Source organism: Lithobates pipiens, unplaced genomic scaffold (genome assembly GCF_037356315.1).
Source record: "Lithobates pipiens isolate NorthernLeopardFrog02 unplaced genomic scaffold, aLitPip1_a1.2 Scaffold_1, whole genome shotgun sequence".
Lineage (NCBI taxonomy): Eukaryota > Metazoa > Chordata > Amphibia > Anura > Ranidae > Lithobates > Lithobates pipiens.
Genome location: NW_027507685.1, coordinates 21,219,310 through 21,363,488, shown reverse-complemented (window position 1 = coordinate 21,363,488; position 144,179 = coordinate 21,219,310). Strand labels below are relative to the sequence as shown.

The 144,179-nt window shown below is 43.9% G+C and overlaps 2 protein-coding genes across 4 annotated transcripts in view; both read left to right on the top strand.

Annotated features, from left to right (window-relative positions):
• Nucleotides 1-33,830, top strand: part of COMMD5 (COMM domain containing 5) — a 36,276-nt gene extending 2,446 nt beyond the window's left edge. Inside the window, exons 2-7 of the mRNA XM_077484712.1 lie at nt 7,225-7,385; nt 11,516-11,544; nt 17,070-17,120; nt 20,987-21,082; nt 25,128-25,203; nt 30,209-33,830. Of these exons, the coding sequence (XP_077340838.1) occupies nt 7,225-7,385; nt 11,516-11,544; nt 17,070-17,120; nt 20,987-21,082; nt 25,128-25,203; nt 30,209-30,310 (515 nt within the window). The 3' untranslated portion in view covers nt 30,311-33,830. The remainder of the gene's footprint in view (nt 1-7,224; nt 7,386-11,515; nt 11,545-17,069; nt 17,121-20,986; nt 21,083-25,127; nt 25,204-30,208) is intronic.
• A 20,237-nt stretch (nt 33,831-54,067) lies between these two features.
• LONRF3 (LON peptidase N-terminal domain and ring finger 3) lies at nt 54,068-139,756 on the top strand. 3 transcript variants are annotated; one of them, XM_077484693.1, is made up of 13 exons: nt 54,068-54,254; nt 87,344-87,477; nt 116,589-116,707; nt 116,977-117,099; nt 118,877-119,011; nt 120,377-120,614; nt 122,283-122,370; nt 124,359-124,473; nt 129,542-129,663; nt 132,667-132,825; nt 133,872-134,034; nt 137,460-137,609; nt 139,316-139,756. In XM_077484693.1, the coding sequence occupies exons 3-13, from the start codon at nt 116,624-116,626 to the stop codon at nt 139,472-139,474; spliced, it is 1,536 nt and encodes a 511-aa protein (XP_077340819.1). In that variant the 5' UTR covers nt 54,068-54,254; nt 87,344-87,477; nt 116,589-116,623; the 3' UTR covers nt 139,475-139,756. The 3 variants fall into 3 exon arrangements, with proteins under 3 accessions (XP_077340819.1, XP_077340827.1, XP_077340811.1); XM_077484701.1 differs by lacking the exon at nt 87,344-87,477; XM_077484685.1 differs by lacking the exons at nt 54,068-54,254; nt 87,344-87,477 and adding an exon at nt 91,194-91,939.
• Nucleotides 139,757-144,179: the final 4,423 nt, after the last annotated feature.

The following is a 144,179-nucleotide window of genomic DNA, read 5'->3' as shown; positions in this document are numbered from 1 at the left end:
GGTACAAAAAAAATCTGATTTTAAGGCTCTATTCACACTTGTAGGACTCCAAAGCCACACAACTTTGGATGGATGCAACTTGGACTTGACTTGTCCCTCTGCAAAGTCGGACCCACTGTTGCATGTATAACATTCAAGTATGAATTTTTCGTGCAACTTTTGATTGTTAACATTGAAGTCTTTGGTTCCCAAGTTGCATGAAAGTCAGAACAAAGTAGTGCATGAACTGCTTGGAAGCCACTGCGACTTTAAAGAGGAAGTGAACCCTGATGGGTTTACTTCCTCTTTGATTCCCTGCAAAGGTAAAGCATAATGGACTACTATGCATCACATAGTAGTCCATTATGTGCCACTTACCCGACACAGGAGTCATCCTCCATCTTTGCGCTGGGTCTCGCTGCCCCGGCGCTGTCAATCATCGGAGCTGCGATGACGTCACTCCCGCGCATGGGAGCCGCCACTCGCGGCATATCGCCGTTAACTGCAGTGCGCCTGCGTGCTGCTGTCTACGTCGCATGCGCCGTAGACAGCGGTGCCTGTCTTTTGGCAAATATCTCCTAAACCGTGTAGGTTTAGGAGATATTTCTTGGACCTACAGGTAAGCCTTAATCTAGGCTTACCTGTAGGTCAAAGTGTGTTGTAAGGGTTTACAACCACTTTAAGGCGCACGTATTTGTTTATCCTTGGAACACATGGGGTACGACTTGTCATGCGACTGTACAAAGTCGCATGATAAGGCGTACAAGTGTGAATGGGGTGTAATGCAGCTTTAAATGCAAATTTTTTGCCTTTAAAGCTATATTACACCCCAAAAGAGACTTGTACTTACCTAATCCCATACTCCCCTGGCAGCCAGTTTTCTCTGATGCTCCTATTTGTAGGTAGGCCCCCAACATCCATGCTTACAATGCAGGACTCCTGGACCTGCATTACGAATAATGACATCACAGTTGCGACAGCAGACTGGAGCACCAAAGAGAAGAGGCTTTAGGAAACTAGTTGCATGGAAGGAGCAATGGGTAAGGTTAGTAAAAGGTGCTTCAAACTGGTACCCTAGATAGAAATGCACTCCTTAACCCTTGCAGTGTGTCTGTTCACTGGGAATCCAGGTATATAGATAAATACACAGGTGAAGTATATAAATGAGCAGATTTATCTGGCAAAGGATTTGTATTTCTGTTCATCCAGTCCTCATATTTACACAGTTCTGCCACACAGTCTGGAAGGGCAAAAGACCTGATTTTTCTCCACTACAGTTCAGTAACACATACAGGTCTTGTCCTTTCCCCCAACCTGTTACTGAACAATGAGTGAAGAACTCCTCTTCCCATCACCTTGCTTCTGCTCCTATTAGCATGTTCTTTGTTAGCACTTGAGTACTGCAGCGCACCTGACTGTCTGTCTCCCTCAGCCTGAGCTCTGCTGCACAGGGACTGGACGAGGGTCAAATCCAGGTACCTAGACTTATTGCATTTGAAAAAGAATTCTAATGCCGCATACACACAACTGGACTTTCCAGCAGACTGGGTCCGACGGACTTTCGGCAGAGTTCCGAAGGATATTCCGAACTAACGGACTTGGCCACACACAATCGCACCAAAGTCCGGATTCGAACGTGATGACGTACAACTGAACTAGAGTAAGGAAGTTCATAGCCAGTAGCTGCCCTAGCGTCGGTTTTCATGCGTTGGAATAGCATACAGATGAATGGATTTCTCTATAGGAACTGGTTCCGGCGGAAAGATTTGAAACATGTTCTATTTCTAAAGTCCGTCTGATTTTTAGACAGCAAAAGTCAGATGGAGCCCACACACGATCAAATTGTCTGGCGGATTCGTTCCGTCTGACCTTTGCTGTCAAAGTCCGGTCGTGTGTAGACGGCGTTACAATGTATTCATGTATATTTTTAGATAGATTTTTACTCCAAAAGTGTTTTGTTAAAATTTGATAAAAAAAAAAAAAATATATATATATATATATATATATATATATATATATATATATATATATATATAATATCATATCATTTTTATTTTATTTTTTTACCCTCCCTGCCATACAAACGCTATACCTCTGCTGACACTCTTTCTTGCTGCTCTTGCCCTCAGGCTTGGGCCCTCTGTCTGCTCTATCGGACTGCACCATGCAGACATGCACATTTCTGAATGCTCCCTTTCACCCACATAGACTCCTCAGGAGGGTGGAGCCCAGAACCCTGGTCCTGTCTCTACAAAAAGACCCCCACACACCTGTGCCAGTTATTCCCAAAATCTGATCCCAGGACTGGAGATTTCATCCCATCCAGATCACTACAAAATCTAAGCCCTTGTACACACAGTCGGACATTCCGACGGAAAATGTCCGATCAGACTGTGTTTGTCGGATAATCCGACCGTGTGTGGGCTCCATCGGACTGTTTCCGTCGGAATATCCGACTGACAAAGTTTTAGAGCTGGGCTATAAAAATTTTCCCACAACATGATCCCATCAGACTTTGTGCGATTGTAGAGAATTCCAATCGGACCAAGTGCCACGCATGCTCAGATCAAATTCCTAGACCAAAGCTATTGGCTACTAGCCTGAATGTAGTCCCGTCGTAACAAAATAACGTCATCGCGTTACGAACAATCGGATTTTCCGACAACTTTGTCCGACCGTGTGTATGCAACACCAGTTTCGGACAAAATCCGACTGATTTTGTTGTCGGAATGTCCGACCGTGTGTACAAGGGTTAAGAGTTCCAAGGCCCCAAACCAGATATTAACAGCCTGTGAGGAAACCTCCAAAACAAGCATCCTGGAGCCCCTCAAGCTGCCTAGTTGAGAATCCTGGGTGATATACACCATGATAGGGAACCATACTGTCACAATGTGCTTTGTTCAGATTTCACATCTGAGGTTTACGACCACTTTAACAATCCAGTATAATTGATATGTTGGTGACTTTTTTTCTTAAAGAATCATACTTACCTAGGTGGATGCAGCATCGGTCCCCCAGTGCCTCTAATACTAAGAACGGAGTGATCGAACATCACTGATCACTCAGTTCTCACAGCTCCATGAGCAGAGAGCTAGTGAGCTGCTCTGCTCTGCCCCCATGCTGGGCTGTGGAGAAGGTAAGAGCCCCTGGCTCAGGCTCTCAGCGGCTTGCTTAGAGGCTGGGCTGGGTGCTGGTCCAGGCATGTGGGCAGATCCCGACTCCAATTTCGCGATTTCTGTGACATCAGCCAACAGTGGGCTGTCTGCCGAAAACGGGTGACAGGAGTGCAGAACAAACTGCACTCCTGTGATCCTCAGGAGGAGTACAGCCAAATGAGCTTTGGCTGTACTTTTTACGTTTTTGGAGTGGCGAGAGATTAGAACATCAATAAGGCTTTTACTGCTGTCTGCACCTCTGTTAGGCTTGGTTCACACCTATACAGTTTGCTTTTAATCTGTTACTGCAGTGCGTTTTGCTGTGCGTTTTCGCACATGCAATTTTGTTGTGATATTTGCAGTCCTTTTTTTTTTTTTTTCTTTGACCTATTTGTTGTTGGACGGATTAAAAACTTAAAATCGTGGCAAAAAAGCATGGCAGGCATCTCCTTTTGAAATCTATTGATCTACAAAAACTAAATAAGTTTTGTGTTTACAAAAGTCTGTGACCCTTTCCAAAAAAGCATAGGTGTGAACGTGCCCCATAGGAAACCATGTTAAATGAACTGTAGTGCGTTTTGTGCAAAAAGCACTAAAAACACGTAGGTGTGAACCAGACCTTATAGAGATTCACCCTCTGTACTTGTCCTGTTTACCGTTATCACTGAAAGTAAAAGAAAATCCCAAACTTTAGGTTGTCTCCAGGAAAGTAATAGAAGGGAAATCGTCCAATGGGGACACTAGTTCTGGGACCCTTGTGACAACCAGACATTCCCTCATTTTGGAGAGATTTCCACTCACTTCCTGTTTTGAGTATGGGACAGGAAGTGCAGGGAAACATTTCCCCAACGGGACACAGATGGCACAAATAAAGATTGTAACTCCCTTATTCTATCCAAAAAAAATAAATGTTGGTTTTACTTCTGCTTTAACCACTTGCCGCCCGCCCACCGCGGGGCGGTTCGGCTCGGCTCTCTATCTGGGTGGACATTGCCCAGAACGGACACGGCGCGACCCCCGATCTCTGTAAAGAGCCGATGACATGGCTCTTTAGCCATGTGATCGACTGTCCGATAGAGGTCGACCGATATATCGGCTGATATTTGCCATTTTTTAATTAATCAGCATCGGCTGATTGAGCTGATAAAAAGGCAGATTTAGAACAGTGGGACTTGGAAATGACTTCTGTAATAGAAGTCAGTGTAAGTTGCCTGAGTCGTCATAGAAACGTCTTTCCTCCTCTCTGGGCAGCCTGCCAAGAAAAGAACAGAAAGATACAATGTTTACACTTATGAATGAAGTCATCTCAGTGTGTAGAAGTTCTCAGTTCAACCATTTAAAGAGGAAGTAAACCCTTCCAAACAACTTGGACCTATAGGTAAGCCTAGATTAAGGCCTACCTGTAGGTCCAAGCAATATCTCCACAACCTATATGGTTTAGGAGATATTTGCCCGAAAATGGGCACCGCTGTCTACGGCGCGCAGGCGCACTAAATGCGGCAAATCCAAGAATGGATTTGCCAAATTTTTCGACTCCCGTGCGCATGCGCGGGAGTGACGTCATCAAGGCTTCGCCGTATGGCAGCGGCGGAGCTGCGAGACACGACTCCCGTGCGCATGCGCGGGAGTGACATCATCGCGGTTGCGCCGCTGTGATTCGTCGGAGCTGCGAGACGCCACAAGCAACATGGATGCGGCGGACTACAGGGGACAGAGGCGACTTCGCTGGCTCCTGTGTCAGGTAAGTGACACATAATGAGCTACTATGCGATGCATAGTAGTCCATTATGCTTTACCTTTGCAGGGAAAGAAAGAGGAAGTAAACCCATCAGGGTTTACTTCCTCTTTAAAGACTAAATCTTTTCTGACACTTGTTGCTTACAAGTAAAAGTCCTGTATTTTCTGCCAGAAAATCACTTAGACCCCCCAAAAAGTATATATATTTTTTTAGCAGAGATCCTAGGGAATAAAATAGCGGTTGTTGCAACATTTTATGTCACACGGCATTTGCACAGAGGTCTTTCAAATGCATTTTTTTGGGGGGGAATACACGAAATGATTTAAAAAAAAAAAAAAAAAACGAAAACAGTAAAGTTAGTCCATTTTTTTTTTTTTTTTTTTTTTTTTTTTTTTTTTTTTTTTCGTCCAAAAGTTTTGAGTACTTGTTTTTATTTTATAGGCTGCTTGCACACTGGAGCGGGCAGGCGTTGATGGTAAAATGTTGCTAGTTTTAGCAGTGCTTTACCATCATTTTAGCGGTGCTATTCGGCTGCTAGTGGGGTGCATATAACCCTAGCTAGCGGCCGAAGAAGAGGTTAAATGCGCCCGTGAAGCACCGCTGCCAAATCGCATTGCATGCACTTAGGCAGTGGTGCCCATTAATATCAATGGGCAGGAGTGGTGGAGAAGCGGTATACACCACTCCAAACGTGCTGCTTGCATCGCCTCAGTGTGAAAGCACTCTGTCTTTCACACAGACTGCAGGGGAGCCGTTTTGCAGGCACTTTACAGGCGCTATTTTTAGCCCAAAAGCGCCTAAAAAAAAACGCCCCAGTGGGAAAGGTGTCTGTTAGGTTTTATGAGATGAAGGGGGATAAAAAAAATAAATAAAAAAAATAAATAAAAAAAATCGGCATCATATATCGGCCATCGGCCGCCATGATTTCTAAATATCGGCATCGGCCAGAGAAAAACCCATATCGGTCGACCTCTACTGTCCGATTACCCCCAGTCACATGCAGCAAGGATCCTGATGAGTGCAGAAACACGAGCACATTACCCCTATTCTTCACTCACTCCACTGGCTTCCTGTCTCCACCAGGATTGGGTACAAGGTTTCTCTCCTCACACCAATGTATCTATGGACATGCCCCACTCCCCCCATCTTAAAGAACTCCTCAAACCCTCCCGGGGCGTGCATCACGGCGATCGTTGTTGCGGTGTGTCAGTCTGATACACCGCAACACCGATCTAGGTAAAGGGTCTCTGACAGAGAATCTTTACCACATGATCAGCTGTGTCCAATCACGGCTGATCCCAGTGTAAATGGGGAAGAGCTGTTGATCGGCCTTTCCTCACTCGCGTCTGTCAGAGTAGAGAAGAGACGATCGGCTGCTCCTCTGACAGGGGGGGATCGGTGCTGATTGTTTATCAGTGCAGCCCAACCCCCGAGGATGCCCACACTGAACCACCAGGGATGCCACCGATGGCCACCAGGGATAACAATCGGTGCCCACAATGGAGATTGTAAGCTCTTCTGAGCAGGGCCCTCTAAATCCTCTTGTATTTAATTGTATTGTCTCCCTTTTATATTGTAAAGCGCTGCGTAAATTGCTGGCGCTATATTAATCCTGAATAATAATAATAATAACCAGTGATGCCCATCAGTACCATCCATTAGTGTACATCAGTGCCACCTCATCGGTGCCCATCAGTGAAGGAGAAAACGTACTTGTTTACAAAATTTTGCAACAGAAACAACATTTTCGGTCTTTTTTTTTTTTTTTTATTTTTTTTTTAGCAAAAAATAAAAACCGCAGAGGTGATCAAATACGACCAAAAGAAAGCTCTATTTGTGGGAACAAAATGATAAAAATTTAGTTTGGGTATAGAGTATCATGACCGCGAAATTTTCATTCAAAGTGCGACAGTGCTGAAAGCTGAAAATTGGTCTGAGCAGGAAGGTGTATAAGTGCCTGGTATTGAAGTGGTTAAATACCACCAAAAGAAAGCTCTATTTGTACGAAGAAAATGATTAAAACTTTCACATGGTTACAGTATAGTAAGTATAGTGTGACCGTGCGATTGTCATTCAAAGTGTAAGAGTTCTGAAAAATGGCCTGGGCAGGAAGGGGGTGAAGAAGCGCCCAGTAATGAGGTGGTTAAACTGCCCCTTGAAGCAGGACCAGCAAGTCCTCTGATGACGATGTGCTGCACATTTGACAGTAATTTGGTATTTTTCTTTTTTTATGGCTTGCTATCCTATAGCTCCGATTTATCATCTCGTCAGTGCTGACAGCAGTTTTCATTTGTATTCTGCACTACACTTGCACACTTTGCAAAGCTACATGACTTTTGTTTTCTCTTTTAGCTGTGGTAGGTGCTCTTGAAGGAAAAGACTGCAGAGAAGCAGTGAATGTAATACAACAGAATACGGCGCTATCTCAAGAACAGCTTAGTTTTATCATTGCTGGAGCTTACACACTGCTGCGAGTGGCACTCCGACTTCCAGTATCGACACTTAAACAAGAAGTAAGTCATTTCCAACTGAAACGTTGGCTTGGGGGGCGGGGGGGGAAGTACTATGTAAAGTTATTGGCTTTGTAACTAGGATGTTAAGTTCCAGTGCTTTTAACCACTTCAGCCCCGGAAGGATTTATCCCCTTCCTGACCAGAGCACTTTTTGCGATTCGGCACTGCGTCGCTTTAACTGACAATTGCGCGGTCCTGCAACGTGGCTCCCAAACAAAATTGACATCCTTTTTTTTTTTTTTTTTTTCCACAAATAGAGCTTACTATTGGTGGTATTTGATCACCTCTGCGGTTTTTACTTTTTGCGCTATAAACAAAAAAACTGCGACAATTTTGAAAAGAACGCAATATTTTTTACTTTTTGCTATAATAAATATCCCCAAAAAAATCTATAAAAAAAACAAAATAAATATTTTTTTTTCCCCTCAGTTTAGGCCGATACGTATTCTTCTACATATTTTTGGTAAAAAAAAAATTGGTTTCCGCAAAAGTTAGCATCTACAAAATAGGGGATAGTTTTATGGCATTTTTATTAATAATTATTTTTTTACTAGTAATGGAGGCGATCAACCATTTTTATCGTGACTGCGACATTATTGTGGACACATCAGACAATTTTGACACGTTTTTGGGACCATTGGCATTAATACAGCAATCAATGCTATAAAATTGCATTGATTACTGTAAAAATGACACTGGCAGTGAAGGGGTTAACCCCTAGGGGCGGGGAGGGGTTAAGTGTGTCCTGGGGGAGCGTTTCTAACTGTCTGGGGGATGGGCTAGCAGTGACACGACACTGATCGCTGCTCCCCGATGACAGGGGGCAGACAATCGGTGTCCTGTCACTAGGCAGAATGGGGAGATGCTGTTTACATCGGCATCTCCCCGTTCTACAGCTCCGTGACACGATCGCGGGTATCCCAGCGGCGATCAAGTCCGCGGGCGCGGTCACGGAGCTTGCGGCAGACGCGCGCGGCGGGAAATTCACGGGTACGTTACTTTGCCCAGCCGTGTCATTCTGCCGACATATATATGCTGACAGCGGTCGGCAAGTGGGTTAAAGAGGTTGTAACATCCCCCCCCCCCCAAAAAAAGAGAAAAAAAAATCCTGTTCCCTTAAAACAGGTTAAACAGCATAGTGTTTGTGCTGTCTAATCTGTCCCTCTCTGCGTTGGGGAAAAAAAAAACTGATTGATCCTGCCTGTACCTGTGACCCTCCTTAGTGGGCTGACCACAGTAATCATGGCTGCTGATCCCTGATATCACGGTCAGCTTACGTGCCTCCATCATTCCGCTGCTCTTCTCTCTCTCTCTCCTCCTACTTGTCCTGCTTCCTGAACAAAATCAAGTGGGGCTGATTGACTGAGGTCCATATCGTTACATTATCCATCTGCCTCATTCATAGGACACAGCTACCTGTGAATGGCTGGCTGAGCATCGCTCACCTCAACTTAATTTTCTTTGAGGAAGTAGGGATGAGCTCCAGCGTATTCGCATACGCCACGTGCAGAGCCCGCCAGGAAGTCGGTGCACCGCTGTGCTAATCACAGGCAGTGAGACCTTTCCCGGTAACTGCAGCCGCACATCGGGACAATGTCTCACTGCCTGTGATTAGTGCAGCGCTGCGCCGACTTCCTGGCAGGCTCTGCACGTGGCGTATGCAAACACGCCTTAGCTCATCCTTATTGGGAAGTTCCTGTCTCGTTGCTGGAACACAGCGCGGTATATAGCTCAGGCTACATACAGTGCTGACAGCCGCTGCATCTGTTAGTGTAATAAATAGTTCATTTAGAAACTGGAGTTCTGCTATAAGGCATTTCCATGAGAAAGCTAAACACAAATCCTTATATGCTGAGATACAAGTCTTGGCCCTTGTACACACGGTCAGAGATCCCGACGGAATGTGTCCGATTGGACCGTTTTGTCCGATATTCCGACTGTGTGTGGTCTACATCGGACTGTTTCGGTCGGATACCAAATTTTCCAACTTGTTGGTAAAAAAATTTTCCAACAAAATGCTCCGATCGGACATACTCCGATCATGTGTAGAGAATTCCGATCGGACAAAGTGCCACGCATGCTCAGATCAAATTCCTACACCAAAGCTATTGGCTACTAGCGCGAACGTAGCCCCGTCGTAACGAAATAACGTCACCACATTCTGAACGATCGCATTTCCCGACACCTTTGTCCGACCGTGTGTATGCACTAGTTTCGGACAAAATCCGACGGACAGAATCTGACGGATTTGGTTGTCGGAATCTCCAACCGTGTGTACAAGGGCTAAGCCCTTGTACACACGGTCGGACATTCCGACGGAAGATGTCCGATCAGACCGTGTTGTCGGATAATCCGACCGTGTGTCTGTGGGCTCCATCGGGACTGTTTCCGTTGGAATATCCGACCGACAAAGTTTGAGAGCTGGATATAAAATTTTCCAACAACATGATCTGATCGGAATTTGTCGGAACGTGTGTAGAGAATTCCGATCGGACAAAGTGCCACGCATGCTCAGATCAAATTACGAGACCAAAGCTATTGGCTACTAGCCTGAGCGTAGTCCCGTCGTAACGAAATAACGTCATCACGTTCTGAACGATCGGATTTTCCAACAACTTTGTCCGACCGTGTGTATGCAACACCAGTTTCGGACAAAATCCCATGGATTTGGTTGTCGGAATGTCCGACCGTGTGTACAAGGGCTTAGGAAAAAGAAGTGCGAGACTTTAATTGAAATTCTAAAGCTGGTTATACGCCAGCAGATTTTTGAAGGGACATTTCATACCAAAGATCTCATCAGTACATTCAGTGACTTGATAAATGCTGTATGAAATTACTTACATAAACTGTAAGAAATGTGTTCATTCAAGCAAAAATTTTCCACCCTACTCTGAATTTTCTCATCACTGGAGTCAAAAACTAAATTTTATTTACCCCACCAACCATTAGAGATTTAAAATGAGTGTTCTTGAAGTGGAACTTCACTCTCCCAATCAACATTGATTGTTTTTAGGCAGCGAGCATTAGTAAATAGATGGGAAAATATATCATACTTCTTCAGTTACCTCCTGATTTATTTTTTATTTTATTTTTTGCCTAGGTAAATCATGTCCTAAATCCCAGGAGTCTTCAGGAGGAGGGGAGAGGAGAAGGGTTTTTTGAGCTAAGCACACTCCTCTGCCTGCATACTTGAGCTAGGGGCAGATGGATTCCAGGAAGTAAATGCTACATGAATCATCTGCCCTTACTCAAGATGGCCACAGCCAGAAATGCAGCTTAGAATATTTAGAAAAAATGGTTGCAAGAATGTGCCTGTAAGTACCTTTTAAACTTTTGCATTTCATTTTATTTGCTGAGGAGCCCCTTTAATTCATTGCCTGCATGGGCCTCAGCTTCTTTTCTCCCCCACACTATTCATCAGTCAATTACAAGAGCCTTTGTTGGCCAGTGAGGCTCTGACACTAGATCGTTGAAGGTGGGAGGGTTATTGGCTTACATGGAAGCTCCCCTTATCACCATTCAAATTAAAGAAATGATAGTTTCAGATTGTTTTTAGAGAGGTTGTAAACCCTTGTGTTTTTTCACCTTAATGTATCCTGGCAGTGACTGGCCCCCCAGCCAAACCACCACCCCCCCCCCTGCTTTACTTACATGGGCCCTGGTATTTTTTTACACGGCAGAGGCGCGCTCATCCTCTGCTCGGAGTTCTCTGCTCTTGACTGGATAGATAGCAGACCAGCCATTGACTCCCGCTGCTGTCAATCAAATTCAATGACGTGGGGGGTGGTGCCGAGTCCGGCATTCATGTCTATGGACGCAAATGCTGGAGTCAGGAGCGCACCCGCAATTTAACCCCCTCCCGGGAGAGCGCTTCTCCTAGGGGGTTATCTGATGTGGGGAGAAGCTGCGAGAGCTGCAGAGGGACCACGGAAGAGGATGTTCGGGGGCTACTCAACAAAACGAGCTGCACGGTGGAGGCAAGTATGATAGATTTTTTTTTTTTTTTTTTTTTTTTTTTAATAAACATAACTTTTACAATCACTTTAACCTTTTGCTGCAGATTCCAAAAAGTATCATTCATGATGTGGGTTTTTTTTTTTTTCTTTTTTTTTCGTGATGAATTTTCATAGGCATTTAAAGAAGACTTGAAAGAATTAAGGTAAGGCCCATGTAAAGCCAGAAAAAGTGCTTGTTCTTTTCCAAAGTATATTCAGTTTTCTTTACATTCAAATCACATTCTGCAACTCCACTTATCAAACAGAAGTTTTCAATAAGAAAATAAAGTAATAGGTACAGCACTATTATAATGCATACATTTAATCCGCGGTGAACGAATATCGGTGCATATAATTCATAAATAGTGCAGAAGTGCTAATGTATATGTCCAATTAGCATAAAGTTCATTACAATGCAATATAGTGTCCAGTGCTCCAATTTCCTTATAAATGTAACTGCACAAGTCAAGCCCACCACCGATGTCAACACTCAGATCTGTTTTCCTCTGATGCTCATCTCCGTGTATTGCACACAGCCTGTGTCTGGGAATAAACTTCCAAACAAACGAGAACTCATCAGATGTTTTGACCCTTTCATACAAAGTGGGTCAAAAATATGCTTTATATTCTCCTAGGAACAGCTTTCCTCTATGCGCTGGTCTCTGTGCCTCTTTTATAATGTTTCCAGTCTCGTAGCCCTTTGCTTTCCATTCCCCCTTTTTTCCTCATCAAAGCATACCATATGGATCACAAGAGGCGTGCCATAGCATAAAATCCTTTTTTTAACCACTTCCCACCCGGCCAATGCACATATACGGCCGGGTGGGAGCCGTCTACTCCTGATAGGATGTTCAGGAACGTCCATCAGAAGGAGCGGGATCGCGCGCCCACGCAGCGGCGCGATCCCGATGCGCCCGTGTCACCCGAACACGGCGCATCGCAGATCGGCAGGAGGGCTCTGTAATTGGCCCTCCTGATCACATGACGGCCGTGTCCAATCACGGCCGTCATGTGATGTAAACAAACAGCCGGTTGCTAGGCAATCGGCTCCTCCTCTCCTCACACAGAAGTCATCGCTGAGGAGAGCAGATCACTGCAGCCGGCTGATGATCAGTGAATATGAGCTGTTTTTTACAGCTTTTTACTCACTGATCACCAGTCTAGTGTAAACACACCACACAGTATAAACACAATGTCCCCGCACATGTCCCCAAAACATACATGTCCCCAAATAATAAAAACACATGTCCCTAATAATAAAAACATGTCCCCCACATATGTCCCACTAAAATCACATGTCCCAATGATTATCTGCACACATATGTACGTGATCACCTGCACACATATGTACATGATCATTTGCGTACATATGTCCGTGATCACACAAACCAATTATTATACACTTAACGGAATTTTTTTTTACCAAAAACATGTAGCAGAATTCATTTTGGCTTAAATTTATGACAACATTTGATTTTATTGGATTTCTTTTAAAATAGAAAAAAGAAAATATTGTTTTTTTTCCCAAATTTCCGCTTTTTTGCGCTTATATCGCAAAAAATAAAAAACCGAGTCGTGAATAAATACCACCAAAATAAAGCTCTATTTGTGCGAACAAAATGATAAAAATTTCATTTGGGTACAGTGTAGCATGACCGCGCAATTGTCACTGAAAGCGCTAGAGCGCTGAGAGCTGAAAATTGGGCTGGGAAGGAAGGGGGTGAAAGTGCCCTGTATTGAAGTGGTTAAAAACATATAAAAGAATTACACTCACATATGTTTGTGCCTCATCCCAGCTGGTTACAGCAGCTTAGTATTGTTTAGGTGCCGGTGTCCTATCATATACAGTCCCCCATCGGATAGTGTCCACTGTGTACTGCGCATGCGCAATACACCGCACACACAGATTCCAAAAATAGCCGAAGATGAACGGCGCCTGCGCCGTGAGTCCAGGTTCTAGCCCCACCATCCAAGTGGACATAGAGTTTGGAATATAAAAGAGCTGAGCGCAGCGAGGCCGACCCCGAAGCGTGGCGAGCCCACGAGGAGCCCTCTAATTTTCCTAGCCCTATATCTGCTTGGATGGTGGGGCTACCCCCTCGACTCACTCGAAGCTTCTTCTGCTCTGTACTGCGCAAGCGACACTATATGATGGCCGGACTGAATATGCCAGAACACCTGCTCCTCTAGCTAATTGGTGTGAGCAGGTCATCAGGGATGATAATGATGAAACGCGTTGGACGGCCCAGACGCTGGCCTCATCTTTTACAGGAGACCCACTTGCAACGATCAGCTGGTGGAGCTGGCTCCTAAGCAGTACTGAGCTGCTGTAGCCAAGAGGAGGCACAAACGTATGTGAGTGTAATTATTTTATATGTTTTTTATTATGGTTTTAAAATTAAATAGGATTGTATGTTGTGGCACCCTTCCTGTTCTCTGTGGTATGCTGTGATGAGGAAATAAGGGAGAATGGAAATCAAAGGGCTATGAGACCAGACCCAATGTAATAGAGGCACAGAGAGAGCTGCATATTTGTGTGATTTTTTTTTTTTTTTTTTTTTTTTTTCGTTTGTAAGGAAATTGAAGCACTGGACTAGCAGTTTTGCACTATTTATGAATTCTATGCACTAATATTAGTTTACTCTAGATTTATTCAATCTATCTCTGTACCTATTGGTTTATTATGATATCTTGTAGAGCACCTGAGGTGTGTGTTCTCTTTTTTTTTTTTTTTTTTTTTCTTATTAGTGGTGCTTAAATCGTTATTGTTCTAAACAGCACTTTTAGACCCCTTTTACACTGAAAGCGGCGCTCATTTTAGTGGTGCTTTTCAGCCACTAGCGGGGCACCTTTAACCCCAAAGAAGGCATTAAAAACCCTGTGTTGCGGCGCTTCTGAAGTGCTTTGGAAGCACTGCCCATTCATTTCAATGGGCAGAGCATTTTGGGAGTGCTGTCTACAGCGCTCTCAAACCGCCCCAAAAATGCTGCTTGCAGGACTTTTCCTAACGTCCCACAAGCACACTTCCCCAGTGTGAAAAGACACACTGAAATGAATGGGAGGCGGTTTTCAGATGCTATTTCCAGTGCTAAAACGCCTGAAAAGCGCCTCAGTGTGAAAGGCGTCTTACTCACTGTATCTGTTAACGTAATCACACAGCATTGGGGCGTTGGCGGTAAAGCGCCACTTTACCGTAGTTTTTAGCGGCGCTATTTGGCCAATAGCAGGGAGGTTTTAACCCCTGCTAGAAGCCGGAAAAAAGGGTTAAAACCGCCTGCATAACGGCACTGCCCCATTGTTTTCAATGGGAAGGGGCGCTTTAGGATCGGTCAATACAGCGCTCCAAAGATGCGGCTTGCAGGACTTTTTGTACTGTCCTGCATGCGCACCGCTCCAGTGTGAAAGCCCGAGGGAGGGAGGGAAGGGAGGGAAGGAGACACAGGAGAGGTGCTTTACAGGCGCTATGTTTAGAGCTGTAGCGCCTCTAAAGTGCTTCAGTGTGAAAGTAGCTTAAGAGATGTATAGAAAAATACACAGAGCTATTCTTCCCGTGAAACTGCATTTACACTTAATTTGGGTGAATGATGGCAAAACGGAATAATATGGAATATTTTCTCTCCAGGTCAGATGTTCTTCATTCATAAGAATAGCTTGAATTAGAAAAATACCATATTATGGCAACTAGATGGAGCTGATGATCTTAGGGAAAAACATACTTATATTCGCCATTCTTATGAATGAATGCATTCACACAGAACGTATGTATATGTAGTTTTGCAGGACAAATTGTTCTGAAAATAATTTTCATAAATGCACCCCTAGGTATGGTTGCTCATGGTATCCACTCGGCTTACAGCTGTCTGCAGAACTGAAAATAAAACTATTCTGAGGCTCGCTATATTTCTGGTACATCAGCTGTTAAAGTGGTTGTAAACTCTTATATTTTTATTTATACTTACAGGTAAGGTTATAATAAAGCTTACCTGTAGGTAAAATGAATATCTCCTAAACGTGCACCATTTAAGAGATATTCTAGCAAGCAGCAGCCAGTGACGTCACCAGCGCATGCTCTGAAGGAACGGCATACCCGTGCGGTTCTTTCAGAGCTGTGTGCCATGGCTATGACGTAATCGTGGCTCGGCCAGTCAGATGGCAGGAGCCTGCAAACCCGGAAGGAAGACCGGGTGAAGTTGGAAGCCTCTGCATTGGTGACTGCATGCCACTGAAGGGCTTTGTTTTAACCTCCCTAGCGGTAATCCCGAGTCTGGCTCGGGTTGGGAATTTACTAGCAGGAGCGGTAACCCCGAACCAGACTCGGGATTGCTTCGCTGGATGCAGGGGAGGACACAGGGAGACTTGCCTACCTTGTCCCCTGGATCCAGCGATGTCCCCCGCGCTGTGTGATCGAGCTGTCCTCCGCTCGATTCACAGTGCCGAATGCCGCCGAGCTCCGTTCCCTGCGACGTTACGACGCACGGGAGTGGAGAACTGCGGCAAATTCAAAAAAGTAAAAAGACACAAAACACACACAGCACTGTAATCTTACAGATTACAGTACTGTATTAAAAATTACACACCCCCTTTGTCCCTAGTGGTCTGTGCAATGCCCTGCATGCACTTTTATATTATAAATACTGTTTTTTTTTCTGCCTGGAATTTGGAGATTGTCCATAGCAACCAGAAAGTGTCCCTTTTTCAGTGTTTTAGGATTTGATTACATTATTGAATAATTTTTATTATTCTTTATTATATTATAAACTTTATCATACCCGGGATGTCTGCTAGACTCTGGTTTGAAGAGATTTAAGAGCGTTATTCCTAAGAATTACAGGACTACAAAATAAAACGCCAGATTTCCATGCAAAATAATTGTACCGCTTTCAGCACCTAATTCCAGACTGAATCATACCGCCAGGGAGGTTAAGGTAAGTCTTTCATAATGTGCTAGTATGCAGTGCAGGGAAAAAATAACTGCACTGTGAACTATTGTTTCCCAATAAGCAGAAACTCTGCTGTGCAATATACACCGAAAGAAAAATGTGGTAATGTATAGAGCTGTGCTGTCTAAACTAATATAGTGAAAATATATGACGGATATAAACCAATATACTAGTAAACCAGTGATGAGCAACCTATATGTAGTGATCCATTACATAAACACATCATATACACCAGTGAAAAAAAAAAAATACATATATTTTAATATTCGTCCACAGGAACTGCTATAGGTTAGAAAAAATCATCTAGATCGGGTAGCATATAAAATCAACACGCCACCTGCGCAGACGAAGGTGCGTATAATCGTTCGATGAGTATCCTCGTCGTGATGATAATAAATCGGATTGACACACAAAGCGTTTCTCCACCACCGCACACTTACCAGCTTGCACAAGCAGAATCGCTTGTGGCTAATGCCCAGCCAGAGCCTTTTCCTCCAGGTGGCAAATCGGACCAGATGAGCTTTCTAAACACATCGGCAAAGGATATTCATACAAGGATCTTCCCTCAGGCACCATGTTCATAGCTTACTGGGGCATGCATGCAGAGCTGGAGACACAGTGGTGCTGGAGTATTATTTTTCATATTAAGCTAATGATTGGTTGCTAGGACCATTGCAGAGATGTATTTGTAGTTTATATACTCTGAGATTGCCATTGTTACATCTTCATCTATGTGTTTTTTTTTGTAGAATTCCTGATGATTTTATCGGTGACTTTTCTAATATTGTTTATGGAAACAGGTATGAAACTAAATTGAACAACCTGCTAAATATTTTATGTCCACGTTACTAACGCTTCATGTACACTGCTGCTGGTAAACGGATGTTTAGGAGCAGTTGGGGTTTTTTTTGTTTTTTTTCAGCTGCCCCTGAACTCTCCTCTCTTATCTTATCAGTACATGTACACGGGGCTGTTTATAGTTGTTTCTAGGCAGTTGAGTTTAGAAGTATTGCGAAAAAAATGTGTTCAGAAGGGATGTTCACAAGCACTTGAAATACAAAATCTCTGTAACAGCTTGTAAGCGCATTAATTTGCATTTTAGTTTACAGACGTTTTTTTATTTTTGACAGTTAAAAAAAAAAAAAAACGCTTCTAAACGCAAATGCGGCAAAACTGACATTTTTAAGCATCTATTACTATCTGACAAGTTAAATCCTTCAGGAGAGGTTTTAAAATGTCACATGTACATTAAGCCTAAGCCCTTGTACACACGGTCGGACATTCCGACAACAAAAAACGTTGGATTTTGTCCGACGGAATTTGTCGGAAACTGGTATTGCATACACACGGTCGGACAAAGTTGTTGGAAAATCTGATCGTTCAGAACATGATGACGTTATTTAGTTACGATGGGACTACGTTCAGGCTAGTAGCCAATAGCTTTGGTCTAGGAATTTGATCTGAGCATGCGTGGCACTTTGTCCGATCGGAATTCTCTACAAAAAATTGGACAAATCCGATCGGATCATGTTGTCGGAAAATTTTATAGCCCAGCTCTAAAACGTTGTCGGTCAGATATTCCGACAGAAACAGTCCGATGGAGCCCACACACACACGGTCTGATTATCCGACAACACAGTCCGATCTGACATTTTCCGTCGGAATGTCTGACCGTGTTTACAAGGGCTAAGACTTTTTTCACGCGGGGTTGTCCGGTTTGATGGACTTCGCTTGCTCAGCGGTGATCGCTCTGTTGATCCCCGCTGAGCTGGTGGATGACGGGTCTGCCTCTGCCCACTGTGCAGGGACGGACTTGTCGGAGCTCCGCTCTCCTCTATGGAGGATTGGATGAAAACTGATCCGCCTGCCGTTTTCAAACGATCTGCCATATGGATGAAAAATAGGGTTTCCATCCCTCTGCATTTAGCGGATCAGATGTCAGCAGACAAGTCACCACTGACATCCATCGCTCCATCTCCATAAAGGCAAATGGAGCGTCCGTTCAGGTCCACCTGAAAAACTGACAGGTGGACCTGAATGGTCCGCATATGTGAAAGAGCTCTAAGATGACGATTCTTGACAAATCTGGTTGCCAGGCAGCTTTGATTGCCAAGCAAGACAATAATTGCACTATCTGCTTTCTGAAGAAAATGAATTGTTATTAAGCCCTGGTTCACATTGATGCTACTTCAAGTGAAATCACACGATTTCAAAGTAGCAAGGTCAGCGTGATTTCAGGTGATTTCAGACATCTGTGTGGCTTCATACACAGATGTCTATTGAAGCCGCACCTGAAATCGGTAGTAACTACTTTTGCAAATCGGCACGGTGCCGCAAAATCGGCGTTGCACCCATTGGAACAGTGCCATTGCCGCCAATAGGCTGCGACTTGTCATGCAATTTGATCTCAATCGCATGACAAATCACTCCAATGTGAACCTAGGCTAAAGTGTGTTTTAAAGCTACTTGTTTCCATTTTGGAAAGAATAAGGTATTATTAAAACCCCTTCAGGTTGTGTTTTTGTTTTTTTGTAATTGGTGTCTCATTTGAGAGATTTCACTTGGCTTTCTGTTAAATGGCTACAACAGGAAGTAAAAGAAAATCTGACAGTTGTCACTAGAGCAAGTGTCCCCACTGGAAGATTCCTCTCTATTACTCTTTCGGTAACAACTCAAATCTTTTGATTTTCTTGCTTTCAGTCCCAGTGACTGCGTTCACCCATCACGAATAGTGTAAATCTTCCCTAGCGAGGATATGGACATCAGAGTTCTAACCCTTAACCAGAATTAGAAAAATTAGCTTTATGTACTTTATCAATATTGTATGTATGTATATGTATGTGTGTGTATATGTGTGTGTATATATATATATATATATATATATATATATTATTTTTTTTTTTTAATACAACATTTCCTAATTACCTCTCCAAACAGAAAAATAGCCTGCAAATACACTAGGGCAGTAATGGCGAACCTTGGGATCCCAGATGTTCTGGAACTACATTTCCCACTCTGCAGTGTAGGTGAGCATGATGGGAAATGTAGTTCCAAAACATCTGGAGTGCCAAGGTTCGCCATCATTGCGCTAGGGGTAATTTTATTAAAATACATGTTTTACTTAGGTGAACTTGTGTTCACTTTAACATCCAACCATTTTCAGACACATTTGTGCTCATATTGGATGGTTGAAGTTAAGTTCATAATACAGATCTAAGTGAAATATTTAGTATGTTTTAAGTAAGTTTAGCCCAGCCAGCTATCCTGAAAAGTCTGCTTTTTACAGAAAAGCATGTATGTAATAATAAAAAAATAAAAAAAAAGTGTGTGTGTATGTGTATATATGTGTATATATATGTGTGTGTGTGTGTGTGTATATGTATATATATATATATATATATATATATATATATATATATATATATATATATATATATATATATATATATATATATATATACACACACATTATATCTCACACACACACTTATTTATTATTATTATTTCACAGTTTTCGTTTTAGATTTACATTTGTGATATGCTTAGTGGTCAACACGTATACCTTGCAGCACTGGGTTCCTTGGTTCAAATCTCATCCAGAAACCTACCTGTGTAGAGTTTACATGTTCTCCCTTACTCCAAAGACATGCTGCCAGGTCTATTGGTTCCTGTGTAACTTGGCCCTAGTAATTCTGTACAAATTGGCTATGCACATGTGTTAATACATTCTGCATGCTGAACCTAAACCTTAGAAATTGAGGAGGGTTAAGGAAAAAAATTACTACCTACTTTAAAAAGAAGAAAATAAATTGCCAAGCATATTTTATGGAAAAGGGTCTCAATTATATCCGATGTGGCGCCCAAATAGCTGCCTCATATTATCGCCAAGAGTTGTATTTAACTAAATGGATACATATATAGTGATGTTTGCACAATATTTACATATTCTTTCCTAGAGAGTTTAAATTGCATCTTAGCAGTCATTAGATTTGGTGGCTGCATTATTATTTATTCGGAAGAACGTTTTCAGCAAGTGCAGAACAACAATATTGTCTGAGCTGTGTAAACTGCTATTCCTAATCCCATGTAATGGAGATGAACAAAGGCAGATATGTTGGAAATCCAGCCTGTGTGATAGCAATGGCCCCTTCTGTAGATACAATGAAAAAGGGAGAGTAGCCACCCAGGGACATAATGGGGGTTACTTACAAAAGGAAAATCCTGCACATCAAGTGCACTTGGAAGTGCAGTCGCTGTAGATGTGAGGGGAAGATCTTAAATAAGGGGCATCTCTGCTGATTTTATCATCCAATCATGTGCAAGATAAAATGCTGTTTTTTTTTTTTTTGTTGTTTTTTGTTTTTTTTGTATGTGCCAATCAGATGTCCTGTTGCAGTGGTGACAGTGCCATACTCTCCATTGCCAATCCACAGTTCTGTTAGACGCTGTTTTCTGAAAATGCATCAACGATACAAGACTTTGAAGCACTTCCATGAAAACGTAGGGTCTAATGGTAATCAGTGGGAACGCACGTCAAACCTTGCGTAAAACGCATGTAATTCACGCTGCACTCAAACTGCACTTCACCAATGTGAACATGTCCTTCTCCAAGTTTAACTTTTTGTGTTTTTTTTTTTTTTTTTTTTTTTCTTCTTTTTTTTTTTAGGCGTCCAATTCTTGAGGATTCAGCTTTAAAACAAGAAATTAGGTTACCAACTGTGGAAGATTTAAGGTGGAGAGTTGATGTTGCAATTTCAACCAGGTAATTCTGTGTGTATAATAACTTTTTTCATTTAGTACATAGCCATATGCATTAAAAAATGCCATGAAAAGCATTACTGTTATTTCTAGAGTCTTCTTCACAGAACCATTAGAAATTATTTAAAGTAGACCTATGCTTAACCACTTCAATATCGGGCACTTAAACACCTTCCTGCCCAGACCAATTTTGAGCTTTCAGCGCTGTCGCACTTTGAATGACAATTGCGCGGTGATGCTACACTGTACCCAAATGAAATTTTTATCATTTTTTTCCCACAAATAGAGCTTTCTTTTGGTGGTATTTGATCACCTCTACGGTTTTTATTTTTTGCGCTACAAATAAAAAAAAAAACGAAAATTTTGAAAAAAAAAATGTTTTTTTTTGTTTCAGTTTCAAAACTTTGTAAATAAGTACGTTTTCTCCTTCGCTGATGGGCACTGATGGGCACCAATGAAGTGGCACTGATGAGGTGGCATTGATGGACACTGATATGTGGCACGGATGGGCGGCACGGATGGGCGGCATGGATGGGCGACACGGACGGACACTGATAGGTGGCAAAAATTGGCACTGATAGCTGGCACGGATTGGCATGGATAGGCGGCACAGATGTGCATGGATAGGCGGCACAGATGGGCACGGGTGGGCACTGTTAGGCGGCACGGGTGGGCACTGTTAGGCGGCACAGGTGGGCACTGTTAGGCGGCACAGGTGGGCACTCATAGGCGGCATTGGTGTTATACTATAGTAATGCATGCCAATCAGTGATGCCCATTGTGGGCACTGATTGGCATCCATTATGGGCACTGATTGGCATCCATTGTGCTGACTGGCATCCCTGGTGGTCTAGGGAGGATTACCTTTTCCCTGGTGGTCTGGTGGCGTCCCTGGTGGTCCAGTGTGGGCATCCTCGGGGGGGCTGTGCTGATAATCGATCAGCACAGACCCCCCCTGTCAGAGGAGCAGCCGATCGGCTCTCCTCTACTCGCGTCTGACAGACGCAAGTGAGGGAAAGCCGATCACCGGCTCTTCCCATTTACACTGTGATCAGCCGTGATTGGACACGGCTGATCACGTGGTAAAGAGTCTCCGTCGGAGACACTTTACTGAGATCGTAGTTGCCGGGTGTCAGACTGACACCCTGCAACAACGATCTCCGCGATGCGCGCCCCCGGGACGGCTCATAATCCTGATCACGTCATATGACGTCCGGTCAGGATTATGCAACCACTTTGCAGCCGTCAATTGCCTATAGGGTGGGCGGCAAGTGGTTAAAATCCAAGTCTGGCTATCTAACAGGGATTCATGAGCGCATTACATTTTATAGTGACAAAGCAAATGCGCATACAGTTGTGCTCATAAGTTTACCCTGGCAGAATTTATGTTTTCTTGGCCATTTTTCAGAGAATATCAATTATACCACCAACTTTTCTTTCACTCATTGTTAGTGTTTGAAGCCATGTATTATCAATTAACTGTGTTTTTATTCTTTTTAAATCCTAATGGCAACAGAAACTATCCAAATGATCCTGATCAAAAGTTTACATACCCCCGTTCTTAATACAGTGTATTGCCCCCTTTAACATCAATGACAGCTTGAAGACTTTTGTGGTATTTGTGAATGAGGCTCTTAATCTTCTCAGATGGTAAAGCTGCCCATTCCTCTTGACAAAAAGCCTCCAGTTCCTGTAAATTCTTGGGCTGTCTTGCATGAACTGCACCTTTTGAGATCTCCCCAGAGTGGCTCAATGATATTGAGGTCAGGAGACTGATATGGCCACTCCAGAACCTTCACTTTGTTCTGCTGTATCCAATGGCCTTGTCCTTGTGTTTTGGATCATTGTCATGTTGGAATGTCCAATGTACGTCCCATGCGCAGCTTCCTGGCTGATGAATGCAAATGTTCCTCTAGTATTTTATAACATACTGCATTCATCTTGCCAACAATTTTGACCAAATTTCCTGTGCCTTTTTTGCAGCTCACACGTCCCCAAAACATCAGCGATCCACCAACTTACCTTTTATCATAGGTCTTGTTCACTCCTTTCTAAATGTAGCGTTTGTGGTTGTGGCCAAAAAGCTCAATTTTGGTCTCATCACTCCAAATGACTTTGTGCCAGAAGGTTTGAGGCTTGTCTCTGTGCTGTTTGGCGCATTGTAAGCGGTATACTTTGTGGCATTTGCATAGCGATGGCTTTCTTCTGGTAACTCGACCATGCAGCTGATATTTCTTCAAGTGCCTCCTTATTCTGCATCTTCAAACAGCCACACCACATGTTTATGGAGAGTCCTGTATTTCACCTGAAGTTATTTGTGGGTTTTTCTTTGCATCCCGAACAATTTTCCTGGCAGTTGTAACTGAAATTTTAGTCGGTCTACCTGACCGTGGTTTGGTTTAAACAGAACCCCTCATTTTCCACTTCTTGATTATTTTTTTTACACTGCTGATTGGCATTCTCAGTTCCTTGGATATCTTTTTATATCCCTTTCCTGCTGATCCCTTGACAATTTTTTTACTTTCCCCATTACTCAGAAATGTCAGTGCAGCACTGGATGAAACATGCAAGGGTCTGTCAGGAGTCCAGAAACTCATTGACCTTTTATACACACACACTAATTACAAGCAAACAGATCACAGGTGAGGATAGTTACCTTTAATAGCCATTCAAACCTCTTTGTGTCAACTTGTGTGCATGTTATCAGGGCAAAATCACCAGGGTATGTAAACTTTTGATCAGGATCATTTGGGTAGTTTCTGTTGCCATTATGATTTAAAAAGAGTAAACAGAGTTGATTGATAATAAATGGCTTCAGCCCAACACTAATCATGAGTGAAAGAAATGTTTTTGTGTTATCATTCATATTCTCTGAAATATGGGAAATAAATCATAAATTCTACCAGGGTATGTAAACTTATGAGCGCAACTGTATTTGTGTGTATAATATGTATATGTGTGAAAGATTCCTCCCTCCCCCCTTTAAAATCACATGTTGTTGCTTTGTAGCCTGAAATTAAGAAACCGTTTCTGTTGTATCCAGCTGTGTTTACTAGGAGAAAATGATACCATCCAAGTGAAAGATATAACACCAACATGTCAGGAAAAAAAAATACAATCACTGAGTTGGAAAAGGGATCCCCACCCTTCCTAAAAATGACTTTGTAAACTCAATCGGGTGTAGCTAATCATCTTCTCAATGGCACACAAAGCAATTTGACTTTTAACTGTGATCAGCTGTGGTCATTTTGATTAGCTCAGCTTGAAAAGGGCTTTCCTGGAGCATTAGGCTCCTTTCACACCGAGGCGGTTTTCAGGCGCTACCGCGCTAAAAATAGCGCCTGAAAAAAACGGCCCCTTTCACTCCAGTGTGAAAGCTGGAGGGCTTTCACACTGGAGCGGTGCGCTGACAGGATGGTGAAAAAAGTCCTTCTAGCCGCATCGTTGGAGCGGTGAAGGAGCTCCTAAACTGCTCCTACCCATTGAAATCAATGGGGCAGCGCGGCTATACTGCGGGCAGTTTTGACCCTTTTGTGGCAGCTAGCGGGGGTTAAAACCGCCCCGCTAGCAGCCGCAATACCGCCGGTAATGCCGACGCCACTCCTGCCCCAGTGTGAAAGGGGCCTTACAGTCCCTGGTAGTGCATGGGTGGCAAGGCACTGTCAAAAGATCTCCAGGATCAGGGGCTGATTGCTAATAGCACTTTAAAAGGGCAAAGCAGAGAATAGTATGGCATTGGTGGGAACAATGTTTTGTTTTTGTAAAAAAAAAAAAATTATTTGCTCAGAACTGCTCAGCTACACTATACAGTTGCAGTGAGTATATAGAAATCCTAATCTTTTCAATTCTTGCATTTTATCTCCAGATAGTTGTTGCCGGAGATTATTTTGGTGGTTATGTTACCAGTTTAGGTGCAAACAGTGTTTAATGGAGTTATGTTCTCTCAAAAAAAAAAAATTTCTCTCTTGGGTTTATGAATGGCTTTTTCTCCAGGCATCATCTTGTTTTTAATGTACATTAATATCTATTTTTATTTCCAACCTACATAGTTCTCTTTCAAGAGCCCTGCAGCCTTCCATCTTAATGCAAATGAAGCTGTCCAATGGGGAGTCCCATCGATTTGAAGTAAGTCTGTTATGTGTTAGAAGTGCTAAGCAGTTAAATTTTTCATAAAGTAACGCCTGTTATGTTAAGATTTGTTTATTTTCCAGTTGTTGAAACGAATTGTTTAAAAGTACCAACTGCCCAAAAAAAGTTCTCTGTTGCCTTGAAATCAACCCCTGAAGTCTGCTGGGAGACCAACATTTCAGAGTGTTCATCTCTTGGGTCATTTCCATTTCTCACTGCTAACCCCCACGTCCTCCTTCAGCACACAATGGTATGGCGGTGAGCAGGAGGAAACAGTTCAAGCTAAGGATGACTCAGAAGATCAACACTACTAGAAGTGTAGTTTTCCCAGCAAACTTTGGTAAACCATTTCATAGCAACAGAGCAGAGTTTAGAGGCGCAGCTGGCTGGAAAAGTACTTTTTCTGTTTCTGCTTTACAGGTAGGTGGTCTTAAAGGTGTTTTACATTTTAAAATATATTTCTTCAAGAAAACTTCTTTCAGGATTCCTGACGCCAACACTGAACTTGGTAAATAAATCAATGGGCAGGGGCGCTGTACAGTGCCTCAAAGATGCAGCTTGCAGGACTTTTTTTTTTGGCATCCTGCCAGCGCACCGCTCCAGTGTGAAAGCACTCGGGTTGAGTGAGAGGAGAGGCTCTTTACAGGTGCTATTTTTAGCGCTATAGCACCTTAAAGCAACTCGGTATGAAAGCAGCCTAATGAGTTTCAATTTGTATGCAGTCAGGCAGGCCCTTGCACTACATGGTTTTGGTAAATCTGAAGGCTAAAATATGTAGAAAATCTAATGGTGTGTATGGGGCTTTAGTCTACAACCGTCTTACCTCTTACCTCCCTGAAAACCGCCTTCTTGACCCCCCCCCCCCCCTACAGTCTGTCTTTTGCTTGCAGCACTCCAGAGAAACTGCCCTACTAAAACTCGCTAACAATTGTAACTAACTGCATTGGTGTGCCAGATGTGCCAGGGCACATCCTAATAACCCAATGTGCATTAGCATTGCCGCTCTGTGTGCTGGCAGGAAGATGGAAAAGATCCCCCTCTTACCAGCTCTGCCATAAGAGAAATTTCTATGTTCAAGCTATAGTTATATAATGGATATGGGCTTAAAGTGCATACCTGCAGGTTTAATTTGAGGGTATGTACATCCAAATCGGAGGAAGGGTTTAGGAATTACAGCTCTTAAGAATAGCCATTCCCTCTTTTCAAGGGACCAAAAGTAATCGGACAATTAAATCAAAAGCTGATCCATGGCCAGGTGTGGGCTACTCCTTTATTTCTTCATCAGTTAAGCAGGTAAAAGGTCTGGAGTTGATTCTAAGTGTGGTATTTATTGCTGTGAACATACATCATGCGTTCAAAGGAGCTGTCCACACAAGTGAAACAGGCTATTGTAAGGCTTCAAAAAGGAAACAAATCCATTAGAGAGAGAGAGGCAACATTAGGAGTGGCCAAATCAACAGTTTGGTACATTCTAGTGAGCTCAGCAACATAAAAAGGCCTGGATGTCCACGGAAGACAACAGCGGTGGATGATTGCAGGGCCCTCTCTATGGTAAAGAAAAACCCATTCACAACATCCAAACAACCAGACTACCTTTAGGGGGTGGGCATATCATTGTCAAAGTCTACAATTGATAGCAAATACAGAGGGTTCACCACAAGGTGCAAACTATTCATAAGCCTGAAGAATAGAAAAGCCAGATTAGACATTGCCAAAAAAAATCAAAAAAAAAAAAGCCAGGCCAGTTCTTTGAATGGATGAAACTAAGATTAATCTGTACTAGAATGACGGTAAGAAAAAAGTGTGGAGAAGGCTTAGAATAGCTAATGATCCAAATCACACAGTCATCTATAAAACATGGTGGATGCAGTGTGTTGGCATGGGCATGCTTGGCTTCCAGTGGCACTGGGTCATTCGTGTTTATTGATGTGACAGAAGACAGAACATATAGAGAGAGATACCATCGGCCCAGATTAAGTGAAATGTAGCAAAGTTGATTGGATGGCGCTGCACAGTACAGATGGACAATGATCCAAGATACACTGCAAAAGCAACCCAGGAGCTTTTGAAGGAAAATAAGTGGAATATTCTGCAATGGCCGAGTCAATCACCTGATCTCAACCCAATTGAGCATGCATTTCACTTGCTGAAGACAAAACTAAAGGCAGAAAGAGCCACAAAGGACAACTGAAGCCAGCTGCAGTTAGAGCCAGACAAAGCATCAGAAAGGAGGAAACAGTCTTTAGTAATGTCCATGGGTTCTAGACTTCAGGCAGTCATTGCCAGTAAAGGATTCTCAACTAAATATTAAAAATGAACTTTTTTTTTTATGATTATATTCAGTTGTCCAATTATCAGAGAGAGATTGCTTGTAGTTCCTAAAATTTTTACTTGATATTTAACCCCTTGAATTACAGCTGAAAGTCTGCACTTCAAATTTATTTTGATTGTTTAGTTTTATTATGGTGGCATACAGAACCAAAAGTATGAAAATTGTGTCAATTATATATGACCCTAACTGTACAGACTTTGAGGCGCTGTAGGACCTGTGTATGCATCAATGGGCAGTGCCGACAATGCACCTTTTTAAGCCTTTTTTTGGTCGTTAACTAGCGGGGGTTAAAAGTGCCCCGCTAGCGGCCGAAAAGCACCACAAAAACAATGGTGAAGCAATTGTGACACCCGTCCCAGTGTGAAAGTGCCCTAATGCAATAGGATGCACACACCTATGAATAACTGCTGTAACCAATGGCCACTAGTCCATACTTTTACTACTAGACCTCTCAGCAACCTTTGATACTGTTGACCACCCACTCCTCTGTAAACTCCACTGCCTTGGCCTCCAAGATTCTGCTTTATCCTGGTTCTCCTCCTACCTATCACAGTGTTGCCTATAAATCTGTCTCCTCCTCCTCCTCTACAGTTCCTCTTTCTGTAGTGGTCCCGCAAGGCTCTGTCCTTGGATCTGTTCTCTTCTCTATCTACACCATCTCTCTTGGTCACTTGATGACCTCCCATGGCTTCCAATACCACTTCTATGCCAATTACACACAGGTCTATCTCTGTACTTCTCACCTCCACTCCTTCAGTCTCCTCTTGCATTACTAACATTTCAACATGGATGTTGCACCACTTGCTTTAACGAAATCTCTAAAAAACCAAGCTGATTATGTGACCCCCCCCCAACCCCCCCCATGGCTTTTCCATCAAAATCAATCATGCTACTATCGGTCCCTCCCCTCACGCCAGGCTACTAGGTGTAATCCTAGACTCTGACCTGTCCTTTTAGTCCCAAATCCAAACGCTGTCAAAAGCTTGTAGACTTCACTTTTGTAACATCTCGAAAATGTGCCCCTTTTTAACGAATGAAGACACCAAGTTACTCATTCATTCCCTTTTTATCTCTCGCCTTGACTTTTGCAACTCCCTTCTCATAGGCTTACCTCTCCATCTGCTATGCCCTCTTCAGTCTATCATGAATGCAGCTGCCAGACTTCTCTACTTTACCAACTGCTCAGTGTCTGCCAACCCCTACACTGGCTTCCAATCCCCCAGCAAATTCAATTTTAAAATGACAACAACATACAAAGTCGTTCACAACTCAAGCTACATCACCAATTTTGTCTTCAAATGTCACCCAAACCATCCTCTCCCCTCTCTCAAGCTCCCCTGTATCCTCCTCCCTTGTTAGTCTCAAGGACTTCTCCAGAGCCTCTCTCATCTTCTGGAACTCTCTACCTTAATCTGTCCAGCTATCTCCTACTCTGGCTGCCTTTAGGTGATCCCTGAAAACCCATCTCTTCAGGGAAGCCTATCACGCCACCAACTAACTAAACTTTTATAACTTCCATCAGCCCATAATAATAATGTGACAACAATCAACCTATTGCCTAATAAGCACTCACAAAGCCTCCTGTTTACTATTTCAGACTATTAAGGGAGTTCCTAAGGAGTGTCTAAGACATGCTTTAGAATTCTGACATGCCTCTGTGTGACAAATGTCATTGTGGTCGACAGATACAAGTTTCTATTGTAAATTGGAACATGAAGCTAGGGCACACACCTTGTCCAATGACGCGCCACCCTCAGTGCAGATGTCACACAGTGCAGCGGCTGAGTTTTAAAGCTTAATGGGTTGAGTCGGATGAGGATTCACAAACACTAGTTCCCCATCACTGTTATGGGCAGATCCTTAGCCAAAAGACAGCCTGTTTTCACAAGGAGAGAGCAGACCCAATGGAGAACTGGTGTTTCATCTTCCGCATCAAGCTTCACCCACTGCTGGGGGTCATTGGTTGCTAGGAGGCTGCCAGCTGTGAAGCTGTCCTCGTCCTTAACAAGTGACAAATGAGGAGGCGGCAGCGGCAAAAATATTACTACACAGCGTATAGAGACGGGTGCTTCACCTGTTTCTGTACACCAACTTAGAGTTGGTCCTAATTACCTCCCAGTTTTGTTTATTTATTTATTTTATTTTTGGGGGGAGGAATTTATTTATTTTTGTTTTTTTTCATATAAAGTTACAAACTTAAGAACAGTCAACGTTCAGCACTACAATGCAAATGCATCAGCACTAGTGAACAATGCAGCTTCAATACAACATTTGTGACAAACTCATTTTAAAGAAATGAAGACAAAGCACATAATCACTTGCAACATCGGCCAGAATCTTTATTCTACAATCAAGGTGAAGCGGTGGAATTGTCATTAATCCAACCATCCACACCTTTTTTCAATTATTTTTTTTCTGCATACATAAGTAAAAAGTGCACAGGGAAAGAACAAAAAAAGAAAATGTACATTTAAAAATAAAAAAAAAACAGGCGCCAGGGTTTTTTTGAATCCGGCACATGGTATGTGAAAGCGCCATAGGGCCAAAAGCATGTAGTTGTTGGGTATTTATTGAATGCCTGTGAATGTGTTCTTTCAAGGTTTGTGACAGTTGAATTTAAATCTGTGCCAGTTATTTGCCTAGTAAAATGTAATTTGTTTGCTTTTCCAGGTTTCAGTTGCCAAGTTCCAGGAACTGAGATATAACGTTGCTCTGATTCTAAAGGAAATGAATGACCTGGAGAAAAAAAACATTTTAAAAATTCAGGACTGATTTTTATTGTGCACTTTACACAGGATCCTGCCTTGCTAGTACCAATCGGAATGTCTATATATGCCTACCCAGGTTTTGGAGATACAGGAGTACAGGAATAGAAAACAGAAGCTGTGCAAGTCACTGAGAGTAACGGTGTGTGCCATACTTATTGCAGCACTGAATTAACTGTATGCAGAAGCCCAGACCAAACGGTTATTAGTCTAGCTGGTTATATCATTGGTGATCAAGTGGCTAGACATGTGGTCTGTGACATCACTAAAGGGTCCAAGTATTATATTCTGCATTTTTTACAAAATCACCTTTTTATATAAAAGGATATCAATACAGCATTGTAGTAACATTACAGTACACATATTGGCACTGAATATAAAGTGACCAGTAATGGTGCTAGAGAAAAATGTATGTAATATAGAGTGAAGCTGCCCCTTTAAAGAGGAAGTAAACCCTGATGGGTTTACTTCCTCTTTCATTCCCTGCAAAGGCAAAGCATAATGGACTACTATGCATCGCATAGTAGCCCATTATGTGTCACTTACCTGACACAGGAGCCAGCGAAGTCACCGCTGTCCCCTGTAGTCCGCCGCATCCATCTTCTCGGTGGGTCTCGCAGCTTCGCCGCTGTCATTCATTGAAGCCGCGATGACTTCACTCCCGCGCATGCGCACGGGAGCCGAGAAGCGCGGCATTGCGCGGCATCTTCGTTATCGAGGATGCCACGCTGTGCGCCGCTGTCTACGGCACATGCGCCGTAGACAGAGGTGCCCATCTTTAGGCAAATATCTCCTAAACCGTATAGGTTTGGGAGATATTTCTTGGACCTACAGGTAAGCCTTAATCTAGGCTTACCTGTAGGTCAAAATGGTTTGTAAAGGTTTACAACCACTTTAAGATTACAGGAACCACTCTAATTGAATAAATAAATTTGTGCAAAAAAAAGTTGTGGCGCTACCTCATATGTAAAACTTCATCTTAAAACATAAGTGTTATACTCGTATATACCCTACGATGCTAGAATAAAAAAAAAAAAATCATAAAACATTTAATAAATCTACTCCAAATCAATTTCTCCAATATATCTTCACAGAAAAAATCCAATCACAGTGAGAAGGAAAATCTGAAAATTCTTCAAATAGTGCCGCTTTACCTTCATTATAGCTGCGCTATTCGGCCTCTAGCGGGACGCTTCTAGCTCCTGTAAAAGGGTTAAAACCACCTGCAAAGTGCCGCTGCAGTGGCGCTTTGCCAGCACTGCCCCATTGATTTCAATGGGTAAGGGCGCTTTAGGAGCAGTGTTTACACCATCCTGCAAGCGCACCACTCCAGTGTGTAAGCTCTTTACAGGTGCTATGCCTCAGTGTGAAAGTAGCCGTAGTATTTGATGTGTGTGTGTGTGTATATATATATATATATATATATATATATATATATATATATATATATATAGCACTTATGTTTTCAGATGAAGCTTTACATATGAGGTAGCGCCACACACAACCTTTTTTTTTTTTTCCTCAAATGTATTCATATTGGCATTGAAGCATTATTAACTATCAACCGCTTACCTTTACATAAAATGGGCACCAAGGTGTGTGTGCGCATTTCCATTTAGTGTTAAATGACCCAAGACCTGACTGTCACACGAACATTCTTTCGCCATGTGTTTTACCTGCTATTTGGATCAGTATGATGACTACCAGAAGTCAATAGCCCTGGTTACAGAGGAAATTACTGACTACTGACTGTGAAAAAAGATGAAGACAGTCCAAGCCACCACTGACCAACTTGCGATGGGAGCCGATTGTATCCAGGTGCTGGGGATGTTTCTGGAAGACTTTGTGAGGAAAGGAGTATTGCAGTCACTGTGACAACTCAGCAGCTTACCACTTTTCAGGCAGGTTGTTATCTTATCCTCTATCCAGGCCCTCTGATTGGAAACCCCTTATTAAAGTTTACTTCTCATGCACACAAATATGATAAACAAGAACAATGATCCTTGCTTAGACTTCTGATGCCGCATTGCCAAGTCTACAGATAGGAGAAATCCGCAGCGGGTTGCTGTCAAAGGTAGGCAGTTGCACCACTGAGTGTTCCCACCTGAGTGTTTTTCTTTGATTAGGTCTTGACAAGCCACACAACATCTGTGGTCTGAGCAGGGATCATAAACTCCAGTGTTTGTAACAAAAATATATAGAAGTATTTCCCTTCAGCACCTGGCTGCTGCTTTAGGACAGCAAGGTAAGATGCCTTGGAATGCTAGTAATTTACAGGTTGCGTACCACCGCATTACTTGAAGGGAAACTAATTTTGATTGGTTGTTGGTTACTGTACAACCCTTATTCTAGGCACTGTGGTCTTTAATAAACTCCATACTTCCTCAGGCATTCCGTAAATAAAAGTAAAACTGCCACATGCCTCTACTGTATTTTAGTATAAATAAGCTATGTGTCCATATTATAAATTTCTGAGTCCAGTTAAAAATCCGCTCAGATTACCTAACGCATAAGGAAATTCAGCCTTCTGGAGCACTTTTCTGGCCTCCTGTGCCAATGATGCTTGAAAAAGTCAATAAACGAGTATTCGTAGTGCTCATTTTTTATGCATTTGCTCTTGCGCGTACATATATAGGTTTAAGATGGCTAGATATGTGCCATCTAAGTTATTTTTTACAGGATTAAAGTTGCCCTAAAGCAGGCCATAGATGGTGTGATGTTCTTACCTAACACAGTGATTGTTTCTAGCGGCTAGAGCCTCTGGCAATAAATGCATGCTGATAATCGAACACGCTGGTTGTGCCCAAGTCGAACAATGGATCGACTTTGGTAGATTCCACTTGCCCATAGTTGGTTTGAATCTCAGCGGGTTTCTGCTGAGCCAGCTGAGATTCAAACCAACTATGGCCGGCTTAAGTGTGTGGTCGGCGCAAAGTTCATTATTGGTGTGTATGCATTCTCCGTCATGTTTAAATCTGATTTCACAAACACAACCCTTTGGTATTTTGAGGACTGTATGTCTCTCATACCACTTTATTACATGCAAGTAAATAGAAAGAAAGTCGTGGCTCAAATAAAAGGATTGTGAGACAAGGCAGAAAGATTTCTCATAAGACAATTTTCAGAAATAATTTTCTTAAAACATGTAAATATTAGATTAATGTATAGAATACAGTGAACCTGCGTTTTAAAGGGTCTCTGTCATGAAGCAAAACAGGGTTGAAAGTCATGCCTTGATTGAAGTGCAGCATGAAGGTTGCTGTGCATTGACTGAACGTGTTTATCTTTAGTACTTCTGAGATAGTATGGGCAATGTATATCAAGTAGTGACGGCTTCCATAGAGTCACTCAGATGTTTTTCATTATCTGACGTGCCTGAAAAATCAACTTTTGGGTACAGAGCATCGGACCAATTTTCTAATTCAGTTTCATCATTCTCTACTACATATGTTAACATTATCTACTTGGACTATACCTACATCTATTGTACATATATTCTTAAAAAAAAATAAAACCTTTCTAATAAATGCAGGTTTATGTGCATATGTCCTTTTTTTATTTTGTACATTTCTCTGCAGTCATCCAAAGCTTATTAAAGTGGTTGTAAACCCTTACAAACCACTTTGACCTACAGGTAAGCCTTAATCTAGGTCCAAGAAATATCTCCTAAACCTACACGGTTTAGGAGATATTTGCCAAAAGACAGGCACCACTGTCTACGGCGCGCAGTCGCACTGAACGCTCCGCTGTTAACGGCGATATGCCGCGAGTGGCGGCTCCCGTGCGCATGCGCGGGAGTGATGTCATCGCGGCTCCGTCGAATGACAGCGCCGGAGCACCGAGACCCACCAAGAAGATGGAGGCTCCGTACACAAGGGGACAGCGGTGACTTGGCTGGCTCCTGTGTCAGGTAAGTGACACATAATGGACTACTAACGATGTATAGTAACCCATTATTTTACCTTTGCAGGGAATCGAAGAGGAAGTAAACCCATCAGGGTTTACTTCCTCTTTATTGGTTGTATAACAAAATAGTATATACAAAAAAACAAAATGGTATATACAAATGTATGTGCCACATATATGCAGTTCATTCTGAGCTTCCTTTGATTGGCTTAGGTGGACAGATGTCATGATTGCCGGCTCAGTCAGAGGAAGCTTTGTATTAATTTGTACAATGCTCACTGTGAATGGCACAGCAACGCCACAATGAGAAGAGGCTACATACTGTACAGTGCACACAGCCGCTGCATCCGTTGGTAAATGGTTTTGACCAGTATGGTTCAAATGAACAAATTTCACAAAACCACAGATCGGCTTTAAATCTGTGTATTTACTCCAAATGTGAGCAGTTATTCAACATGACTCTGTTTCTGTGCAGGGCCTTCCTGTAATACATATCAGTCACTGCTGTTCTCTATTCTTGTGCAGGGTTGACTGGTCTTGTATCCAGGGCCCTGCTGTAGGTTTCGCCAGGTAGTCTGTAGTGGGGGAGCTTTCTCCATTTCTTGCTCTCAGCACAGCCTATGTGCAGCACAGAGATTATGTTCCTGCTAATTTTTCTAGGTAACATCTAGGATTGTAAAGGCATTTGGTGCAAAAAAAAAAAAAAAAAGTAGATTTATGATTTAAAGCAGGTAAAATAAGTATTGAACATGTCACCAAATTTTCACCACGTCCGTAACCCATGCAATCCCTACATACAAAGAAACCAAAACATATAAATTCAGAAAAGAATTTGTGATAAAACAGAATGACACCGGGAAAAAGTATTGAGCATGCTTACTGAAATGTATTTGGTAATTTGTACAAAATCTTTTGTTGGTAATGGCAGCTTCAAGATGACTCGTGTATGGAGAAACGAATCGCATGCATTGCTCAGGTGTGATTTTGGCCCATTTTTCGACACAAACCGTCTTCAAATCTTGACGGTTCCTTGGGCCTCTTCTATGAACTCTGATCTTTAGTTCTTTCCATAGATTTTCTATTTGATTCAAGGCAGGTGATTGTGCAGGGTTGACTGGCGCCTGTAAAGATCCTCTCCTGTCTCTCCAGTGTGAAAGCCCGAGTGCTTTCACACTGGAGCGGTGTGCTTGCAGGATGGTAAAAGAAAAAGTCCTGCAAGCCGCATCTGTGCAGTGCTGTAGAAGCGGTGTATACACTGTTCCTAAAGCGCCCCTGCCCATTGAAATGAATGGGGCAGCATTGCAAAACCGCTGGCAAAGTGCTACTGCAGCAGCGCTTTGCCGACGGTTTTAACCCCTTTGCGGCCAAAAAAAGTAGCCCCACTAGTAGCCGAATAGCACCGGTAATGCGGCACTAAAAATAGCGCCGCTTTACTGCCAACGCCTGCCCGTCCCCGTGTGAAGGTAGCATTATGTTCCCCAACCAAAGCGGATGCACGTGGGCAGGCAGCATCCTCTGGGTTAGTAATATTCTAGAAGCTTTTGATAGGTAGAGCATTTTCTACTGGTAATGGATGTGGGTTCCGTTAGCATATGCATCACTATTTTGTTGTAAGCTTTCAGGTGTTCACCTCACATAGAAGTTTTGAAATTCACATGTCTTAAAGTGGTTGTAAACCCTTACAAACCATTTTGACCTACAGGTAAGCCTAGATTAAGGCTTACATGTAGGTCCAAGAAATATCTCCCAAACCTATACGGTTTGGGAGATATTTGCCCGAAGACGGGCACCGCTCTCTACGGCGCATGCGCCGTAGACAGCGGCGCACTGAGCGTGGCATCCTCGATAACGAAGATGCCGCGTGTCTTGGCTCCCGTGCGCATGCGCGGGAGTGACTTTATCGCGGCTTCGCCCAATGAAAGCGGCGGAGCTGCGAGACCCACCAAGAAGATGGATGCGGTGGACTACAGAGGACAGCGGTGACTTCGCTGGCTCCTGTGTCAGGTAAGTGACACATAATGGGCTACTATGGGATGCATAGTAGTCCATTATGCTTTGCCTTTGCAGGAAATGAAAGAGGAAGTAAACTCATCAGGGTTTACTTCCTCTTTAACTGCTGGTACAGAAGAATCCAAGCTATCTGTACAGAAGATGACATTTTTTCTCTTGCTGCATATATTTAAAATATTCCACAATGTTACGCAACTTCCTATCCTTCGCCAGCAGAGGGCGCTCCAAATACTCCTCTCTGCATTGTAGACAGAAATCAACGCCAGACCCTTCCTGATTATCCAGCGCTTTCACAATGCAGTCATGGCAAAAGCTGTGTCCACATCTCAGGTATACCGGCTCTGTATAAAGATTGAGGCAAATGGTGCAGCTCAGTTTGACTCCTATTGCAACAGACCCCATTCTGCAAGGAAAAAAAAAAAAGTAGCAATGAAACAAATTCTGTGTATATATGGTGGGAACTTTCTCCTGTGAGTGGAAATGTTAATGAAAAATGTATGTATAGTCTACAGTTTTTTTTTTTCTGTCTGTTGCATAGATCCCAACTGTCCCTGATTTGGAACAATGTCCCGCTTTCCCCCTCATTTGTCCCTCTTTCTGGTCTGATCTATATAGTTGTATATAAAATGCACTTTTTATGTCCTACGCCAACATACATTTGCTACTACAGTAGGTGTCCCTCATTCCAATATTAAAATGTGGGGGGGTTATGCTGTTGTGCAGAGTGGAATTCCCTTTTTTTACTGTCCCAGAGGCACAAGAAAGACAATGGAAATCTCTGCAAAGTCAGTTTTCACAAGATTAAAGGGGTTGTAAAGGTAAATGTTTTTTCACCTTAATGCATTCTATGCATTAAGGTGAAAAAACATCTCACACTGCCGGCGCCCCCAGTCCCCCCGTTTTACTTACCTGACCCCTCGAAAATCCCGCGCTCGCCCCCGCCGTCCTCTTCGCCGCTCAGCCTGGCCGCTGATTGGCTGGAGTGGATGGATTGAAAGCAGCGCAGCCATTGGCTCGCGCTGCTGTCAATCACATCCAATGACGCAGCGCGCCGGGGGGCGGGGCCTTGTGATACAGCGAGCGGCTATAGCCGCCGGCTGTATCACGGGAGCGCGCCCGCAGTGCTTCTCACCAATGCGAGGGAGCTCGCATTAACGTGAGAAGCACCTGCGGGAGGAAGCTGAGACAGCCGCCGAGGGACCCCAGAAGAGCAGGTTCGGGGCCACTCTGTGCAAAACGAGCTGCACAGTGGAGGTAAGTATGACATGTTTGTTATTTTAAAAAAATAAAAATTTTTACTTTACAACCCCTTTAAGTTCCTTTCCCATTGGACAGTTTCCCTCTCCTTCCTGTGGGTGAATCTTCACAACACAAACCATGATAAAAACCTTACAGGGGTTCTAAAGCTGGCCATAGACCACAATTTGGCCAGTGCAGCAGGGATTAAAATTTCCGATCTATGGTTTTTCCCTTGTTGGAAAATTTTCACTCGATCAGCTGATTAATGTATTCTGATGGTGTGGAAGTCCCCGCAGTCATAATACAACAGTGCAGAGGATGTGTGGATGGGAGAATTGGTTCAGTTTTCTTTTGATCAGCCAAAAAAGTATCCATCTATGGCCCACCAGTCTTTCCCACTCAGACAAAAAAGCTGTTTATACAGTAATTCCAAAACTTGTGTAAGTATGGCAGTTTACATGAAACATCCAAGCAAATCAGAAAATCTAGTGATAAATATGCACTGAATAGCTGCTTGAGAAGTTTAAAAAAAAAAAAAAATGTGATTAGATTTAGGTCAACTGTTTTCTAGTTCATACTTTTGATTTGTGCCTAAGGTTCTTCGGTACAATTTTGTACTAAAAACATAGGGCGAGATCTAGTGTGCTCCTAATGCTTCCTTGGATGCCTCAAGCTTTCCATGGATTTTCAGACTATGAGGTTTATTTACTAAAGGCAAATCCACTTTGCACTACACGTGCACTGCATATGCACTTGGAAGTGCAGTCACTGTAGATCTGAGGGGTAGATCTGAAATGAGGGGAAGCTCTGCTGTTTTTATCATCCAATCATGTGCAATCGAAAAAGGCTGTTTTTTTATTTTCCTTGCGTGTCCCCCTTCAGATCTACAGTCACTGCACTTCCAAGTGCACTTGTAGTGAAGACTGAATTTGCCTTTAGTAAATCGACACCAGAACTGTTACCTGTAGACTAGGGCTGCAACTAACGATTTTTTTCATAATCGATATGTTGGTCGATTATTGTTTCGATTAATCGATGAATCGGTTAATAACCTTAAAAAAAAGTGTGGCGTATAATTTAGTTAATATGTAAAGTTAAAAAAAAAGGCAATTTATTCTTAAATATCTCTATATGCAGTGGTGAATATAAATAACCAACTATGTGGTTAGGGAGCAAAATATCTAATCTACTCTGAGAATAACAGACAGACAGATGTACTGTATATATTAGAAGGGATATACTGTATATACTATTAGAGGAGAGATATACTGTATATACCATTAGAGGAGAGATTACTGTATATACCATTAGAGGAGAGATGTACCGTGTATACTATTGGAGGGGATATATACTGCATATACTATTAGAGGAGATATATACTGTATATACTATTAGAGGGGATATACTGTATATACTATTAGAGGGGATATACTGTATATACCATTAGTGGAGAGAGATAGTGTATATACCATTAGAGGATATATAGTGTATATACCATTAGAGGATATATAGTGTATATACCATTAGAGGTTATATAGTGTATATACCATTAGAGGTTATATAGTGTATATACCATTAGAGGAGAGATTACTGTATATACCATTAGAGGAGAGATGTACCGTGTATACTATTGGAGGGGATATATACTGCATATACTATTAGAGGAGATATATACTGTATATACTATTAGAGGGGATATACTGTATATACTATTAGAGGGGATATACTGTATATACCATTAGTGGAGAGAGATAGTGTATATACCATTAGAGGATATATAGTGTATATACCATTAGAGGATATATAGTGTATATACCATTAGAGGTTATATAGTGTATATACCATTAGAGGTTATATAGTGTATATACCATTAGAGGTTATATAGTGTATATACCATTAGAGGAGAGATTACTGTATATACCATTAGAGGAGAGATGTACCGTGTATACTATTGGAGGGGATATATACTGCGTATACTATTGGAGGGGATATATACTGCATATACTATTGGAGGGGATATATACTGCATATACTATTAGAGGAGATATATACTGTATATACACTATTAGAGGGGATATACTGTATATACCATTAGTGGAGAGAGATGGTGTATATACCATTAGAGGATATATAGTGTATATACCATTAGAGGATATATAAGAGGGCCAGTATGGTGGCCCGTAATTATGGGAGGAGCCCGGAGGGTATATAATCAGACCACCCACAACGGTCTGTGTCGGTTCCAGTGCAAGGTACTGCACATCAAGGGGCTGACTCTTCTCAGCTCCCTCCCGGTCGTCTATCTGTGTGTCCAATCGTAGGTGCACTTCGGCTTCTTCATTCGTGGTCTTCGTCGGCGGTTCCCGCTCATGGTCGCAGATAAGTAGTATCCGAATCTTTTCATATCATGTGCAAACTTGCGGCTTATCGTGCTTACTATCCTGCACCCCTTTTGCAAAACCTACCTCTGAGTTGTTGACACTCATGTCCCGACGTTGTTCGGCACAGCCGAGTCGCTATCAGTTGTTCCTCGTTATCACTCGCCATAGGCTTCACTGGTTATAAAATTCACTATTCTCATCCTTTTTTGAGATAAACAGGTATTGTTTGTATGGGTTTCTGTGGCTGATTGAGGTGTAATTAAACCCACCTGATGTCTTACCTGCACTTGACTAGCCTGGGGGGATGGGTGGTTGATAGGTGTTTGGTTTCACAGTAAGGAAGGGCATACACTCTACAACCAATTCGTATCAGATACTCCTTACTGCCAATTTATATCAGATTCATCTCATACATTTTTGAGCTGATTCGTGTCAAATGCATTGCAGAGGCTGACTCTGCCAACTCACTGCATGTCCACGTAGTTGTACCTTCGAGATCGGTCGTTACATAGTTACATAGTTAGTCAGGTTGAAAAAAGACACAAGTCCATCCAGTTGGAGTCGTATATCTTCATTGATTGTCCCACGCTCGGACCGCTACACACTCGCTGTCGCAGGTAGGACTTTGTTGTTACCGCTCTTCTAAACTCCAATAGTTACCTTATCATGTTCGTTTTGCAAAGTCGCACTTATGCCCCCGTAAGTCTATGTCATCTTTCATGTATTTCATCCTTTCTACCCAACGCGGGTTTACTCGAGCCGATCACTTCACGGTCGATGCGGTCAAATCCGACATTCAAGCCCCTTACTCACCTCGCATCTACGGCCGATTCGAAATCTAGTCGCAACTTCGCTTCTATGTTTCGGATCCTCGGCAATCACAAGCCCCTTCAACCGTCATCACCATTTAGTTGATTCGAACCCAGCCATATCATCGGCAATACGGTCAGATCTGTTAATACGAGCCCCGTAGTCACCTCATATCTACGGCCGATTTGAAATCTAGTCGCAACTTCGCTTCTATGTTTCGGATCCTTGGCAGTCACAAGCCCCTTCAACCGCCATCACCATTTAGTCGATTCAAACCCAGCCATATCATCTGCAACACGGGCAGATCTGTCATACGAGCCCTGTAGTCACCTCGCATCTACGGCCGGTTCGAATCTAGTCGCAACTTCGCTTCTATGTTTCGGATCATTGACAATCACCAGCCCCTTCAACCACCATCACAATTCAATCAATCCGAACCCAGCCATATCCTCAGCGATACGGTCGGATCCCATATACGAGCCTCTCAGTCGCATCTACGGAGGATTCGAGTTTAGTCGCAGCGTCGGCGCAACGATTCCAGTCCTTGCCAAACGCAACTCTAACAACCAAGCCGAATCCTGTTGCATCTCCGACTCAAATGAGTCAAATCTTTCGCAGACTATTCCATAGCTATAGCCCAGTTCAAACTAGTCACATCGACTGTACGAATTCAGCAGTACTTACATTTGACCTTCTCAGTCTATCCATACATGATCGTACACAATTCTCTCCACCAATTTGCTCAGTATTGCGCACGGTCATTCCTACATAATCACATTTCCTCTATAACCTTTCTTTCGCCTTTCAACAAAGCTGCGTTCTTGCAATCGCTGCAAGTCTTTTCTGCATTTGGCTCAAAACTGCCAATCGTTTCCAGTAGCAACACTGCTGTTCACCTCATACCTACACACTTATAAATCCGCAAAACATTGCTTTCACCTTTCAAATCTCATCTCTAGTAGCAAAACGGCTGCTCTCCTCATTCCTACACACTTATAATTAAATTTATAGATTCAAATAAAGCTGCTTTCTTGCAAATCGCTGCAAGCATCTCTGCAATAGCTTAATACGGCCACTCATCGTCTCCAGTAGCAACACAGCTGTTCACCTCATTCATTCATTCATTCATTCATTCTCACCTCATAATTCAATTTATAATTCAAATAAGGCCGCTTCCTTGCAATCGCTGCAAGCATTTCAGCGAATGGCTCAAACTGCCACTCATCGTCTCCAGTAGCAACACGGCTGCTCATCGTTTTCTCTGTCGCTTTCCCCTTTTAGGCCAGTTAGAACACCAGTTAGTCCACCCTGCACCAGGTTTGGACAGTATCTCCCAAAAAAAAAAAAAAAAAAAAAAAAAAAACCATTGTCGAGGGCTTGCATCTTCACCAGGGGGCCAGCTTTGCCCCAAACAGCTCTTTGCAATCCCCATCGTCAAAACGAAATTCTCATGTCACCTTACTACAGGCTCCCAGTCAACTCAGTTCTCGACCACCAACCAGTCGACTTCACAACTAGGGCATAAAGTCAGGTGTGTAGTTCAATGGGATTCCCCCTTTCTCTTAAACACTCTTTCACTACATATTTTTACTTCACATACAGAATTTGACCTGCTCCTGAGGCGTTAGCAACTGTCACATACTTCTGTGCACTTCACTCTGTTTTCGAAGCACAAGCCTTCAATACGCAGACAAGGTCGCCTAATCTCCATACTTGCTGGCAGTGCAAGCATTAGTAGACCGAACCCACGTCAATTAACTACAGATCGCAACATTCCTACTTAGTATACCAGACTTCAGCTACCCACCCCAGTCCGCCCTGGGGCGCTCTGGTTCATTAGTCTGTGCCGAGCACAGACTGACACCCGAGCTATCGGTTACCTAGCCAGTCACCTCCTGGCTCACCTCGGTTGTTACGCATTCTTTTGAGTTTTCTAAAGTCACACTCAACAGCGCTCGAGCGCAAACCAACTGTCACTATGGCTGTCGTTCCTTGTCCTATTCTTCTTGTTTCCTTCCGCCTTTCATCTTATCTACCCAACGCAACTATCCGCTCCTACCTTTGCAACTTACCTCAAACATACCCCCCCTTGCTTTTAGTTGACGCCATGTCGCAGGCAGACAGTGAGGACTTTGCCTCAGCCCTGCCATCACCCTTTACGGGCTCAGCAAGCGGCGGTTTAGTCTCACAAGAGCTTGGACCAATAAAAAACAAATAAACAAAACAAAAAAAAACAAAAACAAAAAAAAAAAATATATAAACTCATAACAGAACGGTGTCGCAGGAGTAAATCCTACCCTGCTGCAGCCAGGAAACCAAGCCTTTAGGCTACTGTTTCCACCACCAGTGGCAGCCCTTCCAGGCACCACTTCAGTCTATCTTCTTTGCGACTACTCAGCTGCACTCCTGGGTAACCACACTGTCAGCAGCAGTCCCTGAAGTCCAAGCAGAGTGACAGCCCTGGAGGTACGCCCAGCCATGCCCCTACCAGCTCCAGTCACCACCGTCATTCCCGTACCTTCACTTACAGATGCACCATCGTCTTCCCTGCACACCTTGTCCTAGCAGGGCATCTAGGAGGACATCTTGGATGACAACGACGTTAACTTAGCATCCCTCCTCATAGCAGCACACAACTTGGCCTAGAACAAATCATATTCGCAGGGAGATGTCTCCGTCATCCTGAAGACCAGAGACCCTTTACTTAATCGCAAGCTCACTGTCACAGAGTTTGTGCGGGCCTTGGGGACAGTCAGAGACATGCTAGGCAGAGCAACCCCAACAGGAGGGTAGAATTGGACCCGTATCTGCACGCAGCAGGTCACAAGTACGCAGGGTGCCCATCCTTTGACTATCACTGCTCATTTTCAGCCAAGGCAGCAGCCAGACTCAAGGGGATCTTTTACCTCCCATCTTTTAGTGTTTCTCTTCCAGGCAAAGACCCTGACTAAATCCTTAAATTAAGATGTGCCAGCTATAGCAGATCTGCCCATGAGAGTCGAATTTCTCACAAATTGGAATGGCATGCCAATGTGTATTCCTTCAGCATCTCTCTCTTCATCTCAGGTAGTCATGGTCACCACAGCCTCCACAGGTCCTCGCCTCAATTTTGGTCAAATTGGGTTTATAGGGCCATGGCCGTCAGAAATCCTCTTGATTCATGGGTTCAGTTAGTCCTCCTCTTTGTTCGACCTCTACCCCATTGTCGCAGCAGCTCAAGTCTGGTGCAACAACTGGGCAGGACAAACAGTGGCGTTCGCCACAGACAACCAAGCCAATAAACCAATAAAGGAGGTCCTAGTAGCTGGCCATCGTGGCCTTCCTGTGCAGGCTGGTGCCACTATCCCCACAGCACCAATCTAACGTCCTATGCGTCCACATCCCAGACAAATGCAATAATCTGGCCGACGCACTACCCGTTAACTTTGCTTCGTTATTTTTTGTAGGAACCTGGAACCGATCCGACCATGTCTCTTATCCCACACTGGTCGTAGCTAACCTCGGATTCAAACAACACTTTCACGACGCTACCTGCCTTATTAATCTTTCACTATCTCACAACACCCTGAAGGCCTACCGGGCAGCCTAGAGGTTCTATGTCAGGTTACTAGCCTCAAACCCCAGAGCAATACCAAGAGTTCTCCATCACATCCCGGTCTTCATATTATGCCACCGCACACAGTTGGCATTGTCACACAATACCTTAGATCCCACTCAGCTGACATCCAGTATTTCATCCCCTTATGAGATCCTAACAAACCGTCTTGTTCGCCGCCCATACGGTCAAGACCATGTTGTGTGGTATTCACAGGCAATGACCCCCAAATCAGTATCAAACGGCTACCCGTCACCAGCGCCATATTCCGAGACATGTCTTTCATCCTGTCACATTCCCCTTTTGGCTAAATTCAGCCTGGTCCTTCAAGCAGCCATCTACCTGGCTTTCTACAGCTTCTTACGCCCCAGTGAATACTGTCACCATCCCAGTTGTAAAGTGTTACATAGACACCACCTCACACGCCATCAGACTTCATCTTGCTCCTCAGCGTGTCCAAAACACAATAGTCCGGTCCAGGGGTTGACCTAAAACCTTTCCAAGCTCTCAAAGCCTGGTGCCCCGTGTCCATCCTAGATCAATTTTTGGCCCATATGTTTGATCCCTCGCAGGACAGCCCATTACTACCGTTCTCGATTAGTACCCCAGGCAGCCACCAGTTCATTAGTCACGTCAGGTTCCTTTTGAGCACATTAGGCCAGGACCTTGGTCATTTTCTTGGACATTCTTTCGCATTGGAGCAGCATCAGCAGCCTCACGAAACGGGGGCCCAGTCCACGCGATCAAAGATGGGCAGGCGGGAATCCACCTGCTTTACTCAATACATCTCCAATCCACAAGTGGAAATGTCCTGAGCCTTCAGAAACTTTGCCCCGTAGTGTCTTGCTGTACATAAATTAATAATTACCTCCCTACACCAAATCTTTTGCGGCCTTCTCTTGGCATATCGCCCAGCAGAGCAGGGCTCACCGCCCAGCTCACCAGGGCTTACCTTACAGCAGACCAAGGGCACAATTCAGGTCTATTTTATGTTGTTAGTCTTGTGACGTGTTTATGTGTTCTTTCATATCTCTTACAGCGGAGGGCTCCAACCATAAATAAGAGGGCCAGTATGGTGGCCCGTAATTATGGGAGGAGCCCGGAGGGTATATAATCAGACCACCCACAACGGTCTGTGTCGGTTCCAGTGCAAGGTACCCACCCACCCATTTCCCTTCTTAGAGTACTTCACTTAAAACACGTTTCTCTACAGAAACATCCATTTACTTTCTTAAGGTATGCGGCCTTCTCTTGGCATATCGCCCAGCAGAGCAGGGCTCACCGCCCAGCTCACCAGGGCTTACCTTACAGCAGACCAAGGGCACAATTCAGGTCTATTTTATGTTGTTAGTCTTGTGACGTGTTTATGTGTTCTTTCATATCTCTTACAGCGGAGGGCTCCAACCATAAATAGTGTATATACCATTAGAGGAGATATACTGTATATACCATTAGAGGATATATACTATTAGAGAAGAGATATACTATTAAAGGGTCAATCTGGTAAATATCAACAGACTCTAACTTTAACCCCATTTTGTTACTGGCCGATTAATCGATTATGAAAATAGTAATCGATTAATTTCATAATCGATTAGTTGTCGATTAATCGATTAGTTGTTTCAGCCCTACTGTAGACCTATTGCTTGCTCCTTTATCACCTTCATGATTCAGGGCATTAGAAATGCTTCTCAGAGCATACCTCCCAACATTTTGAGATTGGAATGAGGAACACCTACTAGCAAACGTATGTTGGCATAAGACATGCCCCCCTGCCACACCTCCCTAAAGGAGAATTAACCAACAAAAAAGGTTGATTAAATCAAAAAGTGCTTTTTTTTTTTTACCACTACTATTCCTTTATATTGGCTCTTAAAATTTACTAATGCAGCAATTTAGAATTTGGATAAACATTTTTTTAGCACTGGGAAACACTTTCTGAAAGAAAAAAAGTGCATTTTATGTACAATTATATAGATCAGACCAGAATGAGGGACAAATGAGGATTGAGGGACAGAGGGACATTGCTCCAAATCAGAGATAGTCCCTTCTCCTCTACAAGTTATAGCATCTAAGGCCGCGTACACACGGGCGGATTGTCTGCCCAACTTAGTCCGCTGAACCGTGTTTCAGTGGACAATCCGCTCGTGTGTGGGCTTCAGCGGACTTTTTCAGCGGACAGTCTGACGGACTAAGTCTTTCGGAATTTCTGTAATTTTGTCCGTCCAAACTTGGTTTCAGCGGACAGTCCGCTCGTGTGTAGGCAAGTTGGACGGACTAAGTATGGCGCATGCTCAGAAAGGATTTACACGCCGAAGGTTGCATTGCAGTGTATTGGACGTCGAATTTCTAGTCCCGTTGTACGTGCCGTACACGTCATCGCGCAAGCATTCAGCGGACTGTCTGTTCATCGTGTGTGGTCAAGTCTGTTCATTTAAAAGTTGAACGGACTGTCTGTCGGATTGTCTGACGAACTTAGTTGGGCAGACAATCCGCCCGTGTGTATACGCGGCCTAAGCCTTATTTTTTGTGAATTACTACCCTTAGGCCTGGTTCACACTATTGCGGGAGGTTGCAAGCAGGCCCGGATTTACTCCCTTTGCCTCTCCCCACACACACCCACACACCCACCACCACCATTCTCGTCCTTTGTCGATGACTGCTACGATAGAGCAATTAAAAACATATCTCCACACACGAGAACACTGAAAATAACTGGCTTTAATTGTACAGACTGCCGAAAATTTCTTTTAAAGATTATAGCAGTAAGAAACTCCCTACAAGTGTTTTAGTTCTAACTTCTCTTTTGGCAAACTCATCGATAATATCTTCGTAGGACAAAGTATTTTAAAAGTTCTGACTCAATGGCAAGTAAAGCTAAACTGTTCAGTCTTTCTTGACCCAAAGATTATCGATAATGCTGCCACTGTGCCCATAGAATGCAGCCAGTGTGAACTAGCGCATCAAAAGCAGCCAGTGTGAACTAGCACATCAAATGCAGCCAGTGTGCGCATCAAATTTTAAAACTTTCTACTTTTCCAGTTCTACACATGGGGTGCGGGAGCCACCAGCAGAGGAGAAAGAAGACCTACCTTGTCCTCCTCAGCTCCTAATCTGATTAATTCCTCCACACTGCTGCTGCTAGTTTCACTTGACTCCACTCTGTGCCACGGTCAGACTCCTCCTACCGAGGCCTCTGTTCCTCAGAGTCCGATCATGCTTGCTTGCAGGCAGCATAGCAAGGGGCGGGGCCAGAGCGTCAGTGGAGCTCAAGGCCCCGCCCACCCACGGCCCGCTCCTTGATCAAATAAAAAGCAGCACTGCGTGTGCGTGCTGCTCATGCCGGCAGTCTGATGACTGTCTGTGACAGACAGTCATCATTTTTAGCGCCGATTTGCAGGCAGCGCATGCGGCGCCACCCCCTGCATCACTGCCTCCCCGAGGCCTGGCCTCAGTGGCCTTGTGGGAAATCCGGCCCTGGTTGCAGGTGCAGGAATTGAGGTGATTCCCGCAACCACCTGCAGTCAAAACGCGTTGCTTTTTAAAAACTAAGCAGGGCTGCCATTCATTATTAATAGCACCCCCACACATCTAAATTCCCAGTGCATTTGCTGAAACCGCAGGGAAATTGCATTGTGCAAAAACATTAAAAGTGTATTGAAAATGGTGCTGCCATGTCTGTGCAAACACAGTATAGTGCGAACCAGGCCTTAGTGCTGACTATACATACAGTAGCCTTTACCATCAGTCAACTTGTTTGCTTCATGCCATCCTCAGACAACTTCAGTAATGGGATGTTGTACTGTTAGCTAAATTGATCAAGCAGAAAGTTTGACATTTAAGAAATATTCTTTCTTAAAATGTATTTTACCATAAATATTTATTTCTGTGTGTGTTGAGATTCTGTATTTTATAAATCTGTATAATTTTCATGTATTTACTACCATTTGAAGTAGATGGTTGACCCTGGCGGTCCCCTTTCTTCCTTGTTCTAAACCAGTAGTCTCCAAACTGTGGCCCTGGGGCCAGATGCAGCCCTTTGCTTGTCTTTACCCAGCCTTTGAGACACTATTCCTGCTACTTTTATTAATATTACTGTTCCTACTACTGAAAACCAACAATGGGGCACTAGCCCTCCCACTGGCACCAACAATGGGGCACTAGCCCTCCCACTGGCACCAACAATGGGGCACTAGCCCTCCCACTGGCACCAACAATGGGGCACTAGCCCTCCCACTGGCACCAACAATGGGGCACTAATCCTCCCACTGACACCAATGATGGGGCACTAGTCCTCCCACTGACACCAATGATGGGGCATTATTCCTCCCACTGAAACCAGTGATGGGTCATATTTCTGCCGCTAATACTACAGAATGGGCATTGTTTACTCCCACTGAGTACAATTCGGCCCCCCCTAAAGTCTAAAGGACAATAAACTGTCCCTTTGTTTAGAATGTTTGGAGACCCCTGTTCTAAATGGAACACACAAAGCACAGAAGCTTATCTGTGTTAGCTTGGTCACTTTTCATCCTTTGATCATTCAGAGGCTTAGGATACCATGTGGACATACAGCATGCTTGTATTGGGTAGTTTCTTCAGCCACCACTCCCCCTACCAATCACAGTCTGCCTCTGGCACAAACCCCCTCCCATTCACAGCCTGCCTCTTGCCGCAGGCTGAGCAAACTATGGAATACAGGCACACAGTGTGTCTGCGCAGGGCCTTGTAACACCGATCCCCTTATTTTCGGGAAGAAGAAAATGGAAAATTGTATACTTACCTTTCCGTAATTTTCCTTTCCTGTCGCATCTTCATGGCAGCATACACTCTGGGTTGTGACTCCGCCCCCACAACCTGATAGGACCACATAGCTATAAGATGAAGATACGCCCCCCGCCCCGGTATTCTCTGTATATATGAATCACCTTTGTGGGTGGGATATTGTATGCTGCCATGAAGATGCGACAGGAAAGGAAAATTACGGAAAGGTAAGTATACAATTTTCCATTTTCCTGTCGCATCATGGCAGCATACACTCTGGGGATTAACTCGCAGACTGGGTGGGAGATGCAAAGGTAAACGTTTATTAGCAAGGAATAGAAGAGTTGGCTTGAATAATGGACTTTCCCAATTCTACTGTTGATAGCTGAGCTGAGTCCACCTTGTAGTGAGAGATAAAGGTGTGCTTGGAGGACCAAGTGGCCGCTCTGCAGATGGTTTCCACTGAGACCCTACAATACGCTGCCCAGGAGGTGGCCACTGCTCTGGTGGAATGAGCCCTAAGGTCTTCAGGAATTTGCGACTCACTCAGCAAGTAGGCCTTCACCAACCAGGAGGCAATGGTTCGGGTCGAAGCTGCTTGACCTCTCCTAAGGCCATAGGGAATGATGAAGAGGTTCTCCGATCTTTTAAAGGATTTGGACAGGGAAAGATATTTTATGATTTTGCACCTTACATCCAGAGGATGAGGGTCACCCTGGTCTGTGTTAAGAGCTGGCAAGTTGATTTCCTGGTTGAAGTGAAAAGAGGATGCCACCTTTGGGATAAAGTGATCTAAGGGCCTTAGAACTACCCTGTCCGGATGAATGATCAGATACGGCTCCTTAATCAGTAATGCTTGCATCTCTGAAACTCTCTTCGCTGATGTGATGCGACCAGGAAAGGTGACTTTTAGTGTCAGGTGCCAGAGGGAGATGTTTTCCAGCGGAAAACAGGGTTCTTTGGATAGTACCTCTAAGATGACTGATGGGTCCCATGTTGGAAAGGAAGGCTTCCTAGGTGGTCTTAGTTTAAGACAGGCCTTCTGAAATTGCATAACAAGGGGATCGTGAGCCCATTTAACCCCTGTCATGGCGGATAGAGCTGACACCTGAACTTTCAGAGTACCAGAGCTAAGACCTTTGTCTAAGCCTGATTGCAGGAACTCTAGGATCAGGGGAGCCGAAAGGGAGGACAGATCCCGGCCAAGGTCCTGAGAGAAGACGACAAACTTCTCCCAGACCCTGCGGTAGGTGCAGTTGGTGGTAGGTTTTCTGGCCTGGAGCAGGGTATCAGCTAACTTCTGGGAGCAGCCCTGACATAGATACCTAGCCCTCTCAGCCCCCAAGCCATCAAGTACAGCTTCCCCGAATCTGGATGTAGTAGCTGGCCCTGGGAGAGCAAGTCGGCTGACAGGGAAGAGCAAGAGGGTCTGCCGTGCTCAGTTGTAGGAGGGTGGTGAACCATGGCCTTCTGGGCCAAAAAGGAATCACCGCTATCACCAATGCCGTTGATCTCTTGAGCCTTAAGAGAAATCTCGCATCAGGGGAGTCAGAGGGCAGATATACCCGAGATGGAAGTTCCAGGGATGCTGGAGGCAGTCTGTCCCCTCCGCTAAGTGAAAGGGAAACCTCGACAGGAACCTTCGGCATTTGGAGTTTGCCGGAGTCGCAGCAAGGTCTATGTCTGGTTGACCCCAGGTCTGGCAGATGAGGGAGAAGGCCTGAGGGCTCAGGGACCACTCTTTGTTGAAGGCGAACTCCCTGCTGAGCGTGTCAGCTAAGATGTTCTCGAACCCCTGGATGTAAGTCGCCCTCAGGTCTGACAGGTTCAACTGTGCCCATTCAATCACAGGGAGAACTTCCCGCATCATGGAGGGACTCCTGGTCCCCCCCTGTCTGTTTATGTAGGCAACAGCAACCTTGTTGTCCATCCTTAAGAGGACCTGCTTCCCCCTTAAAAGGGAGCTGAAGGCCAGGAAAGCCTGTAGAGCCGCCCTCATCTCCAGCACATTCGATACCGAGTCCCGTACTTCGAAAGGCCAACGGCCCTGCGCTGCATGGGACTGGTAGTGGGCTCCCAAACCTTCTAGACTGGAATCCATGGTCACTACCTCCTGAGGAGGGATGACTATGTGTTTGCAATTGTTTAAGTTGTGGGGACCACAACGCAATGAGCGCCTGACTGTCTCCGAGATCCGGATCGTCTGGGTCATGGATGAACCATCCCACTGATGTAGGAAGGAGTTCTGCAGAGGTCTGGTGTGCCACTGAGCCCAACGGACCGTAGGAATTGTCGCTGATAGAAGCCTAGAAGGCTGAGGCATACTCTGGCCGACAGGGATCTTGCTAGAATGGCCTTCTTCACCTTCCGGACCAACAGGGAAGACTTCTCCAGAGGCAGCTGCACTGTATTCAACTGGGCTCCTAAGAAGATCATTCTCTGGGTGGGCCGAGTCTGGCTCTTCCCCCAGTTTATGTGCCATCCCAGATTCTGCAGAGTGGAGACGAGGATCTTTCGATGCTGTAACAGCGACTCCCGGCTGTCTGAGAGGAGGAGAATATCGTCCAGATAATGGTGGACTCGCAGCCCCCTCTCCCTCAGATGCGCGATAACGGGAAGAAGGACCTTTGTAAATGTCATGGGAGCCGCAGAAATTCCAAACGGAATACTTCAGAACTGAAAGTGTCTGTGGTTTAGTGAAAAACTGAGGAACTTTTGGAGTTCTGAATGGATAGGGATATGGAGGTAGGCGCCCTGTAGATCTATGGAGAGCATCCAGTCCCCCAGAATTATGGCCTGGAGGATAGACTGTAGGCCCTCCATTTTGAATGCTTCTACCTGGATAGAGCGGTTTACGTTTAGATCCAGGACCGGACGTAGGTCCCCTGATTTCTTTTTTTACTAGAAATAGAGGGGAATAGAACCCCCGACCTCTTTGGGATAGGGGCACCTCGGTAATTGCTTCCTTTTGGAGCAGATCCTGAACGTATCGGGTCAAGGCTAACCTCTTTTGCCGGGATGACGGGAGGTTTGTTGGGCAAAAATGGTCCCCCGGGGGAAGTCACCTGAATGACCATCTGTGCCCGACGCGAACGGTGGTTAACGCTTATTGTTTTCCCCCAGACCAGCGTGAACTTTGAGAGTCTGGCCCCCAGCACTGCTGGCTGGGCGGACGCACCTTCCACAGGACTTCTGGTCAGTAGATGCTGGGGTCCTGGGCTTCTGGGACGTCAGGAAGGACGTTTGAGGGGCCTTCCAGTTCCTTCTGTACTCCCTACCAGGCCTGTAGGACTTGGCATCCCTGTACCTGTCCGGGAGGTTACGCTTAAAGGGAGGAGGCCTCTGAAGCTTTGGCTTTCTATCCGAGGGGATAAGCCCTGATTTTCCAGCAGTGACCTTAGAAATAGCAGAGTCCAATTTTGCGCCGAAAAGGTTCTCACCATCATACGGGATGCAGCACCAATTGGGCTTGGAAGCAGGATCTGCTGCCCAGGGTTTGAGCCAGAGAGCCCGTCTGGCCATTACCAAGGACAATATAGCCCTAGATGCGGACTTAATAGCATCCACAGATGCCTCTGCCACAAAATCCCCTGCAAGGCTTAGTTCTTGCAGGGCCCATACTATCTGGTCCTGATCAGCGCCTTGGATACAAGCTTTTCTGTGCTTGCTGACCAACTGGCAATAGCCTTACCCACAGCTCCAAGAACCATTGCTGGCCTGCATACGCCTCCTGCTGCTAAGTAAGCTCTTTTGAGATCAGTATCGATCTTCCTATCCAGGACATCCTTGAATGACACAGCGTCCTCGATAGGGAGCGTAACGTGTCTGGCCACACGCATGAGGGATGCATCCACCACTGGCGGGGACAGGAGAGATTTAATTTTAGCCTCCTTTAGAGGATATAGTTTGGCAAGCCGATTGTTAAGACTTGCTTTCTTCTCGGGTCTCTGCCACTCGTCTCTGATAAGTTCCTCCAACTCATCAATGAAGGGAAAGGCTTCGGGTTCTCTCATCAGGTTCGGGAAATATTTTCTCCTTTTGGGTTGGGCCTCCTGTGGTTCCTCCCAGCTAATGGCCCCCTTCACTGACCTCACAAAAGGCTCTATTAGGGAGAAGTCAAAGCCCGCTGAAGCCTCTAGTTCCTCCTCATCTGAAGGAGAATCATTCTCTCTGGAAGTACTTGGGGGAGCCAGCGAAGCACCCCGTGGAGATAACTCCGTGTCGGGAGCGACACGTGGGGCAGAAGACTCTGTGAGCTCTCTGTGTTCTTGCCCTTTCTCTCTGGTGGCTTCTTCAAAGCACCGGCGGCATGCCAACATATCTGGAAGGGCTATGGCCCCGCATACCCAGCAGGTATTTTCATAAGGATGGGAGTGACGTGCTGGTGAATGGCGCCTCCGGTCAGGGGATCTTCTTCGGCGGGAATGGCTGCGCCTTGAACAAGACCTGGAGCGACTCCTTCTGCGACTCCCTTTCCCTGAGCGACTTCCTCCACCCGAATGGCTCCGCCTATGGCCAGAGCGGCTTCTTCTATGCGAGGAATCTCTGCGAGATGATCTTGCGGACCTGATGGGGCTAACCATTTAGGTAGCGCTAGTGCGTCCTGCTCTCTTTTTCGATCTTCTCTACTTACCAAACTCCTCCCCTCTTACCTATTATGCTGGTGGTGATCTGCTGGAGCAGTGGTCTCCATGGATAGGGAAACAGAGAAAGCCTGAAGACACAGGTAACACAAAAAGGTAAGGAAGATAAAGCCATAACAGAACCAAGAGGGGAATAGAGAGAAGAAAAATACAGGGAAGATACTTACCAAACAGAGAGGCAACACTGGGGTAGAAAAAAACAGAAATGCAGCAGTCATGAAATTCAGCTGAGCACAAAAAACAGGCAAAAAAAGACATCTGCGTTAAAAAAGGCATCTTCCCCTTTTAAAATTGGAGCCGGGGTCATGTCCCGCCCGCACATGCTCAGTAGTGCCATGCGGCCGCCGGCGCCATCTTGGAAAAGGGAAAAGACATAGATAGACATACACAGGCTGCCCAAAGTGCACAGTGAGCATGTGCAAAGCGGCAGAGTGACCAGGAAGAGAGCTAAGGAAAAGGAAGTAAAATATGGCAGAAAGGCAACACTGGGGTAAAGGCACCAGACAACCTAAGGTGACAAGAGATACTGAAGGCAGAGAGTATGCTGTCAGGTTGCAGACAGAGTGACACCAGGGAGGAAGAGGAAACCGGAGACCACCGCAGGTACTAAGCCTGTTTAAGGCTTAAAGACCAATCTTTTTATTATATGCCTTCAGCCTATTTAAGGCTTACTTCCAACGGCTATAGAGGCAATGCTCTGTTTGCAGAGAAAAAGTATTCATACCCCTGAGATCACCAGAGTGGGGTTCCTTCCATTTAGCTTCCTTTAGAGGCTGTACCGGTAAGGACTTCCACCCAGGAGAGGCTAGAACCTGGCTGGGGCGAAGCCGTAAGAGGGTGATGATCCGTGCGGTCCCAACAGGTGAGGAAAAATAAGAGAATACCGGGGCGGGGGGCGTATCTTCATCTTATAGCTATGTGGTCCTATCAGGTTGTGGGGGCGGAGTCACAACCCAGAGTGTATGCTGCCATGATGCGACAGGAAATGCAATTTTCACATCGACTCAAAAAGGTTCTGAAATGAAGCACAAGCTGTTATGGTGCCTGCATAGTTATACAGTATCTCACAAAAGTGAGTACACCCCTCACATTTTTGTAAATATTTTATTATATCTTTTCATGCGACAACACTAAAGAAATGATACTTTGCTACAATGTAAAGTAGTGAGTGTACAGCTTGTATAACAGTGTAAATTTGCTGTCCCCTTAAAATAACTCAACACACAGCCATTAATGTCCTAAACCACTGGCAACAAAAGTGAGTACACCCCTAAATGAAAATGTGCAAATTGGGCCCAAAGTGTCAATATTTTGTGTGGCCAGCAATGCGGCTTTAGGGAGCCTCTGGGTAACTGCGGGAAGATGGAATCAACCCTTGGGGACACCCTGGAAGCGTTGAAATTGAAGAGAACAGAGGGCCTGGGAGCTTTGGTGGGATGCCTGTGATGGTTTGCGGGGAGGCTGTACCAAACGTGGCGGGAGGACGAGAAGGACGGTTTCACTTGGGTTGGAGGGAGATCCAGATGTAAGTCCGGAAAGTGGCGTCTCAAATCAGGCAAGGAGGATGGTTGGACTTGGCGACCTTGGTGGGAAAAAGAAAGCTTAAAGGCGAACCCACATCTGTGTTTAATACCATGGGTTTCAGGATTTGGAGATATTGTTTCAAGTTTCTTAATTTTGCGATTGTGACTGGGGATAGATCCGCAAACACTTGGAGAGAATGATTTTGAAAGGAGAGATCTGGGCGTTTCCTCGCCGCTTGTAAAAGTCTCTCTTTAGTGCGGTAAAAGTGGAACTTTATAATGAAATCCCTGGGAGGGCCATCTGCCGGTTTAGGTGCAAGGGATCTATGAATGCGGTCAAATTCCAGGCGTTCCAACAGAATCTCAGAGGACTTGTGTCTTTTTTCAACCCGACTAACTATGTATATGTAACTATGTACTCATAGTCACTGACCCTAACAGGTATGTAGCTAGAGAATCCTGGCTTAACAGTCTACATGCTTGTTTAGTGCCCCAATAAATGAATATGATTACATGAAAGCCAGGTAATTAGCATTTGAGAAGTCAATGAGCAATGGAAGCTTACATATTTTCCACAGTACAGTTTTCATTTACTACCAGAAACCTTCATTTCACACGTACACTGTATTACAGTGCATTACCAAAAACATGTTAAAGAGGAAGTAAACCCTGATGGATTTGCTTCCTCTTTCATTCCCTGCAAAGGTAAAGCATAATGGACTAGTATGCATCGCATGTGTCACTTACCTGACACAGGAGCCAGGGATGTCACCGCTGTCCCCTGTAGTCCTGCGCATCCATCTTCTCGGTGGGTCTCGCCGCTCCGCCACTGTCATTCAGCGAAGCCGCGATGTCGTCACTCCTGCGCATGCGCACGGGAGTCACCACGCGCGGCATATCGCAGTTGACGGTGGCGCGCTCAGTGCGCCTGCGCGCCACTGTGTACGGCGCATGCGCCGTAGGCAGCGGTGCCTGTCTTTCGGTAAATATCTCCTAAACCGTGTAGGTTTAGGAGATATTTCTTGGACCTACAGGTAAGCCTTAATCTTGGCTTACCTGTAGGTCAAAGTGTGTTGTAAGGGTTTACAACCACTTTAACATGCTAACACAGCATAACACAATTTAAAACAAATCTGCATTTATTTATTTTCGAATGATTCACATGACTAGGTATCTTGGGGTATCATTAAAAATGAATGGTGTTGCTCCATGTATTGGAATAGCCCTGCAACACACAAATGTGAGCACATTATAGATACCATATTGTAAATTTAAAAGTAAGAATGTAAAAAAAAAAAAAAAAAAAGACCCACAGTCCTTGTCAAATATACACATATTGCCATACTTTACATACAGTATATTCCAATGGAAAAAACATAACATGAAAAAGAACTAGACCTGGTCACTAACCATCTCCATCGGGGCCACTGATCAGACAGTACAACCAGCCCTCCTGTTCTGGGCCCAAGCCTCATCAGTTCAGAAGCAGGGCCTGGGCACCTGCCGAGCAGGAGCCCCAGTAGTACCGCCTTATTGCTGACACTTATGACTCTTGTGCAGTGCCGCTGGCTTCTATTTTTCTTTTCTTCCTCTGAAGAAGAAAGATCGGTTCTAGTATTTGTACCCCCTTCCCCCTGCTGTCTGGGACCCCTGTGTACCCCTTTCCCCCTGCAGTGCTGGCATTTCCCCTTCCCTCCTCTTCCGCTAGCAGCTGCTACGGGCACACAGATGGGTTATTTCAGGATAGTAAGATAGGAGGGCTCACCATCCTGAATGAACATACCACCCTAAATGAACACTGAGCGATCAGAACCGATTGCTCAGTGTGGGAGTGCAGATAATGCCTCTGTGCTGCTATTCACTTGAATATGTCTTGTTTAACGGGGGGTATAACTTCTGCCATGGCTGCAAAGCATAGCATCACAGATGTTGCATTTTAGCAAAAATATAATTTGATATTTTCAAAGGAGGGGGGCCTATGATTTCTATCAGCAGCCCTGATCTCCATAGGGGAATGGAAACCCCTGTGCTAAGCTCCAAAACCCAATTATATGGAATACCGCAGAAGCCAAAAGGGATGTCACCATATACAATGCAGCCTACCAATTAAACCTTAGCACATTCCTACATTATACATATGTAATTAGAAATCCTTGCAACTTTGCTTTAAAAGCACAAATCGCTGTTCTTCTGGGAACTGGTATAGTGAATTGAAGTGAACCCTGTTTGGCTAGTCCCTTCTACATAAACCTAGTTTGTAGCTCTACTCCAGAGATTTCAGGTTATTTAACTGGAACATGTGTTGTAATCTGTGTTGCCTAACAGTTCCTGTTCAGTAAATTAGTTATGACTGCAAACATGCTGACTGCCTGCAGGTGTTATAAGATTGGTGGTTGATAACATCGAGCTATTTGTATGTCTGTAGGTGCTTTGTGATCATGGCAGATAGGGATGAGCCGAACACCCCCCTGTTCGGTTCGCACCAGAACCTGCGAACGGACCTAAACTTCGTGTGAACTTTAGAACCCTATTAAAGTCTATGGGACTCGAACGTTCACAATCTAAAGTGCTCATTTTAAAGGGTAATATGCAGGTTACTGTCCTAAAAAGTGTTTGGGGACCCGGGTCCTGCCCCAGGGGACATGGATCAATGCAAAAAAAAGTTTTAAAAACGGCCGTTTTTTCAGGAGCAGTGATTTTAATAATGATTAAAGTGAAACAATAAAAGTGTAATATTCCTTTAAATTTCGTAGCTGGGGGGTATCTATAGTATGCCTGTGAAGGGGCGCATGTTTCTGGTGCTTAGAACTGTCCCTGCACAAAGTGTCATTTGTGCAGGAAAAAAAGTCTTTTAAAATCACTTGCGGCTAAATTGTCGGGTCCCGTAATACAGAGAACACTCAATGAGTGTTCTCTGTATTAGCCGACAATTCATTCATTCATTGATTAAAAAAAAATAAAAATAAAAAAAAAGCGTGGGGGTTCCCCTAAATTCAATTACCAGGCCCTTCAGGTCTGACATGGATATTAAGGGGAACCCCGTGTCAAATTAAAAAAAAAAATTGACGTGGGGGTCCCCCCAAATATCCATACCAGACCCTTCAGGTCTGATATGGATATTAAGGGGAACCCCGCATCAAATGTAAAAAAAATTGACGTGGGGGTCCCCCTAAAAATCCATATCAGACTCTTTATCCGAGCACGCAACCTGGCAGGCCGCAGGAAAAGAGAGGAGGACGAGAGAGCGGCCCCCCTCCCTCCTGAACCGTACCAGGCCACATACCCTCAACAGTGGGAGGATGCTTTGGGGGTCTGTGACCCCTCAAAGCACCTTGTCCCCATGTTGATAAGGACAAGGGCCTCATCCTCACAACCCTGGCCGTTGGTTGTGAGGGTCTGCGGGCGGGGGGCTTATCAGAATCTGGAAGCCCCCTTTAACAAGGGGACCCCCAGATCCCGGCCCCCCCGTTTGAAATGGTAAGGGGGTACAAAAGTACCCCTACCATTTCACAAAGAAAGTGTCAAAATGGTTATATAAGACAAACACACTTTTGAAAAATTCCTTTATTAAAAATGAAAAAAATAAAAAAAAGATTCCAGCGGTGCTAATCCACTCTTGCTATCCAGCGACGGGTCTCCGGGGTCCAGCGATGGATGATCATATCCAGCGACGGGGGATCTCTCAGTCCAGCGCTGTCCATACATCCTTCTTCTGTCTCCACTCCGGAGACACTGCAGAGAGCCCAGCGCTGACGTTTCTTATATTAGGAGGGCGGGGCCACCCGTCACCTGACCCCGCCCCTCTGACACTGGAGAGGGAAGCCAGGGGTTCCCCAGTGACGTGTGGGTGACCCCGCCCCCTCTGATGTAACGCAGGTTTCCGTTACATCAGAGGGGCGGGGTCACCCACACGTCACTGGGGAACCCCTGGCTCCCTTCACCAGCGTCAGAGGGGGCGGGGTCAGGTGACGGTAATGTAGGCCAGTGTACATGAAGCCTAAAAAAAAAAACTTAATTTTCAAATAAATGATTAAACTTTGTAATTTATTAAAGAAAAAAAACTAAATTTTTTTGTGTATATCAGTTTTATTGAAATAAATTAGAGTTAGACAAACCCGTGCAATTATACCATCATATGACTATAGCATAAAAGAAGAAACAGGATTATCACTGCAGGGTGAATAAAGTCCCATGCCTCAAACATGGGGCACAAGAGAATGGTAAAAAAAAAATTAAAAATAGTGTCTGAAACTCCTTATTTACCAGAAGAAAAATACATACATGAAAAAATAAATAAAAAAATGATAAGCAAAACTTTTGCATGACCTGCTGTAACTGCATTGACCATAATGCAGCTACAGCAGGTCATTCACCTATAATAAAAAAGATACAAATTAGTGGCTGAGGCACCGGGTTACAACAGAATATACACATCTAGGCATAGGGGTACACTCTATCGTCATGTGAACATTTAAAACACTTACCACTCTACATGGGGTCAGTTATCAAGGGAGTCACTCACTAGTATCCTGAATGTCAAGCCATTTTGCTCATAATATATGCAGGCTCAGCTTTCTACTTTGCAATGGTACACAATATTAAAAAAGAATTGCTCTAGGTGTGAAATAAACAATAGCTAAATAAATGAATAAATAAACCGTGAAGGATACCCTGCAGCTGAGCACTATAACCCCCGATATAGGGCACAAAGAAAAATAAATTGACAAAAAGTGCAGCGCTGGGTAATAAACGAAAAATGCAAGTGATTATGAATAAAAAACGTGATTATACAAAGGAGTATTCTAAATAATTAAGTGATCAAAAAAAAAAATCATAATAGTCCATATGTGTTAAAGCGGAGGTCCACCCTAAAATGGAGCTTCCGCTCATTGGAACCCTCCCCTCCTCCGGGACAACAATTGGCACCTTTCAGGGGGGAGGGGGGGTGCAGGTACCTGTACAGTACAGGTATTCTGCACCCACTTCCGGCATAGATATCTGCAGAATATACCCCCCTTTCCGCAGAATCTACGCCCCTTTCTAAAGGTCCCCCGCTGTCTGCTGGGGAACACACGGATCCCAGAGACAGCGGGGACCATCCTTATTGCGCAGCGTGACTCGCGCATGCGCAGTAGGGAACCAGGAAATGAAGCCGCAAGGCTCCACTTCCTGATTCCCATACCCAAGATGGCAGCGACAGCACCCGAGAGACGATCGAGAGATCGGCTTCGGGTGCCGACATCGCGGGCGCGCTGGGCGGGTAAGTGTCCTTATTTTAAAAGTCAGCAGCTGCAGTATTTGTAGCTGCTGGCTTTTAAAAAAAAAAAATGGCAGAACTTCCGCTTTAATATGATCAATCCATGAGCAACAAACGTGTATCAAACGCAAAAACAGTTCATGGGTGAAATAATCCAACAAAGAAGTGTTCCAAAACGAAATCCAAATAATATGTTTCCATCCCTAGTGCAGCTCATCGCCTAGGAATAAGCACTGGAGGTTTACCAAAAAGCCAGCGACCACTAGACATGGGCGCCGTCAATAAATTAGTTTTTCGTTCTGTTCCGTTATGGTTTGTATTAAAATTAATTCGTACTTCGTATTTCGTGTCCGAAATTCAATTTCAATTCGCACAAAAACGAATTGTCGTTAGGTTCGTTAACTTCTACGAACGTTCTTTACGATGAACTTAAAGGCAAAAATATACCTCAATATGACAGTTGATGCTGATGGAAGTTTGGTTTTTATCCGAAATCCGAAATTCTGTTGAAGAATTTCCTATCCGAAATACGAATTTTCGTTAGATGAGGGGCTCCCACCATCCCTGTGCTGTGCTGACTTCCTCCTGGGGATTCGTAAACAAAAGTTTGTATTACGTACAAAATTCGGACGCATGGCAATTCGTATTTCGGATCCTCCCGAAACGTACAAATTTAGGGAAATTCGTACGAATTTGAGATTCGTACGAAACTAATCGCACATGTCTAGCAACCACCCTTGTGCAGGGGGATCACATAAGGCTTAGTAGAACAGCAGGCTTGCTGTTGAAGTACCACTGACTGTCCTCACAGGTAACCGGACAGCGTCTGTGGAAAGTGGTTTCAAAGACGCTTCTGTCAGGAGACAGTGGGATGTGGTCATCCAATGGATTTCCGCAAAAAGTTATGAGACGAAAAAAAGACTCCAATAGCGCAGAGATACCTTTGACTAAGTTATTCGAAAAAAGGTACCAACAGGTTCACAATACATAAAAATGTTCCTTGCAAGGATAAAAAGATAAAAAAAGGTTCTGCTAATCTCCAAAAAAGCGTTTCGCGCACCCGCACTGCGTGTATGCGCAACGTCCCTACGGTTGTTTCGTCACAGCTAACATCATCAGGGCCCACTGGTGGATGGAAACGTTCATTGATGCGCAGTGATCGTCTCCTGACAGAAGCACCTTCAAGCCCAATTTCCACAGACAATTATGCAAAAAAAGCCGCGCTTATGGAATAGGCTACAATCGAACAGTGATATATATAAATATTTATGTACCCCCAGATTCTTTTTCTCTTAATAGTTAATTTCGCAAAAAATTGTAATTTGTTTTTATGAGGTTGCTGCCTCCCTGAAAACCAAAGGCTGCATTCAACAACCTGGGTTTGGAAATTGAATAATTGTTGTGGGCTGTTGGCGCTACCTCAGGCTGGTGTTCAATCCGAACCTGCCTTAACCGTTTATTATCCCTAAAGGCTATGTGTATATATATATCCTTAATCCAACCAAATGTGACTATACACCACTTCTATTAATTACCACATATAAATTCACTGGTTTCAAAAGAGCTGAAAAACAAAAGCCATACCCAAACCACAGAAAATCAGATACTGAATAATATTCACACTATTCTGTGATGGTGAAAAAAATCCCTATATATATGGGAAGTATAACATCTATACCTCCACTGTACGTGTACAATCCTTGTGCTAATTGTTAAATTATTATACTATAAAAGGCCCCCAAGCCTTAATAGCTAAATTTATGTGTACCACCAAACCCTAAAAAATGCAACCTTATTCAAAACCAAAAAAATCCTTATAAACAAAAAAACAAAAAACAAAAAACAGAAAATGTGAAAAAATAAATGTGAACATATACAAAATCATATATATAGTCCAAAGATAGTCTTTCTTCAAGTATTCCCAGAAGTACAATTATTCTGCTTCAAGTGACAGAAAGGTGACTTTTGTGATTATGCCTGTTTATTGGTGACTTCTGTGCTTTTCCCCCTCAAGGGTCCCCACTCACCGAATCCACGCACCCCCTAGGGGGTTACACGCCTGTAATCTGTGTTCCACTTTATTGAGGATCCCACTGCTTGGCTCTGTCTTCAACAGGTCCTCTCCAGGGTTTTTTAAAAGAGATGGGAGAAAAAACTCCTTTGTCCGCCAGTAGTTCCTCAAAATGAAAAAAATCCACTCATGGTGTAGTATTTTGGTTTACTAAATACTTAAGTTGGGGGGAAGGGGAGCAGGCTACAAAAAAAATTTTTTACTTAAAAAAAGAAAAATTTTCTTTATAAGTATGTATATATGGTGGGAGACTGGTAACCACTTAAAACATGCTTTATTGCAGGAAAATTATTACAAAAAATATATAATTAAAAAGCTTTTCCATATGCCACAGAGATTTCTGCACAACACTTTGTACAAAAAAGTCTTTTTAGATTTTCCACAACATTGCAATCTATAACAGTTGCACTGCAAAAAAATTCTTTATCCTTATATATGTATAGCAGTCATACACTTCAGAGGATATAAGAAATCAAAAAATTCAAAAAGACTGGCAATAATAAAAATAGAAATAAAAATAAAAAATAAAGATATAAAAAATATATATAAAAAATTTTTTGTATAAGAAAGCAACAATACAGTCCTACTTTATATACTTATGTATAGCAGCGCTGTACTCCGTCATATGAGGCCTATACCCCTAAGTATACACCCTCCTTCTATGGTTGGGGAGCTCTGATCTCTCTTTAGGGGGTACCGTTTTCCAGGCTCTATAAGGCTGCTCATATGCTGAGATTAGTATTGTTTAGCTTTTAGATGTTGGGCATCTTTGCACAAATATAAGCAGAAAAAATGCAAAGGCCACGATGCAAAAACAGCACTCCGGTTTGCGAAAATCCCTCTGAGCGAGCGGCGTGCGTTCCAGCTGCGCTCCAACGGGTCAGGCGCACCGGAAGTGACGTGGTGTGCGTAATGACGCTGTACGCGTTTCGTCATAGACGTCCTCAGCAGCGATACTACATGTAGCAATGCAATGAGGGAGATGCAATCTGGTAAAATGTATACACACATATGTACAGATTTCATCTGGCTTTCTAGCAGAATGAGTCAAAGAACTTATAAATAGTGATGGACGAACTTCCGACGGGACGTTTCGCGAACGCGAAACGCGAACGGCCACAAACGTTCGCGAAAACGACCGTTCGCCGCGGGCTCCATTGACTTCAATGGGAGGCGAATTTCGCAAACCTTTAGGTCGAATTTGCGGCCACGGGGTAATTATTAGGGGGTAGCACGTAGTCCCACCACCTGGACAATAGCATAATACATGTATGAGGTGAATTTGGGATCGATAACTACAAGCATTTTTTTTTTATTTGGGAAATTGTTCTGACAATTCAGGACTATGGAGCTAATGAAGGCAATGGAGGAGAGGGAAGGTCAGGGACCAGGGTAGGCAAACAAGAGGGTGCAGGAGATACAGAGCACTGACAGCAGCACCGTAATACAGAGCACTGACATCAGCACCGTGACATACAGCGCTGACAGCAGCTCCGTGACATACAGCGCTGACAGCAGCTCCGTGACATACAGCGCTGACAGCAGCTCCGTGACATACAGCGCTGACAGCAGCTCCGTGACATACAGCGCTGACAGCAGCTCCGTGACATACAGCGCTGACAGCAGCACCGTGACATACAGCGCTGACAGCAGCTCCGTGACATACAGCGCTGACAGCAGCTCCGTGACATACAGCGCTGACAGCAGCTCCGTGACATACAGCACTGACAGCAGCTCCGTGACATACAGCGCTGACAGCAGCTCCGTGACATACAGCGCTGACAGCAGCACCGTGACATACAGCGCTGACAGCAGCTCCGTGACATACAGCGCTGACAGCAGCTCCGTGACATACAGCGCTGACAGCAGCTCCGTGACATACAGCACTGACAGCAGCTCCGTGACATACAGCGCTGACAGCAGCTCCGTGACATACAGCGCTGACAGCAGCACCGTGACATACAGCGCTGACAGCAGCTCCGTGACATACAGCGCTGACAGCAGCTCCGTGACATACAGCGCTGACAGCAGCTCCGTGACATACAGCGCTGACAGCAGCTCCGTGACATACAGCGCTGACAGCAGCACCGTAAGCAGCCCCAGGAGGAAGTCAGCACAGCACAGGGATGGTGTGATCCCCTCATAATAAGAACCCCCAGGAGGAAGTCAGCACAGCACAGGGATGGTGGGAGCCCCTCATAATAAGAACACCCAGGAGGAAGTCAGCACAGCACAGGGATGGTGGGAACCCCTCATAATAAGCAGCCCCAGTAGAAATATGACACCGCTCAACCTCTTCAAAGAGGAGGGTAGGGGCATATAGTACGGTGTGCTTTTTTGGGTCAGGGAAGTGAGCCAAATGAATTAAGAAGGTCTGTGTGCTTGATTCCAAAAATTGTTTATAGACATATACATGGTCTACTGATCACATGTGTTGAATTCCTCCGAGATCCATGCCTCATTCATTTTTAGAAATGTGAGGTAGTTAACACTGTCGTGAGCTAGGCGAGTACGCTTATCGGTCACAATCCCCCCTGCTGCGCTGAACGTCCTTTCGGACAGGACACTGGATGAGGGGCAAGCCAACAGTTCGATTGCAAATTGGGCAAGCTCTGGCCAGAGGTCAAGCCTGCCCACCCAGTAGTCTAGGGGTTCATCACTCCTCAGAGCGTCCACATCGGCCGTTAACCCAATGTAGTCGGACACCTGACGGTCTAGGCGTTCCCTGATGCTGGATCCGGATGACACCTGTCGATGGGTCGGCTGAAAGAATGACCTCATATCCGAAGTCACCAACACATCTTCAAACCGGCCTCTTCTTGCAGGCGCTGTTGGATTGGTACCCGCAAATCCTTCTCTGGGAGTGGGAATTGCTCCTCTGCCAGCGCACGCAAAAGCAGAATGCAGCATTTCTCGAAGCAAGGCCTGGAAGTGCTGCATTCTGACAGCCCTCTGCGACGGCGGTAACATTTCCGCCATTTTGTGTTTGTACCGGGGATCTAAGTACGTTGCCACCCAGTACTGGTCCTTGACCCTCATGCTTTTTATACGGGGGTCCCTATTAAAACACTGGAGCATGAAGGCCCCCATTTGCACTCAAGCGGAAGGTATGTGGTGGTGGTGGTGTTGTTGGTGGTAGTGTCTTTGGGGGTGCACATAGCAGAGAGTGAAGAAGAGGGTGCAGATCGAGAGGATGAGGAGGGTGCAGAAGAATAAGGCTGAGTGAGCCACTCAACCAAGTCTGGTGCGTCCTTTAAAGTAATTGAACGCACCTTCTGCAACTTCCCACTTTGGCTCAAGGCTGTTGCTCCTGCCCTACCCCTACCACCCCTGCGGAAGGGCCTGCCTCTTCCTCTGCCTGTCATTTTTTAAATCACCCTGTGACAAAACTCTTAGTCCCTATACCGCTGAAGGACTGCTGCAGTATAGGGCAGCGGTCAGCAGTAGTGCACGTCAACCCTATGTATTGTGGACCGATAGCGGTCCTTACAGAACAGCAGACTGTACTGCACTCAGGCCTATGTACCGTAGCACCCTATACCAAGTTACCAGTCCTTATAAGAACTTTTGTGGACCAAGCAGGTTGTGTATTAGTGTTTAGCAGACTGTGCGTCAGTCCCTATACCGCTGAAGGACTGCTGCAGTATAGGGCAGCGGTCAGCAGTAGTGCACGGCAACCCTATGTATTGTGGACCGATAGCAGTCCTTACAGAACAGCAGACTGTACTGCACTCAGGCCTATGTACCGTAGCACCCTATACCAAGTTACCAGTCCTTATAAGAACTTTTGTGGACCAAGCAGGTTGTGTGTTAGTGTTTAGCAGACTGTGCGTCAGTCCCTATACCGCTGAAGGACTGCTGCAGTATAGGGCAGCGGTCAGCAGTAGTGCACGTCAACCCTATGTATTGTGGACCGATAGCGGTCCTTACAGAACAGCAGACTGTAACGCACTCAGGCCTATGTACCGTAGCACCCTATACCAAGTTACCAGTCCTTATAAGAACTTTTGTGGACCAAGCAGGTTGTGTGTTAGTGTTTAGCAGACTGTGCGTCAGTCCCTATACCGCTGAAGGACTGCTGCAGTATAGGGCAGCGGTCAGCAGTAGTGCACGTCAACCCTATGTATTGTGGACCGATAGCGGTCCTTACAGAACAGCAGACTGTAACGCACTCAGGCCTATGTACCGTAGCACCCTATACCAAGTTACCAGTCCTTATAAGAACTTTTGTGGACCAAGCAGGTTGTGTGTTAGTGATTAGCAGACTGTACGTCAGTCCCTATACCAATGAAGGACTGCTGCAGTATAGGGCAGCGGTCAGCAGTAGTGCACGGCAACCCTATGTATTGTGGACCGATAGCGGTCCTTACAGAACAGCAGACTGTAACGCACTCAGGCCTATGTACCGTAGCACCCTATACCAAGTTACCAGTCCTTATAAGAACTTTTGTGGACCAAGCAGGTTGTGTGTTAGTGTTTAGCAGACTGTGCGTCAGTCCCTATACCGCTGAAGGACTGCTGCAGTATAGGGCAGCGGTCAGCAGTAGTGCACGTCAACCCTATGTATTGTGGACCGATAGCGGTCCTTACAGAACAGCAGACTGTAACGCACTCAGGCCTATGTACCGTAGCACCCTATACCAAGTTACCAGTCCTTATAAGAACTTTTGTGGACCAAGCAGGTTGTGTGTTAGTGATTAGCAGACTGTACGTCAGTCCCTATACCAATGAAGGACTGCTGCAGTATAGGGCAGCGGTCAGCAGTAGTGCACGGCAACCCTATGTATTGTGGACCGATAGCGGTCCTTACAGAACAGCAGACTGTACTGCACTCAGGCCTATGTACCGTAGCACCCTATACCAAGTTACCAGTCCTTATAAGAACTTTTGTGGACCAAGCAGGTTGTGTATTAGTGTTTAGCAGACTGTGCGTCAGTCCCTATACCGCTGAAGGACTGCTGCAGTATAGGGCAGCGGTCAGCAGTAGTGCACGGCAACCCTATGTATTGTGGACCGATAGCAGTCCTTACAGAACAGCAGACTGTACTGCACTCAGGCCTATGTACCGTAGCACCCTATACCAAGTTACCAGTCCTTATAAGAACTTTTGTGGACCAAGCAGGTTGTGTGTTAGTGTTTAGCAGACTGTGCGTCAGTCCCTATACCGCTGAAGGACTGCTGCAGTATAGGGCAGCGGTCAGCAGTAGTGCACGTCAACCCTATGTATTGTGGACCGATAGCGGTCCTTACAGAACAGCAGACTGTAACGCACTCAGGCCTATGTACCGTAGCACCCTATACCAAGTTACCAGTCCTTATAAGAACTTTTGTGGACCAAGCAGGTTGTGTATTAGTGTTTAGCAGACTGTGCGTCAGTCCCTATACCGCTGAAGGACTGCTGCAGTATAGGGCAGCGGTCAGCAGTAGTGCACGGCAACCCTATGTATTGTGGACCGATAGCGGTCCTTACAGAACAGCAGACTGTACCGCACCCAAGCCTATGTACCGTAGCACCCTAGACAGACCAAGTTACCAGTCCTGATAAAGAGCTTTGTGGAACAAGTGAGTTGTGAATGATTAGCAGACTGCAGCAGAAGGGCAGCAGTCAAGTATAATATTCTTTCTATATTTGGAAGAAAGAATATTATACGTGTACAAGCCTATTACCGTACCACTGATACCAGTCCTGAAAAGAACCTTTGTGGAACTAATAGTAACAGCAAGTCTTTAAAATTATCCTCACTGCCTGACACACTGCTTCCTGCCTGTCCCTATACAAATTGGCAAAAAAGAGTAGGCTGGAACGATTAGCTGGAACAGCTCTTTTGTGGACCTGATAGTAACAGCTAATGATGATGATGATGATGATGATGAAGAAAGACTAATCTGGCTGAGCTGTCCCTAAAATAGCAGCATACAGCGCTCTGTCCCTTTATCTAAACTGACAAAAGAAACTCAGGCTGCTGACCTAACACCTATACCAGTCCTGAAAAGAACTTTTGTGTACCAAATAGCTAGCGTTTTCTCTGTCCCTACTCCACACAGGATCCTTTCCCTACAGTGACAGAAGAAAGAATGTAAAATGGCCACCGGATCGGGTGTATTTATAGGTTAGGGGGAATGTCCAAGTGTCCATGAGCTGTCATGTCTCAATTGGTTGTCCTGTAACACATGATAAACGTGTCACGAAAGGTTAAAGTTCTTGTATACATTAAACACGTAAGTCCGCCGGGGCGAACGACGGAAAAAGGCGTTCGAACCCGCGGACGGCGAAAGTCGGAAATTCGCCGCGAAACGACCGCCGGGCGAAACGTTCGTCCATCACTACTTATAAAAGACTCTTTATTAATGTTCTACCATTTAAATTCAATATCAATGGACATTAAGATGGAGTGATTAAAATTGTCCTTTGGGAATTTTATATCACAATATCGAAAATATAGAATATGTGTAAAGGGTGAGACCTAATAGGCATGTTAGTAAATCATTTAGGAATTAAATAAATGTGATTCATTATGGTTATAATAGGGGTTTTTTTTGTTCCTCCATCTGAGGTTTATAGAGTAATATCTGAGGACGAAGAATCTGATATAACCCTAAAGTAGGCAAAAGGTTTCAAGGTATCATGTGAGGTCCTTTTATTTAAAATTAACCTATCCCTTGTTCGCCATAAGTTTTACAAGGTAGTATCTGGGATGAATAATTGGAAGTCCTGTGAGGGACATCGGATGTGGATTAATAAGTTGGCAAAAGATTCCAAATGATAGTGTGGAGTGTATAGTTTAAATTATCATATCCCTTGTTCACTATGAGGTTCATAAGATAATATCTGGAGATTTCTTGTAAGAGGTATCAGATGGAAATAAAAATAAAATAGAAATAATTCCTCGCTGGTTTGCAAAACAGCTTTGAGGGATCATCCGAGCCTAATTACAAATGAAAGAAATCTAAACAACAAAAAGGGAAGTGCCCCCCTTTTTTTGGGCACAATAAGATTAATACATATGAATATCAGTAAGGTAATAAGCTAAAGGTTAAAATAAGTAACTCCTCGGTGCGGGTTTTTTTCTCTTTCCGGGTTTTTTTCTCTTTCCGGGTTTTTTCTCTTTCCGGGTTGTTTCTCTCCGACAAGGAACAGTGAGATAGTATTTACTACCACCCGTTGTGCCCCGATTTTACGATCGGTGGGGTTTATGAGTATAAATATTAGGTATATAGAAACTGGCCCGTTAGGTATAATGAGGAACGTAGATGTAAACAAACCTGTAACCCCACACTAGTCCAGCTATTGGTTGGCATCTGGCAATGGGAGGTACAGGCATCTTCAAATACGTGGTTGTGAGTGTGTGTAGTATCGCTGCTGAGGACGTCTATGACGAAACGCGTACAGCGTCATTACGCACACCACGTCACTTCCGGTGCGCCTGACCCGTTGGAGCGCAGCTGGAACGCACGCCGCTCGCTCAGAGGGATTTTCGCAAACCGGAGTGCTGTTTTTGCATCGTGGCCTTTGCATTTTTTCTGCTTATATTTGTGCAAAGATGCCCAACATCTAAAAGCTAAACAATACTAATCTCAGCATATGAGCAGCCTTATAGAGCCTGGAAAACGGTACCCCCTAAAGAGAGATCAGAGCTCCCCAACCATAGAAGGAGGGTGTATACTTAGGGGTATAGGCCTCATATGACGGAGTACAGCGCTGCTATACATAAGTATATAAAGTAGGACTGTATTGTTGCTTTCTTATACAAAAAATTTTTTATATATATTTTTTATATCTTTATTTTTTATTTTTATTTCTATTTTTATTATTGCCAGTCTTTTTGAATTTTTTGATTTCTTATATCCTCTGAAGTGTATGACTGCTATACATATATAAGGATAAAGAATTTTTTTGCAGTGCAACTGTTATAGATTGCAATGTTGTGGAAAATCTAAAAAGACTTTTTTGTACAAAGTGTTGTGCAGAAATCTCTGTGGCATATGGAAAAGCTTTTTAATTATATATTTTTTGTAATAATTTTCCTGCAATAAAGCATGTTTTAAGTGGTTACCAGTCTCCCACCATATATACATACTTATAAAGAAAATTTTTCTTTTTTTAAGTAAAAAAATTTTTTTGTAGCCTGCTCCCCTTCCCCCCAACTTAAGTATTTAGTAAACCAAAATACTACACCATGAGTGGATTTTTTTCATTTTGAGGAACTACTGGCGGACAAAGGAGTTTTTTCTCCCATCTCTTTTAAAAAACCCTGGAGAGGACCTGTTGAAGACAGAGCCAAGCAGTGGGATCCTCAATAAAGTGGAACACAGATTACAGGCGTGTAACCCCCTAGGGGGTGCGTGGATTCGGTGAGTGGGGACCCTTGAGGGGGAAAAGCACAGAAGTCACCAATAAACAGGCATAATCACAAAAGTCACCTTTCTGTCACTTGAAGCAGAATAATTGTACTTCTGGGAATACTTGAAGAAAGACTATCTTTGGACTATATATATGATTTTGTATATGTTCACATTTATTTTTTCACATTTTCTGTTTTTTGTTTTTTGTTTTTTTGTTTATAAGGATTTTTTTGGTTTTGAATAAGGTTGCATTTTTTAGGGTTTGGTGGTACACATAAATTTAGCTATTAAGGCTTGGGGGCCTTTTATAGTATAATAATTTAACAATTAGCACAAGGATTGTACACGTACAGTGGAGGTATAGATGTTATACTTCCCATATATATAGGGATTTTTTTCACCATCACAGAATAGTGTGAATATTATTCAGTATCTGATTTTCTGTGGTTTGGGTATGGCTTTTGTTTTTCAGCTCTTTTGAAACCAGTGAATTTATATGTGGTAATTAATAGAAGTGGTGTATAGTCACATTTGGTTGGATTAAGGATATATATATACACATAGCCTTTAGGGATAATAAACGGTTAAGGCAGGTTCGGATTGAACACCAGCCTGAGGTAGCGCCAACAGCCCACAACAATTATTCAATTTCCACAGACGTTGGCTGATTACCTGTGAGGACAGTCGGTGGTACTTCAACAGCAAGCCTGCTGTTCTACTAAGCCTTATGTGACCCCCCTGCACAAGGGTGGTCGCTGGCTTTTTGGTAAGCCTCCATTGCTTATTCCTAGGTGACGGGCTGCACTAGTGGTGGAAACGTATTAATTGGATTTCGTTTGTGAACACTTCTTTGTTGGATTATTTCACCCATGAAGTGTTTTTGCGTTTGATACACGTGTTTGTTGCTCATAGATTGATCATATTAACACATATGGACTATTATGATGTTTTTTTTTTGATCACTTAATTATTTAGAATACTCCTTTGTATAATCACGGTTTTTATTCATAATCACTTGCATTATTATTTTATTACCCAGCGCTGCACTTTTAGTCTATTTAATGGTACACAATAGTTCTGCTGTACTGCAACTTTACACATCAGTCTATATGTTGGATGAATCACTAACAACCAGGGATGAGTTCTGGCATGTTCACATCCGAATCCAAACTACCTGAGGTATCCCGCCAGGAAGCTGTCACCTGGGCACCATCAATCATAAGTGGAAGAGGCTTGCCCCACACCTGCATGTATACACACCCCTTGTATACATGTGGCTGCAGAGCAGGAAATGTTGCTTATTATTGGCAGTGCCCAGTGACGGCTTCCTGGTGGGATAGCTCAAGAGGGTTCGGACTTGGATCCCTGTTAACAACAGAGAAGTCCCTGAGAGGAATTTATAAAAACTGCAACAGGCAGAATTTGGAGCAGCTGTGCACGGCAACCAATCATTTTCTATCCTTCATTTTAAAGTTTAACCACTTCAGCCCCGGAGGGATTTGCCCCCTAAAAGACAAGTATGGGTTGTTTTTTTTTTTTTTTGATTCATACTTACCCCATGGATGGAGCATCAGATCGACGACGCAGCTGTCCCTTGCCGTCTCTGCACCGAGAACCGAGCCACCGAAGATCACCAATGGCTCGGTTCTCACAGATCCCCAAGAGGAAAGCTGCTGACTGTCAGTCAGCATCTCTCATCTCTGCTTCTCCACACTCATTGGAGCGCTGAGCTGTGGAGGGGCGGGGAGAGGCTGTCTCTGCGGCTCGCTGAGACTGCTATCAATCAAGGCAGCTGTCGGATCCAGACTTGGGAAGTTGGGATGACGCGCTGCCCCGACTGATGGCAGTGACATCAGCGGAGAGAGGACTTCAGACCGCTCTCCGCTGAAAACAGGTCACAGGAGTGCAAAACTAATTGCACTCCTGTGACCCAAAGGGAGAAGCCCAGCCTAAAAAGTTCAGACTGGACTTCTGTTTTAATAACCAGGCCATTTTTTACGATACGGCACTGGCTCGCTTTAACTGACAATTGCGTGGTCGTGCAATGCTTTACCCAAACAAAAATGATGTCATTTTTTTTCCCCACAAATAATTTTGGTGGTATTTGATCACCTCTGTGGTTTTTACTTTTGGCGATATAAACAAACAAAGAGCGACAATTTTGAAAAAAAAATTAAATTGTTTTTACTTTTTTGCTATAATACATATCCCCAAAAAATATAAAAAAACTAATTTATTCATTAGTTTAGGTCGATATATATTCTTTCACATATTTTGGTAAAAAAAAAATCGCAATAGGCGTATATTGATTGGTTTGCGCAAAACGTATCGCTTCTACAAACTATGGTATAGATTTAGGGACTTTTATTATTTTTTTATTGCTTTTACTAGTAATGGTGGCGATCTGCAATTTTTAGCGGGACTGCGACATTGCAGCAGACAAATCTAACCCAAATTACACTTTTTGTGACATTATTACATTGATCAGTGCTATAAAAATGGCACTGGCAGGGAAGGGGTTAACAGTAGGGAGCAATCAAGGGGTTAAATGTGTTCCCTCAGTGTGTTCTCGCTGTAGGGGGGATGGACTGGCAGGGACATGACAGAGATCACTGTTCCCAATCCTTGGGAACAATACATCTCTGTCATGTCTCCTGTCAGAATGGGGATCCACCTTTTTTAACAAAGGGAGATCCCCATTCTACCTCTGTGTTAGGCAATTGTCGGCTGCCGACGGACACTGAGTCCACTCGACCCATGGGCACGCTCCTCGAAGCATGCAGCGGGCACAAGCACGCCGATAGCAGGGTGCACCAGCCTACTATCACGCCAGCTACAGCGATTTGCACAGGAGAGCATGGGCGTCCGCAGAACTTTTTCCAAGGGGGGGCATCATTTTAAGGCCACTCATGCTCCGCCCCTTTTCGACAATCTCATGAAAATCTTTCCACTGGTAATACATATGTGTTATATAACAGATAATTCATCTTCAATTTGTATTGGAAGTTACTCTGGTGGCTGTGTTCCATGCCCATATAGCCTAGAGAATGTACATCTTTTTACATTGCAATACATCTGTTGTGGCCATATTTTGATCTCATACTGTCACTGTATAGGCTGTTTTCATCAAGATAAAAGTATGGCAAAAACAGATGTATTGCAATATTAAAAGAAGTACATTCTCTAGGCTATATGGGCATGGTACCCAGCCACCTGAGTAACCTTGTGGACGCCGATGCTTTCAAAAACCAGCCCTGGAAAAAATTTCATACCAGCCTCACAGCATTATTATACCAGCCCAATAGCATAACGTCATTATTTTCTTGTTCATGAAAGGGAAAACCATACATTTTACCAGTTAATAGTGGTATGTGATCAATCATCAAGGGGGACCCCAGGAACTCAGAACGTGGGGGGGGGGGGGGACCACCTTCTGCAGAAAGAATACTCGAAGGTAAGGGGGGTGGGTTACTAATACAAGGAGGAAACCCTTTATATCAGTGCCCCTTACATTATCGTATTCACTCCCCCCTTACATCAGTGACCCCCCCCGACTGGCCTGGCGGTGCTTTCACTGACCTCCTCTCAGGTGCACTGTGCAGGGCAGGAGATGGTCAGAGACTGCAGACTTGATGCAAGAGCTCAATGCAGCCTCACCAGTGCCCATCAAATGCAGCCTCACTGTGCCCACCACTGCAGCCTCACTGTGCCCACCAATGCAGCCTCACTGTGCCCACCAAATGCAGCCTCACTGTGCCCACCAAATGCAGCCTCACTGTGTCCATCAAATGCAGCCTCACTGTGCCCACCACTGCAGCCTCACTGTGCCCACCACTGCAGCCTCACTGTGCCCACCAAATGCAGCCTCACTGTGCCCACCAAATGCAGCCTCACTGTGTCCATCAAATGCAGCTTTACTGTGCCCATCATTGCAGCCCCTCCTGTGCCCCATGTCCCAGTCTGCAGTCCCTGTCTGTGGGAAGGTGTGTTGTTGATGCTTGGTATGGTACCTTGCATGCCAGCAGGATATCCATGATGGGCAGCAGCAGGCAGGGTCTGTTCTCGTTTTGTATGGGGAAGGTGCTCCTTACAGAGGATCTGTCTGCTGTGAGATGGAGTGGTCCCTGGCCACCTGCACCTTCAGCCATCCTCATTTTCCGGCCCCAGTCAGCCTGTCCTCTGGTTCTGGGGAAGTGGAGAGCACTGGGTGGGAGTTGGAGAGAAGGGGGAGCGTACTAGAGAGTAGAGAGTACTGGCGGGGTTGGAGAACACATGGGTGGGGGCAAAGAGTGAGGGGGAGTGGAGATCACAGGGGTGGGGAGCAGAGAGCGCTGGGGGGGAACTTGAGAGCACTGGGGGGGGGCCAATAAGGACAGGGGTAGAGAGCACGGTAGGCTGAGAGCACTGGGGGGGCTAAGAGTGTGAGGCGGTGAAGAGCACTGGGGGGGCAGAAAAACAGGGGTGGAGAGCACGGGGGCTGGAAAGTACTGGGGGGGTGCAAAGAGCAGGGGGGAGTGGAGAGCACCAGTGGGGGCCAAAAAGAACAGGGGTGGAAAGCATGGGGGACTAGAGAGCACTATGGGGGGTGGAGAGCACATGGGTGGGGGCAAAATGCAGGGGTGGAGAGCACGGAGGGTAGAGAGCACTGGGGGGCTGAAGAGCACCAGGGGGGCAGAAAGGACAGGGTTGGGGAGGATGGGGGGCTGGAGAGCACTGGGGTGGGGGTTGGAGAGTGATGGGGAGAGCTGAAGAGCACTGGGGGGGGGGAGAACAGGGGGAGAGCACTGGGGGAGAAAGAACAGGGGGGAGAGAACTGGAGGGAGTGGAGAGCACTGGGGGGGAAAGAACAGGGGGGAGAGCACTGGGGGGAGAACAGGGGGGAGAGCACTGGGGGGAGAACAGGGGGGAGAGCACTGGGGAGGAGAACGGTGGGAGAGCACGGAGGGGAGAGGACTGTGGGGAGTGGAGAGCACGGGGGGGAACGGGGGGGAGAGCACTGGGGGGGGGAACAGGGGGGAGAGCACTGGGATGGTGGCTGGAGAAGGATGGGGAGAGCTGGAGAGCGGGGGGGCAGGAGAGTGTGGTGGTGGAGGAGAGCACGGGGGGCAGGAGAGTGTGGTGCGGTGAAGAGCACTGGGGGAGCAGAAAAACAGGGGTGGAGAGCACGGGGGCTGGAGAGTACTGGGGGGGTACAAAGAGCAGGGAGGAGTGGAGAGCACCAGTGGGGGCCTGAAAGAACAGGGGTGGAAAGCACTGGGGACTGGAGAGCACTATGGGGGGTGGAGAGCACTGGTAGGGTTGGAGAGCACATGGGTGGGGGCAGAATGCAGGGGGAGTGGAGAGTGCAGGGGTGGGGAGTGGAGAGTGCTGGGGGGAGTCAAAAAGAACAGGGGTGGAGAGTAATGGGGGGGGGGCTGGAGAGCACCAGGGGGGCAGAAAGAATAGGGGTGGGGAGAATGGGGGGCTGGAGAGCACTGGGGTGGGGGCTGGAGAGTGATGGGGAGAGCTGAAAAGCAATGGGGGGAGTGGAAAGAAGAGGGGGGGAGAAAGAACAGGGGGGAGAGCACTGGAGGGAATGGAGAGCACGGGGGGGGAAAGTACAGGGGGGGAGAACAGGGGAGAGAGCACAGCACTGTGGGGGGGGGGGGAGAACGGGGGGAGCACTGGGGGGAGTGGAGAGCACTGGGCGGGGGGGAACACTGGGATGGTGGTTAGAGAAGGATGGGGAGAGCTGGAGAGTTGGGGGGGCAGTAAGAACAGGGGAGGAGAAAACTGTGAGGGGGCAGGAGAGTGTGGTGGAGGAGAGAGGGGGGAGGCAGGAGAGTGTGGTGGTGGAGGAGAGCACTGGGGGGGGGGGGGCAGGAGAGTGTGGTGGTGGAGGAAAGCACTGGGGGGGCAGGAGAGTGTGGTGGTGGAGGAGAGCACTGGGGGGGGGGGGGCAGGAGAGTGTGGTGGTGGAGGAGAGCACTGGGGGGGGGCAGGAGAGTGTGGTGGTGGAGGAGAGAACTGGGGGGGCAGGAGAGTGTGGTGGTGGAGGAGAGCAATGGGGAGGGGCAGGAGAGTGTGGTGGAGGAGAGCACTGGGGGGGGGGGGGGGGGCAGGGAGCACAAGGTGAACTGGGGACAGTAAAATAAGTTGGATAGGAGAATTGGCAGGCCCCCCCATCCTCCTATCCAGGCACTGTGGCACATAGGGCGGGCTGTACCTGCAGCATCTCCTTCTCTTGATCATAGTGCTGGATGGCTCTGTGTACTGCGGCCGCTCTGTAACATGGCCCCGCCCCCCAGACCGGCTCGTGTGATAGGGGGAACGTTGATTCTCTTTACTATCACACGAGCTGGTCTGAGGGGGCGGGACTGTGTTACAGAGCGGCCGCAGTACACAGAGCCATCCAGTGCTCTGATCCATAGGAGTCGGAGAGGGCGGAGGATGCAGCCCCAGCGGACAAAAAAAATGCAGCATGGCGGCAGCTACGGCAGACACCTTGGGGATTCCAGGGGGGGGGCATTTGACCCCCCTTTCCCCCTGCTGCGGACACCCATGCAGGAGAGCTGACCTGCCACTGTATAACGACAGCGGCTGGTCGGCAAGTGGCTAACTGAACAAGTTAAAAATAGAAGCTGATTGGTTGCCATGTGCAGCAGCTCTAAATGCTGGCTACTCCAGTTTTGATAAATTCCCCTCATTGTTTAGGTATAACCTTAACAGCTGTTAAAGCTAAACTGCAGAAAAAGAAAAAGGTTCTCTTGCAGTGGGGCTTCAGTTAAATTACTGGGGGTTTTTTTGTTTTGTTTTTTTAAGGGTATCATTAAAAAGCAGCTTTAACTTATTCCTTGCTCCTCTGGCAGTCGGCGCTCTTCTCCTTTACTCTCTGATCCTCTGGGATGTGCTAAGCCCTTGACCTCCTACCTTACAATCAGGGCCACCTTTAATATTGACTGGACCCTGGGCAAACATTTTCTTGGGCCCCCTCTTCCATGCAATTTCACTCTCCATCTGCTCTGAGACATACAATAAATAGCAGCTAGACTCAAAATCAGTTTAATGAATCAGATCAGGCAGCAATTGCGATTGGTCTCTGGAGGTTACAGTGTATCATTACCGCTCACTGACTGGCTGCTAGAGGTTACAGCACACATTATGGCTCACTGTTTATTTTCTAAAGGGTTACAGGCCCATGACTTCTGCTTGTTGATTGGTTGCTAGAGAATACTGTACATCAATACTGCTCACTAATTGGTTGCTAGAGGTTACTGCACATTATTACTGCTCACTGATTGGTTTCTAGAGGTTACTGCATATCCTTAACGCTCAATGATTGGTTGCAAGAGGTTAGTCACAGCATTACTGCTCACTGATTGATTGCTAAAGGTTACAGCACATCATCTCCTCACTGCCTGTACACCATGAACTGGGGAGGTGAGGGGACCATTAATTGTTAGTGACACCCTCATGCATCAGCTGTGATGTGCGTATTCAACTACACAAAAATTCAGGTTGCTGTGGCACCATGTTTTTTTGAAGAAGGGTTCCACCTCCAATTTGCTTATCTTTGCAGGACAGGCTGATGTTGGGCTGAATGACCACAGTTGTAGGCAGGACTTCACGCATGCTCCTTTACCTCTCCAGTGGGCAGCATTCAGCAGAAGTGATGGTAGATATGACCTCAATGGGGACATGATATACATATGAATGCCGCCTCTATTTACATATCAAAACAGCGGTCCCTGACATTTTACATATTAATGTCGCTGATATTTAATTATCATTGCCGGTTATTTACATATAAACACAGAGTCTGCAGGTCAGTCATCTGTACATGGCAATAGGGCAGAGCTGGGCAGCAGCAACAGAACTTTACAGTGAGATATCGGGACACAGCACAGGACTAAAACTTCAATGGATAAGTGAATTTAAACTGGGAAAGTTGGCAAGTATGAAGCAGCTGCTTTGGGCCCCACAACAATGATGGGGCCCAGGGCAGCTGCCCCTTTTGCCCTGCCTTAAAAACGGTCCTGCTTACAATTCAGGGCTAACAGTCCTGCATTGTACATCATGATGTCAGAGTGCCTATGACCACTGGAGAGTCAGGGAGAATGGTTCAGTTTTGAGAAAGGAAGCAAAACTAAAAATCTCTGTATTGGATGCTGTAAGGGCCCATTCATGCTGTTGCTCTGCAGTTATATGTGGTAATGCATGTTACATGCATCTTCACATTGGGCTGCCTTACATTTTTAGGGACACCCCAATACACTAAAGAAATGCATATACATTGCAGCACCCCACAATGCAGAGTATTGCACTACTAAACATTGTTTGTGCACTACATTGTAAACAGATGGTGAACTTCTGCTTTCTCAGACTTTCTGGTGCTTTGGCAGCCCATTCACCATCTGACTGGGCTCCATTAATGCAATGCACAATAATAAGTGAAATTCCCCTAATGAAAAGATGTCAGATCAAGCAAGTAAAAAAGGAATGTTACTTTATATATTACCGGTAAATGCTGCAATAATGACTTAAAAGAGAAGTAAAGTTTTTTATTTTTTTTATTCCAGTTTCATACTTACCTAGGTGGATGCACCATCGGTCTGATGCTGCATCAGTACCCCGCCACCTCTACACTGAAAAACGAGCAATCAATTTTTTCTATTTTTTTCATATTTCATACCTGGGGCAGAACTGTGGATGCTGTAAATCACTATGGTAGTTGGTGCTGTCTAATGCGGTCTATGCATTATGGCTACGTTGAACAGTTGGGCTGGAAGCGCTTATGATGTGAATGCATGCTAAAGGACATATTTTTTTTTTTTTGCATACTTTTTCCTAGTCAGTGACTTGGAAAGTACTGAAGCTAGAGATAGTCAGGTAAGCAGAATTTGCAGAGGAGGTTAGCATAGGTAGCCTTCATATTTTCTCAAACTATAGGTGTGCATAATTGGAGCACCTCTACTATAGGTGCAACGGATCGTCACCGATCCGTGATCCGAACGGGTCACCCCACTCGGATCGGCACATGCCACGCTCCGCGGAGCGCTCAGCCATCTCGGCCTTAGGAAAGGCCACGGCTTCGGCCTAGCTCTGTAGCGGCGGCCATCTTTCTACACCCAGCCTGTTTACACTGTGATCGCTCCGACGGAGCGATCACTTGTAAACAAATCGGCGTCACGTCATGACGCCGGTTCCTCTCTCCCCTCTCTGTACTAATCTGTACAGTGGAGGGGAGAGATCCAGAGAAGGAAGCAGCCATCCCTCCATACCCTGCAATACCCTAGCAATACTCTAGCAATACCCTGCCAATACTCTAGCAATACCCTGCCAATACTCTAGAAATACCCTGCCAATACTCTAGCAATACTCTAGCGATACCCAGCCATACTCAGCCATACTCTGCGATACTCAGCCATACTCTGCGATACCCAGCCATACTCTGCCATACTCTGCGATACCCAGCCATGCTCAGCCGTACCCAGCTGTACCCAGCCATACTCATACGCCAATATTACAGTGGGGGAGATTGTGGATATTACAGTGGGGAATATATGGTGGTGGAATTTTCACAGGTTTTTGCAAATTAAATTATTATTTGCTGATCCGAAAAATGATCCGATCCGTGACTCTGATCCGAGGAACGATCCAATCCGTGAGTTTTTTGATCCGTTGCACCCCTAACCTCTACCCATGCAGGGCTAAACAGGTTCACTCAAATATCGGCCCTTATAGCTGGTCATATTTTTCTTGACTTTTTACCACTCTGTTCACCCATGAAAGTGAAATAATATACCCAGTAATGGAAATACTGCACATGTTATGTTTTTGTGAATGGAACCTATGGACTGACTTCTCTGAGCTTTTGTAACACACGTTTACCTGTCATGGGCTACATAATAGATGATGGTTATGTAGCAAGACTCATTGTTTAACCAGTAAGACGATCCTTTCCTGCAGAAAGGTTGGCAGGAGATCAGCTATGTAACAAACTCCTGTGCTTATCTCTAGAATGCACTTGCCAAACAAGACGACATTTGCTATTAAATAAGCAGGAGTACTTGTCATTTTATGTAAAGGCGTTATTGACATTTATACTTCCTTACATACACATTTCAGAGCTTATCTGTAATGAACTGGCCCAATATTTTTCTGTACTGAATGATCCAGCACTTTAGGACATCACGAGGGGTCGTGTAACAGCATCCCGGATAGCAAGCCATTGAGCTGCAAGCTTGAAAATGACTTGTTAAGGTATTGCTATACTTGCCGGGCTTCACAAGTCTGTTGCACAATTGCAGCAAGTCCATATTGCATGATTCCATATCAGCTTTCTTTGCAAACATTCTGCAAGTTCTGGTTCAGTTATGTTGTGCAATAGTCATCCATCGGAGGGGTCAATGTGACCCGTAGAGCTCTTGCTGTAGACTCACCTCTGCAAATTTGCTCTTGCTAGAGGCTTGCCATGCATTTTTTGCTACAAATTGGAAAAGTGTCAACTAGAAACTTTTGCTTCAAGTGCTCTGCAGGTGTACAACTTACCAGTGAAAATGTGCAGCACGTTAAAGCGGGAATAAACCTGCTGACTTTTTCTTTTAAACCTGTAAGCCCTTGTACACACGGTCGGACATTCCGACGGAAAATGTCCGATCGGACCGTGTTGTCGGATAATCCAACCGTGTGTGGTCTCCATCGGACTGTTTCCGTCTGAATATCCGACCGACAAAATTTTAGAGCTGGGCTATAAAATTTCAAGACAACATGATCCGATCGGACAAAGTTTGTAGAAAATTCCAATCGGACAAAGTGCCACGCATGCTCAGATCAAATTCCTAGACCAAAGCTATTGGCTACTAGCCTGAACGTAGTCCCATCGTAACCAAATAACGTCATCACGTTCTGAACGATCGGATTTTCTGACAACTTTGTCCGACCGTGTGTATGCAACACCAGTTTCTGACAAAATCTGACGGATTTGGTTGTCGTAATGTCCGACCGTGTGTACAAGGGCTTAGGGAAAAGGCATAATGAGCTAGTATGCATCGCATATTAGCTCATTATGAAATACCTTAGAACGAGGCGCCGGCATCTCACTCGGTCCACGCCGAGGGAGCTGACATGCGCGCTGGAGTTTTCCTTCAGGCAGGGTCTGTCACTTGCCGGACTTACAGCCGAGAATCTCCAAAGCGCATGCGCCGCTGAAGTCAGCGGCTCATTGCGAGGGGAATATCTCCTAAACCGTACAGGTTTAGGAGATATTCTTTTTACCTACAGGTAAGCCTTATTATAGCGATGCTGTACCCAAACAAAATTGATGTCCTTTTTTCCCACTGCATTTTTGTTTGTTTTATCGACAACTGTAAAAAAATAAAAAATGTTTTACTTTCTGCTATAAAACCTATCCAATGAAAAAAATCTAATTTCTTCATCGATTTAGGCCAATATTTATTCTGCTACATATATTTGGTAAAAAAATCCAAATAACCATATATATTTATTGGTTTGCACAAACGTTATAGCGTCTACAAACTATGGGATTTTTTTATTTTTTTGCTAGTAATGTTGGCAATCAGCAACTTATAGTGGGACTGCGATATTGCGGTGGACAGTCAGGACACTAACTGACACTTTTGACACTTTTTGGGACCAGTGACACTAATACAGTGATCAGTGCTAAAAATATGCACTGTCAAATATGCATATGTGACTGTGCTAATGACAATGGCTGAGAGGGGGGTTAAACATCAGGGGCGATTAAAGGGTTAACTGTGTGCCTAGCCAGTGTTTGCGTATTGTGTGGGAGATGCTTTTACTAGGGGAAGGCATGGATCCATGTTCCTGCCTAACAGAACACAAGATCCATGCCTTCTGTACTGACAGAATGGCGATCTGCCTTGTTTACATAGGCAGATCACTGTTCTGGCTCTCTGCTTAATGAGCGATGGGTGTCGGCGGACATCGAGTCCATGGTACCTGCAGATTACCTCCCACTGTGTGTAATCACAGCGGGAACTGGTCGCCAGCAACGCGCATGCACACCCCCATACCCAGAAGTGTTGGATCACGTACCTAGTACCTGATCCAGCGCAGCAGTGCCACTTTACCGGGAAGTGCTTAAAGGCATTTAAAAAAACAAAAACAAACATGTTATACTTGCCTGCTCTATGCAGTGGTTTTGCACAAAGCAATCCGGATCCTCCTCTTCTTGGGTCCCTGCTGGCGCTCCTGGCCCCTCCCTCCTGCCAAGTGCCCCCAGAGCAAGCAGCTTGCAATGGGGGCACCCAAGCAGGCTTGCTATCGAGCCGCTGCTCTGCTTGTCCATTCATACACAGAGCCACGGCTTGGCCCTGCCCCTGCCCCCTCTCTCTCTTCATTGGCTCACTGGCTGTGATTGACAGCAGTGGAAATCAATGGCTCCTGCTGCTTTCTCAGCCAATGAAGGAGAGTCCTCGGAGAGCCAAGGCTCTGGTGCAGATCGCTGGATCGCGATGGGGCTCAGGTAAATATTAGGAGGGACTACTGCACAGAGAAGGTTTTTTACCTTCATGAATAGAAGCACTTTAAGCCTGCCATATGCATTCCTTCAGTTGGCTGTTAGGCTGCCTATCAGATTTCCCAAAAGTATTGTAATGCAGTGGTAAAAGATCCTCGCTCAGAATTACAGCTCTGGGTGCTTGGTACGATCTAGTTTTAGTTTAGCTCAGTAATGGGGGGGGGGGCACTCACATGCATTTTTAAGGAGCATGAACCATATCAAACAACTTCATGATGTGACTGAAGGATAGCAGCTAAAGCTCTAACTGAAGGAGCTTGCACTGCGGGCTGACAACGCTTCTGCTAATTGCAAAGCAGGGGCTTAGCATTGTCAGCCTGCAACAGGAAGTGCTGCACCTGGTGGGATCTCCAGGTAAGAAACTTTGCAGCAGATTCACAAAAATCTATTTCTTTAAGGCCCCTTTCACACTGGGGCGGTGCGGGCGTCGGCGGTAAAGCGCCGCTATTTTTAGCGGCGCTTTACCGTCATTTTAGCGGCGGTCTGCGGGCGCTAGCGGGGTGGTTTTAACCCCCCGCTAGCGGCCGAAAAAGGGTTAAAACCGTCCGCAAAGCGCCGCTTTGCCGGCGGTATTGCCGCGCTGTCCCATTGATTTCAATGGGTAGGAGCGGTGAATACACCGCTCCTTCACCCCTCCAAAGATGCGGCTAGCAGGACTTTTTTCACTGTCCTGCCAGCGCACCGCTCCAGTGTGAAAGCCCTCCGGCTTTCACACTGGAGTGAAAGGGGCCAGTTTTTTTCAGGCGCTACACAGGCGCTATTTTTAGCGCTGTAACGCCTGAATACCGCCCCAGTGTGAAAGCAGCCTAACATACAACCTGTATACCGTGAGGCATGGTGCCAAACAACCGAAAAATAGATTTAGGGTTTACATACACTTGCAGTCACTCTATTCTTATCCTGGAATGGTTAAAATTCTAAACACGTTTTTGTTTTTTTACTAGTTTTGAGTAGATTGGCAATGTTGTGAAGCGCTGCACAAACTGTTGCTGCTATATAAATCCTTTATAATAATAATAATTGGGAAAGGTTTGTGATAGCCATCAGGCATGCAGTTCTCTTATGCCACGTACACACGACCGGTCTTTTCCACAGTAAAGGTCCGACGGAACGAATCCGTCGGACAATTAGATCGTGTGTGGGCTCCATCGGACCTTTGCTGTCCAAAAATCTGACGGACTTTAGAAATAGAACATGTTTCAAATTTTTCGGCCGGAACTCCCCTGGACCCAGTTCCTATTGAGAAATCCGTTCGTGTGTATGCTAGTCCGACGGACAAAAACTCAAGCTAGGGCAGCTATTGGCTACTGGCTATGGACTTCATTATTCTAGTCCAGTCGTACATCATCACGTTTGAATCCGTCGGACTTTGGAGTGATTGTGTGTGGCCATGGGCGGACTGACCATTCAGGCACACGGGCAGTGCCTGAGGGCCCCATGCCACTAATGGGCCCCATCAGGGTTGCCAGCCTCAATAAAACCAGGGACAGTATGTAAAAATCTGTGTTTTTGTTTATCCCAAGATTATAGCTGCCCCGCCTCTCCAGTACCTTTTCAGTGTGTGTGTGTGTGTGTGTGTGTGTGTGTGTGTGTGTGTGTGTGTGGCCTCATAATCTCCTATTGCCCGGGGGCCCCATAATCTTCTCCTATTGCCCGGGAGCCCCATGAGTTGTCAGTCCGCCCCTGTGTGTGGCCAAGTCTGTTCATTTGGAAAGTCTGTCTGAACTCTGCCGAAAGTCAGTCGGGAAGACCATTGGACCTAGTCCATCTAAAATCCGGTCGTGTGTACGCGGCATTAGTGTCCTTGGAAGATTTCACGTAATTCTGGTCCTGGTCACTGCTTTCATTGGGTCAAACATTAAGTCTATAATTTTGCAATTGTCACTGGCAAACGCAGCAGCCCCCCTCACTTCGGGGAGATTTTCTTTCATGCCCATTTTACCTATGAGACAGGATATGGGGGAAATTCCCCAATGAAAATGCAGACAGCAATAAAACTATCTACAGAGGGCTGGAGTCCCCTTTATAGAAATCCTGAGTGACATATGTAGGCTGACACATTTAGCTTTCTTTTGGAAAAAGCTATTTACCTGGATGCAGTGGTGGCCGCACCATTAGGGGTGCAGGGGCACTGCCCCCCTAATCCATGAGCCCAGCCCCTAATCTACATGCAGGATGCCAGACACATGGATTTCAATGTTTTTTTTTTCTTCTTTTGAATCACATGATTAGAGCCTGAGGCTCTAATTGGCTTAAAAAAAGGGTGGGTTTAGGGCACAGAGCACTGCACCCTGAGCCCACCCAGTTGTGTGACATTAGTGAATTAATATTCACTCATGTCTTCTTGCTTCTCCTCCTGGGCAATCAGGTCCTGAGACCCGATTGGGCAGGAGTCTCAGGAGTGAGGGGGGCAGGTTTGTTTGCCGCCCCACCCCCCCTAAAAAAAGAGCACCAGCCGCTACATGCCTGGATGGTGTGCTGATCCCTTTTGCCGCGTACACACGATCGAATGGACCACAGTACGCCGGACAATTTGATCGTGTGTGGGCTCCAGCGGACTTTTTCGACGTAAAGTCCGGCGGACTTAGAAAGCAGTTTTGACTCAAAATTTGTCCGCCGGACTTGGCTTTCAGCGGATAATCTGTTCGTCAGTGTGCTAGTCCGGCGGACTAAGAATGACGCATGCTCTGAAGCAAGTACGAGAAGGAAGCTATTGGCTACTGGCTATTGAACTTCCTTTTTCTAGTCCCGTCGTACGTGCTGTGCATCATCCTGTTAGAAATCGCCGGACTTTCGGAGCGTCAGTGTGTGGCCAAGTCCGTTCGTTATAAAGTCCGCCGGATTGTTTGCCGGACCAATTCCGCCGGACAATTCGATCATGTGTATGTGGCATTAGGTTTGAATACCTTTTGAGACGTTGGCCTGTGTCCCACTTTCTACCCTGAATACATGCTCTGGATCAATAAACATGGCAGCCAGGCAAGAAACATTTTCAGAGGGAGACCAGAGGTGGCGGTCTATGCATTGTACTCATTATAGGTTGCTTTGAGATAAGCTTTAATGTTTGCCTCCTAATAAAGTGATCATTTAACGGAAACATATTGTGATACAAATATGGGAACTGCCATTGCTGATCCTCTTCTGAAAATGCTGGTTATGGAGCCAATTTTTCAATACTTTCTAACTAACTGATCAGTAAAAAAAAAAAAAAGCAATCAATAACAGAAGTCGTTATGCCCCATACACACGGTCTGATTTTCCGATGGAAAATGTGCGATCGGATCATGTCGGCAAATCCGATCGTGTGTGGGCTCCATCTGACTTTTTCTGTCGGATTTTCCGACGCACAAAGTTTAGAGCCGGATCTAAAATTTTCCGACGACAAAATCCGATCGTTTAAATTCCGATCGTGTGTAGACAATTCCGACGGACAAAGTGCCACACGTGCTCAGAATAGACTAAGAGACAAAAGCTATTGGCTACTGGCCTCTTTATAGTCCTGTGGTACGTGTTATATGTCACCGCGTTCTGAACGATCGGATTTTCCGACAACTTTGTGCGACCGTGTGTATGCAACACAAGTTTGGGCCAACATCTGTCAGAAAAAAATCTGACGGATTTTGTTGTCGGAATGTCCGACCGTGTGTATGGGGCAGTGGAGCCCGAAACCCCTGATCTCAGAGTGTGTTCTGGGTTAGTGACTCAGAAGCCATTGGATCAGCATGACAGCCAGGCAACTAGCATTTTAAAAGGGAGTGATCAGCAGTGCAGCCTATTTTCTCAGTATGGGTTTTCTTTCCGTTTTTCCAGCCTGTTGGTACATGTACAGAAGGCAATTAAAATGTACACAGTTGTGGTTTGCCTTACATAAATGCCCACATTATGTGGGAAATGACTAACCGTGTAGTAATTACACTAACGCTTATATAATGCACTGTGTTTACTGTTCTTTTGCAGTGAATTTTCCAGTAGCAAGTCTCTGGTGTGTTGTGCCAAAACGCTGCCGGGAGAGAAAACCGTGGGAAGGTTATGTTCTTGCAGCATGCCATCCAGAGGCAGATGGATCCTGAGACAATGGTCCTGAAGTCATTGTATGCTGCACTCTATATATTTATATAACATACAAATAATGTTAGAAATTGTTTTATGTTGATGCAAAAGTGTGTTGCTGGTGAAAACATAACATTTTACTTGATAAGTTATTAATGCACAAATGAAATAGTAATGAGGGAATGTTAATAAACAGATGTTTTTTATTTTAAAACATAACTACTTCTGCGAAGATCATATTTGCTATGCTTAAAGGAGAAGTATGGGTTTGTTTGTTTTTTTCCCCCATTATACTTACCTAGGTGGATGCAGAATCACTGCGATGCTGCATCTGTCCCCCGGCGCCTCTGCACTGAGAACCGAGCGATCGAACATCGCTAATGGCTCGGTTCTCTCAGCTCCCTGAGCAGAGAGCTGCTACCTGTCAACCAGCAGCTCTCCTGCTCCGCTCCTCCACGCTCACTGGAGCGCTGGGCTGTGGAGGGGCAGGGAGCGGCCATCTCAGGGGCTCACTGTCCAGCTCTGTTCCAGAGGTAGGTGCCACCGATGACATTCCTCTCCAGAGGTAGGTGCCACTGGTGAAATTTTTCTCCAGAGGTAGGTACCACTGGTAACATTCCTCTCCAGAGGTAGGTGCCACCAATGACATTCCTCTCCAGAGGTAGGTGCCACTGGTGACATTCTTCTCCAGAGGTAGGTGCCACTGGTGACATTCCTCTCCAGAGGTAGGTGCCACTGGTGACGTTCCTCTCCAGAGGTACGTGCCACTGGTGACATTCCTCTCCAGAGGTAGGTGCCACCGGTGACATTCTTCTTCAGAGGTAGGTGCCACTGGTGACATTCCTCTCCAGAGGTAGGTGCCACTGGTGACATTCTTCTCCAGAGGTAGGTGCCACTGGTGACATTCCTCTCCAGAGGTAGGTGCCACTGGTGACATTCCTCTCCAGAGGTAGGTGCCACCGGTGACATTCCTCTCCAGAGGTAGGTGCCACTGGTGACATTCCTCTCCAGAGGTAGGTGCCACTGGTGACATTCTTCTTCAGCGGTAGGTGTCATTGGTGACATTCCTCTCCAGGGGTAGGTGACACTGGTGACATTCTTCTCCAGAGGTAGGTGCCACTGGTGACATTCTTCTCCAGAGGTAGGTGCCACTGGTGACATTCTTCTCCAGAGGTAGGTGCCACTGGTAACATTCTTCTCCAGAGGTAGGTGCCACCGGTGACATTCTTCTTCAGCAGTAGGTGCCATCGGTGACATTCCTCTCCAGGGGTAGGTGACACTGGTGACATTCTTCTCCAGAGGTAGGTGCCACTGGTGACATTCTTCTCCAGAGGTAGGTGCCACTGGTGACATTCTTCTCCAGAGGTAGGTGCCACCGGTGACATTCCTCTCCTGAGGTAGGTGCCACTGGTGACATTCCTCTCCAGAGGTAGGTTCCAGCACCAGTGACATTCCTCTCCAGAGGTAGGTTCCAGCCAGTGGCAGTGCATCCATTAAGGGCGCACTGGCGCCGCCCCCTCTCTCCAGCCACCCTTCTCTATGTATCATGTATAGATTCATGCATTGCTTGAATCTATAGTATCCATGGCTGCCGCCACCCCCTATTCAGGCGTCCTGCCCCTTTTCTGACACCACGCACCTGATTTCCAGTGGCGGGGCTGTATTTTTGAAGCACCTGATTAGAGCCATAGGCTTCAAAAAAGGTGAACTGTGAGCGCAGAGCATTGAGCTCGCAGTTCAGCCAGGTGTGTTATAACAGCAAATGAATATTGGCTTTTCTAACACTGAGCCGCCTCTCCAATCAGGAAGTGTGGGTGTGTTAACCATCACCTGTATGGCTGAAGCGACAGGTGCAGTGATTGGGCGCCTATCAGGAGGAGGGGAGGCAGGGGCGGACTGAACATTGGGGAACTCGGGCACTGCCCGAGGGCCCCATGCCACTAGGGGGCCCCATCAGGGTTGCCAGCCTCAATAAAACCAGGGACAGTATGTAAAACTCTGTGTTTTTTTAAAAATCCCAAGATTATAGCTGCCCCGCCTCTCCAGTACCTTTTCAGTGCGTGTATGTGTATTCTGTGTGTATGCTGTGTGTCTGTGTGTGTATACTGTATGTGTGTGTGTATACTGTGTGGCCCCATAATCTTCTATTGCCTGGGGGCCCCATAATCTTCTAATGCCTGGGGGCTCCATAATCTCCTATTGCCCGGGGGCCCCATGAGTTGTCAGTCCGCCCCTGAGGAGAGGAGACACATGGAGGAAACAGCTTGCCGCCGTCACCTGCTGCCCCACCGCGATAGAGTAAGTGCCATGCAAATGGTGAGCAGGTGGGGGTCATAGCGTTAACTTTTAAATGGGCACAGTGGTGGTATTTGAGGGCACAGTGCAGCATTCGATGGGCACAATGGCTGAAATTGATGGGCACAGTGGCTGCAGTTGATGTTTGTTTCTTTTTCTGAATTTTCCAGTTTGTTTGAGCCCCCCAAAAATTATGTTCCAGCACTAGAGCCATTCCTCCAGAGGTAGGTTCTAGCACCAGAGACATTCCTCCAGAGGTAGGTTCTAGCACCAGAGACATTCCTCCAGAGGTAGGTTCTAGCACCAGAGACATTCCTCCAGAGGTAGGTTCTAGCACCAGAGACATTCCTCCAGAGGTAGGTCCCAGCACCAGAGACATTCCTCCAGAGGTAGGTCCCAGCACCAGAGACATTCCTCCAGAGGTAGGTTCTAGCACCAGAGACATTCCTCCAGAGGTAGGTTCTAGCACCAGAGACATTCCTCCAGAGGTAGGTTCTAGCACCAGAGACATTCCTCTCCAGAGGTAGGTTTCAGCACCAGAGACATTCCTCCAGAGGTAGGTCCCAGCACCAGAGACATTCCTCCAGAGGTAGGTCCCAGCACCAGAGACATTCCTCCAGAGGTAGGTCCCAGCACCAGAGACATTCCTCCAGAGGTAGGTCCCAGCACCAGAGACATTCCTCCAGAGGTAGGTCCCAGCACCAGAGACATTCCTCCAGAGGTAGGTCCCAGCACCAGAGACATTCCTCCAGAGGTAGGTTCCAGCACCAGAGACATTCCTCCAGAGGTAGGTTCCAGCACCAGAGACATTCCTCCAGAGGTAGGTTCCAGCACCAGAGACATTCCTCCAGAGGTAGGTCCCAGCACCAGAGACATTCCTCCAGAGGTAGGTCCCAGCACCAGAGACATTCCTCCAGAGGTAGGTCCCAGCACCAGAGACATTCCTCCAGAGGTAGGTCCCAGCACCAGAGACATTCCTCCAGAGGTAGGTCCCAGCACCAGAGACATTCCTCCAGAGGTAGGTTCTAACACCAGAGACATTTCTCCAGAGGTAGGTCCCAGCACCAGAGACATTCCTCCAGAGGTAGGTTCTAGCACCAGAGACATTTCTCCAGAGGTAGGTCCCAGCACCAGAGACATTCCTCCAGAGGTAGGTTCTAACACCAGAGACATTTCTCCAGAGGTAGGTCCCAGCACCAGAGACATTCCTCCAGAGGTAGGTCCCAGCACCAGAGACATTCCTCCAGAGGTAGGTTTCAGCACCAGAGACATTCCTCCAGAGGTAGGTCCCAGCACCAGAGACATTCCTCCAGAGGTAGGTCCCAGCACCAGAGGCATTCCTCCAGAGGTAGGTCCCAGCACCAGAGGCATTCCTCCAGAGGTAGGTCCCAGCACCAGAGACATTCCTCTCACAGATAATGACACAGAGCTGCAACCTTGTTACAAAAGCCAGTGCGGTTTTGTAACAATTTGAAGGAGGCCAACCAATGGGAAGCGGCGGTGCGGGTCACATGACGGCGCTTTATATAACATTGTGTGGAAGGCTCTTATTAGGCGTATTGCAGGAATGGAGCAGCTGAAGGACCCCGGGGGGTGGAAGTGAGAGGAGCCGCTCCAGGATGGCCACCCAGGAGGCAGACGGTCGTCTTATGCTGGAGTTTGCCGCCCAGGCTTTCCAGGCGAAAAACTTGCAGTTGGCATGTGAGATATATGAGCGGCAGGGACCGGCGGCCGGGGCGGTGGACTGGGGGCTGAGGCGGGCACAGTGCTTGGCATGTACGGGGAAGCTGCACGATGCCCTCGGCTTGTACCAGGAGGCGGCGGCGGAGGACGAGCTGAGGGCGGAACAGTTGGACACTTTGGTGTCCTGTCTGGTAGAAGAGATCCGGAGAAGAGAGCCGCCATCCCCGGAGAGGAGACAATGGGGCACCGTGTCCTGTGCGGAGTGCCAGGGCTTGTTGTATGAGCCGGTGACTGTGCCATGTGGGCACACCTTCTGTAGGAAGTGCCTGGACGGGAGGCAGTGCGGAGTGTGCCAGGGGGAAGCCCACCATCACTACAGAGTCAATGTACTTCTCAGTAATGTCATCAGCAAGTGGTTCCCCTGCCAGGTCCAGGCTGCCAGGCTTACCCAGGAGGGCAGTGCCCTGTACAAGGACAACAGGCTAGAAGAAGCCCTGGACAGATATACCCAGGCCATCACATTAGGTAATATACTCTTCATTGTGTGCCCCCCCCCCCCACCCCCATGGCATCCCTCTCACTCATCTCCTGGCATGCGACCAATGCTGACTGCAATAACAGGAACACAGGGCATCCATCTCCACCAGCTCATATTTCTGCTCTGATATAAAAGAATGTTAAAGCCCAACTCTGGGCAAAGAAAAAGTTTTGCCATGCGGGGGGCTGTGCCCGCACTACACGGGTCAACTACTTGTTTTTATCTGGGGGATCGGAGAGCACAGATCGAATTATTAAATCTAGTGATCCTACAAGACCGGTCCCTGTGGCTCCTGCCCCACCTACAGTCCTGTGCAGTGGACTGCTCCTGATGTCATCAAGCCCATAGACCTGCTTCAGATGTGAGGACGTCAGGAATAGTCCACTGCTGGATAATGGGGGAGCGCCGTTTGCCCTTTGGAGTGCAGGATCGGGTGAGTTCACAGCTTTCTCCTTTCTGCCACGGACAAAACAAGCAGTTGACCCATGCGGTGCGGGCACATTGCATTAGAAAACATTTTTTGCCTAAAGTTGGGCTTTAAAGAACTCAACTCTAGTAAACCCAAACATTTCTCTCATGGAGTGGGGCCGCACACGCAATGCAAGGGTTAACTGCGTTTTTAGGTCAAGGCTTGTGACTTAGGCTAGGTTCACATTGCTGCGATGCGGGAACGCCGCAAATCCGCGGCGTTTTCCCGCATCGCACACCTCCCGCCAGCAGTTCACACTGCCCTATGCGGACGGCTGGGGGTGTCAATGTTATGTTAATGACACCCCCAGATCCGTCGGCATATCGCAGTGCGATCTGCCGACTCGCACAGGAATCGGATCGCATGGTGTGAACCCCCATGCGATCCGATTCCGTTGCGGACCCAAAAAAGGGTCCTGTGCGAGTTTGCTGCGGGAGCGCTGCGAGTTCAGCCATACTATCTGTATGGCTGAACTCGCAGCGCTACGGAGATCGGATGTGATTTGCTGTGCGAATCACATCCGGTTCTCCCCCCGCAGCGGTGTGAACCCAGCCTTAAAATGGAATTGGGTGTAAAAATGGGTGAACAGGTCGGATTTGCAATGCAGAAGGGACCCGATTTGTCTCTTCTGCATAAAAGTTAAGGGATATTCTTCCCACTGATCACTAATGGAAGGGGGCATTCTTCCGCTTGATCTCCAGTGTACGAGGGCATTCTTTCTACTGATCACCAATGTAAGGAGCGTTCATTCCACTGATCACCAATTTAAGGGGCATTCTTTGCACTGATCTTCAATGTAAGGGGGCATCCTTCCCATTGATCACCAATGTAAGGGGCCATTCTTTCCACTGATCACCAATGTAAAGGGCATTCTTGCCACTGACCACCAATGTAAGGGGCCATTCTATCCACTAATCACCAGTGTAAGGGTGCATTCTTTCCATTGATCACCAATGTAAGGGGTCATTATTTCCATTGATTAGTGCAAAGAATGCTCCCTTACATTGGTAATCAATGGAAATAATGACCCCTTACATTGGTGATCAATGGAAAGAATGCACCCTTACACTGGTGATTAGTGGATAGAATGGCCCCTTACATTGGTGGTCAGTGGCAAGAATGCCCTTTACATTGGTTATCAGTGGAAAGAATGGCCCCTTACATTGGTGATCAATGGGAAGAATGGCCCTTACATTCGTAATCAATGGGAAGGATGCCCCCTTACATTGGTGATCGATGGGAAGGATGCCCCCTTACATTGGTGATTAGTGCAAAGAATGCTCCCTTACATTGGTAATCACCAATGTAAGGGGGCATCCTTCCCATCGATCACCAATGTAAGGGGGCATCCTTCCCATCGATCACCAATGTAAGGGGGCATCCTTCCCATCGATCACCAATGTAAGGGGGCATCCTTCCCATCGATCACCAATTTAAGGGGGCATTCTTCCCATCGATCACCAATGTAAGGGGGCATCCTTCCCATCGATCACCAATGTAAGGGGGCATCCTTCCCATCGATCACCAATGTAAGGGGGCATCCTTCCCAACGTAAGGGGGCATCCTTCCCATTGATCACCAACGTAAGGGGGCATTCTTTCCACTGATCACCAATGTAAGAGGCCGTTCTTTCTACTAATCTCCAATGTAAAGGGTATTCTTTCCATGAATCCTCAATGTAAGGGGGCATTCTTTCCACTGAACACCAGTGTAAAGGACATTCTTTCCACTGACCCTCGATTCATTAATTTTAGCTGGGGTGCCCTGAGATCTGTATACTATTTCTAGGGTTCCTCTGGGGTAAATAGGTGGAGAAAAACTGATCTGAACTTAAGACAGGACTTTGTGGTTAACAATGACTTTTCTAAATGCAGTGAGACTATGTAAGAAGCAGTTGAAGATAACAACACATAAATGGTTAAAGTATTAGCTCAGATCATTGTGTTCTTTGTGTAAGTACATTGATTAGTGTAATTGGCCATGGACTGTAGAAGAATTAGTTATTGGTGATATATCCCGCAGAGAGGGATCATCTGACACAGTGAATGATATTCTTCTTTCTTTAGGAACATACTAGAATTCTATTACTGAGTATTACATTATACATACTGGAGATCAGGCAATGTGCTTGTTGTAGAAACACTATTTGTGCCAATTAGCCACGTTATTGATTGACTTTTCAGAGTTATATAACCATGATTACATGTATAACTTTAAAAAAAGGAAAAAGAGCCCACCTTTCTATAGGTCGCTGGGGTGTAATTTTTTTTACATTCTGGGATGTGGGGGGAGAATGACGCCCAAGTTGGGATTAACATATATCCTGTGTTGGGGATTGGAGACTTCTGGAGCTCACCGATGGCGCCGGTTTTTATAGTACTGTGCCAGTTTGCCTTTAAAGTGGAATTCCAGGCAAAGCCTTTTTTTGGACAGTGTAGGAAGGGTTAAGACCTCTATCTGTTTTATTTTTTAATTATTGACTGTATCCCCATTAAAGAGAATCCCCTTCCTCTCCTAGTTATGGGGTGTCACTGGGACAGAAGTGAGGGAAAACCTCAAGCTCTAGGGCATATTTTTTTTTAGTGGAATTGGGGAAAGTGCTGGAAGGTTTTGATTTCTGTTTGTGCCCCTGTTGGAGAGATTTTTCTCACTTCCTGTCATAGTAACAGTTGGTCACTGGCACAGGAAGTGAAGCGAAATTGACCCAGTGGGGAGAAAGACCGCCAATATTACTTTTATGGACCCTTTCACACTAATGTGTTCTTGTTGCACTTTTATTCTGCAATAAAAATATTTCCCTTTAAATCCTTAAAGCGGGAGTCCGCCGGGACTCCGCGTTTTTTTTTTTTAAAAGCCAGCAGCTACAAATACTGCAGCTGCTGACTTTTAAAATATTGACACTTACCTGTCCAGCGCGCCCACGATGTCGGCACCCGAAGCCGATCTCTAGATCGTCTCGCGGGTCCTGCCGCCTCCATCTTGGGAATGGGAATCAGGAAATGGAGCCTTTCGGCTTCATTTCCCGGTTCCCTACTGCGCATGCGCGAGTTGCGCTGCGCAATAAGGACTGTCCCCGCTGCCTCTGGGATCTGTGTGTTTCCCAGCAGGCAGCAGGGCACTTGCGGAAAGGGGCGGGCACTTGCGGAAAGGGGCGTAATCTACGCCCCTTTCCGCAGAGAGCTATCCCGGAAGTGGGTGCAGTTACCTGGATTATCCAGGTAACTGCACCCCCCTCCCCCCTGAAAGGTGCCAATTGTGGCGTCGGAGGGGGGGAGGGTTCCGATGAGCGGAAGGTCCACTTTAGGGTGGACCTCCGCTTTAATATCAATGTAAAATGCATCAAAAATGGACAACGGTTGCATTTTTGGTGCCTTTTTAAGGTCACGTGCCCATGTTTCACAGGTGCATGCTTGAAATCAGACAACCAGAAACGCTCCAAAGACTCAATATGCATTTTTCACACTTTTTTAAATGGACAAGTGTGAAAGGGTCCTAACACTACCCCTCTCTATCCAAAACAAATAATATGGATGGAGTGTCCCTTATAGGCCTAATTTATATCCCTATGTCTTTTTATTTAATTAAATTGTAAGTGCAGAATAGAAGGGATTCACAACTTATGCCGCGTACACACGATCGGAATTCTGGCCAGAAAAAGACAGATGAGAGCTTTTCATCGGAAAATGCGACCGTGTGTATGCTCCATCGGAATTTAGCTGTCCGAATTTCCGCCAGCCAAAAATTTATAGCATGTTCTCAATTTTCCCGATGGAAAAACTTTCTATCGGTAATTCCGATCGTGTGTATGCAATTCCTACACGCCAAAAATCACGCATGCTCAGATTCAACTACAAGACAGAAGCTATTGGCTACTGGCTATTGAACTTCCTTTTTCTAGTCCCGTCGTACGTGTTGTACGTCACCGCGTTATAAATGATCGGAATTTTGATGTGACCGCGTGTAGGCAAGACAGCTTGAGCCGAATTCCGTCTGGAAAACCATCAGAGCTTTTTCCGACGAGAATTCAGATCGTGTGTACGTGGCATAAGTCTACCCAAAACTGATGACTCTGTTGAATGGGGCAGCAGTGCAAGTGAAGCATATTTGGGTGGCTTACCTCCAGCAAATAGACCCTTTCTTCTAAGGAACTCCTAGGTTGTTTTTCATTTGCTGGAACCATTCCTTTGGTAATTATTGGAGCCAAACCCTGGCCCCTGAAGTCTGCCTAACATTGAGTTTTTATTGCCGGGGACCTGATTACATACCGTAATTAACACAGTTGCATTAACCATGAATCCAGGTTCTGCAGTAATTGCTACTGGAGTTGAGGGTCAAAGTCAGCCTTTCAGATTCAGCGCATGAAGCAGTGGCATGGATGTATGTAAGTAGCCAGTGAGTATTCTAACATGCTTGTGACCACCAGGTACTGAATTTTCAGTTTTGGGTGAACATACTCTTGATTCACACTAACGCGTTTTTTGATGCATTTTGCAGAAATGCAAGGAAATTTTTTAACATGGGTTCCTATGGAACATGTTCACATCAATGCATTTTTGTGTCTCTGCGTTTTTGGAAAGGGTCGGGGACTTTTTTTCATGCAAAATGCAGTGTTTTGCATGTAATAGAAGTCAATGGACCTGCATCAAAAACGCAAGTAAAGCGGCAAAATCACGGTAAAAACACATGCCCAAAAACGCGACAAGCGCCGCAAAAAGCACTGCAAAAATGCTCAAAAGCAACATGCATAGATGTGAATCCAGCCTTACACAGAGTTCAGACTGAGGAAGGGAGCAGCACAAAGAGCCAATCAGATGTGTTGCAGTGCAATTAGCATGCTGATATGAGGAGAGAGCAGAATGACAGATGATCTCATCTGTACTCTGCTTCTTTTTTTCCACTGTCCAGTCACAGGGTGTTTGACAAGATAGTACTATGTTCACACCTATGTGGTACATTTTCATTAAATTTTTTGTTTTGTTTTTTCACTGTATATACAGTGGTGTGAAAAAGTGTTTGCCCCCTTCCTCATTTCCTGTTCCTTTGCATGTTTGTCACACTTAAGTGTTTCGGAACATCAAACCAATTTAAACAATAGTCAAGGACAACACAAGTAAACACAAAATGCAATTTGTAAATGAAGGTGTTTATTATTAAAGGTGAAGAAAAATCCAAACCATCATGGCCCTGTGTGAAAAAGTGATTGCCCCCTAAACCTAATAACTGGTTGGGTCACCCTTAGCAGCAACAACTGCAACCAAGCGTTTGCGATAACGTGCAATGAGGCTTTTACAGCGTCCTGGAGGAATTTTGGCCCACTCATCTTTGCAGAATTGTCCTAATTCAGTTACATTAGAGGGTTTTCGAGCATGAACGGCCTTTTTAAGGTCATACCACAACATCTCAATAGGATTCAGGTCAGGACTTTGGCTAGGCCACTCCAAAGTCTTCATTTTGTTTTTCTTCAGCCATTCGGTGGTGGACTTGCTGGTGTGTTTAGGATCATTGTCCTGCTGCAGAACCCAAGTTCGTTTCGCTTGAGTACACGAACAGATGGTCGGACATTCTCCTTCAGGATCTCTTGGTAGACAGCAGAATTCATAGTTCCTTTTATCACGGCAAGTCTTCCAGGTCCTGAAGCAGCAAAACAGCCCCAGACCATCACACTACCACCACCATATTTTACTGTTGGTATAATGTTCTTTTTATGAAATGCAGTGTTCCTTCTACGCCAGATATACTTGGACACACACCTTCCAAAGAGTTCCACTTTTGTCTCATCGGTCCACAGAATGTTGTCCCAAAAGTCTTGGGGATCATCAAGATGTGTTGTGGAGAAATTGAGACGAGCTTTGATGTTCTTTTTGCTCAGCAGTGGTTTTCTCCTTGGAACTCTGCCATGCAGGCCATTTTTGCCCAGTCTTTTCCTGATGGTGGAGGCATGAACGCTGACCTTAACTGAGGCAAGTGAGGCCTGCAGTTCCTTGGACGTTGTTGTGGGGTCTTTTGTGACCTCTTGGATGAGTCGTCGCTGCGCTCTTGGGGTAATTTTGGGCGGCCGGCCACTCCTGGGAAGGTTCACCACTGTTCCATGTCTTCGCCATTTGTGGATAATGGCTCTCATTGTGGTTCGCTGGATTCCCAAAGCTTTGGAAATGGCTTTATAACCCTTTCCAGACTGATAGATCTCAATTACTTTCTTTCTCAATTGTTCCTGAATTTCTTTGGGTCTCGGCATGATGTGTAGCTTTTAAGGATCTTCTGGTGGACCTTACTGTGTCAAGCAGCTCCTATTTAAGTGATGCCTTGATTGTGAACAGGTGTGGCAATAATCAGGCCTGGGTGTGGCTAGAGAAATTGAACTCAGGTGTGGACAACCACAGTTATAGTATGTTTTAACAAGGGGGGCAATCACTTTTTCACACAGGGCCATGATGGTTTGGATTTTTTTTCACCTTTAATAATAAACACCTTCATTTACAAATTGCATTTTGTGTTTACTTGTGTTGTCCTTGACTATTGTTTAAATTGGTTTAATGTTCTGAAACACTTAAGTGTGACAAACATGCAAAGGAACAGGAAATGAGGAAGGGGGCAAACACTTTTTCACACCACTGTATCTGGTTGTTAAGCAACCACAGTGTAAAAAAAGAAAAGAAAAAGCAAAACGCGTGTCCAAAAAACACGGCAAGCACCGCAAAAAGCACTGCAAAAACGCTCAAAAGCAACATGCATAGATGTGAATCGAGCCTAAATGCAGGTCCATCTAAACTGGTTGGATGGAGGCTAGCAGGTTAAACGTATTGCCTCCTCATAACCCACAGCGGTGAGGTGTGTCTTCACTAAACCTTAACCAGCTTAAAGTGGTTGTAAACCCTTACAAACCACTTTGACCTACAGGTAAGCCTAGATTAAGGCTTACCTGTAGGTCCAAGAAATATCTCCTAAACCTATATGGTTTAGGAGATATTTGCCCGAAAACGGGCACCGCTGTCTACGGCGCATGCGCCGTAGACAGCGGCACGCAGCCGCACTGAGCGCGGCATTTCCAAGAATGGAGCTGCCACGCGTGTCGACTCCCGTGCGCATGCACGGGAGTGACGTCATCGCCGAATGACAGCGGCGGAGCTGCGAGACGCCACCAACAAGATGGATGCGGCGGACTACAGGGGACAGCGGCGACTTCGCTGGCTCCTGTGTCAGGTAAGTGACACATAATGGACTGCTATGCAATGCATAGTAGTCCATTATGCTTTACCTTTGCAGGGAATGAAAGAGGAAGTAAACCCATCAGGGTTTACTTCCTCTTTAACCCCTGGCTATTAATTCAGAAGAGGTAGAAGATTCCATAGGAGGACAGTGACACCAGTGACCATTGTAAGTTACAGGTACAGCAGGGAGGTGGTGATAGAATATCCCTTTCTTCTTCTCACTGACAGAGTCTCTGATGGTCAGCAGTTACAAATGCTGCCATCTTTTATGGAACATTTACATATATGTCACTGCAGGCTATATCATATACATTACTATGCAGCTATAGGCAAAGGACGTATAAATATGTATTTCTGCTGAGAATGTTAGAGAATATTTGTAATTTCTATTGCATTCTCCAACAGTGTTTGTTATGTGTGCTATTTTGCTGTCTGATAACAATATTGCAGTTGTGCACATAAGTTTACATACCCTGGCAGAATTTATGATTTTATTGGCCATTTTTCAGAGAATATGAATGACAATACAAACACTGTGACGGCTTGACAAAATGTGACGGCTTGAAGTCTTTTGTGGATGAGGCTCTTTATCTTCTCAGATGGTAAAGCTGCCCATTCCTCTTGGCAATAAGCATCCAGTTCCTGTAAATTCTTGGGCTGTCTTGTAAGAACTGCACCTTTTGAGATCTCCCCAGAGTGGCTCAATGATATTGAGGTCAGGAGACTGAGATGGCCACTCCAGAACCTTCACTTTATTCTGCTGTAGCCAATGACAGGTCAACTTGGCCTTGTGTTTTGGATCATTGTCATGTTGGAATGTCCAAGTACGTCCCATGCGCAGCTTCCTGGCTGATGAATGCAAATGTTCCTTCAGTATTTTTTTATAACATACTGCATTCATCTTGCCAACAATTTTGACCAAATTTCCTGTGCCTTCGTAGCTCACACATCCCCAAAACATCAGCGATCCACCTCCATGTTTCACAGTAGGAATGGTGTACCTTTCATCGTAGGCCTTGTTGACACCTCTCCAAATGTAGCGTTTATGGTTGTGGCCAAAAAGCTAAATTTTGGTCTCATCACTCCAAATGACTTTGTGCCAGAAGGTTTGAGTCTTGTCTCTGTGCTGTTTGGCGTATTGTAAGCGGTATACTTTGTGGCACTTGCATAGCAATGGCTTTTTTTCTGGCGACTCGACCATGCAGCCCATCTTTCTTTATGTGCCTCCTTATTGTGCATCTTGAAACAGCCACATCAAATGTTTAGAGAGTCCTGTATTTCACCTGAAGTTATTTGTGGGTTTTTCTTTATATCCCAAACAATCTTCCTGGCAGTTGTAGCTGAAATTTTAGTTGGTCTACCTGACCGTGCTTTGGTTTCAACAAAACCCCTAATTTTCCACTTCTTGATTAGAGTTTGAACACTGCTGGTTGGCATTCTCAATTCCTTGGATATCTTTTTATATTCCTTTCCTGTTTTATACAGTTCAACTACCATTTCCCCGCAGATCCTTTGACAATTCTTTTTCTTTCCACATGACTCAGAATCCAGAAACTTCAGTGCAGCACTGGATAAAAGATGCAAGGGTCTGTCAGAAGTCCAGAAACTCATTGACCTTTTATACACACACACACTAATTACAAACAAACAGATCACAGGTGAGGATGGTTACCTTTTTAATAGCCATTCAAACCCCTTTGTGTCAACCTGTGTGCATGTTATCAGGCCAAAATCACCAGGGTATGTAAACTTTTGATCAGGATCATTTGGGTAGTTTCTGTTGTCATTATGATTTAAAAAGAGTAAATACAGTTGATTGATAATAAATAGCTTCAACGAAATACTAACCACGAGTGAAAAAAATGTTTTTGTGTTATCATCCATATTCTCAGAAAAATGGCCAAGAAATCATAAATTCTGCCAGGGTATGTAAACTTATGAGCACAACTGTATATAGAGATATTATACAGTACGGAGAGAATTGTCACTTTTTCGATCTTGAAATTACAAAGTAATATAATTAGAGTTCTGACCTGTTCTTTCTAGACATTTTTGTTTGTCACGCAGGGCTTTGAACATTTTACCAGTTAATAGCAGGGTATTGTGTTCGCTTTACAAAGACATTTTCCCAGTCTATTAATACAGCACCACATGCTCTTTTCCAGAAGCCTGGTCGGTTTGCTTCTTGGGAAGTGTCGCTATGTAGAGAAATTGGGTCAGGAGAGCAGAGTTGCATAACTATGAAGAATATACTGTCTGCCAGGCTCGCTGCCCCTCCTCCCTTCCAATGATTGTATAACCAGTGAGGTAACCAAGAACTGGGTCAAACATTGTCAACCGTTTCCAACAATGACTGCAATTTAAAACAGATAAGTGGAATATTTTACAGTCTATTATAGAAACCACATTTGGTTGATTTTTACATGGCAAGAAGAAAAGCTTATTTAACGGATCTACCAAGGAAGCCTGTGACTACATAGACAGAGTATCTGAGCAAATAGTGGGGGACTTCTGCTGTAGTATGTGAATGTGTGATTAGAATTTGTCTAATAATTTAAAACTACCGGGCTGACATAAACTGGAAGACAGAGGTGGCGGTCTTGTTGCTCAGACACCATTCTGACGGTTGCCCCTATTTTCAAACTTGTACAGCAAATTAAAATAGTTTGCATTTGACTTGATGCTCAGAACAGTACTGGAAGTTTGTTTCTACAGTGCTGGCAGCAAACTGATTGTGTTGGATTCAATAAGTATAGTATATGTGTACTTCTATAACCACTATGGTTAAATATTTTTTATAGCATCTGTGAGAGGAGGGTTGGTGGAGATCAGAAACATGCAGCTCTCCCTGCCCCACTCTGCATAAGTAAAGAACCTTTGTGCCTTTCTGACTCCCCAGTACTATACTTTCCTGACCTCCTTGCACCATGCCCTCCTGACCTCCTTGCACCATGCCCTCCTGACCTCCCTGCACCATGCCCTCCTGACCACCTTGCACCCTGACCTCTCTGCACCATACCCTCCTAATCCCCCTGTATTGTCCTGACCCCCCCCCCAATACCATGCCCTCCTGGACCCCCTGTACTCTACCCTCCTGAGGCCCTCGTCCTGTGCCCTTCTAACCCCCCCAAAACCATGCCCTCCTGCCCCACAAAATTGTGCCCTACTGACCCCCCCCGAACCATGCCCTTCTGTCCCCTCAATACAGTACCCTCCTGACCCCCCCGCACCATACCTTCCTGACCATACCTATCCTCTGCCTTACTGATCCCTATTCACTGCCCTTCATACTGCTGACCTCTGTACACTTCTCTTCACCCTATTGACCTCTGTACATTGCCCTACCTACTACTGACCTCTGTACATTGCCCTACCTACTACTGACCTCTGTACATTGCCCTACCTACTACTGACCTCTGTACATTGCCCTACCTACTACTGACCTCTGTACACTGCCCTACGTATTACTGACTTCTGTACACTGCCTTATGTATTACTGACCTCTGGACACTGCCCTACATACCACTGACCTCTGGGCACTGCACTACATCCTACTGACCTCTGTACACTGCCCAACAGCCTGCTGACCTCTGTACACTACCCTACATCCTACTGACCTCTGTACACTACCCTACATCCTACTGACCTCTGTACACTGCCCAACAGCCTGATGACCTCTGTACACTACCCTGCATACTGCTTACACTGTCCAGGAACCAGCGCAGATAGCCAGGCATGGAACTAGTCAAAGAAACCAGCCTGCAGTACCAGATGTTCTGCTTTCATGATGAACTCCAGCATCAGCCCTTTTGGAGATAACCAATTACTCCCCACACAGGAAAAAAAATTGTGAATGCCGAGTTTCTCACTGAAGCTAAATTTTAAAGTAGGCCAAGTTTATATTTCTACAGTAATAGTAGTTTTATAAGATTTTCCCAAGTTTTCTTTATGTAGCCTTTACTTTTCATTGGGGGCTTGCTAGTTCATTTATTAAAAAAACCAAAAAAAAACAAAAGGGTGCAGCACCCGGTGACCTTTTGATCGTTTCCATTTTGTCTGGGTAGAACTACACCTCCCAAAGATTGTTTACCCCTGATCTAGAACATCTATTGTTATGTACTCTACTTCTAGAACATCTATCATTATATACTCTTCTTCTAGAACATCCATATACTCCCTGAACATCTATCATTATATATTCTGCATTTAGAACATCCAATGTATGCTCTACTTCTTGAACATCTATAGTTTTATATACTCTACTTCATTTTTTTTTTTTTTTTTTGTTGTTTTTTTTAATCAGAAAATATTTTTATTGTGTCATAAAGGCAAACATATAAAAAGCACAAACACAATCACACAATCAGTACATGTAATACAAAGAAAAGGAAAAAACCCACATACACATACATGTATTTACCAACAGTATGAATGCGCTGCCTTAACTAAAGTACCGCGTCCTAACCCGGTTATGTTTTTACTCAATAATACTTCATGACCCAATAATATTTTGAACACGAAAAGAAATTGACACTAAACTAAACTATCAGTCTCTCAAAAGAGAGGCAAACATGTATAACAAAACCAAGTAATTGTGACCCGAAGGCCTTGGGTAGTATCCTATCTAACTGTTCTTTGGAGGGGAAGACTTCAAACCAAAAGTAAATCTGCAGAGAAGAAACAAGGCAATATTGTACAAAGTCATATTTATGTACCTGGCTGTAGTATATCTAGGGATACCAGGATCTTACACCAGTAGTATCTAAACAGAACAAGTTGGGGATACTCTACTTCTTGAACATCTGTTGGTTTATACTCTACTTCTAGAACATCTATAGTTCTATACTAGGGATGAGCTCGGTGTTCGATTCGAATGCATGTTCGACTCGAACATCTGCCGTTCGTCTGTTTGGCGAATTCAGAACTTTGTGGACCGTTCGCACCAAATTCGTGTGGCACGAATGGGCCACAATGCACTACGCCATCGCAGTGCATTGCTGGCTCATGATTGGTCAAGCATGCACTGTGACCCCGCATGCTTGGCCAATCACAGTGCCAACAGCGAGGAGAGCCATAATTGGCCACAGCGTGGCAGCCTTGCGTAGTGTGTTGGCGTGCAGGGAAAGAGCTAGATAGGCAGGGACAGTGTGTTCTTTTCTCAGCCATCTGCAGGAGTTAGTGGGTGTCGTGTGCCTCCAGCGCAGTATACACCTGTATCTACCCTTTATTGCTGTTGCTCTGTAATAAAGGCATCTGCAAGAGTTAGTGGGTGTTGTGTGCCTCCAGCACAGCGCAGTATACACCTGTATCTACCCTTTATTGCTGGTGTTCTCTAATACAGGCATCTGCAGGAGTTAAAGTGGGTGTTTTGTGCCTCCAGTACAGTATACACCTGAAGATACCCCTTATTGCTGGTGTTGTCTGTTGCATAGCTTGCATATTAGCCTTTAAAATTAGCACTTTTGATTTTGAACGTTCGAGTCCCATAGACTTTAATAGGGTTCTAAAGTTCATACGAATTTTCAGTCCGTTCGAATGTTTTGGTGCGAAGCGAACCCGGGGGGGGGGGGGGGGGGGTGTTCAGCTCATCCCTATTCTATACTATGCTTTTAGAACATTTATTGTTATATAATCTACTTCTAGAACAGCTATCATTATATATTCTACATTTAGAACATCCATAGTTATCTACTCTACTGCTAGAACATCTATAGTTATCTACTCTACTTCTAGACCATCTATAGTTATCTACTCTACTTCTAGAACATCTATAGTTATATACTCTACTTCTAGAACATCTATAGTTATATACTCAACATCTACAACCTCTATCATCATATACTTCTAGATAATCTATTGTTCTATAATCTACTCCTAGAACAGCTATAGTTAAATACTCTTCTTCTATAACAGTTATGGTTACATACTGTTCTTCTATAATAGCTATGGCTATATACTCTCATAGGATCTATGGGTAGGATTGATGGTGAGACCAATAATTTGTAATTTGAAGGCATTTTTCACTATAGATATAAAGCCTAGTACACACAGGTAGTTTTTCGATCTGAAGCTCTGAAATGCATTCATTTTAGAGAAAGGCTACAGTTGGTCACACATATTACTGACTAGTAATATTAGGTTGAATGGTTGAAAAATCTCTTTTGCGACGGGGCCAGCCATTCCTTATTCAAAGAGAAAAGGAAGGCGTTAAAGCTGAACGCATGGAAAGCCACTATATACACAGATGAAATGCATACTGTTCATGGAAGTAGTTTTTGTTGCCAGAAGGATCTGTATTTTTGACCATCCATTCCTTTACAAAACTTTGTCCTACACGCTAAACGCCAGTTTACATCTGTGTGGTGTGTTTTAGGCACTTCACATTTTAGACCTGATTTACACTTATGCAGGTTGCAGTTTGCATATTGCAGGTGCATTTTGCGTTTTTCAATATGTGCTTTTTATCCATTGAAGTCTAGGGAACCAAAAGCCAGAAAAAAAAGTCCCTGGCTCTTTCCATGAAATGCACAGATGTGAACTACATCCGTAGGAAACTATGCTAAATGGACTGTAGTGTGTTTCTGCAAAACTGAAAATGTGCTAAAAAATGCATAGATGTGAACCAGGCCTTGGGCATGCTACCATTAAATTGTATTATATATAAAACAAGCATTTTGATGAAAGTGCCTCAAAGACCTGCATGATGCATCTTTGATGTGCTACCATGAAAATGTGCATTCTATAGAGTTCAATTAAAAAAATGTATAAAATGTGCCTAAAACCTAAAAATGTTCTGAAAATGTACCACATAGGTGTGAACATAGTACTATCTTGTCAAACACCCTGTGACTGGACAGTGGAAAAAAAGAAGCAGAGTATAGATGAGATCATCTGTCATTCTGCTCTCTCCTCATATCAGCATGCTAATTGCACTGCAACACATCTGATTGGCTCTTTGTGCTGCTCCCTTCCTCAGTCTGAACTCTGTGTAAGGCTGGATTCACATCTATGCATGTTACTTTTGAGCATTTTTGCAGTGCTTGTCGCGTTTTTGGACATGCGTTTTTACCGTGATTTTGCCGTTTTTTTTTTTTTTTTTTTTTTTTTTTTTTTTTACACTGTGGTAGCTTAGCAACCAGCTATATACAGTGGGAAAAAAAACGCAAAACGCGGTACTTGCGCTTTTGATGAAGGTCCATTGACTTCTATTACATGCAAAACGCTGCATTTTGCATGGAAAAAAAGGCCCCGACCCTTTCCAAAAATGCAGAGGTACAAAAATGCATTGATGTGAACATGTTCCATAGTTAACCCATGTTAAAAAATGTCCCTGCATTTCTGCAAAATGTATAAAAAACGCATTAGTGTGAATCAAGACCTGTTACCAAGTCAAATTGCACTTAAAAAATATATTTAGAGATGTATAAATGATTGCAGAGCTTCATTCATTTTTGCATTTTATATCTGCTTGGAGCTCAGCCTTAACGACATGTGCACAGCTTCTCTTTCATGACAGACAGTAGTAACATTTCTAGGTGATTCCTGAGAATGCCCAAATTAACATATCACTTATGAATGTAGGGTTGCTTGTGTTCCACCTATGCGAATCTGGATTCCATGGCAATTCATTTGATGACACTATTTAGTGTGAAATATCCTAACAATATCTTTCTAAAGATCAGTTCAGTTTCTCTTCACACACAATTCCACAATGAGACAGACTGTATCAGAACAGTGCAGGCGCTGATGGTATAATTGGGATGTATGGAAGTGTCACAACCAGAATATATAATCTTGTTGTGTACTTCCTTCTTGCATAAGTACTGCAGCTTGGTTACATATGCTGCTCCACTTTCATCACTGCAGGTCAATGTAACAACATATAGGAGTCATTTCGAAATATGATAATCTTTTTATTTTTTATTTTTTACTCTTCTATATATTAAGTGTGATGATCTTGTTGGGTTAAATTAGTGATATCATGACTGAAAAACAAGCACGTTAAAGGTGTCATCAAATACCTCGATAGCCCCAAATGAAGAGGTGCACAATTATGTAATTGCTGATTTCTTTGCAAAAGTAACGTTTTAATTAATTGACATACTCAGATTTTGAAGTGCCCAGGTAATTAAGATAATAATGGTATGTTCACCTCTAGATACCATCTGATTCTGTAACATTATCAGCTTACTAAATCTAGAATAAGAGCTGGAGTTCTTTATTGTAAATAATCTTAACATTGGGTGTTGGGCTACGTTTTGGATGTACCGTATATACTCGAGTATAGGTCGATCCGAATATAAGCCGAGGCCCCTAATTTACCACAAAAACCTGGGAAAACGTATTGACTCAAGTATAAGCCGGGGGTGGGAAATGCAGCAGCTACTGTAAGTGGCAAAGAGGGTCAACAATGCCCATCTGCAGCTGCATGTCTCACTGTGTCCTGTGTATGCCTTCCTGTGTCCTGTGCAGATCTGCCTACCTCACTGTGTCCTGTGTATACCTCCTTGTGTCCATTGCAGCCTACCTGTGCTTATCTTCATCCTTTGTGTCCTGTGCATGCCTCTGTGTGCCCATCTGCAGCCACTCGTATGAGGATGAGAGGATGTCCGTGATAGGCTGAAAACTGACTGCTGGGAAATTGAGTGTTCTGCCTATCAGACGAGGAGGAGGCGCGGCTTTTAAATACTGGAATGGCCGCTGTATGTTTTTATGACACGCTGGCCACCGTCTGTCTACATGACATGCCTGATCAGGTAGGCAGACGGCGGTGACTCGAGTATAAGCCGAGGGGGGCACTTTCAGCCTAAAAAAAAAGGGCTGAAAATCTCGGCTTATACTTGAGTATATACGGTACATCAAACCTTGCTGCACCTCTGAAAAGTGATTCTCAGTGGCTTGATTTTCAGAGTAATATGTCACCTCCTCGCCACCTGTTTTAACCCTGTAAATGCTGCATCACTGCGCTGTAACTTCATGCATTACACACAAGCTGCAGGATGGTTGTGACACTGCCCCATTCATGTGTACAACGCTGTCTGGTTGCAGTCGCATCTTAAGGGGGGCAAGTGTAAATGAGCCTTTAATGTTTTTTCAACTTTTTATATGCATAGTTTGTAAATATATGTGTACGTGTAGATGGCTATATAGTAGTAATAATAAAAATGCAAAATATGTTCTCACAGAGTTCATAAAAACCAAAACTCACTACAGTTCCCATGTAGGATATAAAATAAACGGTCTCGATTTTAACAAAAATGTATGAAGCCCTAAAATCAATTTTTCCGTATGTTCACGCTATAAAACACTGCATAGTTCTCTAAAGCACTTTATATGAAAATCACTTGCTAAGTTTTTTACCTGGAGATGCTACCAGTAACCGCACTTCCTGTTGCAGACTGACAACACTGAGCCACTGCATTGCAATTAGCAGCATAGTTGTCAGCCTGCTGTGTACACTCTTTCAGTTGGCTGTTTAGCTGCCTATCAGATCAATAAACCAGAAAAATATGGCCTAGGTGATCAGTTTTCTCTTGTTGTGCCTGTTTACCCATATATTTTTTTTTAAATTCAACCGCCATAAGCCAGATCTAACAATGAACATCTGATGTCTGTGGACATGTTTAGATGGTATTTATTAGGTTAAATCCTGATGTATGATATTTTTTTTCTCTGATTTAACAGCACATGCATCCAGGTTTGGGTTCCTGTACTCAAACGCCATAGGATGTGACTGTTGGATCCAACCAGGCAGCTGAATCTTTATGAATAAACTGAATTGCCTCTCTGCATGACTTCTATGGCATTGCCACATAATAACCCCAATAGAGCATGATAGAGAAATACGCTTTGTCTACGTAAACCTGATCGGAATGAGGGAGGTGTGTCAGCTTTTTATTAATCCCTTTTTCCCATCTGAGAAACCTTTCTCCCACCTCCTTGTCCTATTGATGGTGGTCACTGAGACAGCAATACAAAGACTTTTTTTTTCTAGTAGAGCAGAGAAGAGTTAGAACACATTGGGCGTTACTAAAGGAAAATCCACTTTGCACTGCAAGTGCACTGAAAGTAAAGTTGGCGTAGATCCGAGGGGGACATGCAAGGAGAATAAAAAAAAAAAACAGCATTTTAGCTTGCACATGATTGGATGATAAAATCAGCAGAGCTTTCCCTCATTTCAGATCTACCCCTTAGATTTAGAGCGACTGCACTTCCAAGTGCACTTGCAGTGCAAAGTAGATTTGCCTTTCGTTAATAACCCCCAGTGTCTTTATCCTGCTGACAGTGGACACAGAGAGCAATTAAAAACATAACACAAGCTTTAACCCTTCCCCACTTTGTCCAGATCTACAAACATAAAATTTGGCTCTAGCTCCTCTATAAACCAGCATATGGTGTTTGGGCTTTGAAAAAACTTCAGAACATAACCTTGAGGCTGGGTTCACACCATCGATGCATGCAGCTCCCAGCAAGGGTCCGGTGCATCCTGGTTCACTGTTTCAGGTCTGATTTTAGCCCGAATTTTTGGCTGAATTTGGACCTGAAATGGATCAAAAGACGCACAGGGCTCCTGTGCAAATTTACAGCGGAGATGTGTGAACCGGCTCTATAGAAAGCCAGTCAAAATCCCCTGCTATTGTGAATAATTTGCATGGAATTGTAGGTCCTACATTTATTATAAATAAACATCATCACAACAGAATGGTGTTTAAATGGCCGCTGCACCTTTATTGGTATTTAAAATGAAAACAACTGACTTTATTTAAATAAAATGTATTTATATTTCATTGATTATTTCAACTTAAACCAATTCTAATTTGCTCAGTCATAGGATTCGAGCTATAAATACATCAGTTCATAAAGCAAGTTTATATATATATATATATATAAATAATATTATTTTTTTATTTTTTTATCATTGACAACCACAATTCCATGATGCGGGCACCTTATTGTGCCCACTGTTCAGTAGTGTGAGCCCAGCCTCAGAGTACCTGAAGAGATGGGAAGATTCACAGTGTTCATATACTAGAATATGTGTGTGTGTGTGTGTGTGTGTGTGTGTGTGTGTGTGTGTGTGTGTATGTGTATATATATATATATATATATAGATAGATAGATAGATAGATAGATAGATAGATAGATAGATAGATAGATAGATAGATAGATCTATCTCTCAGACTGATCTCCCTGTGAGATTCATTTCACTGGATTTGGATATTATCAAGGTCTACTTAATTATGTTAATGGATATGGACTTTCCTTCCCAGATGACTATATATTTGGAACTTACTTTAATAATTACATTTTAATAAGCATCCTTCTTTTTAATACCATTACAAGCCTGGCTTCATTAATGTGTTTAGAATTGCTTTATGAAATAACATCACCACATGAGGCTACTTTGCCTCCTTAACTTATTAAAATGAGCTTGCAAACGCATGGAAATAAACACATAATGTCCCTTCGTTTATGTCCTGCTCACTCAGTAAATCTGCCAGGTATATAGTACGCTTCCAGTCCTAATTTCAAGCTTACTTTAATATTAGTTTATAACTAAATCTGGATTTTCCCAGGCTTCGTTAAAAGATGTACAATTGTGATCAGAACATACAGTGTTCCTAGAAGTGCCCTGTGGATAATTCATCGAATTTTCTGCTCCATCATCAGAAATTCCTAAAGGCAGGGCTCGACAAAACCCGCGCGCCAGGTCGCATTTGCGACCAGAATTAGCAACCTGGTGCCTGGGGCAGCACAGCTGGGGGTATGCTGTCTCCGCGGACCCCCCCGGCGCGATCGCGTCAGGCCGCGCCGGCGGCGGCTGGTAATTGAGCCCCCGGCTTTGAGGCCTTCTACGATCCTATGGTTCCTTCTGGAATCTGGCGCCCTCTTGTGGTGGCCGTTGGAATTACAACCAGCAATGCTAATGGATGCAATGCTAATTCCCCTGCCTGCCAGCCTATCTTCCTCCCCTTTACTCAGAACCCCTAAAAATTATATATATATTTTATTCTAACACCCTAGAGAATAAAATGGTGGTCGTTGCAATACTGTCTGTCACACCGTATTTGCACAGCGGACTTACAAAGCGCACTTTTTTGGGGAAAATGTATTTAATAAAAAAAAAAATAAGACAGCAGTAAAGTTAGCCCAATTTTTTTTTATATTGTGAAAGATAATGTTACGTCGAGTAAATCGATACCCAACATGTCATGCTTCAAAATTGCGCCCGCTCATGGAATGGCGACAAACTTTTACCCTTTAAAATCTCCATAGGCGACGTTTAAAAAATTCTACAGGTTGCACTTTTTAAGTTACAGAGGAGGTCTGGGGCTAGAATTATTGCTCTCACTTTACCGATCGCAGCGATACCTCACATGTGTGGTTTGAACACCACTTTCATATATGCGTTCGCTTCTGCACGCAAGCTTGGCGGGACAGGGCGCGTTTAATTTTTTTTTTTTATTATTATTTTAACTTTTATTTTTATTTTTTTCACTGTTCTTTTAAAAAAAAAAAAAAAAAAAAATTGTGTCACTTTTATTCCTATTACAAGGAATGTAAAAATCCCTTGTAATAGAAAAAAGCATGACAGGTCCTCTTTTATATATGAGATCTGGGGTCAGAGAGACCTCACATCTCATATTTACACTAAAATGCAATTTAAAAAAAATTTGTCATTTGAAAATAAAAATAAAATGTCCCTCTAAGAGCTATGGGCAATGACTTGGAGACAGGTGGGGGGCTTGGGGCTATCTTCCCCTCACTCGTCTCCATGTCAGGCCAGGGACAGGTCCAGATCGCCGTCACGGACCTGGCTCCTAACTTTTTTAGCTGGCTCCTAGATTCCAAGCAAATTTGTCAACCCCTGCCTAAAGGGTACCAAATGCCAGCTATTTGTAGAGCGTCATTAATACTGCCGGACTTCCCAACCCTGCTTTGCAGCCTAGCACATGTTTTGGGTCTGGCCATAAGTGGAAAGGACCAGTACTCTTCAAAGCCAGGCCTGGCTTATACTCTGAATATCAGAACAGTTCAGCCTTTAACTAGGAGATCTTTAACCTCCCTGGCGGTATGATTCAGTCTGGTTTTAGGTGCTGAAAGCGGTACAATTATTTTGCATGGAAATTTGGCGTTTTATATTGTAGTCCTGTAATTCTTAGGAATAACTCACTTAAATCTGTTCAAACCAGAGTCTAGCAGACATCCTGGGTATTATAAAGTTTATAATATAATAAAGAATAATAAAAATTATTCAATGTAATCAAATCCTAAAACACTGAAAAGGGACACTTTTTGGTTGCTATGGACAATCTCCAAATTTCAGGCAGAAAAAACTGTATTTATAATATAAAAGTGCATGCAGGGCACTGCACAGACCACTAGGGACAAAGGGGGTGTGTATTTTTTAATACAGCCCTGTAATCTGTAAGATTACAGTGCTGTGTGTGTTTTGTGTCTTTTTACTTTTTTGAATTTGCCGCCGTTCTCCGCTCCCGTGCGCCGTAACGTCGCAGGGAACGGAGCTCGGCGGCATTCGACACTGCGAATTGAGCGGAGGACAGCTTTATCACACAGCGCGGGGGACATCGATGGATCCAGGGGACAAGGTAAGTAACTCTCCCTGTGTCCTCCCCTGCATCCAGCGATGCGATCCCGAGTCTGGCTCGGGGTTACCGCTCCTGTTAGTGAAATCCCAACCCGAGCCAGACTCGGGATTAGCGCTAGGGGGGGTTAATGTATAACTAAACGCATATGGATAAAAGAGATGGATTAGAATGCCTGTCAGCTTTTATTGCTATCTGTGTCCATACCTTCACACTCCCTATTTTTCCTGTTTACCATTATCATTAAAAGTGAAGGTAAAGGAAAATCACAAATTTTGGGTTGTCCCCAGAAAAGTAATAGAGGGGAAATCTTCCAATGGGGGACACTAGTTCTAGTGACCCTGGGGGGCCGCACGAGATTACCTTAATTTGCAGGTATGTCCTCTCACTTCCTGTTTATGTGGGACAGGATGTGAAGGAAAATCTTTCAAATGGGACAAAGATGGCAAAAATAAACCTTACAGGGGTTATAATTCTCCCTTACTTTATCCAATATGAAAAACAAAAAAAGGTTTTTTGCCTTTAGTTCTACTTTAAACATGATGAAATGTGCATTTTACATGATGATGGCTCTTTTTAGAAGTCATTTTTATAAACCGAAGAATAAAAATGTAATATATTGCAGCATACTATTCCTTAGATGTGGTGGCTGCATTAGCTTTCTTTTATCTATCCTTTTTATCTAAGTACATTCCCTGCAAGTACAAAAAAACATGTTGATCCTCTCAGAAATTGTAACTTCCTGTGCACTGAACTGAAACCCCAAACAATGCCATCTGTCATCTCCGTTATCTTTAGTGATCTACAAAACAACTCTATTCTGTTATGGATTGGGAAAGGAAGAAGTGTTTGTATTTCCAATTTAGGAGAGCAGACCAGGATGACAATGCTGTTCTTCTATATATGTATAGAACAGTGAAAGTTGTCACCCTGGGACATGAATTTTATTTTATTGACAGAATTGGCAGGTGAAAATAAAGGGGAGGAAAAGCCCAAAAAATGACTTATGCAGCCACTACATCTAAGGATAGGTAGACTGCAACTTTTACAGCTTTGTTTTTGAGTTTATGTACATGTTAAAGCGGGAGTCCGCCGTTTTTTTTTTTTTTTTTTTTTAAAGCCAGCAGCTACAAATACTGCAGCTGCTGACTTTTAAAATAATGACACTTACCCGCCCAGCGTGCCCGCGATGTCGGCACCCGAAGCCGATCTCTCGATTGTCTCTCTCGGGTGCTGCCGCCGCCATCTTGGGTATGGGAATCAGGAAGTGGAGCCTTGTGGCTTCATTTCCCGGTTCCCTACTGCGCATGCGCGAGTCGCGCTTTGCAATAAGGATAGTCCCGCTGTCTCTGGGATCTGTGTGTTTCCCAGCAGACAGCGGGGGACCTTCGGAAAAGGGGCGTAATCTATGCCCCTTTCCGCAGATAGCTATGCCGGAAGTGGGTGCAGATACCTGTACTGTACAGGTATCTGCACCCCCCTCCCCCTGAAAGGTGCCAATTGTGGCGCCGGAGGGGGGGAGGGTTCCAATGAGCGGAAGTTCCACTTTAGGGTGGACCTCCGCTTTTTAAAGACCTAAATAGGATTATGACAGGTGGCCTTAGGTTGTATAACTTTTGTGTGTGTGTGTGTGTGTGTGTGTGTGTGTGTGTACATACTATATTATATATATATATATATTGAGAGAGTAGGGGAAGAATTCAATTGTCTTATGTGTTTCATTGAGGAAATTTCCCTTCATTTACTTACCTCTGGACATAACAGGAATTGAAAGAAAAACTGTCTACATTGGGGGGGGGGGGGGGGGGGGGATCCACTGTTGTCACTGAAACAGGCTTCTTATTGAAAAAAAAATCCCATCAATTTTTTTTTCCGACGACAACTCAAAATTTAGAATTTCCCCTCACTTTCAGTCGAACACACATTAAAAAAAGCCGATTTTCCCACCTCTCTTTATCCCAGAGGAACCTTGAAATCATTTTTAGGTCTCAGGGAGTCCTTATAAAATGCATTCACCAGGGGTCAGTAAGAAGAAAATCTTACATTGGGGGGGGGGGGTGCCCCTTACATTTGGGGTCAGTGGGAAGACCGTCCCAATTTGTGGTTAGTAGGAAGAATATTCCTTGCAGTGGTGCTCAGTGGGAAGAATACCCTTTACATTTGTGATCAGTGGGAAAATGTCCTTTACGATGGTGGTCCGAATGCCACCCTTAAAGACAGGTAAAAAAAAATCATTGGTGTCCTGCCGCTGGCTCTGCCAAGTGTGTTCATGCTGGAAATATGCAGATACCATCAGATAGGAGGTCAACTAGCCACAGCTCCAGAAATCCCTTTCTACCTTTGATGGAACCTTGGTTGAAAATGACTGCTTTTAAGTGTATTTACACACAAAACTTTTTAAATTTTAATTTTGCATAGATAGAGGAAGGGTTAAAACTCCATTCAAGTTTTTATTGTGGTTTGTATCCCCACTAGGTAGATTCACTCTCTATTTTTACCTATGACCATTGTTACAGCAACAAAAGGTAATGGCAAATCCAAAATGTAAGTGATGAACAAAATGTGATGGTATATCTTTTGATGGGGGCACCAGTTCCAGTGACAAGAGGAGAGGAGAATTCCTCTCACTTTGTAGGTATTTCCCTTCATTTCCTGTTGCATCTTATGAACAGGAAATAAAGAAAAATCTCAATTGGGGGGGAAAAAACACTGATAAAGGTTTTAGCTTTCCCTACTTTATCCAAAATGTAAAAAATAAAAATTAATTGCTAAATAAAACGAATATACTTTAAAGTGGTTGTAAACCCTTACAAACCACTTTGACCTACAGGTAAGCCTAGATTAAGGCTTACCTGTAGGTCCAAGAAATATCTCCCAAACCGATACGGTTTAGGAGATATTTGCCCGAAGACAGGCACCGCTATCTACGGCGCATGCGCCGTAGACAGCGGCGCGCAGGCGCACTGAGCGGGGCATCGTCGATGACGGCAATGCCGCGAGTCTCGGTTCCCGTGCGCATGCGCGGGAGTGATGTCATTGCTGCTCCGGCGAATCACAGCGCCGGAGCAGCGAGACCCACCAAGAAGATGGACGCTCGGAACTACAGGGGACAGCGGTGACTTCGCTGGCTCCTGTGTCAGGTAAGTGACACATAATGGACTACTATGCGATGCATAGTAGTCCATTATGCTTTGTCTTTACAGGGAGTGAAAGAGGAAGTAAACCCATCAGGGTTTACTTCCTCTTTAAGCTCCTGCAAGAAGTTATGTCCACAAATTATGAGAATGTTCATATTCTTTGTACTGAAAGAAATTTACCTTTTGTGTTTTCCCCTTTCCCTTCGTTGTCGCAGTACCACTCGACCATTTACTGTATAACAACCGCTCCATGGTTTACCTCAGTCTAAAGTCTTATGAACTGGCACTGGATGACGCAGAAACAGCCTGCAAACTGCAGCCACATTGGTTAAATGTAAGTATGTGTTTTAGTTTATATGGGTAGCCACAACGTGTGTGTAACATACATGCAGTATATGGTTTTGTAATGCGATGCAAAGAGAAGTGGTGATATGCCTTATATAGTAACAGCAACCAATCAGAATTCAGTCCTCTATGATTTGATTAGTGGATGTTAATTTCTGGTTGGTTGCCACAGCTTGCCAATGACCATTTCTCTTTTTTTATTCTCAAAGCCCACGTTATAGATAACTTACCTACATATGGATCTGTATTCCTTTGTAGGGGCATCTGAGGAAAGCACAAGCATTGACAAACCTGGGAAAAGTAGAAGATGCTTTAAAAGAATTTCTTTTCTGTCTGGTACTTGATGGTGAAAATAAAACTGCAAAATCTGAAGCCCAAAAGGTATTATTAACTTATTTTTTTTCTGTTGCTGTGTTGCCTGAGCTTGGGGCAACTATTGATAAAGCACATTTTGAAGGATTTTATGTTCCCCTTACAATTAACATATTTTTATACAGGTATACTGGAAAAAGTAGTAATAGGAGTTTTTAGTCTACTATGACAGAAATAACATCATTGTGAACCGATAACATTCAATCATATGCAGCTCTGAATGATTATACTGGTCCCGTAGATCACTCTCCTTTTTAACAAGAAGAAATGTTTCAACCTGTCTCCACTCTATCCAAGCAAAAAATTGCTGGCTGAAGTTGAGATTTAATCTACAGTATATAACTGTCCACGAAGACTAGATTTTCTTGCATAGTAATGTGGTGTACCTGGCACATCTTTTGCTTTTATAGATGGTGGCATGTATAATGTGAAAGATGATGTCATAGTTTAAAATTGCGCATGCTCATGGAATGGAGCAAAACTTTAGCACTTAAAAATCTCCATAGGTGACACTAAGTCCTAGTGCTAGAATTATTGCTCTCGCTTAGACCTTCGCCGCGATACCTCACATGTGTGGTTCGAACACCGTTTACATATGTGGGCGTGACCTAGGTATGCGTTCAGTACGCAGGGATGGGTGTGCTTTAAAAAAATTATTTTAATTAGTATTTCATTACATTTTTTTTTATTTTTACACTGTCCCTTTAAAAAAAATTTGACTTTTATTGCTATCGCAAGGAATGTAAACATCCCTTGCGATAACAATATAGCATGACAGGTCCCCTTTATGGAGAGATCTGTGTTCTAAAAGAGGTTCTCCAAATCTCTCCTCTACCCTTAAGACCCCTTTCACACCACACCGCCGATAGCGTGGGCGGTAAAACGCCGCTATTTTTAGCGGCGTTTTACCGCCGGATTTGCGGCGCATTTCGGCCGCTAGCGGGGCGCTTTTACCCCCGCTAGCGGCCGCGAAAGGGTTAAAACCCTATTAGAGCGCTGCCCCATTGATTTCAATGGGGAGCAACGGTGGAGGAGCGGTAAACACACCGCTCCTTCACCGCTCCAAAGAAGCTGCTGGCAGGACTTTTTTCTGACGTCCTGTCAGCGCACCGCTGTAGTGTGAAAGCCCTCGAGGCTTTCACACTACACACAATGCTGCAGCTTCTTTAGGGCGTTTTGCAGGCGCTATTTCTAACGCTATAGCGCCTGCAAAACGCCCTGGTTTGAAAGGGGTCTAAAAGCAAAAGATCAAAAAACATTTTTTTGATCTTTTGCTTTAAAAGAAAAAAAAATTACCTTGTTTACATGTGACCGGAAGTGACGTTGTATCGTCATTCCGGTCCTCCTAGGGCAAAGAGATGAGCGGAGGCCAACTTTCCTTAGCTCATCTCTGTGCTCAGCCGCCACCAGCGCTGGATCGGTTTTTGGGTTTCCTGATCCGCCAGTGAAGCCCGAAAATCTCAGAAAAGCAGCAGGTCGAATCCGCTGCTTGGGCTAATTTTATGAGAGAGACCAGCGCCTGAGGGAATAAAAATGATACTGGGGTTATGGCATCTAGCTGCAGCCATAACCCCAGTATTTAATGTGAAAGTAATGAGGAATTTTCCAAGGCAGGCAGTAGTGTCTAAGTACAAAAGATTCTTGTTTTAAGCAATAGGTAATGAATATATAGCGTGTGTGTGTGTGTGTGTGTGTGTGTGTGTGTGTGTGTGTGTGTGTATACACACACACAGATATGTATCTCCAAAAGCCATGACATTTAATATCACTTTTATTATACCCACAGTTGCTGCTTAACATATTAAGTCCTGGACACAGGCAAGGAGACTTTCCAGAAGTTCTTCAAATGATGTCACATCCATCAAGGTTAAAAGGAAGTCTTAAGTCGGACACCAGCAGTAATAATTATAGGTTATACCAGGTAAGAACAACAGGGTACTTTTTGTAGAATAAACAATATGAGAACTTTTCTTTTACCCTTAAAGTGACAAACTGAAAAAAGAAAGCTGTCAGCAGGTAGAGGTGTTGCACACGCCTGTAACAGCTGTCATTTACACCTTCTATTGATGGATTTCCATTCCTATTTGCCCATCATTGTGCAAGGCTTCTTCCTTGTCCAATATGAATGTGTGAGAGGATAGGAGGGAGCAGGTACTATTCACCATTATGCACCAAGAAAGTGCTATAACTGTTTAGAATAGCTGCCATTTGACCATAGCAAAACTTCTCTTTTTTTTTTTTTTTTTAAGTAATAGATTCTCATTAGCTTCTCAAATAGTTTACAATCTGTGAGAAAAGATATATCCAGCATTCTTCTGTTCTTCTCTTCTACGACATCACTCCACTGTGAGGACAAATCCTGACAGATGTTTCATCTGCATACACTCACTGATTTTGCATCAAACATGGAATCTCTGTTTCTTTCTCTGCTGCATCCCACCAAGCTTTCATGCCCCTCTCCAATGAGATTGCTTCAGGGGTAATTAGGGGAACAACTCCCATTATGGGAATTAGCATGTGGCTGTTGGTCAGAAATTCAGGTGCTGGCTACAGCTGTCAGAATACAGTAGCCGCAGTGGGAGATGCCTCCAGTTAAGCTGTATGATGTGTATTGGGGCATTTGTTAGATAATTTTAAATCTGTTTGTATTCCTAGTTTAAAGGATATCTAAACCTTCCTTTTTAAATAAAAACAAACATGTTATACTTGCCTCCTCTGTGCAGTTGGTTTTGCACAGAGTGGCCCCGATCCTCCTATTCTAGGGGTCCCTCAGTGGCACTCCTGTCTCCTCCTCTTCTTGAGTGCCCCATCGAAGAATCACTCTCCCTCAGGGCATCCATGCGGGCATGCTCCCGTGTCGTGCTGCTGCGTCCATTGACGCAGACAGCAGGACTCTGCGCTGCCCCCTGGCTCCCGCGTTATTGGATTTGACAGCAGTGGGAGCCAATGGCTGCACTGGTTTCAATCTATCCAATCAGGACCCGAGACACCGGCTGGAGCAGGTGTGCTTGTCCCTGGCGCAGGAACAATAGGGCTCAGATAAGTAAAACGGGGGCTCTGGGGGGCAACTAGACTAAAAAAGTTTTTTCACCTTCATGCATAGAATGCATGAAGGTGAAAAACACCAAGGTTTCAATTTTAAGACAAGGGCAGAATAATACAGGTATGAAAAATAGGTGCCCCTAAAGCACAGTTCCAGAAATAACATATTACATTTAAAAGCTACTGCAATTGCATACAATCTATTACATTATATAATTAAAAAATGTGTTCTCTTCCTGATCAGTCTAACCTAGAATATAAGAAAAAAGTAATTCTTCCTGAACAAACTATCTCCACTGGATGCAACAGTGTGCGGAAATTACTGCAGTCCTTAGAAAATATGAAGGAAGGCCACAGCAGAGACACTTTGTCCTCAGAGAAATGCCTGAAAACTTCACCAACATGTAACACATTAAAAAGGAAGTTGTACAAAAATGATACAAGCGAGGTTACAGAATTGCCCAGCAAATTACCAAAAACAGGTATGAATTTTTATAACTGCTTTAGTTTACTAGATTTAATTATATGCTGTCAAGGGGAACAATACAAACAGGGAATATTCATTTGAATTAATAAATAATTGAACAAGCTGAAGTTGGAAGCTGATTGGCTACCATACACAGCTGCACCAGATTTTGCACTCCAGTTTTGGTAAATCCACCCCATTGCATGTCTCTTCTACAATAAAAAGCCTACTGTCTCAGGCTGTGTTCACACAGTGCACATTTTGATGTGGGTTTACCCTGCATGCAATTCGCATAACAGGAGACTGACCATTTCTCAATTGAGCCGGTTCACACAGCTCCGGGGAGGCCACGGACCACATTTAAAAATGGTCCTGTGCGTCTTTGGTTCCGATTCAGGTGTGAATTCAGGCAAAAATTCGGTCCCGACTCACACCTGAATCATTGGACCCCAGGCTCCGAACCGTGGCCGCAGCATATAAGTGAACCCAGCCTCACAGTATGTAGCATCGGAACTTTAGTTCCTCACTAAGGAATACCTATTGACAATGCACACTGACCATATGATAAAATGAATGCATTATCTTAAAATAAAAGGCTAAACAATGCTCCCATATCACCCACATACAATTTTGCATAAATTGAGATATATATATATATATATATATATATATATCTCAATTTATGCAAAATTGTATGTGGGTCATATGGGAGCATTGTTTAGCCTTCTATTATATATATATATATATATATATATATATATATATATATATATATATATATATATATATATATATATATATATATATATATATATATATATATATATATATGTATATATATATATATGTATATATATATATATATATATATATGTATATATATATATATATATGTGTATATGTGTGTATGCGCGTTGTTGGGAGGGGAGAGAGTTCCCTATCGCTAACCACAAATTTAGACAGAGGTGCCAGAGCTTTGTGGCCACATGACAGCAACGGTAAACTTGAAGAAAAGATATTTACATTGTAATTTATGGTAAAATCTATGTAGGGCCATGGGGAACAATAGAGGTACAACATGTTAAAGTAGTTTTAGTGTAGGCAATTAACATTTTAATAAAAATTTCAACTTCTCCTGAGAAGTTGAGCTTGGCCCTTGCCAATCAATTGGTCATGAAGGCTAAGCATCACATTAAAGGAAAAGTAAAGAGAGTTTGAATGTATAGAAGAAGATATCGATAGAAATCCAAATTCTGTTTGTTGATCATGCAAATGACATCAAAGGACACCAACACACAGGTCTTGTGGACGCGTTGTAGAGTTTGAATGTAGATAGGGGAAGATTATGTTCATTTTTTTTTTTTTTAAGCAGTTGATTTATAGCAAACTACAAATATTCCAGCTTCTTTTTGGCATAAAAATTGACATACACGTCCTTATTTAATTATCGTTCATAGGTTTCTAAATGAATACCGTTCTTAGTAAACTCGGGTCTTCCAATTCACATTTCCAAGTATTTTTTTCATTGAATACATGGGTACAGATTCACTACAGATTGTTCTGCAAATGGGCCTCAGAATTTGGATTCTGATACCACCCAGCTAATTGTTTCTAAATATGTTGCTCAGTAAAGGATCTCTTCTAATGGAATATATTTATGTTGTACTTGTTAACTATCTTATAGATGTGTCAATGAATGAGTGTGCAGACATGGGCTTGCCTGTCTCCTCACCTGTGGACTCATCAGACTTGGAGTGTTCACTCTGCATGAGGTATTACTTTATTCCTCTTGGTAACTTGCTGGCAAATCAACCAATCCTGTGATAGTATGTAACTGCAAAGTTTGCAATTCTAAATTGTTTTCTATATTATTTAATAATAAGATCCTTTATAGCTAAAATGTTCAGGAAATTGTTTTTATTCAGTAATAAATGCTCAAGGCTATAATGTACTTAGTGCATTAATCTGTAGCCACCAGATTTCAAATTTAAAGAGGCTCTGTCACAAAGCAAAACATTTGTGTAACAGAAAAGACCATCATGGATTTTTTTTCCAGTCCAGTTGGAGTTTAGCTTGAGGATTCTGATGGGAGTAGCCTTTCCTCAAACCACAGATCTTATTTTAGTTCTGTGGCAGTTACTAAGTGTTTCAGCTACACTACCCCAGGACTAGTGTGTAGCACATGAGTTAGGAAATGGCAACTTCCATCTGAGCCTTCGTACACAGAACTTTGATTTCTGACAGGTTCCCTTTAAAATCATCAGATGACTGAAAGTGAAACTCCAGCTCAATCCTTTTGTATTTCTTTTTGCATAGAGCAAAACATTAGAAGCTCTTTTACATTTTTATTTATGTCTTCTGTATTGAGAAAATGTATCTTCACTTCCTGTTCAAAAAAAGTGAAGAGAATTCTGATGAAATGATGAAACAGTTGTAATAGTGTGAGAAAGGGCTAGAACTTGTGACAATGTTTTTATTGCTGTATGTGCCACTTGTTCCAGTATTGCCAACACTCCTAATTCTAGTGTGGGTCTAAGGGGGGCGAGGAAGTAAGGTAAAATCTCTCCAATGTGATCACAGGCAGAAAAAAACTGACAGAAATGTTAGCTCTTCCCACTTATCCAAAACGGAATAAAAAAAATTGGCTGGAGTTACGCTGATGAATTCCTGATTCAGTGCTTTATAGTTCTCTGCTTTACTGATTATGATGCCAAGCCTAAAGCTACTTTCACACTGGGGCAGGCCCCAGCGGTAAAGCGATGCTATATTTAGCGCCACTTTACCTTTGTTTTAGCAGCACTATTCGGCTGCTAGCAGAGCGGTTTTAACCCCCGCTAGCGGCCAAAAAAGGGTTACAACCACCCACAAAGCGCCAATGCAGCACTGTAGCGCTGCCCCATTGTTTTCAATGGGAAGGGGCGCTTTGGGAGTGGCGAATACACCACTCCTATAGTGCTGCAAAGATGCGGCTTGCAGGACTTTTTTGACCGTCCTGCAAGCGCACCGCCCTCAGGCTTTCACATTGCAGTGAATTGAGCGGCTCTTTCAGGGAGCTCTATTTTTAGCACTATAGCGCCTGCAAAGAGCCTCAGTGTGAAAGTAGCCTAACATTTATATAATAAATTAGTGCCAGGTTCATGACTGTTCAGTATTTCGTAGAAGACAGTCGGATACTAGTTTTGGACAGATAAGTACAGTATAATCAAACTAATGGCCAGCTTTTGATTGGTTGTTACAGAAATATGCACTTTGCCTTTGCATTGCATCATTAAGGGCACTACCAGAACCTCAATGGTAGCAGTTTAAGGATCAGCTGCATGTCTGTGTCACTGGCAGACAGATTATATAATACTATATCCCTGGTCATTTCCTCATTTAGGATCAGTAGACTGTGTTCCTTTCTGCAGACTAATTAATAACCCAATTATCCAGTCTCCAGTCACAATCCAAACTGGAATTAACCCAGTTCTACTTTCCAGGCAGCACAAATGCCACATTCAGATCAAGAAAAGAACTGTAAGGTAATATAGTGACTGATGCTGTCTGTGCCGTAGTAGTGGCTCTTACCCACTTGAAAATACAGAGAATCCCTTATTCGGCTTTGACTCTTTAGTATGTTATTGCACCTTCTGACACAATTTAGCAACACTCTGTACTAGGCCAGTATGGTGTATTCTGTTGTAAATTTAGAGCTAATCCACTATTTCCATTTACTTGGTGCAAGGTATTGTTTTTTCCTCTTTTTCTCTTTTGGCTTCAGGTTGCTGTATGAACCCGTGACTACTCCCTGTGGGCACACATATTGCCTAAAGTGTCTTGAACGATGCCTTGACCACAACCCGAAGTGTCCATTGTGCAAAGAAGACTTGTGTGAGGTTGGTTTAAACTTTTAGATTTCTATGAATGTATGTAGTTGAATTTCAAGCTTTAAACACCATAAAAATGAGCTACTGAGGACTAAAGATGGCCTCCTACATGGGGGGGGCGCGGCGTGGGGGATCTATTTTTGGGAATATATGATCACAACCCAAAATAATTCTTTGTTCATCTTCACAAACATTCATTTAGCAGAGGCCCTGTCCATTAAAAACAGTTAAAACTGTCAGTTTCTCAGATTTTAAAACGGAACTACACTCATCAATTACCTGTTTTCCCAATTAGTTATATTCAAGCTATGCTGTAAATAAGATCTGCTTGTGCTCTCAACTGAACTGTCAAACCATCAAATATCTGGGTTAAGTGAGGGCAGGATAGTTGAGGGTGGGATGAAATAGGGATTGTGGGGTAGGAGAATTGGGATGTAAAGGCTGTGATCACTGGGGAGAAGAGGATGGGAGGGTCATTGGGAGACATGATTGCACTCAGCTCCCCTCAGACTCCTGGCCATCCAGCTCAGCAGCAGTGTCCCGAGATGGATACAAAGTCTCCTTGGACTCCAGGCCTTTCTTTTGTCAGTGGGAAGTAGGTGGAGGCGTAGCAGCTCAGGAGGAGGAAGTTACATCTTTCTCTTCTGAATGCTGGGGCCTCCATGCACTTGATTGGTTGCTAGGCAGGCCCAATCATTTTGACAGGCTGGGCTTTGACGAGCTGAGATTTCTGCCACTAGAGCAGGCTTTTACCTTTAAGATAAAGACAGTGCAGTGTGTCACACGTGTGCAGTATGCAGCCTCCTAGCAATGCCACTAGAGGAAGGAAGCGGGGATGGCACCCACCAGAGGAGACAGTCGGCCAGAGGGTGAGGTGTTTCACTTCCAGTATCGGCTTCGGGCATCGTAGCATTTTCGTGAGTACCGATACTCGCAGAAATGCCTGGTATCGACACTGATACCAGTATCGGTATCAGTGCAACCCTAGTCATGACTAATCACATGTGCAGCACTATGGCAGCTGCAGATCACACACAGAGGCTAAGATGACAGCTTAGTTGGCTATGAAAGATAGGAGTGTTTAGTTCTGCTTTACCTGCAGTGGGCATTATAAGGGGGTTCCATCCCCTATTCAATTTTTCTTTTAACAAAACCAGCTGCTGGTGTGCACGGGAACTTTAGAGTTAACAAGGAGAGAGGAATACTTTGTTTGCTGGCCTGCACCATGTTGTCATAGAACGTGCTTTGTGTGACTGACATAGGCATATAAAACAAAAAACTGAACTACAGAAGGCAACAAGAAGATTGGAAGAAAGTGACAGAAATGCAAAAACATTTAATGAAACATTTTTTACTTTGCTTATATAATCTCTACTGTTAACCTTTTAACGTTCTACTTTTATCACAAAGTGCCCTCTCAACCATTTGGTAGAGCTCTTTTTTGTTAAAAAATATTTGTTCTGTTAAAAAAAAAAAATTGATTGTTTGTTAAGTATGCACAAAGGGAATAAAAAAAATGCCCTTGGTCATTGGTAAGTGAAATGGTTTTCCAGTTTTCCAGATATCTTATGGCTCTGGTCAATTTAGGATTATAGTTCAGTTCTATCTATAGTTTGTAGATAGCTCGTTTTAAAAATTTTGAGACGAGGTGTATTAAAAAAAAAAAAAAAAAAAAAAACACAGAATGCAGCAAGAATGTGGTAAAAGCCATGCTTGCACTTGGCTGTAGTGTATATTGTACTATCAATATTATACTCCTGTTTCATTTAAAAAAGTTGAATAGTAGACACTTCCTATGTGTGTATGGTTAATTTTTAGCCCAAGGAGCCAAGTAACATGTAATTCACTCCCTCCAGCTGGTCGCGGACATCTTTAGTAGATACTACACTTTACCCTGTAATACTTTAAGTAGTATTAAACCCCTGACGTTGACTTAACACACTAATCACAATAAAATAAACATCCCCCAATAAACTTTTTGTCAAAATCCTTACCCCAACATTTGCAGTTAACAACTTTCAGTGCTGGCTCCTGCTGTCTTAGTGCTGCTTCCCTTCCCTTTTGGTCTTCACAGAAAAGAGCTTACAGTTGTCAGTGCAGTCTCAAGGCAGTCTGTTAACTTGGAGAACAGGGGAGGATGGGGGAGCAGGGGTGTCATGGTCAGGCTTGGAGACCAGTAGCTATAACAGTAGAGAGGTTCCCAACAACCAGCAAGACAGGTACACAAGCAGGTTACCCTGGAAAATCACATGGGCTCATCCGAGGCACAGGGTCTAAGCACTAAACATTTATTCACCAGAGCTCCTAATTGTGGAAATGGGTTTTGATGCGTGTTAGTACCAGATTGTGGTCCTCCAGAATCACCCCACCAGGAGGTGAGCAAGCCAGGGTCCAGTAAAAGACATAGCAGGTAGAGATCAAGCAGAAGTATAGTAAATAAACAAGCCAAAGGTCGGTAACAAGTGTTTGCAGGTTGAGATTAAGTTGAAGTGTAGTCAAGGAACAAGCCAAAGATCGGTAACAAGCAGTATTAAAGATACAGACAGCAGCAGGGGGCACAAGAGCAAGTTATTGGCTGAAGAGCATGATAATCTGACAAACAGGAAGTGCAGAGGAGTGGCTTAAATAGGAAGTTCATGGGATAAGCAAAGGGTTCAAGAGAAAGACACAAGGTAAGACATCAGGCAGGGAGCTGTCCAACATCTCAGCTGGCTAAGCAGGAACAGATACTGCCAGACACAGCAGAGTTTGCAGGTTCAGACAAGGGGAGTGCCTTGCCATCATAGGCTACAGGGCTGTCTGTTTCTTTTGATGCACACAGTGTGGGAAGACATAAAATGAGTCCTTGTATGCAAGGGTGACTCCATAGGATGCTGCAAGAGATAGGAACCACCTTGAAGCTGTAGACCTGGGGGAAACCATTGGTCGTGGCACCAGCCTAAACAGGAACATAGGCAAGGATTAAGCTATAAAGAAGCTGCAAATTTCATAAGTGTTTAAAGTGGAACTTTAGTTAGAAATACAGTATAAGTCCTGATGGATCACTTCATGCTGTCCCCTTTTACAGGTATAGCTATGTAAACCATTAAAAATAAGTACCTATACTACTCAGTGGCCGATGGCACTCAAAATTTTTGCGGGGGCGCACATTTAAAAAAAAAAAAAACATCAATTGCAGCCAGTGTGCCCATCATATGCTGCCAGTGTTCCCGTTAAATGCTGCCAGTGTGCCCATCAATGACTGTCAGTGTGCCCATCATATGCTGCCATTGTATCCTTGAATGCCTCCAGTGTGACTCCCGCCCGCTCGCCGTCTGCCCGGCACTTAACCTGTCTTGGTGGGGCAACGGGTGATAGCGATGAGCAGGGTCCTTCATGCATCTCCTGCCGTCCTCATCTCCTGTCCTCTCCTCCTGATAGGCGTCCAATAGCGTTGCCTGTTGTTTCAGCCAATCAGGTGACAGGTAACAGACCCAAGCACCCGATTGGTGGAGAGGCAGTTCATTGTTAGGAAAGCTAATATTAATTCGCTTTTCTAACACAGCTGGGTGAACTGTTTACCTTTTTTGATGCCTATTAGAGCCCATGGCTCTAAACAGGTGCTTAAAAAAAAATACCCGCCTCTGTAATTCAGGCGCCTGACGCCCGAAAAGGGGCCGGGCCCCTGAATAGGGGGTGGCAGTGGCAGCCATGGATAGAATGAATCTATCTATAGTACACAGAGGGGGGTGGCTGGAGAGAGGGGGCGGTGCCCGTGCGCCCTTATGGATGCACCGCCACTGATACTACTTAAAAGTTGGTAATGCACTATCTGCTCTGCACATAGTCAGTTGCTCATTTTCTGCCTAAAATTAGAGCCACTAGAGCAGGAATATGCAATTAGCGGACCTCCAGCTGTTGCAGAACTACAAGTCCCATAAGGCTTAGCAAGACTCTGACAGCCACAAGCATGACACCCAGAGGCAGAGGCATGATGGGAATTGTAGTTTTGCAACAGCTGGAGGTCCACTAATTGCATATCCCTGCACTAGAGGCTGATCAACTGACAGCTTTAAGATTTATTGTTGCTGAAGGGGGAAGAAAGCAACAGGAATGACAGAATGTGCAGAGAGAGCACAGATTAGTGAGGGAGAAAAGAAAAGCAGGAGTGGTGACAGGAAGACAAAAATAGTTAAATTTCTAAGGATAGTTTCTTATCCCCCTGTTATCTCCTTTCTCCCCTCATAGGCAGATTGGTGTAATTTAGCACTATACAGCTTCTGTCAGCCTTCTTCTGTAACTGAGCCAAGACATGTAATCAAAGCAAGAAATGCACATATTTTAATTGAAGAAACTGACATAGTTTTTGAAACTAAGAAATGGAGAAAAGTTTCCAAAAAGCACGTGACTGCTCTGGGCTTCAACAAAATGGCTGCTTCAAGCAAGGAGCAGGAGCAATGCAGGAGGCATACACTCCTTTTGGTAGCATCATTTATTAATGTGGAATGTATGTTCTTTTGTTAAAGAACATTGTTATCAAACTGTTATTGATAACGTTCTGCTTTAAATCCGCTGCTGAAAGTGCTTAAAAATTAGGGTTTAATATCATTTTAATGATATTCTTCTGAACATGTTCAGATAGAATAGGAGCAGTAAGGTGTGTGTCCTCGCTTGGTGCCCGACCGATCTGCGCGCTCACGTGTTTTCACTTCCACTGGTTGTCACAATGATTTACTACATACACAGGGTCCCCTAAGTGCATAGAACATAAGTGATGAAACCTGATTGTAACAGTCGTGCACAGTGCACCCCAGAGCAACCTTAGAAGAGATGTACTGTTTGCTGGGAAGTCGGAAGGCTCTTCTTATTTTATGTCCTACTTTATAAAGCTAAAACCGGAGAAAATTTTATTTACCGAGCCATAAGAATAATGAAGATACTACATATCTGTTAAATAAAGTGTATATGTCAAGCGACTGTAAAAGAGCACTTGTAATATATCTGTTTATACTTTGTGGGGTGAAAAGCTGGAACCGCACACGGTCTTCTGATTGACAAGGTCCAAAGTGGTTTACATTCTGTTCTATGTTTCTTTCAGTATCTGGCGGTGAGAAAGTTCTGTAAAACAGAGCTGATAGAAGATCTAATAGCTAAGCATTTGCCAGAGGAACTTAAAGAAAGGAAAGCAATCTATGAGGAGGAGATAGCAGAGCTTTCCAAGTAAGTCATACAAGGAACACAGACATGTCATTTTAATAAAATTTTTGATGTTAACAAAATGTAATGTTTACAAAGAGCACATAATTGTCACTGTTACAGTTGAAGTCTCAGATGGGGTGTTCAAACTAGTTCCACTGTTTAGTAAGGGCCTGATTTATGAGAAACAAATAAAGGATTATGGAGCTGCTCCCGTAGAAACCAGTAAGGTCCAATTTTTTGGATCTTTGAAAATGTCCCCCCCCCCCCCCCATTTGCTAGGTTACTTTTATTTAATCCTAAGATTAAAACCCCTTTTACTTATTTAAATCCATGGTCATTCTTCAGGTGTCTGGGTCAAGACTACCTTTCGTGGATACTTCTATTGACTATACAGCAGTGGGGTCCCCTCAGACTCCAGGAGACTGCACAATGATGATGATGACCAAACAGTTGCCTAACCATGAAGTGGAAGGACCCCAAAAACTGGTTCAGGATGGCAAGTGGGGATTAATTGAGGAACATCTGTTCTCCAATCTCTTATCACTTATCAGATCCCGGCTGTAAATGGATGAAAGAGGAGCTGCTCAGGCACAGTGCAGGGGAGGCATCAGGGTCCCATAGACCCCTGATGTCTATATATAAAGAACCTGTTACTGCACAATCCTCAGAGCCCATGTGATAGCAACATAGTTAAATGTTTTAAAATATAAGAAAACATTAAATGTGAGCCCACTCCCCCATGAGTCATCATATGCGCAAATACGCACATCTTTGATGCATGTGCACAGCCCTTTATACCAGTTATATCTGTGCACGCTGGAGTGAGAGAAATAATGCTAGGGCCATCATTTATGGTTAAAGTGGTTGTTAACTCACTTCTATAAAATCATCTTATCCCCTCTGTATCTTAATAAGATGTGTCCCTGTGCCTTTGTTCTGTAAAAAATCCACCGATCTGTACTGATATAAGTTGTGCTCCGGGCACACAGCTGATTCTTCTCCTCCGTCTCTCTCCGGCTCACAACTGCAGTGGGTGGGCCAGCGGGGGAGAGAAGAGACAGAGAGCTGACAATCAGCTGAGCGCCTGGAGCCACTCTCATACCGTGTACAGATCGGTGGATTAAACATGCACAGGGACACATATTATTAAGGTACAGAGGAGATGAGGTTATTTTATAGCAGATAGAGGGGGGAGCAGGGAGGGGAGGGGGAGGAGCACACAGACCCAGAGAGAGCTGTGGCTGATGGAATCACGCAAACAGACCACGGTATAAGGGGCTTAGCGGCCATGATGATCGCGGTCTGTTTGCAGGGGGAAGGTATAGCCAGGCAGGATCAGCCACGTTTTTTAGGGTATACAGGGGGCCAAATGACACAACACAAGCACTGTGCTGTATAACATGCTTTAAAGGAACAATATCAGTTTTTTTTTTTTTTTTGGGGGGGGGGGGGGGGGTAACAAATGCTTTAACTGTAAATTGCTGTGCTGTAGATCCTTTCAAGGGTCGCCTATGTATAGTTTGTCGTTTTTACTGTTTTAGGAGTGCACATCATTTTGGGAATTCACATATTTACCAAATATTTTACTTTTCCGTATAATTTTTTTTATATTCAACAAAAACGTGGCACTTGTATTGTGTTTGTGTGCAAAATTAGAAATTTGATCTGGCAGCAGAAGAGTTGAAGCTGAATTCTTGACAAATGGATAATAAATACACAGTTAAAACAATGTCAAAACACATGTATGAACTGGGCTATCTACCACCTAACCAGTGCATACAGTACTTCTCTGCCCCCAGCCTGTTGATTGGACACTGAAGGAACAGCAAAACACTTATGCATGCAGCAGGACCTGATTGGCTTCCACTGCTGATTCTCTGTTTGAGTTATGCTAAACTGGGGATGGAGGGGGCTGATACCAAGAGAGATTCAGGTGCTTATGATTGCTGTATATAAAAATACATTACATTTTCTTTTAAAGGAAAATTGGCTGACCTAAATTGTATTTTTTTTTTTAAAATATCTGCCTGGAGTTCAGCTTTAATCTATGAAGATAACAAGAAATCTGATTATTCAGCTCCACATTTTCTTTACTTTTTCAAGCTCGAGTTTTTGGCAATTATTGCCACCCATCAGTGCCCATCGCTGCCACCCATCAGTGCCCATCACTGCCAAATATCGGTGCCCATCACTGCCGCCTCATCAGCGTACATCAATGAAGGAGAAAAATTACCTGTTTGCTAAATTTTATGACAATTTTTTTTTAAATTGTGTCTTTTTCAATTTTCTTAACAAAAAATAAAAACCACAGAGGTGTTTTTTTGTAGAATATAATGCGTTTGCTCTAGTTTTTCAGAAATTACCCCCCCCCCCCCCCCCCCCCCAGAGACCATAAGACATACAGTAGAATAGGTTTATCTGTTGCGCAATTAGCCAACATTCATATTGAACAGAACATTAAGATGTCTATTGAAATAATTTTAATTTCATACACAGTCCAACCATTGTAGAACTTTACAAACTGCAAGAATCAATAAATAAAAAAAATACAAAATGGTTTGATTGTAAGATAGTGCAGATATAATTTGTGGATACAGAATTCAGTGCTTGAACCCATTTTAAATAACGTTGCATGTTTTGGTGTAAGCCTTGGGGCGAGAGGATTGCAGCTTTGACCCTCCTAGCTTGTGTGCTGCCCAAAGTGGAGTGATCTGGACATGCCAGAACAGACCAAACCAAAGAGGGATTTGTGAACAATATAACCTTACTAGTCAGATTTTTTTTTTTTTTGGCTAATACAGTTGATACTGAAAGCAATTTTTACAGAACTTACTTTTGAAAGGCTGACTATAAATCTAAGCTTTCCTCTGTACATATAAAATTTCTTACACTGAATTTAATATACCATTTGTGGCCTTTAGCATTTTCAATGGTTATTTTGTTAGAGAACCAATCTTAAAAATGCTTACACACCAAGTCTTAACTTCAAGATTAACATTAATGTTTTTATTTTCTTTTTACAAGCTTGAACAAAAATGTCCCTATATTTGTGTGTACCATGGCTTACCCCACAGTCCCATGTCCTCTGCACATATTCGAACCTTGTTATCGGTTGATGATTCGGAGATGTATGGAAACTGGAACAAAGCAATTTGGCATGTGCATTGGTGACTCTGTGAAAGGGTGAGCAAACTTAGCTCTATCTATCATCTGTCTGTCTCTTCCATAATTGGGTGAGGCTGCCATGGGTATAGAAAAATACATTTCCTGGAGCCACTGAACACAGTACCCTGCACTATATATATTTCCTGGCTTAGATTCAGGGACATTGAGAAGAAGGTGATATCCATGACTATGAATATTTATCTGGAGGGGCAGTCAGGTGCAATGTATGGAGATTAAAAAGAGCCCTTTGGCAGGGAGGCCATTCTGTTCTAATATGTGGAAATAATGTGAGAACGTGCAGAAAATGGTAAAGATGAACTCAATTGACACTTTTGGTCAAAAAGGCCTCATCACAGTAATACATCAATAGTGAGCTTTGGAAAGCAGAAAGGGTGGATTCAGGATCCTGGGTCAATTTTTGTGTACCAGAGCATCCCAGGATGCATGATGTGCAGGCAAATGTAATGGTAAATTGATGATGGGGAGGCAGCTAAAGGGGCCAGCTGTACTGTGCTTACCATGGATCAGGAAAATTGATGTCCCTTTAGATTTTCTTTAAAGGAATCTAAGGTTTGTTTGTGGTAATGTCGCCCGAGTTCACATGGGCACTTCTAATTAGTATAGGCCCCACAGGATGTGCATTGCTTAGGTCTTAACTGGCCAGGGCCAGGTAATACATTTACCAGTAGTTATGCAATGTCATTTATTGCAGATCACAGTAGTAAACAGCAAGTCACAGCAAACCAGAAATCATATTGTCAGTTTATTTACCCCAAAGTTCTCTACTTATAAAATCAGATTTCTATCTTATTGGGGGGGGGGGGGGGGTTGTTACTAAAGGCCATTTGTCATTGTGTTATATTTGTTCTGTTTGTTACATTATTTTAATTATAATACAATCAGGATATTTTCAAAATTAAACATTGGTAGCATCAATACATTTCCAATCAAAAGTGGTGATACCTCCTTTCTAAATTACAAGAAATGCATCTTGAGCATTGTCCAACAGACTATTTGTCTAGAGTCTGCAGAAGCACTTAAACTATTTGATGTTTTCTTTCTAGATTTGCTGATTATGGGTGCATGTTGGAGATCCGTAATGTTGAGATCTTTTCAGATGGTCGTTCAGTTGTGGACAGTATTGGAAAAAGAAGGTTTAAAGTTATTCAGCACAGTCAAAGAGATGGTTATAACACAGCTGATATTCAGTACATAGAGGATGAAAAGGTTAGTATTTAGGAAAAAGCAGTTACGCTGGTTGCACATGAAAAAAGAGAAACTGGGTTATATCTCTTTATCCCTAATTCATCAGCTGCTATACCTAAAATATCTTGTGTGACTTTCCAGTCCCCTGGCTTCCTTGTCACAGCGACACAGGTTTCCTATGTTACACTTATACAGTTTTTAAATTTATACACATGGCAAGAATGTCCCAGAGTTACACTAAAAATAATTTCATTGAGCTAGGGGTATAACTTGAGGACAAGAAGCGAGGCTAAAATCTGACAGGTCGTTTAACCTGGCTTATCTCCCCTCAGCACCTAATTTTCAATATGCTTAACACATTTGCAATACTTTTTACACTCCCATTGCAATTCATACCGAAAAAGGGCTGAAGTTAAAGGGTACTGTAGCAAATTCTGACTGCTTAACCGATAAAAATCAGAGGATATGTATAAAGAAGAAGATTATTATCACATATAACTGACAGCTTGGATATAGTATTCTAATATTCCAACACATTTCGAGACACACTCTCTTTTTCAAGAGAACAAAGCAGAACCCAACAGATCACTGAACATTGATGATAAAAACACATCGCACTAGGGTCCAGTTAATAGTCTGGATGCCTGTAAAATCCCAATCCACATATATTTTTACTTTATACATTGATTTGAAAGGATGGGGGTGTGGAAATACTTAACTTTTGTATCACGGAGGATATATATTGCCAGCATACCATGAATCTTTATTATAACGTCTAAATTTTCAATAGATGACCCCCCAAGTGCATATAGTGCAGCCATTCAAGGCTGCATAGGACCCCTTTTGTCAGGCATGTGACTGTTGTATAAATGAGCCCTTTTTTAAAGAAGTCCTATGGTCACAGAAGGCCTTTATAGTCCTTTAGAAATAGATATCATAGAATATATAAACACCAAATTACTTTGAGGATGTTTAACAGAAAATGTGGTATAGAGAAGCCATTGTTTGAAAGTCTGCATTCATATGCGCAATCCTAATACACAGATGAAATTCCTTAATGTACTGTAGCTGTTTTTTGTTTTTGTTTTTTTTTCTGCCAAAAGATTTACATTTCTAAGATTTTCACAGCTCAGGCACACAGAACAGACAGAACATTTACACCACTGTCATTGTTACAATTAAGGTTTACAGAAGAATAATCACTCCAACCTCAGGGGTAGCAGCTTACTGATGAGTTCATTCCTCTGTTCTCTGGTCCTAGTAGCTTGTCTTTGCACATTTGATTAGCCCCTAGTATTTTGCTTCCCCTTTGAGTGCTGCTCTACTACAGATTGCAAGAGGCTTGTAACCTAAAATTCAGGTACTTACAACTGCAGTACTTGGGAAATACATGGAATTATTTATTTATGTTAATAGGTTTATATCTGTTTTGTTACTCTTTTATATCTGCCAGAAGTTCAAATTAGACATTTCTAAATAAAGATAACGGCTAAAAGAAGCCAGCCCAACCAGTTTAGCATTAAAACCATATTTCCTCAGAGTTTCCTAGGTTTAATTGTAAACATTTTTGGATATTCAATCACAGGTTCTGGATCATAGAGTTGATTGTAAAATGATGGCATTCCACAGAGCAGGCTTTCTGATAGTTTACTACATGGAAATGTTATAGATGCCTACACGCATATCTTTATAAGCGAAAAGGGCTTTGGTAGCAACATTTACCTGCCCACAATGGATGTACAAAAACATTTACGATTGGGCTTATGCTGGAATCTGAATATTCAGTATCTACCGTATATACTCATGTATAAGCCGAGTCTTTCAGCACATTTTTTATGCTGAAAAAGCCCCCCTCGGCTTTTACTCGAGTTAGGCAGAAGGGCCCGGCTGTCTGGCGGGGATGGCAGAAGGCAGGGGCGGGTGCAGGAGAGCTCCATGGCAGTGCTGGCCTTTGGAATGTGTGCGAGTTTTTACTGAGCTGACATTGGGCTCTTTGCTGCCCCCTCTGGTAAATTGTTGGAAACTGGGGATAAAGTGATTGTAAAGTCTCATTTAAAAAAATAAAATAAAAAGATAAAAAACATGTTATACTTAAATGCTCTGTGCAGTGGATTTTCACAGGGCAGCCTGGATCCTCCTCTTCTCGGGTCCCTCTTCGCTGCTCCTAGCCCCTCTCTCCTGTCTAGTGCCCCCACAGCAAGCAGCTTGCTATGGGGGAACCCGAGCCAAGCTGCAGCTCTGTGTGTCCATTTAGACATGGAGCCCCCTCTCTCTCCTGATTGACTAACCGACTTTGACAGCCGTGGGAGCCAATGGTGCCGCTGCTGTATCTCAACCAATCAGGAGGGAGAGTCCCGTTTGGCCGAGGGAATCGTGGACATTGCTGGACAGAGATGGGGCTCGGGTATGTGTTAGGGGGCTGCTACACACAGAAGCCTTTTTATCTTAATGCATAGAATGCATTAGGATAAAAAAAAAAAAACCTTCTGTCTTTACAATTCCTTTAATGATTTAAATAAATTTAGGATCAGCCATAGCATGACTCCCTATTGCCATGCACCCCCCATCAATCACAGCATCACCCTAAGTCAATCATAGTGCCTCTCTCTATTTAAAGTGCTCCCCCATTTATCACAGTGATCCCCATCTAGCCATCAGTCACCCTGTGTCACTATCCCCTACTGTAGCTGTAGTCCCTTCCACCATCACTCACGGCAGCCTGCTCTGCCAGTCAGTTACATCTGCCCCTGTTCTGAGTCACAATGATCCCCCATTAGTCAGAGATCCCTCCTATGCCCCCTCCCATGAGTTACAAATACCACTGTACTCACTTCTTCAGTCCACCTAAGGTATACACCTCTACACCCGGTAGCTTACTTGACTGAAGATAACAAAGCAGATGGAGTCAGCTACAGTGCTAAAGACCAGATTGGCTAAAGACCAGATTGGCTAAAGCCCCGCTGTCAGAGGGACATTGGGTATCACTGTTCCATGCTTCTGTGTGGCTGGCACTAAAACATGGCTGACAGATTAGGAGCTTTGCTCCCTGGTGACCAACAAATGAAGAGCTGTACACAGAGCATCAGCAGGCCACATGTTGGGCACCAGGGCTTTTCTAACAGAGTTACACCAAGGAAAGCTTCTCTGCATCCCCCAAAATGTACATACCCTCATCCATCAGTCATTTGCATGAATAAGCAAGGAGAAAGCATGCCTCCAGGGATGCTATGGACTCTATTCTTTACACCACAATGGAATCGCACTGTTCTGTGAGATGCTACAACATTGTACCCAAAATAATCTATGTGTATACTTTCATGAGAGTCTGATTGCCAATAACCAATGAAAAGATATTTTGTATGGGTAGAAGTTTGTGAATAAGCTCTATTTTAGAATAGAGTATTCAGAATGTGAGCAATAAAGTCGTTTTTTATTTTGCTTTCTAGGTTACAGAAGAAGATTATGAGGAACTCCGTGCATTGCACAATACTGTGTATGATCAGGCATACAACTGGTTCAGTACCCTGAAACTAGCATTGAAAACTCGAATCTTGAGTCATTTTGGTCCTATGCCAGCCAAGGATTCTGATTTACAGGTACGTTTTCAGATAATGTTTCAGATAACAGTTGTACTGCATGGTCCTAGAATAGGCTTTATTTGGGTACAGTGCAGTAGCTCATTGATAAAGGTACATGTTGAAAATTAAAGATAAAGATTTTTCATATTTTAACTGTTAGTTTGAAAGGCATCATGCTCAGCTGGCTCTATACAAACATTAGTACAGTATTTTGTTTGAGAAATAACCTAGGCCTTATATTGCATAGTCACGAATGGTTTGCAGTGTGGTGGGAAAGGGTCCTGCATACTGCATTTGTGATACGTTGACCTGCATTTTGCCATTAAAAGCAGCTAAGTAAAATCCTCCAAGCATTGCAATATTACTCTTCCAAAGTGCATGTTATTGCTGTTTTACCTTTCACAGCCAAAAATTCTCCTTCCTGCATTCTCCAACTGTCATTTTTCAGTAATGGTTTGAATCCAATTGGTTGCCATAAAGCAATACAGACTGCCTGAGGTGATCTTCCCTCACAGACCTGTAAATAGAAAAGCAGAAAAAACCTGCCATCAATACAAAAGACATGTTTAAAAACATAACATTCACACTGTGGCAAAACAGGTGTTGGTCCTATACCTACTGGAAAGTTTTGTGCATATGTTGGCCCAGGGCCAGGGTTATTTCATCACCAACATTGTAAAACAGTAGATGCCCTAGAGCAGTGATGGTGAATCTTGGCACGCCAGATTTTTTCGAACTATATTTCCCATGATGCTCATGGACTCTGCAGTGTAGTTGAGCATCATGAGAAATGTAGTTCCAAAACATCTGGGGTTCCAAGGTTTCGCCATCACTGCCCTAGAGAATAAAATGGTGGGTGTTACAATTTTTTATGTCACACAATATTTTTGCAGCGCTTTTTCAAGCGCATTTTGTTTGCAAAAAAAAAAAAAAATTGCCTTTTGTGAATTGTTATGCACAAAAACACAATATAATACCCAATTGTTTGGTAAAATATAAAATATGTTGTTACGCCGAGTAAATAGATACAATATCACGCTTTAAAATTGCATGCGCTCATGGAATGGCGCCAAGCGACAGTACTAAAAAATCTGCATAGGCGATGCTTTATAATTGAGAATTATTGTTCTCATTATACCGTTAGCGATGATGCCTCACGTGTGGTATGAGCACCATTTACCTTTGCATGTGTGACCTACGTATGCATTCGCCTGAGCACAGGGGGACAGAGGCGCTTTACATTTTTTTTTTTTTTATTATATTTTTTTTATTTAAACATTTTTTTTTTTTTTTTTTACACTGTCTCTTTAATTTTCTTTTTTTATAAGCTTTATTGCTATCACAAGGGGTGAACAACATCCCTTCTGCCACCTGTAAAAGCAATCCACTAGGATCACATTTACTTTAAAACCCATCGCCAGCTGAAAAATAAACGATACTGGTATGATGACAGTAGCCTGTATAACCTTTTCAACCTGACTATGTACGGGTTTGTCACTGAGGCTGAAGTGGTTAAAAAAAAGCCTCTATTACTTGGACCACAGGTGGACAAACTAATACAAAGTTCATGAGCCAGACAGTCTAGGCTAGGAGCTGAAAAACATTTTTATTGAACTAGGGAAATGTGACTATATTGACAAAAGTCCAGTGTAAAGCCTAAATTGTTAATGTTGCATAATAGATTTTTATGCAGATTTTTATGAATTCCTCTAATTTTTTTCTAGGTAAACCCCAATGGCCCTGCATGGTGTTGGTGGATTCTCGCTGTTCTTCCTCTTGAGAGCAGGGCCCAGCTCCCTTTTCTCGCAATGACATCACTGAAAGATCGCTTAACTAGCATTCGGCGTGTCCTTCTGTTTATGTGTCGTACACGTACACGATAATGACATAGTACGCATTGCATTCCATCTGAAAAATACATAGTATACATGCCAGAAATGTATGTCATACCGCAAGGTTTTCAGCCCTGCAAATTAATTTATTGTTAAAGGTTTATTTTTCTTTCAATATTTTTCTTTTTTGTTTTTCAACTACTGAATGAAAACAAATCCTGAATGCCTTTTATATGAAATGCAGTATACACATATTTTTGTTGGAGCTTTCCATTTTGATAAATTTTTGTTATATAAAAAGATCTGAGTTTTTACAGAGCTGTACAGATTTGTGATCATCCGTAATGCATAATTTATTTTTCATGACCATTTCCTCTGCTTTTTTGTGCTTGATTCATTGTTTTTAAAAAAAGAGAAAACAAAGAAAAAAATGGTGTTGGCGCCTTTTATTGTTTTATAAACGTATAAGAAAAATGGAATAAGATGGAAAAAAGTGGAGAGATTATCTATTTAGATGTGCTCACATACATATGATTGCATAAAGCAAATGTATAGCCAAAATATACATTTTAATGTTTTGGATAGAGTAGGGAAAGATTAGAACCGCCTCAAAAATGTTCACAGAGAAAACACCCCAGCTCCACTGCTCATACCTTTTAGGCTCGATTCACATCTATGCATGTTGCTTTTGGGCGTTTTTGCAGTGCTTTTTGCGGTGCTTGTCGCGTTTTTGGACACGCGTTTTGCCACGTTTTGCTTTTTTATTTTTTACACTGTGGTTGCTTAGCAACCAGATATATACAGTGGAAAAAAAATAAAAAAAACGCAAATCGCGGTAAAAAAAACAGTACTTGCGTTTTTGATGCAGGTCCATTGACTTCTATTACTTTGCATGAAAAAAAGTCCCCGACCCTTTCCAAAAAAACGCAGAGGCACAAAAATGCATTGATGTGAACATGTTCCATAGGAACCCATGTTAAAAAAATGTCCTTGCATTTCTGCAAAATGCATCAAAAAAACGCGCTAGTGTGAATCAAGCCTAAGTGAAGATGCTGAAGACAGGCTTAGGCGTCCAATTCCCATTATGATTGACAGCAGAAAAAAATCTGGCCACTTGGTACTCTCCTCTTGCTATGAGGAAGGCTGCAATAGCTGAAACACGTTCACGTTTCATGTACTGTATTCATGATATGTAGCCAATAAAGAGTGACAAGGAGGAGTGTACCAAATGGCTGTTTTCTGCTGCTCCTCAAAAATGTTGTTAGTTCCTTTTTATTGTTTTTCTTAAACTTATGAAAACAGTGGAATATGGAAATATTATTCAGACTTACTTACATCCATGTTGTACTTATGATTGCATAAGGCAAATGCAATTTCTTTGTTATTTTGGATAGTAGGCCAGGATTAGAACCTTGTCATGGGTTTTGTTTTTTAGATTTTTTTTTTTACTAGAATGCAAACAAAAAAACGAAAATTATGGGAAATTCAAAAGTTTACAGTTGTCACCAAAACAAGAAGTTCCAGTGACAACTGTCTAAGCCAGTGATGGCGAACCTCGGCACCCCAGATGTTTTGGAACTACATTTCCCATGATGCTCGGCTACACTGCAGAGTGCATGAGCATCTGGAGTGCTAAGGTTCGCCATCACTGGTCTAAGCCCTTGTACACACGTTCCGACGGAAAATGTCCGATCGGACCGTGTTGTCGGATAATCCGACTGTGTGTGGGCTCCATCGGACTGTTTCTGTCGGAATATCCGACAGACAAAGTTTTAGAGCTGGGCTATAAAACTTTCCGACAACATGATCCGATCGGACTTTGTCCAATTATGCGTAGAGAATTCCGATCAGACAAAGTGCCACGCATGCTCAGATCAAATTGCTAGACCAAAGCTATTGGCTACTAGCCTGAACGTAGTCCCGTCGTAACGAAATAACGTCATCGCGTTACGTACGATCGGATTTTCCGACAACTTTGTCTGACCGCGTGTATGCAACACAAGTTTCGGATAAAATCCGACGGATTTTGTTATCGGAATGTCCGACCGTGTGTACAAGGGCTAAGAAGGTAATTCCTTTAACTCAATAGAGATTTCCGTTCAAGTCCTGTTGCATCTCCATGACTGGAAGTGAAGTGGAAAATATCCCCACCGGGAGACAAACTGCAAAAAAATTAACTGGCAGGGGTATCAACTCCTCTATCAAAAACTGAAAATGTTTTGGCTGCACATACAGTACACTTTAAAAATGAATACAAGTGTAACATTACTAGGGCCATGGGTTGTCAAAGAAAGAAGTCAGAATATTTACTGCTCTGTTTTTTCCCCCATTGTACCAAGCGACTTAAACCCTGCACATGTGTCATCTAGAACTTGCATGCTGATACTGCTCGCTTGGCTTCACCTTATCTGCCTGTCACTAGTGTTGTAGTCACCAGCATTGGGGGCTATAGACACTATGACTGGGCTTAAGGCCATGAAGTGCAATAAAGAAAGTGGTAGGTGTCAAAGCTACTATTCTTTTGATTACATGGTGCTCAAAATTTTTGGAGGGGCACAAACTGAAAAATTCTGAAAAGAAACCCCCATCAATTGCAGCCTCACTGTTCCATGAAATGCAGCCACTGTACCCCATCAAATGGTGCCTCTGTGCCCAAATGCTGCCACTGAGCCCAAATGCCACCACCTTGCCCATCAAAAGTTGTCACTGTGACCCCCGCCTGCCGGGAACTTAACCTATCTTGGTGGCTGGTCAGGCAGCATGTGACGGTGGCGAGTTGTGGGACCTGGAGTGGCTGGAGAAAGGGGGGGCACCCATGCACCCTTAATGGATGTGCCGCCCCTGAAGGTAAGAATTGCAATTCATGCATGTGACTTAGAATGAGGGGGTTCTGTTAAAAGAACTAGTCTCATTTATAGAACGTCTTTGTAGCCCATAACATTTGGATTCCTTGTTTCTTTTGGAAAGCTGTAGTGGAAAAAAATGACTGCTGTAAGTTGACTGGTTATGAACATGAATACTTATACAGTATTTCACAAAAGTGAGTACACCCCTCACATTTTTGTAAATATTTTATTATATCTTTTCATGCAACAACACTGAAGAAATTACACTTTGCTACAATGTAAAGTAGTGAGTGTACAGCTTGTATAACAGTGTAAATTTGCTGCCCCCTCAAAATAACTCATCACACAGCCTTAAATGTCTAAACTGCTGGCAACAAAAGTGAGTACACCCCTAAGTGAAAATGTCCAAATTGGGCCCAAAGTGTCAATATTTTGTGTGGCCACCATTATTTTCCAGTGCTGCCTTAAACCTCCTGGGTTTGGAGTTCACCAGAGCTTCACAGTCCTCTTCCACTCCTCCATGACATCACCTTGCGCCATGGGTCATACACGCTAAGACAACAGGGTGATCAGGAGGCACCTATGTGTCATTGCCCACTGCATATTAGCCTGAGCTCATCTGTGTGCTGGTACACGTGCAAGAGCATTAGCTGTATGGGAGCCACAGAAGAATTAGCAGTTAGCTGCAGAAGAATTTGCATTAGCTGTATGAGAATAAGTATTAGATGAACTAGCTTCCTGACTTAGGGTTATTTATTTGTTATTTTTTTTGTTAGGGTTTTGTTACTACTATTAATAATAATAAATGAATAAATAAAAGTAAAATAAATACACAAATAAAAATTATAAATAAATTCAATGAATACTGAATAATAGTAAAATAATTAACCCCAAAAAATAATAATAATAAATACCTAAACACCCTAACCCTACCACAAAATAATTAAATAAATTACTACTATTATATATTTTTTTGGTTTGGGTGTATGTATATATATATATTTTTTTTTTATGGTTAGGGGTTGATTATCATTTACTTATGTTTTATTACTTTAATAATTTATTTATGATTTTTTTAAATCAAGAAAAGTTCTTATGAAAGTAATAAAACGCAGAACAGAAATAGAAAACAATTCAGATAAGGTAATGGCAAGACTGCCTCATAGATGCAATTGAGCATCTGTAGACACAACATATGTCACTCAATAAGCACTTACAAAAGATACGGAATATCAGTCCCACCTAGCTATACAAAAGTTAATACAGTATCCACATTTAAATAGACATTCTGGATAATCACCCTTCTTTTAATGGGATTTGGTAGATTGTTCAGTACATTCATAATGGAAAACAGACCTAGCCAATAAGAAGTCTGTCTATCACTAGTTTAAATGGGCTCAAGGACACCATTAGTTATAAAATGTACAGGGGCCTATGTTGATAGATAAACGTCTCTAGTCTTAGAGGTTCCCCTATACATTGTATCCACTCTTTATGTGAGGGGGGTCTGAAGATTTACAGTTTCAAAGTATTACCCTTTGGGCTTGAAAGAGAGCTCTAGCCACCGTCTCTCGTGGGGGCCTGGTAATTGTAAGTCCAATATGCCTAAAAGGCACGGTTTGGGGTCGAGTGGAATAGAGGTCAGGAACACAGAGTTAATAGTATTCAACACTCCCACCCCATATAGGTGGAGCTTGGGGCACCTCCAAGTTAAGTCCATCAAATCCCAATGGTCTTTGGAACATTTGCCACACATAGGGGAGTCTAGAATGCCTATGGCATGTAATCTAGCTGGGGGGGGGGGGGGGGGGATGCCCTCAGGGGAAACAAAGTTAAGAAATCAGTTAATAACATTGCATAACATCTAGAGATAAACCCCTGAGTAAAGACGGATTCAGCCATCATATTCA

Excerpts from the sequence above, each read along its gene's own strand:
- LONRF3 (XM_077484685.1), top strand. The coding sequence starts at position 91,351 with ATGGCCACCCAGGAGGCAGACGGTCGTCTTATGCTGGAGTTTGCCGCC. Across the intron at positions 132,826-133,871 it reads ATTGGTGACTCTGTGAAAGG|ATTTGCTGATTATGGGTGCA; the intron begins GTGAGCAAACTT and ends TTTTCTTTCTAG. Across the intron at positions 134,035-137,459 it reads AGTACATAGAGGATGAAAAG|GTTACAGAAGAAGATTATGA; the intron begins GTTAGTATTTAG and ends TTTGCTTTCTAG.